Raw genomic sequence first — 144,179 nt, forward strand, 5'->3', positions numbered from 1 at the left:
TTTCACCATTTGCATCCTCACTGTCTCTCCTTCTTTTAATGGACGAAGAAATCTGCTCATTTTATCATAGCAGGACTTCTGATGAGAATGCTTCTTAAAAAGTTGGCTTTTGATTGCTCTGTTTTTAGCATTAAGTAACAACAAACTAGAACTGATAGGCAAGGTTGTTCTGGTTTGCCTAGATAGAAGTCCCTGAGCAGGCAAGCCAAGTAGGTTGTCACGGGGTATATGTCTGAGATGGAGTAAACTCAAGAAGATAACAGTATTGTCATGCATTGACCTCTCCAGTAATTGCTTTGCTCTCTGTACTGCACGTTCACAAGGCTGTTTGACTGTGGATATTCAGGACTGCTAGTAACATGGATAAAGTCCCACTCTTTAGCAAATCTCTGAAACAACTGACTGGTAAACTGAGAACCGTTGTCAGAAATAACTTTATGTGGACTACCATGGACTGAGAAATGATGTTTCATCTTAGTAATAACAGCACTGGACATTAGGTTAGGTAGCAAATCGATCTCTAACCAGTTTGAATAAGAGTCTGCCAACACTAAGTAATGCTGATTGTTCCACTCAAATATGTCAGTTCCTACTGTTGACCAAGGTAGTACAGGAACTTGACTTAGTTGAAATGGCTCTTTTTGTAAATGCAGCTTAGTACTGTTGCACACTGAACAAGAAGAAAGCACTTTATCAATGTCAATGCTAGAAAAGGGCAACATACTAGTCCTCTCACCCTTCTTTTGGTAGAATCGGAACCTGGGTGGCCACGATGTAACATCTGAATGTAGTCACGCTGTAAGCAAGTAGGAACAACAACTTTTGGACCTTTGAAAATGATACCATCTTTCATTAGCATTTCATCTCTGTATGGAAAGTAAGGTTGTACTTCTAGCGGTACACAAGATTGCTTTGACGGCCATCCTATATTGATGAAGTGGTTAAGCTTCTGCAAAACTGGATCAGTCTTTGTATGATCTCTTAGCTTATCAAGTTTAGAGGTAGAAAAAGTACGCACATTCATGACATGAAAGTGAAAATATTCTGTATCAAGCTGTTCTGTGGTATTTCTGGGTGATCAGGATAAGGTACCAGCCAGATAAAGAAGTGTGCCCTTTGTATAGACCATTTTGAAATTGTACCTTTGTAATCTGAGCATCACTGTTTGTAGTTTTGTTGGAGCTGAATGCATAGGCTTCTTTAAAATAGTGACTAGAGGTTGATGGTCAGTTTCTATCTGGATTGCTCGGCCATAAATATAATCATAGAACTTCAAACATGCAAACACAATTGTCAAAAGTTCTTTCTCAATTTGAGCATACTGCACCAGTTTGGGTAAGAGTTCTAGATGCATAGGTAACAGGTCTGCCCTCTTGAAGAATAACTGCACCAGACCGAACTTCGAAGCATCACAGGAAAGAACTGCTGGTTTGTGGACATCATAGTATCTTAATGTAGGAGGGTTAGAAATTTGCTGTTTGAGGTTATCTTTCTCTGAACAGTACAATCTCAAAGTAGACTAAAATATTAAACGTGATGTATGAAGCAGAGCTTGCAGTGAAAACATAATTCTTTCATGTGAACAAATACACATTTGACTTGCATAACAGAATATGTATGAAATCCCTTTATCAAATCAATTACAGTAGTTATATTGTAAGGTGAAATTTATTGATTTAGCTGTGCTTAAAGAGCAAAATTATTTGCAAATGTTTGCTATATGGATGGGTTTGTGGCATTCTTACAGGTGAAACTGGAAATGGCTGCTCTGAAAAATGCATACAATATATGTACTTTAATACATTTAGGCATGCCATTAAGGCAATTTTTTTTTAAATTTTCATGAGGCTGAATCCTTGTTAGCACATAATCACAATTTAACTAAAATATAGCAGTTGCCCACCTCTTTGGAAATGTAAAACTAAAAGCAAGTTAAAAGAGGAGAATATGTCAATGCTTATCACAAGTGATAAACACCAAACCAAAGATTTAACTTGGTATATTACGAAGGGCTAGTCTTCCAACTACTTCTACTTTTGGGTTTGTGCTGCAAACAAAATATTCACTAACAAAAGAACTGCAACCATTTTTACAGATGAAAAATAACTTCTGCATTTTTAAGATGAAAGTTACAGAAGCTGAATGAGCAAATAACTTTTAGTTTGAAGCAGTATTATACTAAACCGAGACAAGTACATTTACTTGCTTCTGAGTTTAAAATTTTTTTTAAGAAATAATTAATTTTGCTCTGTTAATGCTTCAAAGTATAGGTTTCATGTTGCTTCTGCAACCATGTATATATAGTTAAGACACATAAGAAATTTAAGATTAAGCCGCAGGAACATCTAGAAGATGTAAGGAATAGGAAATTGAATAATTTAGTGAGCAAGCATGCCTTGGGAACATCATGGAAGATGATGTTACTATTATAAAAGCTACAGCTTTAGATCGAGTGAAAAATGATAGAATAAAGGCTGTTGATAAGACACAATGCTTATTACTGAATGAGACAAAATGCATTTTAAAATGTAATACTTTGAAACCTACAGGTTTCAACAATGAAAGTGTTTGGGAAACAGTGTTTATGGAATGACTGATTTATGAGAGTGGTTGACTTTACTGAAAGGATATGTTTTTAACAATGTAAACTCATTGAAAGCTTTAGCTCGGGTGTTATGTTGTTGCACTGTTTTAATAAAGAGAAATATGGATTTAATTTTGTTGTTTTTTACATATTTTTTTTTTAATTTTAAAAACTGTGCAGCATGACTTTCACATATAAACTTTTGTACTTTCTCAGAAATAGCATAACAGGCATTATATACATATACACACACACACACTCACACACACACACAGACACACACACACACACACACACACACACACACACACACACACACACACACACACACACACACACACACACACACATATATGGTTTCACTTTATAATTTTGAAATACTAAAATACGAATTTTAGTATCTCAAGACTATAAAGCCGAAAGTGCAGTTACAGGAAACTGCATAATATCAAATGCAGAAATGTGGAATCCGCAGTTGTGTTGGCTCATTTGTAATGTGCAGTGCGGTTTGTGGATTTAGCTGGGGATTCAAGTAAGTGATGTTTTTGTAAAGGTATTGGGTAGGGATTTTAGTGTGTGTGAGTGCATGTAGTGGTGGGTTTTATGTGTTTTTGTGTTTAGTGCAACCTCGGAGTTAGTATATATAAGTAGTGCTGAGTGTGGGGGGTGCAGGGGAGCTTGCCCCCCTGCTTATAGGTAGGATAAGTGTGTTTGTTTATGTTGTGTTTGTGTGTGTTGTTTTGTTTCTTGTAGTGTCATTAGGTAGGTGTATGTGTACTTGTTTGTGTGGTGGTGTGTGTATGTGTATGATCACGATTTTGAATTTCACGGTTGCGGGTTGTTGTTTTTTTTTAGTTTTTGGCTTTATAGTCTCGAGATACTAAAATTCGGTATTTTAGTATTTCGAGATTATAAAGTGAAACCATATATATATGGTTTACTACTGAAAGTTTGAATCAGCTTCAGTCGACCAATAACAATCGTTGACTTGAAATGCTGAATCCGAAATTTTGAAAGTAAACCCAAAGCGAAACTGAATACATCGACCACAATGGTTTGATGTATTCAACATAGCAAGGAGTGACGTTATTTACTTCCTGCTATGCACATTAATGTACCGTTGAACTCTACAGTCAATGGTACATTACTTCTATTTTGCAGGGGGCTATGCCCCCCTGCACCCCCTATATTGAGGGCTCTGCCCCCCACAACCCCTGTACATTAAATATACCAACTCTGAGATCGCACTACAGTGAGGAAATGGGCTAATTCCCTGCTCCTCACTGAAGTACGACCTCCCTGCACAATGTCGAACCAAAGTGATCAACTTATACTTCCAGTTTGCTGTAGTATAACTCGATCGATTTTGGGTCGACATTCTGCCTACCTGGGGAACTGCCTTTCGACTATGTGCTGGTCGACCAAGGCAGTTTCAATGTTCCAATAGTAAACTTGTGTATCGATATACATATATATATATATATATAGAACATGCAGTCTTAGCCAAACTGCAACAACAGCAAGTATTCTAAGCTACATTCTCCTTGCAGCTCACCTTGAAAATAGTCATGGTTGCAGCTCTACAGATATCAGCACATCCAAAATCAGTGATGTTGCGGGTGCAAGCTGATAACATGAAGCTGGCTGGTGAAGGAGAAATAACTGTAAAATCATGATTTATTTGAACCACTTGAAAGTTTGTGGTATCCTGTTATTTTAAGATAAAATTTGGAATTGTCAGCAAATTACAAAGAGTTGAGATGTTTAATTGAAAGAAGCTGGATGCAATCAACACTCAATCAAACTTTTAACTTAAAATCTCATTGCAGAGAAATAAAATACTGATGCAAATAGTGGCAGGTGGAACTTAAACTTTTGAAGGTCACTGCTTGAAGACAGCCTAAAGAAGAATATAAAATACTTTACAATATAAAAGCAAAAATAACAAACCCATTTCTTCTTTTTAAAATGAATGACATCAGACATGCAAACTAATCAACCTTTTGTGACGAGTTGCCCGTCCCACTTATACTTGTCTCATTAGGATTTATTAAGCGATAGTTGTTTACCATAGTCACTGCTGCAGTACTGAGTTCAGGGAATTCCTGCTTACAGGAGTCTGCATTCAGCCTGAATACCACAGAAATCCACCATCCCCCAGCCAACCAATGCTCTCAGTACCCAATGTCAGCACAGACGTGGAACAAAGGAGTCACTGGCCAGTGCCATATTCAGGTCTTGCCAGTTGGATTGTCAGTCTGGTGGTCAGGCCTGAAACCACAGATTCAACAAAACTAAATACCAATTGAGAAAGATTTTTTATTCCTTTTTTGTGAGAGTTGTTTCTTATTAAAGTCTGTTAAGGTTAATAATTGTTCTAAGTGTGGAAAACAAATTCATTACAGGGGTTTTCATTCTTACTGCCTATTTTTCTAGGCCCTGAGCACAAAATCCCTAACTGACAATTTTGTGTCTATTTTAATAATAGGACTATTAGCCATAGGACTTACTCCATCAGTAGATATCTTAGAGAAGGTAGCATTAGACTTGTCCACACAATATCATTTGCCAGTCCCTAACCCGACCTTCCACAAAAAAGCAAGGAGAATCGTTTGAAAGACAAGAAAGTCAGACAGCTTAAAAGCACTCTTGTTATTTGTGACACCCCATCCCATCCCAAAATCACTGATTCAGATAAGGCACATTCACAGCCCCTATACCAATAAATGCAGGGCCCAAGTCCTCTGGCATGATACGTATTGAAGTTGCTATGTCTTCATCCTCTTCCATAGCGTTGTGAGACCCAGAACTGCAGCTACTTCACTCTGGCTTCCAATGTTTGTATCTCAATTATGGAGGTAGAGGGTAGAATCCTGCCAGTAGTAGTCAGGAAGGATTTTCCTGGGGGCAAGACTGAGGGCATGGCTGCCCATCCACATTTTGATGTCTTACCATCTGCCAGACTTAAGATCAAGCCCTCACACTGAAACTGCATCTGGGGTATTCCTAGTCTATACTGTCCACACCACAATGTTTCACAGCATGAGTTACCCCACAGGACCTTGTCAGTCTGGTACAAAATTTCATGGAGTTCATGAAATCCAAGCAGCCTTCCACAGAAAAGGGCCCTATGACAATAACTTCAAAAGAAAAAGGAATAACTCCCCCAAACAGACTTTGATTCCTACAAGCCTAGTGAAGAGGAACTGCATTATGTAGAGCACCTACCCTCCTACCAATATCTTAACTCAGTTTCTGAAGACACTTTGTCCTGTGCCTTACTTCCTGAGGACTTAACCTTTGGCGACACCCTTCACAGTATGAAGGAAGCCTTTACTTGGGAATCTATGAAATTTTCTTGGAATCAACCAGGTACAGACAGTATTTGAGGCTGTTTGAACCCAGACCTGTGGTAATTCTAACACTACATAAAGTCTTAGTTGATATGTTTGTAGACATGTCTTTGATCCACCAGTAACCAAACTATGCACACAGAAAGTGAATCAAGTGGTCAGTCCAGAGTGAACCACACAATGTAATTACAAAAACATAAAAATACACTTTGTACAGTTAAGCACTTTCATCCCTTCTGACTACATGAACTTCATCAGAACTGACATCACATATATCTTTTTCCTTATATAAACTCCATAAATAAACATTTATAACTAATAAAAGCACACAAACCTGGATAGCTAGCTACAACTGTAAAGCATATTCAGTATTTTTTTCTTTTTGGAGATATATCTTTGAAGTCTCATTTCTTACTCCTTGCTCTGGGCCTCTTTTATTTGGTGCTTGCTATCCTAAATCATCTTTACAAAAATATACTAGTGGACCCAAATGTGGTGTCTCTGGAGTCCCCAAGGGGACTGAAGGGCCTAGATCCAAGAACCATTTGGCTTCCCTGCAGCTTGGTGTTCCTCTACATCCAAGAACTCATTGCCAAATAACAGGGAACATAAGTAAGTAAATAAAAAAGACACTTCAACTACCTTGGCCTTGAGAGCTCTCATCTGTCAAATCCACATGCTCAAATACCTTGAGTTTACACAGAAACATATTAAAGCCAAGGTAGAAAGGTTTCAAGATAGGAACCTCAAGAAGGGCATATAGAATTTGCATAATATTGGTCTCAATGCATCCAGGCACTCACTAAAATGTGGCTATGATGCTTTGGGTACCTCATGCAGGGCAGTTGCTATGCAGTCTTCTACACACAGACATGTGTGTCAGAGGAATCCACCTCTCTCAGAGAATGTTAAAGATGAACTCATTAATTTTGCCTTGAACAATTAATTTCTTGTTGGACTCTCTGCTGAAAAAGTGTTACAGAGACTGGGTGAAAAGGGAAAGGTTACTAAATCTGTCAAAGAATTATATCTATCCCCATGACTTAGAAACTCCTACTAAGTCTTGTCCCTCCCTCTCCAAACAAGACAGACAAAAGCATTCTAAAGGCAAAACAAACAAGTTCCATAAAAAAGGGCAACATGACTCCTACCTAGAGCATGGGGGGGGGGGGGGGCAGGGTCCTGTAGATGAGCAGGTGTGAATTTTCTGAGCATCTCCCTTTCCATCCCCTTGCAACTCTCACCTCAGCCCTCCTCCTCCTACCCATCATGCAAACAGGGGAAAGTTTTCTCCTGTTTTTCTCAGCCTCGGAAGAAATCACACAACAGAACACAAGAAAGGCTTGTAAATTTGGAGGAGTCCTTCCTTTTTAGGAATACTCATCCCAGTCGAATTTGGGGCCTTCTATAAAGATCCATTCAGTTTGTTTTCCCAAGAGAGGCAGCTAAAGAACTTTTTTAAAGGCTCTTCCTGTTTTTCAGAAAGGAGGGATCATGCAGATCCATATTAGATCTTTCCAAGCTAGAAAAATTCTAGTGGTGCCCAAATTCAGAATGCTTACCATTCACAGACTATAACCTCTCATCATGCCATGGGCTTGGATGGTAGCCTTGCTTTCTGCAGAACCAAAGGAGTACACGTCTCTCCTTATCTGGATGACTGCTTGATTCAAGCAGCATCTCCAGAAGAACCCCACATAGACATACAAACCACAATGGAAATATTTCAGAAGGTAGGCCTGACCCTCAATGTCCAAAAGTCCCAGCTAAGCCCTTATAGCTAGGTCACCTAGATTCCATTGAAGGATGTTTCAGCCACTGTACAAGGTTTTTTTTTTTTTTCTCTGTCTCTCACCATACCCAAACAAAAAGTTACGAACATTACAATAAAAAAAAAAGAAAAAAACAAGGGGACACATTCAAGATTTAGGAGATATACCAGGTACTGACCGACCGCAGACTTGGCTGGGACAGGGGCAACTCATTTAAAAAAACAAGAGTGCAAAGATCATAGGACAGGTTCATGTAAAAAAACACATAAACATAAAGGAAATCATAGTCACTCTAGCCATGAAGGCATTCAAAGACAAATTAAAATTGGGTCTCACAAAAATTCTAACAGTTATGTAGTATATAAACAAGCAGGGAGTACCCAGCCTTACCATCTCTGCAGGCTTGTAATGGAACTCAGGCAGCTGGCACAAGAACTACATCTGTCAGCAATAGCTTCTTACATCCCAGGACTAAAGAACCTGCTAATGAGCAACTTGAGCAGATCCCTCCCAGACCCAAATGAATGGATGTTGAAAAGAGAGATATTTCTTGAACTAGTTCACCTATAGGGTGTGACAGAGGAAAACTTCTTTGCATCCACCCACAATAGACAACTGAGGAAGTTCTGTTCCAGAACCCTTCAGAGAGGGTAGTGGAAGGCAGACAACTTCTCTTCTCTTGGTTAGGACTTTTTCTTTAAGCTTTGCCTCCATTACCCCACATTCACAGAGTACTGTAAAAATAAGGATAGATGGGCCCAAGATGATCCTAATTGCACTACAGTGGCCCTGAAAAAAATGGTTATCTCTTCTCATTGAAAGGAGATCACATCCATACCACTGTGGGTGGGCCTTCTCACTCAGAACAAAGGGTCTATGAATTCACTCAAATTTCAAAACCCTGAACTTCACATGTTACACAACTTGCCTTAATTCTAGTAAGACATTAATTTCCTTAGGGGATATTATCTATTTTCAAGGAAGCTAGAAAATTAAACACCAGAAAGCCATATATTGCTAAGTGAAATTTTTTTTCTATTTGGTGCTGATGTAAGGGGTTATCATCTAAGACAGTTTGCTTAGCACAGTTCCTGAAATATCTTTACTTGCTAGAAGATTTTGCATATTCTTTTATCGTGGTACATGCCTCTGCTGTATCTACATGCCTGCCCATATCCCCCATGACTACTCTCATCCTCACAAGAAAGAGTTCCTCAAGACCCCCCAACACACACACACCAAGAGACATTTCATTCCTACCCTTAATTTTGTTTTAGAGAAGCTCACTGTTCCTCTTTTTGCGTCAACCATTTCAGCAACCATTAAAACACTAACCTGTAAAAAAGTTCATATATTGGCCTGGACTGCTACTAGATGCCTTTCTAAAGTGCAAGGTGCCTTTCCTCATCTTCCATAAAAACAGACTCACCCTTAGAATTTATAATATTTTTATTCTCAAAGTTGTATCAGAAATTTCTTTCAGTCAGGCTATTCACATCCCAGTTTTCTGCCTAAGTCTCTAGAACAAAGGAGAAAGACTGTACCATTCACTAGATGTTCAGTGAGCTTGATTCTGCTCCCACATGGCAAAATCTCCTAATAGGGCACGGCATTTTTCAGAGGGTAGAGAAGGAATAGTTGTGAGCAAATAGACCATATCTAAAAGGATAAACAATTGCATTGATTTCTGCTACTAACAACATAACAAAGAGACTCCTAGTTTCATTAGGACACATTCTGCCTGGGCAATAGCAACTACCACAGCCTTCCTAAAAAAGGGCCACAACTCAGTCTATTTTGTAAGCAGCCACTTGGTGTTCTGTCCACAACTTCACAAAGCATTGCAACCTTGGTGCCCCCTTTCTAGAATCAGAGCCAACTTAGCTTCTGCCATTCTGCAGATTGTTATCTCCCTGGTCCTAACCTGTTGCCAACCACCCATTCATAACCAGCTTTAGGAATCTCTCCAACATTCAGTACTGCAACAGTGACTACAATGAACACAGTAAAGTTATACTAGGAACTTACCATAACTGTTAAATATTCTCAGTAATTAATATTGTCAATCCACCCCCAAAAGTTAATTTTATTGCATTTCAATCCTCTTTAACTTTGTCCTAACATAACCATATATTTTTACAAGTTATCAAAATATTTTTTTTCAGATTTCCTGCACATATGCTTATTTCTGCTCTTAATTCTAATACAGGCATTAAATGGTGTTGTCCTTTTCGCACACTCATAAACAAAATTTGTCAGAGGCACATGGGGGGGGGGGGCTGATACATATCTGTAACAGATCCTACTAGAAACTCACTTCACAATGATAAAACCGTTTTTTTTTTTTTTTGGAGTCATCTACATATACACACTTTTTTAGCCCCAATATCATTTTCTTTTTTGGCATTTCCCTTTGACACTCACTCCACTACTCATGAGTGGGTAGATCAGGATATAATTTCTCCTTGGGTACAATTTAGAGGAGCAGTACTTCTACCTTTATCGCCCCTTGCATACTTTCTGGGAAGGTCTTTCCTTCCCTTTTTGTTTTTTGTTCCCATTTTCAAGGAAACTATCTGTGTTTACTCCAGCAGTGTGACTGTCTTTACTGGGTACATCACATTTTACTAAGTCAAAAAACTTCTGCTTTATGTTTTACTTTCCCTCTCGTGGCATCTGCTTGTCTTGCCTTTCTTTGTTCTTTATCCTGCATAGGTTCTCCTAAGTGAGTCATAGTTTGCACCACATAACATACATTCTGCCTTACTGAGCTTCCAAGCACAGACGTCAATTGTTACTTTCACCAGTCTGGCAAATTTGGGACTGGTTTCTCACCAAATTAGCCATAAGTTGCAGATCAGGTCTTTGTTTGTATTTTAACAGTACCACCTTTTCTCAAGCACTAGTAGATAAACAGCTGCCAGTACAATAATTTCTTGCAACAGCTAAGTTGCTTCTTTAAAGGAAAACTCTCCTACAGTTTAACTCAGTCTTTAGGATTCTTTTCTCCCCGCAACATGGTTCCAGCACTGTCTATGTACCAGAAGCCTGCTTGTACTTTTTAAAACTTTTAATGTGAGAGTGTTCAATCTCACCGTTTGTTCTTACACATGGGTTCGGAGCCGATCCTCGGCTCCGAGTCGGCCGCTTGGCAAAGCTCTGCATCGAGAAGAAGCTCGAGACCAACCTGTCTCCCACAATTCCCTCTGCCTTTACCTCAGATCTAGTTTGCCGCTGCAACGTTCGCATCTTTTTTGATGAGCTCAGACCAACTGGCAGATAAGATATCCTTTTTTTTCTAGGATTACTTAGAAAATTCTTCTATTTTCAATTTAAGACCTTTAGTGTGTGTGTGTGTACGTGAGTCGAGGGTTTCTTAACCTTATACATATATATATTAATATATATAGTTAGTTAGTTTCCCTCGGGGCCTACCCCACCCACTAACTTCGGATTTTGCTACTGGATTTGACTTAAACACTATATACTTGTGGTACCATCCTTAGTGTTTTTTGGCTGTGACTGTCTGTCAATAGGACTGTGTAGATATATATATTTAGATATATATAACATTACTGGATTTGACTGTTTTATATACTTGATAATGTCTGAAAAAGCGAAGTCAGGGTTCAAACGGTGCCAATGTGGACAGAAAATGTCTGTCACAGATAACCATAGCTCCTGCGTCTACTGTCTTGGCCCTCTCCATCTGCAAGAAGACTGTTCCATTTGTCATTCTTTCAGTGAAGGGGTCATGACAGATAGGTGCAGGAAGCTCATGGACAGAGGCCTTTTGAAGCCTGCCTTTCAAGAGGCTCTTGATAAATCGGACCAGGCATCTAAATCCTCGAAGGAATCGAAGACGTTGGAGCCCATGTCATCGGCTCCAAGCTCTTCGTTTAAAGTTCGTTCACCGGTTCCACAGACCTCGGGGCCGAGTGTCGAACTTCTGTCTGTCACCGAGCCTCGAGTCTTGGAACCGGTGATGGAGCTTCCACCTCCTGTGCTTTTGAGATCGGCTCCGTCTTCGATTCCTTCGATGCGTTCTTCTAGACCCCTCTCTGACTCCGATGTAGATCGTGTGGTGCAGAAGTTAATGGAGAATACGGCCTTGTCCAAACTCATCTCAGTCTCCTCCCAGTTGGTGTCGAGACTTGAAGGCCTTCCCTTATCTCCATCTGTTCCTCCTCCAAGGCCTATTCAGCCTTCGGAGCCGGGAGAGGCTGATCTGATGATCGTGGAGCCCTCGGTGCCGGAGCCGTCTTTCTCTCGGTCGGCACCGTTCACCTCGACTCCGACGGATCCATTACAGGAATCGCGGAGCCGACGATCTATCCTTGGTTCCGGGACCAAGAGTCGAACCGATGTTTCGGTTCCGACTCTCCCTCTTGGTGCCTCGGCACGGATCGATTCGGCTCCATCCTCGGGGTCGATGCCCTCGGTCCCCATCTCGGGGATCCCTCCACCTTCTTCGGAACCAAGGGATCCCTTGACTCGGGACCCGGGGGCCTTCGACCTTATGAGGAAGGTGTTGTCGACTCAGACAACCACTTCAGCAGAGACAGCCTCTCCTTCCCATAAAGGCCCGTTATCCTCCTCTGCACCCACGGCTACTTCAAAGCGTTGAGCACCAGAGTCTCAGCCGCTCCCAGAGGGAGCCCCTTCTTCCTCGGAGGCTTCATCGGATGCCCCCCCCGAGGAAGTTCCGAGGAAAAGATTGTGTAAGAGGAGACACTTGGATTCTCCACAAGAATTCTTAACATCGGACACTGACTTGGATGAGTCAGAAGGGTCCCCAAAATCACCCTCGGAGGATGTCTCCTTTTCCGACATCCTGGAGATCCTGAAACAGAGAGGTGATTGGCAGGCCCTACCCCCTTCTGAGGATGAGTCAGTCTTGCTGAAGGCATTCGGTGCTCGCCCTTCTTCCTCCTGGGTCACTCCGCCCTTCGATGAGTTGATGGATTTGATTGCTCGAAGGGCGTGGGAGACACCTGACACAGTGGAGCCAGTCCCTAGAAAGCCTAATAAATATATTACGGCCCCTCAAGACAAGGCATATCTCACAAAGGGAGTTCCAGTGGATGCTATGGTGGTGGCAGCTGCCACTAAAAAGGAGATGTCTGAATCTTCCTCATCTGTCCATCCGTCTAACAGAGATTCTAGGACTATGGACAGGTATGGGAAGCGCATTTTTAGTTCAGTGGCTTTTTCCACGCGATCGCTGAACTATTTGACACATTTTACATGTTTACAGAGGGATCTAGTCAAAGAGTTGGGAGATACCCTCCAGGGTACTACAGATGCTGCTGTCGCGGAAAAAGTTACAGCACAGCTCAATACCCTTACATCAATTGTGAACTCGTCCATGAGGCTCATCTCATATGCAGCCGAAGGATCGAGTGGGGCTGCGGCTTCAGCGATTGCTCTTCGTAGACAATCCTGGATGCGCTTATGTTCCTTTGCGGAAGCCTTCAAGTCTTCCTTTACTAACGCCCCATTTGATGGTGCCACTCTCTTTGGCCCCAAAGTAAAGGAGACCCTTACCCAGTGTGAGCAGGAGGGAAAGACTTTGTCTGCTGTCGGAGTCCGTTTTTTCACCCTATCCAGACCATACCCCAAAGGGCAATGAGGTGGAAAAATGTGGTTTTGAAAACCCCAAGGCTCTTTCCCAGGCACACAGGGTGATGCCCCCTCCAGAGGCAGAGGGGGGGGCAGAAGTGGAAGACGTCGCCCTGGCAGCAGAGGGGGGTCTGCAAAACCAAGGTGACAGGGATACACTCCCTGGGAAGCCTTTCCAGCACTCCTGAGAGGAGGCCCGACTGTCCTGCTCTGGAGGCAGTCGGGGGTCACTTAGCTTTATACCCTCAGGCCTGGCAAAGTCTTACCTCAGACGAATGGATAAAAAGCATTATTACCAGAGGTTACAGAATTCCATTTCTATTTCCCCCATTACCTTAAAAAAGACTCCCAGATGTACCGCCCCATCTGCGAGATCCTGCAGCTATAGAAATTTCAAAGCAGCTAGAAAAAAAGAGTCATCCAACCAGTCCCGGCGGACCAAAGAGGATTCGGAACTTACTCAAGGTTCTTTTTAGTTCCAAAAAAAGACAGGGGACCGGAGGCCAATTCTGGACCTAAGCAAGCTCAATGCCTTCGTCAAGAAAGAAAAGTTCCGGATGGTCACGCTTCAATCGATCATTCCATTTTTACAGAAGGACGACTGGATGTGCTCAATAGATCTCAAGGACGCGTACTACCACATCAAAATGGCCAGAGCATCCAGGGATCACTTGCGCTTCCGGCTGGGAGCCAGTCACTTTCAGTTTCGGGCCCTGCCCTTTGGTCTAACCTCAGCCCCCAGGGTTTTCACCAAATGCATGGCAGTGGTAGCGTCTCACTTGAGACGCCTAGGATTCCAGGTGTTTCCGTATCTGGACGACTGGCTCCTTACTGCCACCACCGAGCGTCGACTGATTCAGGCCAGGGATTACACACTAGAACTTTGTGTTCATCTCGGAATTTCCATAAATTTCGAAAAATCTGCATTACAGCCATCTCAGCATATCTCATTCATAGGAGCAGATTTGGATACTCGTTGCTTGATTCTAAGGCTTCCCTCAGAAAGAATAGCCTCTCTACAAAATCACATATCTCTTCTCCTGTTGTCCAAGAAATCCCCGGCCAAACTGGTTCTGAAAGTTTTGGGTCTCATGGCGGCTTCCCTCATTGCGATACCCTTGGGAAGACTGCACATGAGAGTTCTTCAATGGCTGCTATTCGCACAATGGTCGTACCAACAGTTACTGCTGACACACAAAATTCACATCACAAACATCTGCAAATCGCACCTGTCTTGGTGGCTTCAGAATTGCAATCTCTCCGGCGGCCGTTTGTGCTACCCACTCCGACAGCTACGGTGACCACGGACGCTTCCCTGATAGGGTGGGGGGGCATCTTTCTGGGACAGACAGTCCAAGGAGAATGGACCAATCTAGAGTACAACCTGCACATCAATGTTCTGGAGATGAGGGCAGTGTTTCTAGCGTTGCAACACTTTTCTCCCCTTCTACCTCTAGGGACCATTGCAGTTCAAACGGACAACATGTCCGTAGTCTGGTACATAAACAAGCAAGGAGGAACCAAATCTTACCAGTTATGCAGAGAGGCCATGAGAATTTGGCAATGGGCAGAGTCCACGGGTCGCTTTCTGATAGCAACGCACATCCCGGGGTTATCCAACGTCATAGCGGACAGGTTGAGCAGAGCCATCCTGTTACCTCATGAGTGGTCCCTCAAACAAACAATTGCGGACATGATATTCCGCAAGTGGGGCCAGCCTTGCTGCGATCTGTTTGCGTCTCCAATGAACGCCAAATGCAGAAGCTACTTCGCCCTATTGCCCCTGCCAGGGGAAGTCCCCAGGGATGCTCTGATACACGATTGGCCCCCGGGTCTCCTGTACGCCTTCCCTCCTATACCTCTGATTCCAAGATTTCTGCAGAAAGCCAAGAACCTGGAGAGGACTGTAATTCTCATTGCCCCATTCTGGCCTCGTCAAATTTGGTTTCCCTTTCTTCAAGCACACCAAATACGGGAACCCTGGATCCTGGACCTGGAGCCGGATCTACTGACCCACTCGTCAGGGGCTCCCCACCCATCGCTCCTGTCCCTCAGACTAGCAGCTTGGCTGCTCCGCTTCCCTTCTTAGCCAGGTCTGATCTTCTTTCTCCTGTGGTTCAAAACATTCTAGTAGCTTCTCATAAAGCTTCCACTACAAAGATTTACACTAGTAAGTGGAAGCGTTTTGTATACTGGGCAACTATGCAACATTTGGATCCCTTAATAGCCCCACTAAACAAAGTCTTAGAGCTTCTATCCATACTATTTCACCAAGGAGCTTCTCCTGCCACCTTGAGGGTTCAATTGGCTGCTATTTCAAACTTTTATGTAGGAGAAAATGGAGCGCCTATTATGACTCATCGGCTTTGTAAGGCTTTTCTAAAGGGGTCTTTTCATATTAGGCCACCAGTCAGGTTCCCTACAGCACCATGGAATCTGAACCTCCTGTTATCACAACTAATGCTACCACCCTTTGAACCAGCCTCTTTCTGTTCTTTGAAGTTCTTGTCATGGAAAACCCTCTTTCTAGTAGCTATCACTTCAGCCAGATGAATATCAGAACTTCAAGCTCTTTCCATTAAACACCCATATTTGATCTTTCACCCTGATAGGGTATCCCTTCGCACCAACCCGTCCTTTCTTCCCAAGGTTTGTTCAATCAATAACATTAATCAGTCCATTGAGCTCCCCACATTTTTCAAGAACCATTCCAATAAGCTGGAATATATGTTACACAAGTTGGATGTTCATAGACAACTCAGATTCTACTTGGATAGAACAAAGGAACACAGAAAAGCAGATCAACTCTTTATAGCCTTTGCGGACAGCAGAAAGGGCATGGCAGTGACAAAGCGTACCCTTTCCAAATGGCTATCTGATTGTATTACTTTCGTTTATACTGCTACTGAGCAGAGTTTACCCATCAAACCGAAAGGACATTCTACTAGATCAATATCTACATCCCTGGCTCATGCGGCCCGCCTACCTTTGGACACTATTTGTGCGGCCGCCACTTGGTCTAAACCACATACGCTCATCACTCATTATAAAGTGGATAGGGTTTCCAGGGACAGGGCAACCTTTGGTTCCACTGTGCACAGGAACATTCTTCCGTGAGTCTCTCAGGGTCACGGAGCTAGGGACGCTACCCATGTGTAAGAACAAACGGCGAGATTGAACATTCTCACATATAGAAGTTATGTCCTTACCATAAGGTTCCATGTGGAGTGTTCATCTCGCCTTTGTTCTTACACTCCCACCCTCCCACCCTCAGGTCAGGAAGAACGTCCAGTTTAGATGTCTGGTTTGGTTCTCCCACTTCTGATTCTCTCAGCTGTTACTGCTGTTTTCAGCTACGCCTTAGTATGTATGTTGTATGTTTCATTCCCATTGGAATCTGGTATTCTTTGCAAACTAGATCTGAGGTAAAGGCAGAGGGAATTGTGGGAGATAGGTTGGTCTCGAGCTTCTTCTCGATGCAGAGCTTTGCCAAGCGGCCGACTCGGAGCCGAGGATCGGCTCCGAACCCATGTGTAAGAACAAAGGCGAGATGAACACTCCACATGGAACGTTATGGTAAGGACATAACTTCTATTTTCCTTGCATTGGAGTCAAAGGAAGAGAAAGCCTACTTACTTTTTTTAAGCTCAAATTCTCACATACTTTGCAGAGGCATATGTCTCTGCCTGTATAACATATCATAGACAGTTAAATCTGTAGTTTACCCTGTCAGGTACTGCTGTCAATCTTAGATGGCAATTCATCCTGCCTAATGTCAGGAGCACAGCAGCTGCTATAAAAAAAATAATAAAAAAAAAAAGCTGTGGAACTGTTTTCTACTATTTCTATTGCAGACAGGAGGAAAACTTAACACTCCTCTTTCATAGCAAAACAAAGCAATTAGATCAGTCAGGGGTTTAAAGGCAGTTGTTACCTCTTCTGACAAATTTACATAAGCAGCAACATAGCATTTATTTACTTATTCATAAGTTCATAGGTTGGTACTAGGCTATCGGCCCCAGGGCCTATACAAGCCTAGCCATAACAATATTTCTTCCCACAATATTTACTTCCCTGGACCCCTGTCTAGCAGGGTAACTGACGTGATCCCCGGGATGAATTTCCTATCTCCCATCCAATCCTCAAGGTTTCTTGTGAAGAGGGCCAAGGAGGCGCTCTGCTTGACATGTATGGGCAGTCTATTCCAGAGTATGGGGAGTCTCTGGGTCAGGAAACTATCCCTCCAGCATGTTTTTTTCATTGTGATGACAAGGTTTAGATCCCTGGAGCACGTGGCTCTGAGGGATTGGGATTTCTTCAAATGTAGCATGTCCAACACCTCAGATTTTGACATGGCCTTGTATGTTAAGTAGAGATCACCTCTGAGTAGACGATATGCCACAGAGTATAGTTGGAGTTTTTTTAGTCATTCAGCATAGGGCATCTGCTTTAGGCCTGTGATTCTTTTAGTGAGGTATGTCTGCAGCCTTTCCAGCTGCTGCAGATGTATTGAGAGGTACATACCAAACAGGGCATTGTACTCTATAATGGGTCTAATGAGGGCTGAGTACAGTGGGACTATGACCTCCTTTTTTCTGGATGAAAAGCCTTTAGTGATGAGGTGTGCCACATAGAAGGATTTCCTGACTGTTGTGGTGATGTGGTTATCAAAGGTGAGACCACTGTCCACCTGTGTCCCTAAGTCTCTCGTCACACTTTCGGTGTTTAGTGTACTGCCACCTATAGACAGCTGCAGTGGTGCAGCGGTTAGCATTGTCACCTCACACCAAGAGGCTCTCTGGTTCAATCTTCGGCTGGGGTGTCTTTTGTGCGGAGTCTTCATGTCCTACCTTTGGTTGTGTGGGTTTCCTCTGGGTGCTGTGGTTTCCTCCCACATCCCCAAACACATGCTGCAAGTGGATTGGACATGCTAAAATTGTCCCTAGGCATGAGTGCATGCATGTGTGTGCCTTCTGTGGAAGGTTGGGCGCAACTCGACACCGTAAAAACTCCACTGCTAATCATGAGCGGACAAGATGATCCACTGTGGTGACCGCTAACCGGGAAAAGCAGAGAGAGAGAGAGAGAGTGTACTGCCACCTATGTGGTAATTCATGGTTACATTGTTTTTCCCAAAGGGGATAACTATACATTTCTTGGCATTAAGCTTGAGCCCATGGCTCTGGCACCCAGCATCTGTTTCTGTAAGGCCCTTTTGTAGAATATCCACATCATTTGGTGATTCAATAATAGCTCCCAATTTGCAGTCATCTGCAAACTTTGTTAGCCAGAGTCCGGTAGTGTTGGCCTGTACTTCAGAGAAGTAGATGCCAAACAAGAGCGGTCCCAGGACTGAACCCTGAGGTACTCCACTTGTCACTTGTCTGGAGCTGGATTTGGAGTTGGCTACTTTTATAGTCTGGGTTCTGTCACTAAGCCAGTTGGCAACCAATTGAGTGACGTAGGGATTTATGCCCAGCTTAGTAAGTTTATCTATGATTCCAGAGTGGGGGATGGTGTCAAAGGCCTTGGTGAGGTCCAGGTAGGCTGTGTGGACCGCCTTACCCTTGTTCACAGCTCTGGAGACTGATTCAAAGAAGTCAGTCAGGTTCAGGAGACAAGATTGTCCCTTCACAAACTCAAACTGGGTGGGGTCCAGTGTTTGAAGGTTGCCAATGTCTTTGTTTATAAGTTCCATGATAATGTATTCCATACCCTTACAGATCAGGCTCATCAGACTGATGGGACGGCAGTTCCCGGATCCAAGGTGGATCCCCCCTTGTGGAGTGAGATAACTGCAGCTGTGCACCACTCAGTGGGCATGAAGCCTGAGGTGAGGCTATGATTAAACATGACACTTAGGTGAGGTGCCAGTTCATTTTGTAGTTCATGTAGTACACAGCCCGGGATGTCACCTGGTCCCATGGATGCTGTATTCTTAGCTTTGGAGAGTGCGATTTCTACCTGTGGGCCCATGATTACCAGAATTTGGCAATCTTTTGGTATTGAGATGGGCCCTTTAGGGGTGAGAGGGGGTGAAGTTGGCATTAAATTGATCTGCCAGGATATTGGCAATATCCTTGGGATCAGTATATTTAATGCCATTCTGTTGTAGCTCAGAGCAGATCTGAGCATTGCCATTTAGATTCTTGACATAACTGTAGAATGCCTTGTGGTTGTCTTTGGAATCTTTGGCAATTTTATTTTCGTAACTAGCTTTGGAGGATTTTATGAGGGATCTCAGCTTCTTACTGACGTAGGTAAGGGAGTTTTTTGCATCCTGGTATTTTCCTCTTTTCTGCAACACTTTCTTCCTTCTGTTGTAAAGTTTGTTTATGGCAAGAGACCACCAGATTGGCTTCCTTTTTTGGAGGAGAGCATCTTGGTTCTATTGGGCATGGCACGATTCATGCACGAGTAGATGCAGTTATACAGTACCCTAATGTAGGATTCAGCAGTCAAACTTTCAGTTCCTGACTGCATGGGTGCCATGAAGTTTGTCACTTCTGAATTGAGTAGCATGAAGTTGGCCTTGGGGAAGTTTTTTACAGAGGTTTCCTTACTGGGGGGTGGGATGTGGATATCAAGGGTGATTAGCTTATGGTCAGACCTGACCAACGAGGGGGTGACCATAGGTGTGGAGCATTGATTTCCCATGTTGGTAATGACCAGGTATAGGATATTGGAGCCCCTGGTGGGACTAAGGATTAGTTGATCCAGGACATTGGAATTTATGAATTCCAAGAACCATTGGGCAAAGGTGTTGGTACACGAGTAGTTTTCCCAGTTAATGGCAGGTGTTGTGAGCTATGTGTCACTTTGGTTGTGACTGGTGTTTGTTTGCGTTTCAACTTCAGAGGTCCTTGCTGCTTGGGCAAGTTAATGTTAAGGGCCTCCACATATGTGGGTTTAGTGTTGGTATGTGTGGGTGTTGATGATGTGGGTTTTGAAGGGCTATGTGTTGCTTGAGGTGTAGTGCAGGTGTTAACCTTCTCCTCTTGACTGTCTAACACAATCTTGGCTGGAGAGAGCTTTGCTTCCAGTTTGGCTATGTAACTGCATCTCTCGCAGGTTGTAGTGTTGGGTGGTAGGAGGAGAGGGTTGTTTGTGTAAATGAGGCAGTTGCTGCATTGCCCCAGTATGCCTAGATTCACCAGGTGGACAGGAGAAATCACCGGAAGCTGACCATTGGACATGCCTGTTTAGGTGTTGTTTTTGTAAAGTACAAGAGCTGTTTTCCCTTACCTTTGCAAAGTACTTTGCAATTATAGGCTGTTTAGTGCCTACGATTAATTTCTCCTTATTAACAAGGAGAGTTGAGTGCTTGTATCAGTTTATGGCTTCCTAGTGCTTTCCAATCTGTTCTAGAGCAAGTGCTAGTCACAGGGGTTCATATTTTAGTGCTACTACTGCGAAACCAGCTAGTTCTTAGGGAAAATTTGAAGAGCAGACCTTCTGGCACCTGGAATAGTTTAACTGTAGCCCCGTGATGCTGCACGATGCGAAAAATGCACAAACACACGCGTTTTTAAGCCAGAAAGTTGAAAGGGATAGAAATCAGCCCAAAATGGCTAATAAAATTACAATTTCAGTGCTGGAAACCACTCCACTAGTGTTAGAGAGGCAGTACAATGCTCCCACTCTCACTGGTAAGCAGTAGGACCTCCCTCTACTACAGTAAGATCTGGATAGCTCTAAACACTGAAACTAAAGTCCTGAAACCAGCAAAGCCTGGAAACTGGACTAGTCTAGTTAAAAAAGGCAGGAAATTAGCAAACATGATAGAATTTTTTTTTTTTATTAAAACAGGCTAAGCAATGCAATAATACAGTAAATAAACATAGAAAAGGCTAACACACGAGTGTGTAGCCCTAAACAGTAAATACAATTAAAACTCTACAAAAATTAGCAATTTCAAACTGTTTAAATGAAGCAAGGCAAATGCACAATTGAAAAACGATTTGTGTTTATTTATTTTACAGTTTGTTTACCAGGATAGCCCATTAGGCCAAAAGGGGCCCATTTTCAATGGAGTCCCAGGGATAAAAGCTTCATGAACAAGACTATAATATGAAGACAATGTATTTACATTTATGTAATACTATTGAAGAACTATGGTATTACACAACATGACAAAAAATCCACAATGGCAGTAAAAATACAGTCAAAAAAGCTAAAGGTAAAATTACACACACACACACACACACACACACACACACACACACACACACACACACACACACACACACACACACACACACACACTCAATTAAAATAAGAAAAATCCATTGGTGCATATTCCTGTTAGACTTGTTACAATGTGAAATAACACAGGGTTAACATTACAGTTTTACAAGAAATCTTAGCAGTTAAAGTAGGACAGGGGGATAAGAGGTGTTAATTGTTGAATCTAAGAAGGTGGGCAATAAGAAAAAAAGTGGAACAAGAGTAGGAGTAAATGAGAAAGATGGTAGTAGTCAGAGAAGCTCGGTATGATGAAGAGAAGAGAGAAGTAAAGGAGTGTGAGAAATGGAGAAAAAAGAGGTGAGTCGTGGGATGAGAGTCAGTCCTTACATTATTAGAGTGCATGAGCATTTTGTAGTCCAAAAAGGAAATGTGACAATTGTGGCAACAATAATATACAGCTGAATTTACCTCAGCATACATTTACTATGTGCCCTTGCATTAAAAACATTAAGAAAAGGAAATCAGAAGTACTTAACTGTGTTTAAATGCACGCACACACACACACGCACGCACACACACACACACACACACACACACACACACACACACACACACACACACACACACACACACACACACACACACACACACACACACACACACACAGTCAAACGTGCATTTAAACAGAGTACTGCATCCTACATATAATATTCTACATGCTGCATACATATTTACACACACACACATATATATATATATATATATATATATATATATATATATATATATATGTATATTTGTGTGTGTGTGTGTGTGTGTGTGTTTATGTGTAGACACATACACAGTTACACAAAATTTCCATCGTTTTAATGTTTTTCTTGAAAGGACATGAAGTACACACACAGGCATATAATCTAATTCTGCATTACACACACACACACACACACACACACACACACACACACACACACACACACACACACTCATATGTTTTTGTACAAGTGTACTTTATACACATACACATATATGCAAACACATACACAATATATATATATATATATATATATATATATATATATATATATATATTTATATATATATGTGTGTGTGTGTGTGTGTGTGCAATATGAGTGCATACAATTCATTATTTATAATAAACAACACAGTAGAGGTAAGCATTATTAATGTATACATTCTAGTAAATGTTATCATTTATGACAGAGGAAAAAACTTCCCACTGAAGGCATTGGGAAGCAGCAAACAGACTTCATTTGGAGTCCTACTACTTATGATACAGCAAGTATCATTTACTGCAGTGAGAGTTTTTACACCTCAGCATGACAGTACAGGAGAACGCCTGTCAATTCTTTTAGGACTACAAAAGACACCTTTTACAAAAACCTGTTATTTACCTACATTATTTTGCTGGAAGTAGCTAACAGCTATTTATGGCATAGAACACGCTCTGACAGACACATAAATGAGGTTCAGTCAGGAAAACACAGAAGCAGCTCTGTTACAGAAGGTGTGTTTAGAAGACAGTGCTTTACAGTCCTGCCATTCTGTCTTAATAGCGTGAGAAAACACCACTTCCTTATGTCTACCATGACTCATATAAAGATGACTTGAAATGTATTCTGGGAAGAAGGATCTAAAGCAAGAAAACAAGATCAAGGCAGACCCCATCATCCACCATTTTGAGGGAAACACATTGAAATTGTAAAAGAAGCACTTGAAGTGATTTTGAGGCATTAAAATAGCACGAAAACAAAGACACAATGAAAAAAATATTTTTTGTGTTCTAAGGTGGAGTTTTCCTTTAATTGATTTCCATAGTTTATGACCATTACTGATGGCATGGGCACTCAGCCATGCTACATGAAATGCAAAGGCTAGCCTTTAAATACTGTATGTCACTGTTTGCTCAGTGACTACAGTTTAAAGTCATTTTTAATTCATGGATGGAAAAATAAACAGGCACTCCTATTGATCCACTCAAAAGTTTACATTCCTGCCTTTTTATGGTATCCCACACTTAAAGGAGCCATGTTAATACTGCTTCTACTGGCTTCTGTTTTTGTGTCTAAATTACATTCATCAATTCAGTCTAGATGAACATGTGCATTTTTGCTCATATTTGTATGAATTTTCATCATGTAATCCTTTCCTTTCACCTAGAGGATGCTCCTTTATTTCATCTAATTCATTACATAAGAGTTTGTGATCCTGTGTGTAATGTCAAAATCAAATCCTGTATAGCAAACAAAGGTTCCAGTTCCTACCCTTGCTCTCAAAAGTAGTTTGTCTTGTCCCTTTGCCCTACCTCCATTGCTGAATTAAGCTATTAAACAAATTAATCTATTCTCTGCTTCTGCTGTCTCCTTTTTCACTAGTGCCGTGTCACTCAGTCCATGATTATGCAGCTACTTTTAATATTTCTCCTTTAAATCTTGTACTTCTTAGTGTTCTCATTTACATTGTGTTCTAAAAGTTGTCATGCTGTTACAAGTAGCCATCAAGTTACCCTGATGATGACTTCTTTATTTTTTTTTATTTACTTTAATTTAATTATGTATCCTTTGTTGACCAATTTTGTTCCACTAGGCTAGTGACCTCTTTTCAAGGGCAAGTAAAGGTAATATTTACACTTCTAGGGGAAATTTGGCCAAGGCATTAAGGAAATTCTAACCTTTTTGATAGTTGCCATGGGATCTTTTACATCCACCTAAGTGACCACCAACTGCAGCAGATGGGACCTCTGTTATTGTCTCATGTGAAGGATGACACACACAGGAATGCTGCAACCCCATTGTGCAGCACTGCAGTGTCAGAGATCCACATTATTTTACACTGATCATCTAATTATAATTATTCCAAGGCATCTGCTACTTTATCAGGAGCTAAATGTTTAATAAACACATGATACTCTAATGGTGGAGTTAATTTATTTACCACTTTTTTCTATGGGAAACCAGTGTCCTGAACAGATTAGGAATGTCCCAGAATAACCCAGAATGTCATATCAAATATCCAATGATATACTAAAACTCACACTGCCAAATGCTGACATAAACAAAAGACACTTAATATCAAAACTCCCTACTGCTCCGGACCTAGTATCAAGTACTAACATGGGTTTGGAAGGGTGCCAATTCAGTTATTCGATAATGTTTGATTCAACATTCCAAGTGTCAGTGTTGAAGGTTTTGAAGTGCCTGACTCACCATTCTGAGTTTTGAGAATGCAAAAGTAAAACATCCTAAACTACACTTCTTAGGAATTCTCTCCCCATTAGTACCTACCACTTTTTTGTAACAAAGAATAACTGTTGGATGTCACTGCATATTTACCATATTGTACTCTGTAACCATATTCCACCGCTGGTACAGGCTTTTCTCATTGGTTGGTAAATATTGCCAGAATTACAATGCAGGTGAATAAAAATGACCTGCATTTAATAAATAATGGCAGAAGAAAGTAAAATATATTTTAGGAAAAAGTAAAACTTTGCAATGAATATTTCAATGAGGAAAACCACAACATTGCACCTCATTCTGACTTGAGGGATATTAGAGCACTAACAAGACGAGGGTTTCCCAAAGTTTGCCAAAAGAAGCTTTGGAGCTCACTAGTCTACTTCTGCACTTTATACCCCAGATATTTTACATTTCTCTGTGGAGTAATATACTAATTAATCTTGTAAAACAAAAGCTAGTCTAAACTGGCTTTCTGTGTGCATACTTTGGAGTGAAACTCACTCATCCTAGCCAGGTTCAATGTTGTGATGCCCCTGCACTGGCCCAGTAATCAAGGAGCTTCAATCTTCAACACTAACATCAGTGAGGGATGTGCACATTGGGAGGATGACAAGTACACACACTATAAAGTACAATTTCCCTTAAGAGCACACAGAGATCACAGTCAAGTCTGGGGCTAGTTTCTCTCTCCCTATCTCCAGATCCTCAATAAGACTCCCCACTGGCACAGCTATAGGGTTAAGATCTCAGCCAAGTGGTCAAGCCAAAACCTTCAGCACCCTCTCTGTCCAACCAGTGCTTTGTGTCCCTGCCCAAGTAGTTGACACACACACTCTTTCAGATTTGATTGCAATACAAACACACAGACACTCCCGGGGAAGGCTGGCACAGGTTCACTAGCGATGCCCCATTCTGCCCAGACTATAAGGTAGAAATCATTGCCACCAACCACCCTTACTTATCAGCTACTATAAGGCCCTTCCCAAAGGGTGACTAATTCTACTGTGTAATGTTACTATTATCCAAATGGTAAGTGTGACAAAACTTTTAAGGCTATTTAAGAGTGGTCTGTACAGTGTCACCAAATACATATGCAAGTACTCTGAGAGCTTAAATATCCCTAAACAAACCAGCCACAATTAAAAGATTTAAATATATTTAATAATAAATAAAAAAAGCACAAGACAATACTCAATAACTCAATGCATTGACAACAGAGTTTAGAATCACAGGAAATACTTTAAAACAACATGCAGGACAGTCTCACATAATAACAGAAAGCATCTAGATTGATCTTAAAATAATAAATAATAAATACACAAGACAATACTCAATAACTCAATGCAGTGACAACAGAGTTTAGAATCACAGGAAATATTTTAAAACAACATGCAGGACAGTTTCACATAATAACAGAAAACATCTAGATGGATCTTACTACTTTCCTATCTATCTCTAAGAGAGATACTATGCTCTAAGTCTTATTTACAGAGCAAGGCAAATACAGATGAGAAGTGCGGAAGATGGATGTGTTCAGATCCAAGACAAGATAAAAAAAACACATACTTTCTCTGAGAGATAGTTCTTGAATTACTATCAAACATTACTGCTGGGTTATCCCAGATTACATCATTATTTGACACCTGCCTCTAGTTCCCAGGCTAAACAGATACCAACAGAAACATTTCTCTGTGAAAAATAATTATTTTTTAGAAGTTTGCCTAGAACAGGAAGTTGTAAAACAATTAACACTGTTAGATTTGAATCCTAGTAATTATTTCTGTTTTAAGACAATAGAAAAACCTCCTAGCTCTAGACATCCTGTCTCTTTGCATTAACTTTATAGCACAGTCATAAACAATTTCAACTTATTTTCTTAGAGTTTGCAAGTAAACTCTGTTCTTGTCCAGTAGGGTACACTGTGGTTACATTCTTGACGCTCCGCACATAACATTCAGTTTAATACACACATAACATATAGTTTTCCTACATTGGTAGGACAAGCATACAAATCATTTTACTATATATAAATGACATAGACTTTTTTTTACAAAATTCTACCTAGCTAGGCTGGTAGCTTTCAGAATTCTCCCTCCCTTGACAACTCAAGCTAGTTTTTCAAGTGACCCTTGAGAAACATTGCTTGAGCGGGTTGAGCCTATCTGGGAATACCTTACCCATTTCCTGTCTTGACATACCATCTGCATTGGCATTGCTGACCCCACTGCAGTGCTGCACTGTCATATCTTATGCTTGCAACCCTAGGCTCTGCCTTAGTAATTTGGCATTTTGCTGGCTGGCTCAATGTATCCATGTTAAGGGAGTGATCTGTAACTACAGTGAATTTCCTTCCATACGGATAAGGCTGACATTTCTGCAGTGCCCACACTATGGCTAGACATTCCTTCTCTACAGCTGCATAGCATTCCTCCCTTGGTTGGAGCATATGACAGAAATAAACTACTAGGTGCTCTTCTCCCTCTGAAGAAATCTGGCTAAGTATAGCTCCCACCCCATCGTTTGAAGCATCCACCTGCACAACAAATTATTTGCTGTAATCTGGACTGGTTAACACAGGGGGTCCTCCCAAAGCTCTGTTACACTTCTGAAATGTCTGCTCACATGCTGGGATCCACACTACCTTATCTGGCCTGTTTTTCCTTGTCAGCTCTGTCAGAGGAGCAGCTATGGTACTATAATTGGGGACAAACTTTCTGTAGTACCCTGCTGTCCCTAAATATGCCCTCACCTGCTTATTGGCAACAGGTGCAGGTCATGCCTGAATGGCTTCCACTTTGGTCGGTTCTGGGCTGAACTTACCACTCCCCACTCTATGTCCCAGGTAGGAGACCTCTGTCATACCCACCTGACATTTGCTGGACTTAATGGTCAGCCCTGCTCTCTGTAGTCTGCCCAGCACCTCCCTGACATGCTGAAGGTGCTCTTGCCAGGAATGGCTGTAGATGGCAATATCATCTATGTAAGCAAGGGCAAAATCCCCTGCTCCTGCTCCTGCTGGGATACGATCTACCAGCCTCTGGAAAGTCACTGGGGCATTTTTTATCCCAAAGGGCATCTTTGTGAACTCATACAAGCCAAAAGGAGTCACAAAGGCTAAGCTCTCTCTAGCACTTGAGTCAAGGGCACCTGCCAGTAACCCTTGGTAAGATCAATGGTGGTAAGATAGTTAGCCCCACCCAGCTGCTCTTGGGCTTCATCTGTCCTAGACATGGGGTAAGCATCTGATTCTGTGTGAGTATTTAATTTCCTGTAGTCCGCACAGAACCTGGTACTGCCATCCTTCTTCGGTACCAGCACCACTCGGGAGGCCAAGGGACTGCTGGACTCCTGAATTACCCCTAGTTCCAACATTTCCTGTATTTCCTCCCTCAGACTCTGTTTGACTCTCTCAGGTACCCTATAAGGGGCCTGCTTAATAGGCCTTTGGGATCCTGTATCCACATGGTGCTGCACCAGGTGGGTGCACTATGGTCTCCAAGTGAACATGTCCCCAAACTCCTGTAACATTGCTCAGATTTCTTGAACCTGGGTAGGGGATAGCTGCTGGGACATTACTACCCCTTCCACTCAGGTGTCAGTCCGAGTCTCATTGAGGAGATCAGTCACCAAATTCCCCTCAGAGTCCTCCTACAATCTACTGCAAATACTCAGCACAAGGGCCTCCCTATCATTGTAAGGTTTCATCATGTTAACATGGTACAGGTTGTGCCCTTGCCTAACAGTTGTGCCATGTAATTAACAACACTGACCTTCCTTACCACCTTGTAGGGTCCTTCCCACGCTGCCTGCAGCTTTTTGTGTCTGACAGGAATGATAACCATTACCTGTTGCCCTACAGCATACTCTTTAGCTCGAGCATTCCTGTCATACCAGACCTTTTTCTGCTGTTGGGCTTCTTCCAGGTTCTCCTGGGCCAAGCTCATGAGTTCCCTGAGCCTTGTCTTGAGGTTTAAGACATATGCCACAACAGATTCCCTGTGGGATTCACACTCACCCTCCCACTCATTTCAAATTAAATTTAGATCCCCTAACCCTATGCCCATACAACAACTCAAAGGGTGAAAACCTGTGGATTCCTGGGGAACCTCTCTGTAAGCAAACAACAGATGGGGCAAATATTTGTCCCAATCCCTCTTAAACTGGTCAGCAAATGCCCATAGCATCATCTTGAGAGTAGAGTTTAAGCTCAAAACAAGACCATTAGTCTGGGGATGGTAGGGAGTGGTCTTTAGGTCCTTCAGCCCACAGTACTTCCACAGACATGTCAGCAGGTCTGACATGAAACTGCTACTTCTGTCAGTCAGTATTTCTTTTGGGAAACCCACCCTGCTGAAAATCTCTAACAAAGCATTTTTCACCTTTTATGCCTCAATGGAGGACAGAGCCACTGCCTCAGGGTATCTGGTAGCATAAACTACTACCACTAGGATATATCTTTTCCTTGTGGAACTTGGGGTACTCAGAGGCCACATAATATCCATAGCTACCCTTTGAAATGGATCCTCAATCACAGGCAAAGGCATCAAAGGAAATTTTGCCTTGTCTCCTGCCCTGCCTACCTTTTGGCACTGCTCACAGGTCCTGCAGTATCCTGTTACATCTCTGAAAATCCCAGGCCAATAGAAGTTTTGCATAATACATCTCTTTATACATTTTATGCACATATGACCTGCAAAGGGAATATCATGGGCTATGGCTAGAAGTGCCAGATGGTAGGCTGTGGGCACTACCAACTGTTGTATTCTCTCACCCTCTAGCCGTCCCTCAGGGGTCCACTCTCTATACAGTAATCATTTGCCCCAGTATACAGATTCCCCCTTCCCTTGAGAATCAGGTGCCTCACTAGATACCTCTCTCATTCCTTGCAATGTAGGGTCTGAGAGCTGAGTCTGGCTTAACTCTTTCTTTGTAACCCTTCCCAGCTCCCCTTCCACAGGAAGTCTTGTATCCTCTGACAGTGGTGACTCACTATCAGCCTGGGTACTACTTCTCACCTCAGCCCTTGCAATCATTCTGTCCAAGTGAACATCAGTACCCACAAGCAGCTGTGGCTCACTTTCAGTCTCACTGCTACAGTGTAGCTCCCTCCTTGAAGTAACCACATCACCAGTCCTGGCTGCAAGTAGGCTATCTGTCTGGGTCTCCCCCAGGCTACCAGACCCACATGCTTTTCTCCAAGCCTGAATGCATGTAACTGCATGCACACATGGTACTGCATTATCAAAATCATTCCCTATCAGGACATCTGCAGGGATATCCTCAAACACACCTATGTGCTGGTTTCCTTTTTCACCTTCCCAGTCAAGGTAACCCTGGCCAAAGGTATTTGGAATGGGGTCCCTCCTAAAGCTCTGACTGGAGTAGACTGCCCAGGCAAGTAGTGCTCCTCTGTAACCATTGCAGTCTTCACAATGGTTATGTCAGAGTCTGTGTCTGTCTTAGCAATGGTCTCTTTGCCAATCACTAAGATAGGCTATAACCTCTTGTGATAGTTTGGTACCCTTGTTTTTTCGAGACAACTTACTGTTGGCATTTTGTTATTCCTACTTACTGGCTGTCCCATCTTTTGTTCCCCATCTTGCCTCCATGGACATCTATATGCTACATGGCCCCACTGGTTGCATTTAAAACATTTAACCTTAGGTCCTGGACATGTACCTGGACTTGTGGCTTCCCCTACTATTGGCAGATTCTGTTGGGGAAGTCTGGGCTTCCCACCATGAGTTCCCTTAGAACCATGAGCAGCACTGGGTGCCCCTTTCCTGTGCAGGGATGCCCTGCTTGCTAGGTATAGGTCTCCCTTCTTCCCCAATTCATCTACAGTAAGGCATTGTCTATCTGCTAACCAGATTCTCATATCCTCAGGCAAAGTGCTAAGGGCTTGTTCCCTCACCAAAAGGTCTGCCAACCCTTCAAAAGTGGTGACCTGACATCCACTCACCCACCTATGAAAATAAATGCTTACTTCAGCAACATATTCACATACACTTTCATCTGCCATGCATCTATGCTCATGAAACCTTGTCCTACACTCTTCAGGTGTTAACTTAAAACATTCTAGCAAACAGTTTTTACAACATTATAATTAAAGCAGTCATTATCAGACAGTTTGGACATTACAGTTACAGCTTTACCATGGAGTGAGGGGGTCAGGAACTGTACCCAGAGCCCTTGGTCAACATCATACTGTTTACATACCCTCTCAAACATATGAATGAAACTATCAAAATTATCCCCCTCTGTAAAATGTGGAAGAAATTTACTCACCTTTTTTGCTTCTGCGGTTCAGTTACTCCCTTCTGCATTACCTCCATGACTCTGGTGAATAGTCAGCATCTACTTTTTATGTTGCCTCGACCTCTCCTTCTCCTCAGTGTTCAGGCATCACAGTCTCTCTTTTTCCTCAGCCTTCAGATATTGCAGTTTCTCATTTTCCTCAGTCTCTAGATGCCTCAGTCTGTCTGCTGCTTCTATTTCCAAATGCTTGGCCTCCAACTCAAGTCTCTTTAACTCCAGACAGATTTTTAAGTCCTCTGTGGAAAAGTTGAGCTGTCCATTTTCTGAGAGTTGTACATCTCCACAACAAGTCTGATTGTCCTCCTGGTTGCTATTGTCTGATGCAGCTGTGAGACTAAAGCTGCAGTAATGTCTGCTTGAGTCAGGTTGGCATGCACCAGTCCTTTAGCCTGACACATCTCAGCAAACTGGCTCCTTGTCAGCATGTCATAATTCTCTGCTGACATGCTTGCCTGCTGTCCTTGACTAACTAAGCTAACAAAAGAAATAAAACAATTGTGATATGAACTCTGAATGTTCACTGTGTGGCTGATTAAGAGTACAAACACCTTCAGTGATCAATGTACACAGGCTACAGGAATTCAATATCCACACCACTACGAGGCTATTTCACCACTATCAACCAATTAATATGTGATGTGGCTATCCCACCACTGCCAAACAATTAATATGTGATGTCCCTGCACTGCCCCAGTAATCAAAGAGCCTCAATCCTCACCACTAACACCAGTGAGGGACATGCAAATTAGAAGGATGACAAGTACACACACCACTGCAGTGGTGGTGCTGCGGTAGCGTTGTCGCCTCACAGTAAGATGTTGTCCTGTTCGATTCTCAGCTAGAGTGTCTTCTGTGTGGAGACATGCGTGAATGGGAGTACCTTCGTTGAAGGTTGTGCATCAGGGCTGGCAACTCGGCATGTAAAAATCTTCTGCCAATCATTAGCGGACCGGAGTTCCGCTGTGGTGACCCCTAATGGGGAAAAGCCGAAAGACTCAACAACAAGTACACACACCATAAAGTACAATTTCCCTTAAGAGCACACAGAGGCAGTCTGGGGCTGGTTTCTCTCTCTTTCTCCAGATCCTCAATAAGACTCCCCACTGGCACAGCTATAGGGTTAAGATCTCAGCTGAGTGGTCAAGCCAAAATCTCCAGCACCCTCTCTGTCCAACCTATGCTTTGTGTCCCTGCCCAAGCAGCTGACACACACACACTTTGAGATTTGATCTATATACAAACACAAAGACAATCCTGGGGAAGGCTGGCACAAGTTCACTAGCTATGCCCACTTCTGCCCAGACTATAAGGTAGAAATCACTGCCACCAACCACCCTTACTTACCAGCTACTATAAGGCCCTTCCCAAAGGGTGACTAATTCTACTGTGGAATGTTACTATTATCCAAATGGTAAGTGTGACCAAACTTTTAAGGCTATTTAAGAGTGGCCTGTACAGTGTCACCAAATACATATGCAAGTACTCCAGGAGCTTAAATATATTTAAACAAACCAGCCACAATTAAAAAGTTTAAATATATTTAATAATAAATAATAAAAGCACAAGACAATACTCAACACAGTGACAACAGAGTTCAGAATCATAGGAAATATTTTAAAACAACATGCAGGACAGTCTCACATAAATACAGAAAACATCTAGACTGATCTTACTATTTTCCTATCTATCTCTAAGAGAGATACTATGATCAATGGCTTACTTACAGAGCAAAGTAAATACAGATGAGAAGTGCTGAAGATGGATATGTTCAGATCCAAGACAAGATACAAAATGCACAGACTTTCTCTGAGAGATAGTTCTTAAATTACTATCAAACATTACTGCTGGGTTATCTCAGATTAGATCATTATTTGACACCTGCCTCTAGTTCCCAGGCTAAACAGATACCAACAGAATTTAACATTTATCTGTGAAAAATACCTGTCTCTCTGAAGTCTGTCTAGAACTGGAAGTCGTAAATCAATTTACACTGTTACATTTGAAACCTAGTAATTACTTCTGTTTTAACACAATAAAAAACCTCCTAGCTCTAGACATCATGTATCTTTGCATTAACTAACTTTATAGCACAGTCATAAACAGTTTCAACTTATTTTTTTAGAGTTTGCAAGTGAACTCTGTTCTTTTCCAGTAGGGTACACTGTGGTTACATTCTTGAAGCTCAGCATATAACATGCAGTTTAATAGGGTCTATATTATAACATCAAAGTGTCAAAACATTGAATGTTATAACATCAAACCCAAAACCACGAAAGCTGAAAACCCAGAAGACTGAGAACAGAGATTGCTTTCCCTGGAAAAAAAAATCACTGTTCCAGTACAAAACATGAAACACACAAACACTACAAACTATTTCTAATGTGGGGGGCTTTGCCCCCACACCCCCTACTTAAATATATCAACTCCGAGATTGCACCACAGTGGAGGAAATAGCAAAGCCATGGAAATGGCCCACTAAATTCTTACCCTGGGAAAGAATTAGATGTTCCAGGGCTTCAATATTGTCAGTCTTCGAGGTTTCCGGTTCAACGTTATAACATTCGAAGTTTTGACACTTCGATGTTATAATATAAACCCGTTTAATACACACATAACATATAGGTTTTTACATTTTAAGACAAGCATACAAATCATATTACTATTGACAAATGACATAGAATTATTTACAAAATTCTAGCTAGCTGGGCTGGCAGCCTTCACACATGTCTCAAGGTCTTCCTATGTGTTTTAGTCATGAAACAATTCAATTTTTCTGAATATGCAGATGCTGGATTCTGCATTCCCAATGCATGTAGAAATCTTAATGTCCAGTATCTGTATCTCATGAGCCATTACTTTTTGCTAGCTAAGAGTCTCAGTGCTTTTCTTCTAAACGTCATCCAGAGTTAATTTCACTGAAACACAGGTTGCTGCTTAGACCCTCATAGTTAATCAGGAGCCTTTAAATATGTGGGTAAATGAGAACTGAAGTATAATATACGCATTTCTTCATTCACCTTTTGTGGTTGTTTAATCATTTAGCTAAGTCTGACTCCTTATGGCCTCATGGACTTCAGTACACTAGGTCTGTCAGTCAACAGCTGTGTCTTTAAGCTCTTGCATGTTCCTATTCATTACTTCATACTGTGTCTAATCATCTCAGCCTTGGTCACCTCCTTCTTCTTTTTGCCTTTGATGATCTTTTTCAATTTCAGTTTCTTCTTCAGTGAATCCTGTCTTTCTATTATGTGGCCAAAGTATCTGGGTTTCAGTTTTGCTATCAGACCACCCAGTGAGTACTCTGGATTTATTTCTTTAAATACTGGCTGATTAAATCTTGCTTCAATCTACATAATTCTCAAAAATTTCTGCAAAAATACAGTTCAAAAGTATCAGTTTTGGCACATGACCTCATGTTTACTAGGAAAACTAAAGATACACTATATGAATGTTTGTTGCTAATACGATTTCTCTGCTTTTTAACTTGTTATCCAGATTTATTATTACTTTCTTTCCAAGATGCAAGCATCTTTTAATTTCAATGCTATAATCACTGTCTGCAGAGATCTTTCAGCTTGAGAAAATAAAGTATGTGACTGCCTCCCCTTTGGAATAAATTATATGACTCTATCTTTTATTTATTTATTTATTTTTGTGAAACTGCAGAGCAAGCCAGCTATTGTGTTTTCTATTTTTTTTCTTACAGTGTCTTAATGTCTTAAACACTTACTCATTTTCAACCTGCGTGGTATAATTTGCATATCTGGGGATGTTAATATTTCTCCTAGCAATACTGATTCCAGTATCTGATTTGCCTAACCCAACATTTTGTATGATATATTCAATATATAAATTAAATACATCAGATGACAATATACAGTCTTGTCTTACTTCTTTTCCAGTCCTGAATTGGACAGTTATTCCATATTCAGTTGTAACTGTTGCTTTATATTCTGTATACATTAACTTCAGGAGGCAAATAAGGTGACCCATTGTCCATGCTTACTTCACACACAAAGAATTTTGCAAATTAATATATGATTATGAATACATGAAGTCCAGCTAGCAAATGCATTCATTTATTTTGTTAACAAAGGTAGAACACTTATCCAGCTGGACCACAGTCAACTTCAGTCCTGGGTTATACAAAACAGAGATAATAAGAAGATATAAAACCGATAGTAGAATCCATGAAAGACTGAATAACAAACAGAATGTAAACAGACAAATGTAGAACACCAAGTACAAATAGCAAAATATGTTTATAAGCAATATGTGCACCCAGAGTCATAGCTAGCCATTCCAGTCCCCTATGCCATTCCCTGACCTGGCACCACCCTCATTTAAGTTGAGGATAAAACAAAGTTTGTATGTTTTCCTTAAATGACATAAAACTGCTTGGTCATGCTTGCTTCATCCCCACTACATATATATATGTACACTAGTTATACATTTTTACAGATTCTGCATGGTTTAGCTGTATGGAACAGAGATGGGGGTAACTAATATATAAATATAAGTAGTTATACTGCTTTAACCCCAAAGACAGAAGCCAAACCAATTACATATGTATTTGAACTGTTTAATGGAACCCGTTTTCCTTCCACTTCACTGTTCATCCTTCTTGCCCACTTCTATTTATTATCAGCATATTACAAATAATATTTACAAAGAACAGGAATAAAACAAAAGTCGGTAATGAGAACACATCTGCACTATAGCAGTACAATATACTTAATACCTAGTTTAGGCAAACAACTTAACATGGAAATATGTCTCTTGTAGCTTAATTCCTAGCATAGACACTACTGCTTTCAGCATCAGTAGATGCCAATGTTTAGAATGACAGAATAAACTAGTAAAACATTCTTTTTTGGGACCTAGAGGGTGTTACAATGATGCAAATAATAAAAACAAACAAAAAAAAAAAACAATGTAATTGCATTCCGGCTTTGGCTTATTTAATGTATAGGCTCTGTTTCACAAAGTAAAACATGCACTTTTTAATAAGACATGTTAGTATGGTTAACTAAGGATTTCAAGGGATTTGAGTTAAAGCTCTAATGAACATACAGAACCAGAGGTTAAAGTGCACAGGAAAATGGTAATATAAATCATTTGCATACAGCCAAAACAACTCCAATATTATTTTTTTTGTTTTTAAACACCTTTATTAATTTTTCACTTAAGACATATGCACACCTACATTAACAGAAAAGAAAGCAAAACATATTAATATTTTTTCATATACATGCATTATACATATATGTTTTCTTTCTTGTTAACAACTATTCACTCCAATATTACAGAAATTATTGAATTCTTGCCTTTCCTTAAACCTCATTTCCTCATCCTGGACATTATTCTACTATGTATTGTTCCCACAAATTACATTTAGTTCTACAATGGTACCTCCTATATCCAGCCAACAGATATTGCCAATATACAGGCTGACAGATTCAGTGCCAAATTTACCCCCCACCCAAAGGACCAATCACAATACCAGTAGATTGCCAGGCACCCAGTATTACTACTGCAGAGGTTAAAATACCACTGTCCAGGGCCAAGAATACAGCTTCTATGGGACCTGACAATATTGGGTCTATATTAAAATCGTGAAACCTCACTTACATGAATATGGAAACGTCGACACATATATAGCAAACCGCGAAAACACCGAACTTCCTGAAGCGCGAAATTCTAAATGTCGAATCGTCATAGTTGGCCCTTATCTGGTATAGCTCCCTAACATAAGTGTGCAATAGTTACAGACCTTAGTGTTAGGGTGCGGGTTAAGGTAAGTGCGTACATAGTAATACATGCAACCTTTACTTTAGGGTTAGAAGTAGGGTTATGTTAAGTGTATGTATAATAATATAGTTATGTAGCTGAATGTATACGTAATTTATACTTTTCCTGTAGTTGGGTGTTGTTTGTTTATAGTTAGATACATTTGCGTGTAATGAATGTTTGAGTAGGATATGGGATATATGAGTGAAGTGTGGATATGGGGAAGTGTGGATTATTTATTTTGTTTGGGTAGGTAGTACATAGCAGGCAGTGGGGTTGGCCAACTATGATGATTTGACATTTCGAATTTCGTGCTTCAGGACGTTCTGTGTTTTCACGGTTCGTTATATATGTGTCGACGTTTCTGTAATCACGTAAATGAGGTTTCACGATTTTAATATAGACCCACAATATCCCCGGCTGTGTTCTACATGAACTACAGAGTGAAATGGCACCTTACTTGTGTGCCCTGTTCAATCACAGCCTCACCTCAGGCTTTGTCCCTACCGAATGGAGCACTGCTACAGTCATCCCTCTCCACAAGGGAGGAGCGACTACAGACCCTGGGAACTATTGCCCCATTAGCCTGATGAGTCTGATATGCATTGCTATGGAACGCATCATCATGGACCTAATAAACAAGAATATAGGGAATCTCCAAACTCTGGATCCTATACAGTTTGGTTTTGTGAAGGGTAGATCATGCCTGCTCAACTTGGTCGACTTCTTTCAGTCAGTCACCAAAGCTGTGGATGAAGGCAAGGTGGTTCATACAGCCTACCTTGATCTGTCTAAGGCCTTTGATACCATTCCCCACTTAGGAATCATAGAAAAACTCACTAAGCTAGGCATCAACCCCTATATCACTAGGTGGGTTGCAAACCGGCTCACAGATAGAACCCACAGTGTGAAAGCAGATGACTCGAAGTCAGACTGTCGACCAGTCAAGAGTGGAGTCCCACAGGGTTTGGTCCTGGATCCTTTCCTGTTTGGTATCTATTTCTCTGAAATCCAGGCCAACACAAAGGGACTCTGGCTGACAAAGTTCACAGATGATTGCAAGTTGGGAGCTATTATTAACTCCCCAAATGATGTTGACATCCTACAGAAAGGACACAATGACACAAACGACTGGTGCCAGAACCATGGCCTTAAGCTCAATACCAAAAAAATGTGTCATCATCCCCCTTGGGAAAAACCCAGTTCCCTTGAATTACCACATTGATGGTAGTCCACTGAACACAGAAGGCATTATAAGAGATCTAGGAACACAGGTTGACAGCAACCTCTCTTTTGATCATCACATTGCCACTGTGGTCAGAAAGTCCTTCTATGTGGCACATCACATTACTAAGGGTTTTGCATCCAGGAAGAAAGAGGTCATTGTCTCCCTCTACTCTTCTCTCATTAGGCCAGTCATCGAGTACAATGCCCCATTTGGCATGTACCTCACTAGACACCTGCAACATCTGGAGAGGTTGCAAAAGTACCTCACAAAGAGGATCCTAGGCCTTAAACACTTGTCCTATATGGACAGACTCAAAAAACTCCAAACTATTCTCTGTCTCATATCGCCTACTTAGAGGCAATCTCTGCTTGGCTTACAAAGCCATGTCTGACCCAGCTCTGCTAGAAATGCTACATCTAAAGAAATCCCAATCCCTCCACAGCACATGCTCCAGAAACCTCAACCTCATTACCACAATCAACAGAACATGTTAGAGGGACAGGTTCATAACCCAGAGGCTACCCTTGCTATGGAATAGACTTCCTATACATGTCAAGCAGAGCACCTCACTGGCCCTCTTCAAGAGGAATCTTGATGAGTGGATGGGAAATAGAAAATTCACCCCGCGGATCACTCTAGTGGCTTTACTCAACAGAGGCACTAGGAACTTAGGTCGGGTGGCATGATGCCAGGGTAATCCTATGGGCTAGGCTTGTAAAGGCTCCAGGGCCATTAGCCTAGTACACACCTATGAACTTATAAAACTATATAATGTTCTTCTCCCATTTTATAAACTCTCCACCTGTAGTTCTTGTAAGTACTTTACAATATTCAGTATTTTAATTAGAACTGGCTTAGAGTTTGATTTCTTTTTTTAGTAATTGCTTTTTTGGCAATCAATAGCATTAAAATAGTAAGGCCTTACTATTTCTGGGCAATTCAGATCCTATATCCAAACTCAAAAGAGTAATTTCAGTAGTTACAACCATTTACTCTCCCAACATTTCTGACAGAGTACTTTATTAGGAATTTTTTAAATTGGCCAACTTGTTACACTCCCAGAAAACATGTTCCCGGTTAACTTTCTCTTTTCCATCATACCTCCAGCATTTGTTGTGTGCCTGAAGAAAAATCATGTGCAGTCTGCTTGGGTATAAAAATACCCATGCAAACATTTCAATAAATGTAAATGTAAACCAAATCATAATTTCATGTCCGAATGTTGTAGTTAGAAATTAAGTAGTAGTCTGCTAAAACTAATAAATAGCCCCAAAACATTGAAAGCTCATTAGTAGCCTCACCAGATGAACTCTAAATAGCAACCTTCTTCAAAAAGATTCTATTCCTACCCTCTCTGGCAAAATCATATCATTAGACTTCCTTAATGGTTTATTTTTCCTACCCTTCCTCCCCACACAACACATTGAACACCCCAGTAATCAAAGCTAAACCCAAATCACCTACTCACCTCTGCTTTCTTTTTTGAAAAATAATAGTCTAACAAATTGAGAAATATACAAAATCCCAACAAAATGCAGCAACATAAGTAGATGGGCTTGTGCTTTTGTCTATTATGCTATACAAAGATCATACTCTTCACCATCTGGAAAAAATAATACAAATTCCCATACCTAAGTAAATCAAGTCAATTTCCAAGATGGCTGCACACTGAACAGCAGATCTTCCAGTGTAAAAACAGAAACTGAGAAACAACAGCCAGTGATATTATCAACTTGAGTAAAATTCAGTTACTGGCTAGTAAGTACACTGCCTGGATGCCTGTAATAAGAAACTAAGTGAGCCTGAAAGAAAATCAACAAGAAAAGGTAATGAGAAAACACTGACTTGGAAGCATATTGTGGCTTTTCAGCAAAAGACAATTCAAGCTTCCACTAATTTAGAGGAAAAATAAGTCAAATGTGTTCAGAGGTGATTAAAATAAATAAAACACTGAAAGAGTATATCAACTCAAATAACAAAAGGTTGAAAACGGAAGAAGCTTTAAACATAAACAAATGAGCTGATAAAACTGCAAAAATCAAAGGCTAAAATAAAAAAAGGCTGGCTGAGTATGAGACTGCTCAAGAAGAGAGGTTTCAATTAATGGTAGAACTAGAAGACAGAGCACATAAGTAAAATCTAAGATTTACTGTGGTACCAGAGAAATTAGAAGACACAAATAAGCAACTGGACTGGTATTTCACAGTAGGAACTGTTAACTGGAAGGGCACATTGCACGTATTATCCAAATATGGTCATGAGAAAGCAGCTAATACCTTTATTAGTAAATATGCAAACCTACCAGCAGAAAGAGTTGATTCTGACAAAACTGTGGCTAAAAGGCAAAATGTTAAAAGTTGGTGACAGTAGAGTGTTTGTGGGAAATGAGTATTCACTGTACACCAGGCAGAAGATAAACATATATATTCCAGTAATCAGAGAATGTCAAGAGGCAGATGTGAGGTTCAAGCTGCTGTATCCAGCTGTCTTCACAACTTTCCTGGAGGATCAAATTATTTTTTGATGCAGAACTGACTAAGGAGGAAATGCAAATGTTTGTCCAAAAAAAAGAGCCATCAAGCAGATGGAGACTCTGCTTCTTATTATTCTGATAATAAAGCACTTGGAGAGACTTTGCTAGTGAAATATTTTCCAATGTTTCAAAGGAAAATGCTGGAGAGACACAGAAAAGCAAAAGAGTTGACCAAAAAAATTGTAAGTACCATGAAACTGAACCAGATTCTGGAGTTAGTAGATGAAGTTGAACAGGAAGAAGACTAGCAACATGGAAATTAGTGAATAACTTTAAAATTGCAAAGCATCGATCACATTTGTGATATTCAGCTGTATAAGAATAAGTGGGAATAGTGGACTTTTGTTGACTTTGTTAAACATGTGAGGAACTGAAAAGCATTTGCCTCACTTAATGTTATTAATGTTTGGAAGGACTCTGAAGCAAGAGGAAGTAGATAGAAAAAGGTAGCTGTAAGTAAAACAATGTTTTCTTAACAGTAGTTCTACCAAACTTTTAACAATATAAATTGCATATTTATAGTAATAATTTATTAAAGTAAACAAATTTATTTTTCTTATTCCTCTTCTCTTTCTTTTTTGGTATTAAGAAATGTAGGCATTACAGTATAAAAACAGAAAAAAAGCTAGACAAAGGCATGCTTAAGTTAACAGGCTGTAATCTTGGGTTGTTGAGGTGGAGAGTGGTTTGTTAAAGTACACAGATCATAAATTATGTAGAGCTGACATGTTTTCTCTTACTTTTGCATAGGTAAATATCTGGATTAAGACCCTTGGCTTAATCTAACACCACAGTTTAAGTGGAAACAAGTAAATATGAGAACATTAAATATAATGAGAAAGTTTTTCTTTATCAATAAATGTTTCAGCGTGTCTTTCAGGCTGCAACAGAGAACTACATTTTTCCTTTTTCTCTTACTTGTCTATGGTGGCAAGCTGATAATAGGGCAATAAAAGACAAAACATTGGTTTCTTCAAGGCTAAAAGTTAATGATTTCTGAACATAAGCAAATAGTTTTTCACAGGGGAGGGGGTGAAGTTAAAAAAGAACTGACACCAATTAGTGTAATCTGAAGAACAGGCAGCATGCTTCTTAGTATGGGCAACCTCAATTGCAGATTAATTATGGCCTGTGTTAGCAGCTGTCTTTTTGGCATAAATGTTAATATTGAAAGGGTCAAATTATATTATTTGAAGATGTATATAGTTATGTGTGTTTGTATTATGTCAACTTGTGATGTGGGTGTTTTGGGTGTGTGTTTTTTGAGGGTTTTTATTAAAACAAAAAGTCTTGAAAAATAGGACATTGGTCCAATGTTAATGATAACATAAAAGATTAACCTGACAAAATTAATGGGTGCATGTATCATACAAGCTGGAAATAGACATTTAAAAAAGCTGCCATATGTAATAGTTGGGAAAAATGACTTCTTACCATAATGGCAACACTCACAGGTATGGATGAAAAGGAAAGAATACTTACTTATATTAAGAAATGCAGAATGCAAATAACAATGTTACAAGAGACATACTCGGAAAGTACTGAGCATGTAAACTTGATAAAGAAAGGATTTCAGGTTGGATATTCTGCAGAATATCAGGGACAAAGGAAAATAGATGTACTTATATTAATTGCTACAGGAGCTCCACTAGTTGTAGAAGAGGTAAAAATAATAATATTAAATTTGTAGTAGTAAGGGGCTACTAGCAAGGGATGAGGATTATGCAGACAAGTATCTATATTCCACCTAAAACTACTCTTTTGTAGCTTTAAAAAATTTGGGAGAAATAATCAGCTTTCAGCAAGAAATATTATTTACAGTGGATATAAAATGCCATGTTTTTGTGATATAACCTGTACAATTCAATTGAAAAACAAACAAATCTGTTAGAGGAAGCATATAAAAAATAAAAAACGTACAATACGCTGGTTGCATTGGTGTGCACACCCTTAAACTAATACTTTGTTGTGAATTTGGGAGAGGAAGAAGGCAAGAGTCTAGAGGGATAAGTTGATCTCCCAATAGAACAAGGAGGTTTAGGATTGCCTTATTTGAAGGGATATTTTAGAGCTACATAGTTAAGGCTGTTATACATACCATCAGCAGAAAGCTACAGTTCAAAGTGGGAAGGGATGATGGTGAAGCAGTGGGGTAATTTAAGAAATAAGGAAAGAATGGGATATTGAACACAGATCCTTAAGGAGAATAACAAGAGTCATATAGAATATTATATTTATAAAGAAGCAGAAAGTATACTAAAATTTAAGCCAAATGGGAATGGGGAAAGGAGATTCTGATGATAAGAATGACTGCTGTTATGGTACAGAGAAAAGACAAGAGTCGTCTGAAGTTTACTGGAGGAAGTTGGCAAAGGAAGCAAAGTATTGGTAACAAATAATTAGATAAGGAAAAGTAATAAAATAGGAAGAGGCCAAGACGACAGTTGAATTACAAGCTAGTTATTGCCTTCATTATCAAGGACTGATATCAGAATATAGACAAAGAGAAAGGGATAGGAGATTCCTAAATGAAAGACCTGCACTGGGTGACTTTTTAATTGAGTTTAGAACAGAAGCTGCTGTTAAAAAAGGAGAATTAGTAGGGCATATAAAATATTACACAACTATAGGAATCAAGTAGAAGCGGTCAGGAAAGATTAGGAACAGGGATTTGATATGCAATTCACAAAGAAACAATGAGAGAAAATATGTATGATTCCCAAATATGCTACAAAATCTAGAAGATTTAGAATTTTTGCCTGGAAGTGGTGGTATAGATAATTTTATTCCCCAAGCAGACTCCAAAGTTTTTTTCCTCAGGTAGATGGCAAATGTTGGTGGTGTAATGGGGAAGAAAGAGGTGACTGAGAACATATGAACTATACTTGAAGTAGAGAGTATTGTAACAGACATAAAAGAACATGAAGTGTGAATTTAGAAAAGGGTAAGAGCAAATTACATAGAAAAAATGGAAATTGTGGAAAGAATACATGCAGAAAAATGTTTTGGTGGAGGAACAAGGTTTAAGAAAAGGCAGGAATTGAATAGTGTATGTAATGTTGCTTGGCTTATATGGTATATAACAATATATGTGATGTATAACGTTTGTAAATGTGAACATGGATTCATTTATTTTATATAAATGTTATGTTTGCCTATGTCACAAGTTGTAATTCAATAAAAGCATTTTTTTAATTAAAAAAAAACATTCCCATACCTAAGCAACTCAAACCTAAAAGCCCCAAAAGATTTAGGTCAATTTTAGTCCTACACACGTTAGGCAAAATCTTTGAAAAACTAGTCTTCAGACTATACCCAGAAATACAAGGTCTTTCACTTTGCCACACAACTTCTAGGCTGGCTGCTGTACTATGACAGCACAGTACACCCTCACTGATGTTATCTTTATGATCATGGACAAGGGACATTTAACAGATTCTATCTTCATTGACCTGACAAAAGGCTTTGACTTGGTGAACCATAATCTTCTATTATATTCCTTTATTTCTGAAGGAATTAGCCAAGAGTCTCTACAATGGTTGAGAAACTTCTAGGATAGGATAGACTTTAAACTTTGAGTCAGAGCTTCATTACTTCCTTCCTCACCCCTAATAAAAAGAGCAATTTAAGAATCATCTAATCCCTTCTACTTGTATCACTATTAATTACCTACTCATGGACCTCCCACAACTCGGTGACATGAACATCTATAAAGCCAGCTCCACATCAAAACAGAACTTGAAGAAGGATATTCCCTCTCATCTGACTACTCAAAAATAAACTTATATTCAAAGCAAACAAGACAAAGACTATAATGTTTTATACAAAAATATTTCCACTATCCCCAACCAATAATCCATTTAGCTTTGTAAATAGGTGCCCTACGAAACAATAATGACAGCTCACTTCAAACACAGAGTTATCAAGCTTGTGCAAAACCTAAACTTACAACATCATATCTTTACCACTAAATCAAACATTAGCTCACTGTTTTTCTGATATGAAATGAACTCTTACTTCTTTACTGCTACTAGAGCAGTCATAGGTAAGGAGGTTCTGATAGCACATTTATAGTATGGCCCATAGTCATTGTTTCCAAGAAAAATCTGATCTCCCTCCAAACCACAGCTAACAATATCTGTAGGTTCATCTCCCTGGCCCCAAAATAGAACATCACTGTCATGTCCTTCAAAAGGCAAAGTAGCTTCCAGTTAAACAAAGGTGCACCCAACTCATCACCTCCCTCACTTACAAATTGTTAAAACTACAAACCTTCCTTTTTGACAGCAGTTTAAATAAAAGGTGCACTACCTATAACCTTAGATCCCAGTTCTATCCATTTCCCCTCAACACTAACCCCTTAAGGAAATCCATCTTACTAAAGATATGATTACCAAGCTTTCAATATTCAACTTAAAAAAAATTGAATTGTGAAGCTTCCTATAAGTGATATAAAGTAAGAAGGATAACTTGAACCCATTCCCCTCACCTTAGGCTTTTATTTTCCTAATGCTAAACTCTATTATTCTACCAGTTAAGTTTCCCCTACACCCCTCTTCTCTCATCTTCCACACACTCATTTTACCTAACTTTAACTTGTCTTTCCTTCTACCTTTCCTCTCCCCCTGTACACCTGACAAATCTTGTTTTTCAGTACATTCTTAGTTTTTTTTTTACTGCCGATATGCTTGCTTGTAAAGATATTCATGTGCATCATTATGCATAAATCCATGTGAAACTGTTAAGTTTTTTTATTTTCCACCTATTGTATTCCCCTGGGCTGAACCTGAAAATCGTCCATTTAGATCAGTGTTCAAACACATGAAAACAAACAGGTAAAGAGTATGCAAGTAAATAAATATATAAATAAATAAATATAGAGACTTAGGGAACTGGATAAGTACATATGTAGATTTTTTTAAATTCTTTTTAAAAAACTGCAAAAGTAGAGGTTTTAAGAACTGAGGACAGTTCACTGTCAGTTGAAATTTGGGGATTTCCATTGCACCTTTAAGATTTTAGTTGCCAGAATGATGCAGATTGTTTATGCGTTTGTGTGTGTGCGCGTGTGTATGTGTCCATAAATATGCTTACACACACACACACACACACACACACACACACACACACACACACACACACACACACACACACACACACACACACACATATTATTTGTCATTATGCTATTGTATGCATTTTGAATATTGCTCAAGAAGAAAACTGAACTACTGAGTTGTTACACATCTTACTTCAAGGCACATCTTGGGGATTTCCAACAACAGCTTTGGGAACAGCTTTAAACAGCTTGTTGCAAAACTGCTAAAAGAAGATATAGTTGCGTACAACTGTGAAGGGAGTATACAAAAAGAAAGCAATTCCTAAATCATAATGCAGAACAAAAACGTGGAATTTATAACAGGTTTATACTACCACAGAGCAATGTCTGACTGTTCAAATTCAAACTGCACAATATATTTGGGATTCTGTTGTAAAAAGAGTGATCTCATGCACTGGCCAAGATGGTAGCAGCATCCATTTGGCACCAACATACATGTAAATAAGACAACACACCTTCCATATGGCTATAAAGTAAGTTAAAAAGACACCACAGTTCAGTCCTTAAGCCTGTACACTTTGTAAACACAGAATCAACAAATGCAATAAATGCAAGTACAAATCTCCAATCCATCCTGTGCACTGCAGGTGTCTGATAATACAGTCTTCAGTGCATCACACCTGTTTCTGATTCCTGGTTCCTTCCCAACCCAGTCCTTCACAGTTTGCATCATTTGGATTAAGTTGCACCATGGCTTATTAACCATGTTGAATGCTGAGGCAAAATGTGTTGACTTTTCCATAACACATGAGTACGCTTTCATGATCCTGGCATTTCTTAGAGTTAGAATAGATTTGGAATATGTGCTTGGCCACAGCCATCCACTGTCTGTAGCGAATGTACAAAATCTCAGTGGCATACATGCATACACAAAATCATATACACAGATACAAACTCATACACACACACACACACACACACACACACACACACACACACACACACACACACACACACACACCCTGACCAGATTACTGAGAATGCTTGCAGGCAGCTCTTCTAATCTCTGTGCCTTAACTTACTTTTGGGCAAGCAGTTTCCTCTCTACTCCCTCCTTTTTATCCTGTGCACTGCTCTCCCAAATCTGTCTTGTTTCTCCAGCAGGATGGAACCCTGCCTTCCCTTTCCTCCATAATGTCTGAGTAACCATAGTCAGTCAAATCCTTTGCTTTTTTTCTGTCTTCTGGGGACTCCTTACCACCAGTGTTCATCCTAAGTAGGTCTGTCCCCAGCTTCCACTTTTCTGAAATCTGCTTAAAACAATGTCTGTATGTTTGTTCCATTTCTAAAGCCTTTATTGCCATCTCGTTTGTAATGTGCATCTTCGGTTCTTTTACATCCTTTGCCTTCCTGCCTGCCTCCTTCACTACTCAACTACCACAGTGTGTATGTGTGTGTGTGTGTGTGTGTGTGTGTGTGTGTGTGTGTGTGTGTGTGTGTGTGTGTGTGTGTGTGCTGATGGCATAGGATTTTAGATTAGGTGATATAGGAGTCTAGAGGCAATGTAAGTGAAAGACAAATATATAGGAATGGATCAAGACTGAAGAACTCAGAGATCTAGACATGAACTGAGGAAGAGGGGATTGAGGAGAAAGCCAATGTGGCTACACAGGAATGTGAGACTAGTGATAAGTCACATTAGGACAAATAACGGATGAAATCATGAAAGCTGGATGGATGCCTTCAACAATGAAAGTGACTAAAAAGTGCCTCAGGGCCTAGTCCAGGTTCCAGTACTTTTTAACGTGTTTGCTTGAGACACATGCAATAGAGTAGATAATAAGTCTGGACTCCTCCGTGATAGCAAAAAGACAGGAACACCAGTGGCAGGTAGGAAGAAGAGTCTAGGGAAATATTTGTGGAACTTATGAAACTGGCAGAAAGTTCATTGCTTAAAAGTACAAAGTACCGTAGTTGGTCCATAACAAGCCTTGTGTGAAGTACCATCTGGGGGAGTACAACTACTGATTATTAAAGAGCATAGACGCATAGACATTAGAGTTGTTAATTATACCTATACTAGACCACAAGGAGTTGTGGGGGAAGAAACAGTAATCAGAATGATAGGTTGTATCCTATAGAGGATTGATCTCAGATCAGGGGGTTATATCTACTATTGGCCAGCCACAAAAAAAAAATCAGGTATTGCTCTGAGTAAATGATTAGCTCTGTCACCAAATCACTTGCTATAGCATCAATTTGCAAAGTCAAACCTAAAGCATATTACCGTTGATGGGCAGCAGAAGTAAAAACCTGAGAAAACCCAACTCCCTCCATAAGGCAGAGGAATTATTTTTTACAGGGGTTACAGACACCTCATCCAAGCTGATATTTCCAGATGTTAAAGTCACCAAAGCTATCCAGCAATATAGAAGTCTGTTAATCATTATTGTGCTGTGAAAGTATTAGGATTAATACCTCAGTGGTACCCATGACACATTCAAAAGGCGACTGTAGCTACATTTTGAGTCTTGGTCACATGCAAGGATTAATGATGAAATATAGCAACTCTCTCAAACTGGTCTAGACAACAGTGCTGAGTTAGTCACTTAAAGCTTCCAATGTTTCATTCTATGTCATATCGTGATGTACATTATAGTTGTTTGAAAGCAAAAGGATGATATTAACTCATCTAGTCTGCATATGTATAATATTTAACTTCTTTTCTGTCCTTCATCCATTATACTTGAATCCATTTCCACCTGTCCCTTACTATCTTCAGTGATACTATGGATGGCATCATGATGTTTTCAGACTGTCCTTTTAATGGGCAGCGCAAGCTCCTCCATGAAAAAGTACTTTCATAGATTCTGTGAGTAGTTGTTCTGTGCATTTTGCTGCTTATGCTTCATCCTACCTCCTACCTGTCATCTTTTATTGTCAGGGTTACCCCGTCACATCTCTCTGACATGATGTTGTGCAGCCATGTCATGGTCTTCCTTTCTCATTTAGTCATTACTCACTAGGGAAAGAACCTTTAGTTGTCAAGAGTCCGATCATGCTTTTCCTTCCTTCACACAAATACTCGTGCTGACTTTTCTATAGATTGTTTCAATTGCCTGATAACACCTGAAAAAAGTACTGAAGATGTAACTTGAACAGGTATTGATAATGTGTCGGCATTAACATTTTGCTATTTGTATGCTCTAAATGTATAATTAAATAAATTGCTTAGTTTTAAGCAATGGAATAAATCTGAACTTGAACAGTCCTTTGTATACTCAGATATGAAGACAGATGCCAAAGACTTTGTCATATGTCAAAATAAGATGTATTCAAGGCAGGTAGTACAGAAGGAAATAGACAAGTGCTGGGACAGAATAAGCCACAAAATGAACTAACTCCATGTCACAGAATAATAAACATTTCTTTATGAATCCAGAGATATTATAACAGTGACAGCCCAGAAGCTACTACAATAAGCCATAAACTCAGTTATGTAGCAAATCAGGAAACTAAGCAGCATGTGGAAAAATATCTGAACATGGTCAAACCACTGATTACTTATGCAGTTAATTTTCATCAGATATCTGAAAGCTTTTATTATTAGGAACTAGCATGTTTTCTGTTGTTGACACATTTAGTGAATTCACCTAGATTTTCAAAACCTGGCATTTACTTTTGAAGGAAAACAGTACACTTGGACAGAATTGTCTCATGGAATGTGGTACCCATTTACCTTGTTCCATCAAATATGGAAAATCTGATCTTGGGACAATTTACATTACTGACTTCATTATCTGTATGTCATATTAGTACAAACTAAATTGGTAGCAGAGCATAAAATAACACTTCAAGATGGGTATGTAATAATAATAGTACAGTGGAGTAAAGCTAAATCTTAAAACTCCACAAATTATGACAGAGAAAGTGACATTTTTAGAAACTATTCAGATTAGGGATGAAACACTGATTCGGAAAGGGTATCACTGCAATGTATTTCTTCCCAGCAGATGGAGACCTCTAAGACATTTTCTAGACATGGTTACTCTCTGAAAATCTTGGCAGAATATAATGTAGAGAGTTACGACTGGGTCACTGATCATAACCATGTGATTATGTGTTCTAGATATGGATGCCAAGAAATTCATTCTTGAGGTAACTCTTGGTATTTATGTTGAGAACACATAATAATGGGCTACCATCGGTGAGACCTGGTCATAACTCTTTGTAGTACATGGAGTATGTTCTACTCCGTGTACTATCAGTTACAAAAGAAAAAAAATAACTCAATGTTTTTAGTGGCTTTGAAAGCCAATAAAGCACTTAATGAGTGCTGTTGCAATGGCAGCAAGTTAGGAAAAATGCAGGGACAGTTTTTAAATACTGCCCTAATTTAAAGAAGTTAGTTACAGACAAATTTGTCTGTAAACATCCGTGCACTTACAAGGAAAGATATTCAGGGACTGAAGCAACATCTCTTTGCTTATATCCAATTGTCACAGCACATTGGGGCTGTATACCATTTGTTATACACCTCTGAAAGTACTGTTACAGTCATATCTTGCACTGCTGCAGTGTGTAACAGGTTTATTGTTTTTCAAATTCTGGTGCATAATCACGGTGCTCCCTACACTACAATATGACTATGCCTTGTTAGCAAATTTTGAAAACAGAGACAATAAATGAAAAAAAATTACAGCTACTAGAACATATGAAATACTTTGAGGAATTTAAATACATAATGTGTTCATCTTAAATACGTAAGAACCTTTTAGATTTTAACATCAATTTTACAAAGACAGATGTTAATGATCTATTTTTTTTTTCAGAGGCAGCATCATAACCTGAAGAAGTAAAACATTACATATTAGACCATTTTTCTCTAAGGTGATAGATGTAACTAAAATGGCAATAAATATGATTGAGCCTAAAATCTGGTAGACATAGACCTGGCAATGAAAAAAACACTAAACCTTCACATATGCCAGTCTGCTATAATGTTTGCTTTCAGGAAAGGTATTATGACTTAAGTATTTAGATGACTAAATAAATCCTAGCATCAGAGTATAAAGTAAGTATTGCAGAAGTAATTAAAAAACAGTGACTGTATCAGTGATAATATGTAAAGCAGAAAATCATGGGTGTGATCTGCATGTGATTAAATAAACCACAGGTAGAAAAATAATTGTCATAAATTCCACAGAAACATTTTTAGGGGGGGTATAATTGAGATGTGCTTGGTGGATAAAAGCCACAAAATGAAAGCAAGAATCCAACATCTTAAATACTGGCCAGCTCAAAAAGTAAAGCCTGAAGATGTCAATAAAGCAGTATATATACATTTTCTTAAAGACAGCAGTATTGCCTCTCCTGGTATTGTTGTTATTTCAGTGTTCAAAGTTCAGATTTTCAGAAAACAGATTGAAAAGGACCATAGTGGAATCTGACACCTGCTTATAATGGTTTAAACTTCACATTAACATAGCAGGTGTCTGGCTTACTTATCTTGTTCAGTGTCTCACAGGTTGCAAATACACACTAACGGACTCAGATTATTTAGTACAAGAAGCAGGGGTATTCCTTTCCCCACTCTTATTCATACTTGTAGCCACTGTCACTTATGTTCTTAGAAAAGTTATGATTAGGCAATCTGACAGCAGACAGGGATGTTGGATAGATTTCTCCCATCGGTTTGTGGATGACTACCTAGTGTGGCTCTCTGATCCCTCCAAGACTTTTACCTTTGATATTTTTTGCTCCAAAATAATTTGGGAGACTCTTTGGCCTTGCAGTGAACCAGAATAAATCACTTATTGTGCCTCTCAACTCAATGACATACATGTATGAAGCTGAGATAAAAAACTGATCCCCCTTTCTGTTGTAAATAAAACACCATACCTGGGAATTAGGTTATACATATGCCAAAGTCAAAACAAAGTGAGGTGAAAGCGAATAAACCTCACAACCATGATAAAATAAAACTAATTCTCTAAAACTCACCACAGTTAAGGAAGCTCGTAGGAGAAATGTTTCTACAAGAAATTCAGGAGTTTATTATTACAAAAACAAACAAGTACTTTTACATTTATTGATGCTTTCTCAAGTAATAAATAGCCAAAAAACAAAGTAATTGTTTAAATACACCATATAATTAACTGATCAAGTCAAATCAATCAATGATTTAACTTCCTTTAACATTAGAAACTACCATGTCTAAAATAACAACTGAAGCAAACCCTCTTTTTCAGTTCACATATCTCATACATGCTCTGTAATAAAGATAGAGTTAATCGGAAAAGACTTAGAAAGCCTTTAACTTTTTCTAGTGATATAAATTCAGTTTGTGAAATTATAAAGAAAAAACTGGAAGATGTTGATTAAAAATTAAGATGTACAAAATATAGTAGGAGGATATCTCTCTTTTACTTTTAAAAATAAATTGAATTTAAAAAGACAAGTATGTTACATACTTTTTTTGACATTAGGTGTCTCAGATAGAAGAGGGATGTTTGCATGTGGGAACTGTAATTATTGCCAGTATATAATGCACAGTGACAAGTTTTATCAATATGATTACTAAAAGAGAGTATATATATATATATATATATATATATATATATATATATATATATATATATATATATATATATATATATATATATATATACATACAGATACTGCTCACATGGGATTTTATATAGGTAAAACTAACTAATGAAAGTTTAAAAGAAAAAATGTATAACCATGTTTATGGAATAAAGAAAACTAAATATTACAAGTGCTTAGGAAGGCATGTCATGCAAAGAGGAACTATGCATACGTGTATGATTATTCAAACTGTCTTTTTAAATAATAGGGGTGGAGATGTTAGAAATACTTCTAAGAATGATGAATATAATTGGATTATAAGTTTAAATGCTACTACACATCCTGATCTAAATGACAGTTATAATCTTAAACCAGTTTTCGGTTGGTTAATTATATAGTATATTTAAACAATGACTTAAGTTTCTGGTTATTAATAACTTGAGAAAGATTCAATAAATTTGAAAGTGCTTATTTTTTTTTGATAAACTACTGATTTTGTTGAAAAAAGATTTCTCCTACGTGGTTTCTTAACTGCAGTGTTTTTTAAAGAAGCTAACCATATGCCCCGTGAAATTGGATTGAGGCTAGCATTACCAAGATTAGGGATATATGGGACATTAAAAAGAAAAAAAAAATGATATCCTTTCAGGACTTGTCAGATATATTATATCCCCACAAGCTTGTATGTGTTGACAGTATTACAAATGTAATCAGCCATAAATAAGTGGAACTATAAAACCCTGGGTGATAACTGGATATATACAAGTACCTAGAGAAGGGAAATACAATTGGTAGAAACTTTGCCACCAAAAAACATGAGTCACCAAGGTCATTTAAGTGGTAGATTTAGTCAGACTAACAGATTATTATAGAGCTAAATGGGAGGAATGATTGTAACTCAATTTTCAATACTGAAATGGTAGGAATGCTGCTCCCTTTTTCTTAACTCCTCCTCAATCATTCCAGATATTTCTGGATTTGTGCATTATAAATTATTGCATATGTGTCAATGATCTCCTGAATCCCTGGCTAGGAAAGCGCTAGAAGAATTGGCGATGTGCTTGTGATGTTTGGTGGACAAGGTTTCCATTTTCATGTAGTGTGGTCCTGTCTAAAAGTTGCTCAGGCCTATTTTATAAATTGCATTACCAATGCAAAACAATTCACTATCCCTCCTTAGTATATTATTACATTTTGGCTATGTGGTATTAAATCGAATGCCTGGAAAGGCTCTAATACTGTAAACTGGTGCATTAGAAATGGAACTGCAACAATATTAGCTAATATTTTTAGCAAATGGAAAGTCCATCCCTCAGACTGGAAAAACAAAAACAAATACAAATACTCAGTTCAAGAAAGAGGGCATGGAACAGTACTTAGATTGATATGAAGGTGTGGAACAATTATTGGTTATTTTTTGTATGGTACTGATAATATAGTTGGTTAGACACTTTCTTTTGGATAAGTGATGGTTAAGAGTGTTTAAGATATTATGTTAAATCTTGTGTAGATTTCATAATCAGTTGAATTTAATGACTATCCATTTTTTTTCATTATTTCTTCTTTTGCACCCAGAAACTGTGATGACATTTGGTGAATGATATAGTTGTTCAAATGATTTATGACAACAGCTGTTACTATGTCTACAGGTCATGGATTAATCATTTCATAAAGGTTATTTATTAAAAAAATGAATTTGCACACGTGTGTGTGTGTGTGTGTGTGTGTGTGTGTGTGTGTGTGTGTGTGTGTGTGTGTGTGTGTGTGTGTGTGTGTGTGTGTGTGTGTGTGTGTGTGTGTGTGTGTGTGTGTGTGTGTGTGTGTGTGTGTGTGTGTGTGTGTGTGTGTAATGAGCTTCAATAAATCACTGTGAACAGAATTTATTTTTACACAATGACATTCAAACATCAGCAGTATACAAAGGTCGAAGTGGTTCTTCTAGGGGTGGCTGCAGAAGATAGCCTGTGCAGTTAAGTGCCCTCTGCTCTCACCTGAACACATAGCTTGATTAATATTAAATGACTGCTAATCTGCCTTGTTAGATGCATGTGTGTGTGTGTGTGTGTGTGTGTATGTGTGTGTGTGTGTGTGTGTGTGTGTGTGTGTGTGTGTGTGTGTGTGTGTGTGTGTGTGTGTGTGTGTGTGTGTGTGTGTGTGTGTGTGTGTCTGTGTGTGTGTGTGTGTGTGTGTGTATGTGTACTCTACCACCCAACCCTAGTATTAAACTGCAATAGTAATACAATTCCAGCTTGATCTCCACACAAGTGGGTCTAAAGTAGGCACAGTCCATACAATGAGTTGTTTTATAGCAGCTAGATTAATATTCAGTCTTTTAAGAGCCATGACATCTTATATACACCTAACTTGCCAAAATGCACATTCAGCTTACCTGTTCCTATAAAAGAGAAATTTAATTAACAAAGCAAATAAAAATCTGTTTGTCAAATACATAAACCAAGTCTGTATCTTCATGTAACACAAATGTCTTGTCATTTTATTAACCCATTGTAGCTCTAATATATCCCCTAAACTCCATAATTTTGCATTTCCTGTGGGAGTTTACAGAAGATGATCCCTGTGTTTCAAATATTGGCACCTCTAATCACATCATATTTCCTATATATGGCATCAAACCAGGTAAGGTAGGAAATCCAGCTTCCTGTTTGGAAACTCATGAATGAATTGAAGTGAAGCAAGCCACATACACTGCCTCCCACATGGAAAGTAGTATCCCTCCCCAATCATCCCCTCCCATCCTCAATGGATAATTTAAACTCAGAGATCATACAACCTTGGGGAAAATGACATATCTCTTTTCTAAGTCTATACAATCAATTACAATGGGGTTAACATGTCTGTGGGTTGGTGGGGATGTCATCTCCTAGCTTCTAGCTTCCTATGGGTGGATGGTTTCAGCATCTCTCTTTTGCTCTCTCGTGCTTCTGGTCCACTGATTTTTCCTGTATATGCAGTTTCAGCTCTCTAGTCTAGGAGAAATTGTGGTCATCAAGTCTGCCTCAGCTTCAGAAAGAAAAACTTTCACTCACTTCTTTTTGAATTAAAAATGATTTATTCTGTAGATAAGTGCTGCTTAGGTCACTGAGTAGTACCTGTCAGATCTTGGCTATTTATTGCCTGAAATGTGGGCAGAGCTTAAGGCTGTTGCCTCCCATGATCTTAAGGTGGGTGTATGCGGGTGTGTTTCCAATTTCTTGGTCCACCCATGGAGTCATAGTGGGTATGCCTTAGGGTGAGTTGGGGTGGATCATAGTAATGATAATCGCATTTCTTTGCCATTAGTTTTATTTAATCAGACCACAAAGCAAACAAATGCAAACAAACTAACTAACATTCAGCTTACCAGTTCCTATAAAACAGAAATTCAATTAATGTCAATTAGTTACATTGAAATTAGGTCTCCTTTGTGTATTTTGCACCTGTCTGGATTAAATTGTGGTGAGAGTACACTCTATGGACCATGTGTGCAGTTGGCATTTATTTCGGGGTATTATGCCATGGTTTTATTGCTAAATGGAAGAGGGGCTCAGGATGCTGTAAAACACTTGTGTAGATCCTGAGTTAGTGTGCTTAAAGTTTGCAAAGAGCTATAGGGAAGTCAAGTATAATCTTCCATAGTGAGGCAGGAACCTAACCTAGTGTAGTCAGAGTCAGTATGTATTTTTTGGGGTCTGGAGAGTGATTGCGACCTGTTAGATTGTGTGAAGAAAATAATTAAAAAAATTTAAGAGGTGACAATTGTGAAAGAAAGGGTTCCCTAGTGTGTGTTTGAAAAAGTTGAAGAGTTACATGAGCAATATGGCCCATATGTTGGGATTTGAGTGCTGTGGTGGGGGTGAAATATGTCTGGGAGTTTACCATTGTTGGGGAGCTTAGGTGTGTGCTAAATAATATTATTTTTACCAAAGAAATGGTGGTGTGTGTACAGTGCCTAAGATAAATTGTGGGGCCAGCATTTGAATGGGAAACAGCCAGCCTAGTTTGGAGGCTTGGGGGTACAGAAAGACCTTTGATCGGTCTATGTCCTCTTCTGTTCCCAGGTTAAGACTATTTAAATACTTTACAATTCCTAATCAAGTATGTAGTCTCTGATGTAGTGTACTCTTTGGTAGGGAATGTTTAATGTGTTTAATGCCTAAAAAGGAATGAAAACATTATGAATGAATAACCATAATCCAGCCAGCAGGACAGTGAGTGCACAGATAGGCAGCACTGTTTTGTGTAAAAGATCAGGAACTTAAAATGATTGTTTGTGAGAGGTGAGGTGGGGTGCCGTAAGTATCCACATTCCGAGTGGAATAAAGGGAGTAGCAGAAAGTTCTGCTTGTTTATTTTATCTTAGCTTTATCAATAAGTAGGGGGTGGTGAGAGTAGTAGTCCCTGGACAAGGTGTGCAGTCAGCATTCATACTGGGGTTAATGCCATGGTTATATCATTAAATGTTAAGGGGGCTTGGAGTACTGAACACCACTTGTGTTGAACCTGAGTTAGTGAGCTCCAAGTTTTGAAAGAGTTTTAGGGACATCCAGAATGATATTCAGGAACATTTTTGGACTCTGGCGTGTGAATATGACCATATGGATTGTGTCCAGGAATTAAAAGAATAAAAGAGGTGCCCATCATGAAAGTATCTCTTGGATTGTAATTGGGAAGGGCGGTGTTCTAAGAATGAGAGAACAACAGACTGGGAGGTTGCATTACTTGAAGAGTTTGAAGGTGTCTCATTGAGATTGTGTTTACCATTCAGCAAAGAGATATACTGGGAATAAAAAATATTTAGTCATGGAGTTGTGATTGTAACTGGAAAGTTACAGGAACAGGATCAACCTTAGTGTTTAAGTACCAGGTATGATGGTGGAAGGGAGTGTTGGGACCAGCTGAGGAGGATTTCTTGCAGGACTGGTGCATAAGGGTGTCTCTGATTACTCTCAAGAGAAAAACGAGAAAAACAATGTAGAAAAGTTGTGGAGGGGTGCGGGGTTGGTTACAAAGTGAAGTTACACATCAAGGGGGACATTGACAAGAGTCATATGAATAGGAACTTGCCCCTGAAGAGTTACACCTTATTGTAGTCACAATTATAGTTCTGGAAACAGTCAGTCTAGATGTTGGACATATTATAAGCATCACCAGTTTATCTAAGAAAAAGTCTTTGTAGGGAACCTCAGAAATTAGTGGGGCTGGTCCATGCTAGCCACAGGCAAATATTTCATAGATTATTATAACAGAAGGCTTAACAGATACCTTTTTTGTAAATCAGAGCTCACTTCAGAGTCTGTGTCCTAAGTGTAGGGGTTGTCAGCTGTAAACCAACCTTTTTCCATAGATAGTTTGAAATACATGATAGGTTATTGGGTAAGTCAGTAAGCATTGCACAGTTTCTCTCTTTCATAAACACAAGTCATGTGTAGAATCTGTATCCGCAGTGGAGAGGACCTATTTCCATGGATAGTTTGAAGCACGTGGTTGGCAAATTTCCGTGTATAGTTTGAAGCACATGGTTGGCTATTATGTAGGTCAGTATCTAGAGTATGTAGTGGAATCCACCTCGGAAGGATGGTTGTAGTGGTTTCTAGTAAAACATCTTGTGGTTGAGTTTTCAGAGGTTTAGGATGCAGTTTATGGATTTTGTCTTAATGAGACCAGGCTTTCCCTGTTTGAAGTCTAATCTGCCATTCTAGCTCTTTTTTCTCCAGTTTGTCATTAAGGCTCCCATCCAAGGGCTTGGTTTCAATCTTGTCAGTGATGTGGAGTTTGAAAAGTGAGTGCTCTGTTTTTTTTCTTTAACATGTTTTGCCATTGGATTGATTGGAGTTCCACATCAGATGTCTGAGTTGTGTCTGGTGATTCTAGTTTTGAGCTTGTTTATGGTCTTCCCTATGCAGAAAGTCTGGTAATTAGTGCACTGAGGTCAGTATACTACCTTTTCAGTGTTGCAGTTTCCTTGTAGTTAGCTACAGTAACATTTTTTTGCTGTTAGGGCAAAATAAGCTCTTTTGGTTGCTCATGAATTTGCAGTAGGTGCATGGAGGGCTGCTACAGATGAAAGTTCCTCCTTTGTTGTTATTTTGGGTATTAGGGTGGTAGATAAAGTTCCTGATGTTGCGGCCTGTCTGGACTGTGAATCTAGGTTCTTCTGGGAGTATGTCGTTAAGGTTCTCATTTTTACAGATGAAGCACCAGTTGTCGTTAATGATTTCTTTGATTTTGACACCTTAGGGTCATGGCAGGTTGCAGCCTTAAGCTGACATTTCAGGCAAAAAATAGCCAAGATCTGACATGTACTATTCAGTGTTCTAAGCAGCACTCATCTGCTGAGTAAAACATTTTTTTGAACTTAAAAGAAATGAGTTGAGAGTTTTTCTTCATGAGCCTGAGGCAGATTTGATGACCACAATTTCTCCTAGAATGGAGAGCTGCAGCTGCATATACAGGAAAACTTAGGAGACCAGAGGCAGCAGAGAATAAAAGAGAGATGGTGAAATCATCCACCCCTAGGATGCCAGAAGCTAGAAGACAACATCCCCAGCAACCCACAGACAAGTTCACCCCATCGTTTATGACTTCTCCTCAACACCTGACTCCAGATGGTTGAGAATTTACTTTCCACATCGGCAATGGGTAGCACTACTCATCTTCAATCTACCAGTTACATGATACTGCAAGATTTTAATTGTCAGTCTTATTTATTCAACCAGCCAAAATTCACTTTTCATTGTTCTTTTTCTGAATGCAACCTGTAAACATATTCCATAAGAATTATTCAACACAGCTGAGGTAATTTTATATGAAATTATTTTTCTGTCATGTTGCTTGACTTTGACATCAGAATGGCAAACAAAAAAAATTGAATATGACAGCTTGTGTTGCTGTTATATAAAACAGCAAGAGGCATACACTGTTCCTTTTACCTAAAAGTAAACGTGCATATCAGCAGGATGCAACCTAATCACTCTCTGCAGTTATGGGAGCTGTGCCTATATAATTACAAACCAGTTTAGAAAAAAATGTAAATGGGTTAGAAAAAGCAAAACCATACGTAAAGGGAAAAAGGAAGTGGGCAAAAAGGCAGTATGTAAGTATATAACATTTACTGCCAGTTACATATAGATTGCTTGCTGAGGAACGCAACAAAATAAAACAATAAAAATATAAAATAATAGTTTGGTAGGGTAACAGTCAGGTGATTTACAGCAGATGACTGAGACATCATAAATTAAAATCTGTTTCTATACGTTTTTCAAAACAAAATTATGAGTGCTTGATAAATATAGTAATGATGCATTGTTTTACTGTATCAAAACTTAACAATTATAACAAATAAGATAATTAAAAATAAAGCAATACATGTAACATAGTACACTGGAATTCTGCACTGTTCTGTTTTGGGCTTATGCCCTCCACAGACCACTTCTCAAACTCTTGATCCAGCTCTGTTTGGTACTGTTGCAGCTCCCTGTGTGAGTAAATATACTGCACTTTGCAGGTTGGTTGTACACTATGCTTTCTCTATAGCCAGCTTGATATTTTCTTACCTGCAACCCTACAGCTTTTCTGTAAGATATAGTTAAAGCGCATACTTGGGGAAACAGTTGAAGCCTTGTTTTTTCCCCAGTTTGTAAAAAAAATAGATTTTCTTCAGTGAAACATAGTATGTATGTATGTATTTATGTACATAATAACATTTCTAAAGGGAAAAAAATCAAACTTTCATGCTGTGTAGTATCTGGACATATTTTAAAAGGACACCAGTTATAAATGCAGTTTCTTACTCTGCTAACCACAGAAAAGTGGTTGCAAAAGTTGGAAAATCATCATTTTTGGAGATCTGGCTGTTATAAAGCTTCATAAAACCATATAGCATTGCAAGTGACTTCCTCATAACTTTCTTACGGACTGATATAATCATGTGCTGGTTCTGGACTTTCCACTGTAGAGTCTGGATTCATCATGGTGGTTCTTCCCATCATTCAGTGGTCTGTAACCATATTATTTCAATGCAGAATACTTCTACTTTTTTGTATTTCCCCTTACATTTCTAATGTTCATAGGTTCATAGGTTCATAGGTTTATACTAGGCTATCTGCCCTAAGGCATTTATAAGCCTAGCCCAAATTTTTGTGGCTTACACCACCCCTTATATGAAAAAATACTGTGCCCATTAGTTTGTTGTGCCTCTGTCCAGCAGTGACACAGAGATGATTCCCGGGGTAAACCTACGATCTCCCATCCACAGGTCTAGATTTCTCTTGAACAGAGTCAGCGAGGTGCTCTGCCTCACATGGACTGGGATTTTATTCCACAGCATAGGGAGTCTCTGAGTGATAAATCTATCCCTCCAGCACATCCTATTTATATTCGTGCTAAGGTTTAAGTCGCTTGCTCTAGTGGTTTTGGTGGATTTGGATTTTTTGAGGTGGAGCATGTCCATTAATTCCGGGTTGGACATGGCCTTGTATGTCAGGCACATGTCACCTCTGAGCAGACGGTATGCGACTGAATAGAGCTGGAGTTTCTTCAATCTGGCAGCATATGACAGATTTTGGAGTCCCTTTATCCTTTTGGTGAGGAACTTTGGGGTCACTCCAATTGCTGCAGATGTCGGGTGAGATACATCCCGAATGGGGCATTGTACTCGATCATTGGTCTGATAAGTGAAGAGTACAGGGCACAATGACCTCACTAGATCTGGATGTGAATCCCTTCATGATCAGGTGGGCAATGTAGAAGGTCTTTCTAACCACTTTAGCAATGTGAGTGTCAAAAGAAAGGCCACTGTCAACCTGGGTCCCCAGGTCCCTGATAACCTCTTCTGTGCTTAGTGGATTGCCACCTATATGGTAGCTTGGGGTTACCTTGTTTTTCCCGAAGGGTATGACTATACATTTTTGGCGTTTAACTTCAGGCCATGGCTCTGGCACCAGCTATCTGTTTCCGTGAGTCCCTTCTGAAGGATGTCCGTGTCCGATGCACTTTCCACTATGGCCCAGTTTGCAGTCGTCTGCAAACTTTGTCAGCCAAAGTCCTCCCATGTTGGCCTGTACTTCTGAGAAGTAGATGCCAAACAATAGGGGCCAAGGACCGAGCCCTGTGGGACACCACTTGTGACTGGCTTGGAGTCTGACACAGCGCCAGCAACTCTAACCCTGTGGGTTCTGTCCTTAAGCCAGTTTGCAACCCATCTTGTGACATATGGGTTTACATTTAAGCTGGTAAGTTTTTCTACAATACCCAGTGGGGTATTGTGTCGAAAGCCTTTGCAAGGTCAAGGTAGGCTGTATGGACTGCCTTTCCCTCATCAATGGCCTTGGTGACTGTTTGAAGAAGTCAACCAAGTTCAAAAGGCATGATCTTCCCTTGACAAAGCCAAACTGGGTCGGGTCCAATGTCTGCAAGTCCCTATATCTTTGTTTATGAGCTCCATTATGATCCTCTCCATATCTTTGCAGACTAGACTTGTTAAGCTTATGGGGCGGTAATTACCAGGGTCCGTAGAGGCGCCTTTGTGGAGTGGGACCACAGTTGCCGTCACGCCACTCCTTGGGCACGTATCCTGTGGTAAGGCTGAGATTAAACAGCTGCCTTATGTGCGGGTTTAATTCCTCATTTAGCTCGTGTAGCACACAGCCGGGGACACCATCCGGTCCCATTGATGCTGTGTTTTTAGCTTTAGAGAGAGCAGCTTTCACCTGCGCATTTGAGATGTCAGGGAGGCTACACTCGGCTGGGATAGTTATCTCTCCTTTAGGTGGGGAGAGGGGGTTGAAGTTTGCACTGAACCTGTCTGCCAGTATGTTGGCAATGTCTGTGGGTTCAGTGATTTTTGTATCATTTTGGACTAATTCTGAGCATATCTGGGAGTTTCCACCCAGGTTCCTAACATAGCTGAAAAAGGCCTTATGATTGTCCTTTGAATCCATGGCAATTTTTCTCTCAAAATTAGCCTTAGTTGATTTTATGAGTGCTCGTATTTTTTTACTAATAATGATCAGGGGTGACTTCCCTTTTATGGATTTTGTTCTATCATGTAATAGCTTTCTCCTCTTATTGTAAAGTTTGTTAATGGCTGGGGTCCACCAGACTGGACGTTTGCCCTTTGTGGAAAGAGTCTTGGTTTTATTTGGGATTGCCTGATCCATGCAGTCCTGGAGGTGTTCATAGAAGGCATTTGTAAGGGCTTCCGAAGCTTGGGTTGTGGTTTCCTCTGGCTCAGGAGCCTTGAAGGATACCACACCAGTCTTGAGTAGTGTGAAGTTTGCTTTAGAGAAGTTCTTCACTATGGTCTTTTGTTTGGGGTGGGGCGGGATGTGGATTTCCAGTAAGATTAGTTTATGATCAGATCTCATCAATGAGGGATATACTTCCGGTGTGGAGCATTTTGTCCCCATGTTTGTGACAATGAGATCTAGTATATTTTCTCCTCTCATGGGAATAGTGACTAGCTGTTCCATGGCATTTGAATTTATGAACTCCAGGAACCGTTGGGCTAGAAAGTTAGGGCTTGAGTAATGTTCCCAGTCTATATTCGGGTAGTTGAAGTCACCCAATATGATGGTGTTTGGAGATACATTTATACCCTCCAGTGTCTTCAGGAAGGCTGTGTGGGGTTCCTGAGTTTGAGAGGGTGGCCTGTAGCATGCTACAATTTGTAGAGCAGTTTTGCCTATGGTTAGTTGCACCTGGATGGTTTCCGAGCTTATGCGTTGCCACCAACCTGGATGTGTGGGTATCCTTTATGAATATGGATACACCCTCCTTTTGTGGTGTGGTCCGGGTTTTGGGGCCGAACGCATGATATGAGGTAAAACCTAATAGTGCCGGGTGCTCTCAGGAGCCTTGAACCAGGTTTCAGTTACAGCACAGACATCGATGTTCTCCATACTGAGAAGGGCCTCGAGGCGTGCATTTTGAGATTTAGACTTCTGGCATTGAGCAGCATTACCCTCAGTTTCTTCCCATTTTTGTTTTCTAGGGTGGTAGGTTTAGAATTTGAGCCTTGCCTAAAAAGGCACTATGGGGTGGCAAGAGCCTTAGCCAATATCCGGAATCCCAGGGTGACAGGTGCAAGCCGTCCCTTGCGAAGCAGCGTGGCTTGTCAAGCATGTCATCCCAGGCAGACAGACACTGGATCCCCTTTGAATGACACCAGACATTAAGCCAATTGTTAAAGCTGATCATCTTGTCTCTATATTGTGGCATCATTCTTGGTGAAGGAAGGATACTGCTCAGGGTTAGGGTCATACCTGCCTGGGCTACATAATCAGAGAGCTCCTCTATGTCTCTTTTCATGTAGTCCAGGGAGGTGCGTCTCAGGTCATTCACACCAGCATGGACAATGACTGTGTCATATTTGTACTTGCCGTGGAGTGACCCGAGTGCTTGTGTTATGTGGCGGATTCTAGCGCCCGATAGGCAGCTTACTGTGACCCTCTCCTTGTTCAGCCTGGTGAGTGGGACGTCAGTGTGTCTGACTATGGAGTCACCTATGACAAGTATGTTTGGTGTTGTATTTGGCCTTAAGGGCTGTGACTGCTTTGCACACTGCTTTTGTGGTTTATGTGTTGCTTGTGGGGTGTCTTGAGGTAGCGGTTGTTTGGGTGTCTGCTTTGGAGGCCTCTGCTGTTTAGGTAAATTTTTACTCAGAGCCTCCAAGTATGTCTTTGTGTGTTTATGTGTTTGATTCAGTGGAGTGGTAGCATTATGTGAGGCTGGTTTTGTGGTGTGTGTAGTTGCCTTCTCCTCCTGTCTGGTCTTGCCAGTCCTGAGTTGAGAGAGCTCAGCCTCCAGTTTGGCTAAATAGCTGCATCTCTCGCAAGTATTTGTGTTATGTGGGAGGAGGAGAGGGTTGTCTGTGTACATGAGGCAGTTATAACATTGCCTCAAGATTCCCAGATTCACCAGCTGGACCGGAGAGGAGATTGACAACTGACCTTTGGACATGCTAGAATAATATTGGGAAATCCTTAATTGAAAACAAGGGCCAGTGGGGAGTGAGGGTGTAGTGCTTTTAATTTTTAGTACTGACTTATATAATTGCTTTAGTGAGCAAGTGCCAGGTAACTTGAGTGCAATGTGTTACAAGTAACTAAATGCAAAAACGACAAACAGTAACTTTCTTTCAAGTGAAACAAGGAAATAAGTACAGTAAGCAATGCAGATATCACTAGTGATCCACAGAAGCGCTGAGAAGTTGCGTATTAGGTGGAATTAGCTTCCAGGAAAATAACAAGCAAACAAACAACAAGCATATAAACAAAGCTAGATTCAGCAGGCCTGGATCTAGTCTATGCTAGAGCAAACAAGGTGTACCAATTTCAGTAAGATACAGTTCAAATATTCAGGCACTATAAACCTTTAACCAGAAATTCCCAGCTCAGAAGGGCAGAGTCCAGCCTCTTCTCCCACAAGAGTGCAGACCACAAACCTTCTTAATGTAAAATAACTGGCCTGAAGCCCAAGTGCCTAAACCAGAACTAATACACTTGGACACTGGGCTCTCAATCAGCAGTTCCCAACTTAGAAGGATGAAAGCTACCTGTCCTGCCACCATAGTGCTTGCCACAAACCTTCCTAATGTAAAACAACTGGTCTGAAGCCCAAGTGCTTAATCCAAAAGACTTGAATGATAGCTACACTTTAATCAAGTTACAACCAAGCAGTAATAAATACCATTGAATACTTTAGAGAATGTCTGGATTAGTGCTCAAGTTACACAAACAAAGCTAGATTCAGCAGGCCCGAATCCAGTCTATGCCACAGCAAACAAGGCACACCAACTTCAGTAAGAAACAGTTCAGATATGCATGCACTATAAGCCTTTAACCAGAAATTTCCAGCTCAGAAGGGCAGAGTCCAGCCTCTCCTCCCACAAGAGTGCAGACCACGAACCCTCTTAATGTAAAATAACTGGCTTGAAAGCCCAAGTGCTTAAACCAGAATTAATACACTTTTAGAATAACAGACACTGAGCCCTCAATCAGCAGTTCTCAACCTAGAAGGATGTAAGCTACCTGTTCTGCCACAACAGTGCAGACCACAAACCCTCTCAGTGCAAAACAACTAACTGGCCCAAGCCCAAGTGTTTAAACCATAAGGCTTAGAATGAGTTACACCAAGCTGTAATAAATACAATTGAGTATTTTAAGATGATGCAAAAGTAAAAAAAGTAGGTAGAAACACAAGTACAGTAAAAGCAGATGAATTTTTTTTTTTTTTTCTGAACAAGTGCTGAGATCAAAGAAACAGATTTGAGTGCTGAAACTAGAAAACTGGCTAGTTATAAGAAAAAAAAACAAGCTAGAAGGCTTCCCTCAAACACAGAAGGGCTTGGGGGCTCAGAAGCCTACAAATAGTCTGTACCACTTAACAAGAAAGGCAGGAAATAAGCTTAATTTTTTTTTTTTTTCTATTTCCCAGATGCTCTCTTTGTACACAGTAGGAGTGCCTGAAATCAGAATATGATCTCAGACAGGCAGGCTGAGGGGTGGGCAGTTTCAATGCCACTAAGACTGAAGAGCAGAATAACTTCAGTTAAAAATTCCTTCAACACTCCTTCATACACAGTTTAAATCAAGTTAAATACTGTATTTTTTAAAACAAAAGTGCAGATAAAGGTACTTAAATTCTCTTATACGTCCAGTTGAATATAACCAAGTTCTAGCTGGCCAAGCTGAGGTTTTAAAGCAGGAATTATTTCACATGCACCAGTTTAAATATGCAAGGACAGGAAATCAAAGAATGTGGCTACCCCCACACCTGCAATTACTAGCAAATAACAAAATTCAGCCAACACTAGCTTCAGTTCAAGTTACTGAAGAGCAGAATAACTTCAGTTAAAAATTCCTTCAACACTCCTTCATACACAGTTTAAATCAAGTTAAATACTGTATTTTTAAAAAAAAGTGCAGATAAAGGTACTTAAATTCTCTTATACGTCCAGTTGAATATAACCAAGTTCTAGCTGGCCAAGCTGAGGTTTTAAAGCAGGAATTATTTCACATGCACCAGTTTAAATATGCAAGGACAGGAAATCAAAGAATGTGGCTACCCCCACACCTGTAATTACTAGCAAATAACAAAATTCAGCCAACACTAGCTTCAGTTCAAGTTACTGAAGAGCAGAATAACTTCAGTTAAAAATTCCTTCAACACTCCTTCATACACAGTTTAAATCAAGTTAAATACTGTATTTTTTAAAAAAAAAAGTGCAGATAAAGGTACTTAAATTCTCTTATACGTCCAGTTGAATATAACCAAGTTCTAGCTGGCCAAGCTGAGGTTTTAAAGCAGGAATTATTTCACATACACCAGTTTAAATATGCAAGGACAGGAAATCAAAGAATGTGGCTACCCCCACACCTGTAATTACTAGCAAATAACAAAATTCAGCCAACACTAGCTTCAGTTCAAGTTACTGAAGAGCAGAATAACTTCAGTTAAAAATTCCTTCAACACTCCTTCATACACAGTTTAAATCAAGTTAAATACTGTATTTTTTTTTAAAAAAGTGCAGATAAAGGTACTTAAATTCTCTTATACGTCCAGTTGAATATAACCAAGTTCTAGCTGGCCAAGCTGAGGTTTATCCTTTGCATTCTCCACCTTCTGTGGATCCATGCTTTTTAGGACTGAGAATGATTGCAAATTCTGGCACATAGAGAAAGTGAGATAACAGAAAACTCACAACGAGACATTACAGCGCAATGCATTAAAATCATCATTCATTTCACAGAACTTGTGGCTTTCATGTAATTATTTGGTACTGCACAATCAAAGCTTGGCAGATCATGGTCCTGGCATGAACCCTGTCACTTAATTGTACAGCCAGTAAACTAGAATTCACAGTTTGGTCCTATTGCATTATTATCTGTCCCACCATCTTTAAGCACATTTAAATGAAAATGTTTTATTTTGCATTATTCATGGCATGCTCTGGTTAAGTTTTAGTCCATATATCATCCCCTGTGTATATCTATGCAGCATCCCAGGGTAGACTCGTGTTTTTTGGTAATATGCTGATGAACTACTGCAAATAGAACCACATATTTTATATGCCTGTGTTTATGGGTGCTTTGGTACCCAGGCAAGCATGTTGTACCTGTCCACACTTCTGAGTAATGTGGCTTTTTTTATATTTTCTATATCATGTTTCCAGACAAAATAGTGGCTGATAATATTGTGCAAAGAACGTATGACTTTGCAATGCTATGTATCTTGTCAGTGTTTACATTTTAAGACACCTCTAGAAGAAACTGAATGAGCAGAATTTAGATATACCAGGCAGTGCCCAGACAAGTGTCATACTTCCAGGCATGTCATATACCAGGCAGTGCCCAGACAAGTGTCATACTTCCAGGCATGTCATATTCCATGTATCCATTGCCTCCTTCAGTGGTTACAACAGCATAATTCTCATTATTACCATACCACATGATGAATCACCTATAGAAAAGGATGGTACACTTACGTATGTATATCTCAGGCAACCATATATATGTTCACCCATACCTTGGTCAGACCTCATGGTGTTTCAGAGTGGTAACTATACATATGTTCATCCCTACCTTGTTCAAACCTTATGGTGTTTCAGAGTGGCAACCATACATATGTTCATCTCAACCTCAGTCAAACCTCATGCTGTTTTTAGTCTCGTTCTCAAGTAATTTTAGTACTTTCTTGCTATAGATGGGTTTTCTTGTCTTTTACACATCTGTCTTGCTACTGCATTCACTCCCATGTCATTACACTGTTAAGACATTGCAGTTTGCTACTACACTCTTTCTGAATAAGCACATAGAAGACTACAGGACAATTATTTTCTTTATTGATGAGATTGACCAGTGCTGGGCTGCATACTGTTTACACAGTGGTCCAGTGAATATGGCGGCTCAGTGGATCCAGTCATGCATCAGTCACATGATGCCTGAGTCTAGCATATTATTAGTATAGCAGTAAGCACTGCTAGTGTACTCATAGTGCAGGTGCTTGCATGCCCAGTAATTTAGAGATGGCTTTGTATGTCTCTCCACATAAGCCAGTCAAACAGAGTAAAGAAATTTCAGAATGGATGTAATGTATACTCTGTATATTCACGCTACATTCTTTTTCAATTCACTGGAGTACCTACTTCATTTGCTTCATTACTTTACATACTCTTTGTTATGACCACCTTCCTGCAGCCTACGGTCCCTAGCAAAAGTATTAAAGGGACACTCTGCACACTATGACTTAGTTTCTTAGAATTCGTTTTTGTACTCAAATAATTTTTTATTTTAAACAAATAACATAATAAATTCTTGTTTATATTATATATAACAGATTATTAACTATATACGATATTTACATTTAACCTAACACAAGCAGACTAAGCTGGGAACAAGCTTAAAATACAGACAATAAATTATAGTATAAAGTGTTTGAATTAACTGGAAGAGTCTGACTCCAACTGTAAAGGGTCTATCAAAGATAAAACTTTTCCTCCATGGATTATTGACTAATGGCTTAGGATAAGTTCTTAGCTGTTTGATTTTAATCTCCATTAGTGCTGTTTTCTACAGTAAATATGGTAGGCGCTGTGTTAGAAGTCCACTTTCTAGTTATGCATTTCCTAGCTATTGCCAGTATGGTCCATAATAACAAAATCTTTTTTGTTCATTTGAGGACTTTCATTTACATTTAGTAATAATACAGCTTTAGTCAGAACAAATTAATCTGTATACAGTGCTTGCAAAAAATTATTAATTTTATTCCAATATTTTTTAATTTCAGTACAGTTAAAAAATATGAGACCAATCTGCTTTAAATGAGCTTTGACATTACTAACATAGTCCATTACTAGAAACATTAATTTTTGAAATTTATCAGGAGTTAGAAAGGATCTGTGCAAATATTTCCAATTAAATACTCTCCAATATTGTGAGTAAGATGTTAACTTGACTGAAAGTAAGATGCTTGTCTTATTTTCTGAAGATAAAGATAGCAATAGATCTTTGGTTAAAAAATGCCAATATGTTGTTTTAGGAACTGTTTTATAAGCTATTATTATTTTATACAAGTATGAAAGTTCATTCTTTATATCAACATTATTGTATATAATTCCAAACATCCAATTTATGAATTTTGGAATGTTCTTAAAAGATGAGTTATTTGTTATTCTGCATAGATCCTTAGAGTATGTCAAAACACTCTGTAGTAATAACCAGTCATGAGGATTTAATCCATGAGTTGACAATAGATATTGCACATCCAATACTTGTTGGTTTTTTATACAGTGCTGGCAAAACATTACATTTTTTTTTTGTTCCCAGGAAATAAATATCGCTCTATGCACTCTTATCAGTGAAGTTTTTTGTGATACTAAATTGGGTTAAATAAATAAACCAAAGACATATTCATGTTAATAAACTTCCTAAATACATCAAAGAGATGATTAATTAAATTAAGTTGGTGGGCTTTACTATATTATATTGTAGGTTTATGCTCAAAAAATGCCACAACTTATTATCTCTATCCATAACTAAAGGATTTTTTGATAAGGTGTTTTTGTTTATTATTATACATGAATGCATTAGTTTCCAATTAGATGAGTAACTAGGATTTATCCAGTTTTTCACTGTTTTAAGTATGGAAGCCTATATGTAAGATTCTATGTCTGGAAAATGTAGCCTCCTTGCTCCCATTGTCTAATGTGATGTGAGAATGCAATTCTATTTCACTTAGGATACCAAAGGAATCTTAATAAGAGTGAAGTTATTTCTTTGAGAAAGCATTTCTCATGTATTAATACAACAGCCTGGGCTACATACAAAATTTTCGGGAGTAACACCATTTTTATCAGTTGCAATCTGCCTTCAAATATTATAAACATATTATTTCACTTATTCACCAGTGCTTTGATTGTATCAATAATTTTATTATAATTAATTTTTAACATCTCTTTTAAAATTTTGCACAAGGCAATCCCCAAATAATTTAAAGTGGAGACTTGATTGCCAATAATATGGTTTCCAGGGACTTGTACTTCCTTTTTTTGTTTAATAACAGAAATTTTGATTTAGATTTGTTAAACTGGAAACCAGAGATTTTTTGGAAATTTCCTATTAATAAATCAACTTCATACATCACTTCTTTTGAATTAAGTAAAGTTAGAAGCACTTCATCAGCAAACAACATTATTTTAGTGCTATATCGATCATATATATCTATACATTTTATCTTTGGGTTGTTGCGCATTAGTATAGCTAATATCTCTATGGCTAACGCAAATAAAATAGGTGACATGAGGCAACCTTGTTTAGTGCCTTTGGTTATTTGTTTTGCTTTGGAAGTGAATGGACCTATTTTAACATAAACTAAGTTGTTTTCATAAACATTCTTCAAAAGTGTGGTAAAGGAAGAAGGAAAGTCCATCAACTTTAGAAATTTAGTTAAGTCCAATTTAAAGAATCAAAGGCTTTCGCTATGTCCAAACCTATTATCGAAGCTTCTTGATTTTCTCTATTAAAATATTCAATAAGGGCTAGTGAAACAAAACAGCAGCAAAATAGCTATGGTGGAAGAAAGGAGCCACTTTTGAGACTTTAAGTATTTTTCCTCTGTTTATTTGCTAAGTTTTTCTGCATAGCCGCCTATTTTGAGCATTTTCTGGCTTGTTAAATTTGATTTCTGCATTAGTAACTGTATTTAGAGCACAACCTAGAGCTGTTTACTGAATTTCCTGTTTGCACTTATTTTTAAAATCATTTTTTTCTCAAAACTTGCATTTTATCTGTCTTTGGCCTAGCACTCTTGTGTGGGGTCATTTACTGCACTGTTATAACTTGTTGATACTTGTTAAACTCTGCTATCTCTGAAAAAACAAAAAAACAAAAAAAAATCTTGCTTTTTTCCCACTTTTCTGAGATTTAAAAAAGTTCAGTTACAGGCTTGCTGTTCTTGAACTGTTTGTAAGTTTCTGTGAGGCCATTTTTTGCTTGGGCTAAAGGAACGTCTCTCTGTTGATCAGTGGCAGTGAAAAACATTGAGCAGCCTGCCTGCCCCTGTGGGAGTGATTACTGACTTGAAACTGTAGTTTTATTGGCCATTCTGGGTCAATTCCAAAACTCCTTCATCTTCCTCTCTTCAAACCCTCTTTTGCACGGTTTAGCGCGTTTTTGAGCATAGCGCAACAGCGGGCAGCGCCGCCTAATTGGGTTTAAACTATTCCTGGCTCCACAAAGTCTGCTCTTCACTTTTTCCCTTAGAACTGCTCTATCTCTCAATTTAAACACCATATTCTCATTCTAAGGCCCTTCACTGGTCCAATTAAGTAATCCTACAAGTTAGCACTATTAAACCATAAGCACTACTTACTCTTATACTCTCTACGATTACCCTGTCCTCTATTGGTCCATCTTAAATTCAGTTTCCCTATTACTCTACCATGTCCAAAGGTCAGTCAATGGTTTCCTCTCCAGTCCAGCTGGTGAATCAGGGAATTTTGAGGCAATGTTACAACTGTCTCATGTACACAGACAACCCTCTCCTCCTCCAAACAGGTTCAAATATATGTGAGAGATGCAACTATTTAGCCAAACTGGAGGCTGAGCGCTCTCATCTCAAAACTGGTGTAACCAGTCAGGAGGAGAAGGTAACCTCACACAACACAATTCCAGTATCACATAGTCCCACCACATCAGTGAACCAAACACATAAATATACAAAAACATACTCGGAGGCTCTAAATAAAAATCTACCTAAGCAACAGAGACCTCCAAAGCAGACATCCAAGCAAACGCTACCTCAAAACAAAACACACACAACACATAACCCACAAAGTCAGTGTGCCAAGCAGCCACAGCCCTTAAGGCTGAATAACACACCTGATACTCTTGTTATAGGTGACTCTATTGTCAGACACACTGACGTCCCGCTCACCAGGCTGAATAAAGAGAAGGTCACAGTGAGCTGCCTGTCGGGTGCTAGGATCCGACATTACGCAAGTACTCAGGTCACTCCAAAGCAAATACAAATATGACTCAGTCATTGTACATGCTGGTGTGAATGACCTGAGACGTACCTCCCTGGACTACATGAAAAGAGACATAGAGGAGCTCTCTGATCATGTAGCCCAGGCTGGTATGACCCTGACCTTGAGCAGCATCTTACCCTCACCTAGAATGATGCCACAGTACAAAGACAAAATGATCGATTTTAACAATTGGCTAAAATTTTGGTGTCATTGAAAGGGGATCCAGTGTCTGTCAGCCTGGGATGACATGCTCGACAAGCCACGTTGCTTCGCTAGGGACGGCTTGCACCTGTCACCACTGGGCTTTTGGATATTGGCAAAGGCTCTTGCCATCCCCATAGTGCCTTTTTTAGGCAAGGCTCAAAAGTCAAACCCACCCCCATAGACAGTACAAGGAACAAGAAACTAAGGGTAATGCTGCTAAATGCCAGAAGTCTTAACCTCAAGATGCACGCACTCGAAGCTCTCCTCAGTATGGAGAACATTGATATCTGTGCAGTGACAGAAACCTGGTTCAAGGCTCCAGGGAGCACCCCAACACTACCAGGCTATACCTCATATCATGCTTTTCGGCCCCAAAACCCGGACCGAACCACAAAAGGAGGGGGAGTTTCCATATTTATCAAGGATATCCACACCTCCAGGTTAGTGGCATTGCACGAAGTATCGGAGACCATCCATGTGCAACTAACAGTGGGTAAGACTGCTTTTCAGTTTATAGCATCCTACAGACCACCCTCTCAAAGTCAGGAATCCCATTTGGCTTTCCTGAAAACATTGGAGAACATTAAGATCTCTCCGAACACCATTATATTGGGCGACTTCAACTACCCAAACATTGACTGGAAGCACTACTCAAGCCCCAGCACCTTAGCCCAAAGATTCCTGGAAATTATAAACTCAAATGCTATGGAACAACTAGTCACCACTCCCACAAGAGGGGACAACATACTAGACCTGATCATTACCAACATGGGGACTCTATGCTCCACACCAAAAGTATATCCCTCATTGGTAAGATCAGACCATAAATTAATTTCACTGGATGTCCACATCCCGACCCCACCCCCAGCCCAGAAAACCACAATGAAAAACTTCTCAAAAGTGAACTTCTCACTTCTCAAAACCGAAGTGGAATCCTTCAAGACCCCAGGGCCAGTGGAAACTACAGCCCAAACTGCAGAATGCTATATAAATGCATTCTACGGACATCTCCAGGAATGCATGGATCATGCTATCCCAAACAAAACCAAGACCCAATCATCCAAAGGCAGGCGTCCAGTCTGGTGGATCACTGCCATAAATAAACTGTACAACAGAAGGAGGAAGCTACTACATGATAGAGCAAAATCCCTAATAGGGAAGGCATCTCTGATCAGTACTAGCAAAAAATTATGATCCCTCATAAAATCTTCCAAGGCCAGCTTCGAGAGAAAAATTGCACAGGACAACAAAGACAATCATAAGGCTTTTTTCAGTTATGTTAGAAACCTGGGATGCAACTCCCAGACTTGTTCTGAGTTGATTCTAAATGACAGAAAATACACTGAACCTACAGACATCGCCAATATCCTGGCAGACAGGTTCAGTGCAAACTTCTCCACCCCCTCCCCCCCAAAAGAGCAAGTATCTATCCCGGCAGAGGGCTGCCTCCCAAACATCTCAGATGCTCAGGTGAAGGCTGCCCTCTCCAAAGCAAAAAACACTGCTTCTATGGGACCAGATGGCATCCCAGGTTGTGTCCTACATGAACGACAAGAGGAACTAATCCCTCAAATAAAACAGCTATACAATCTCAGCTTCACTACAGGATATGTGCCCACAGAATGGCGTACAGCAACAGTGGTCCCACTCCACAAAGGTGGACCCTCTACGGACCCTGGAAACTATCGCCCCATAAGCCTAACTAGCTTAGTCTGCAAGGCTATGGAGAGGATCATCATGGAGCTCATAAACAAAGACATTGGGGACCTACAGACACTAGATCCTACCCAGTTCGGCTTTGTCAAGGGCAGATCCTGCCTTTTGAACCTGGTTGACTTCTTTGAAACAGTCACCAAAGCCATAGATGAAGGGAAGGTAGTCCACACAGCCTATCTGGACCATGCAAAGGCATTTGACACAATACCCCACTCGGGTATCATAGATAAGCTATCCAGCTTAAATATAAACCCCTATGTCACAAGATGGGTCGCAAACTGGCTCAAAGACAGAACCCACAGAGTGAGAGTTGCTGGAGCCATGTCAGACTCGAAACCAGTCACAAGTGGCATCCCACAGGGTTCTGTCCTGGGACCACTCTTGTTCGGTATATACTTTTCCGAGGTACAGGCAAACGTGGAAGGACTATGGCTCACCAAGTTCACAGACGACTGCAAACTGGGCGCCATAATCAACTCTCCAGCTGACACAAACATCCTTCAAAAAGGTCTCACAGAGACAGATAACTGGTGCCAGCTCCATGCTTTAAAGCTGAATGCCAAAAAATGTATAGTCATACCCTTTGGCAAAAACAGTGTGCCCACAAATTACCACATAGGCGGAAACCCATTAAGTACAGAGAAAGTTATTAGGGACCTGGGGACCCAAGTTGATAGCAATCTCTCCTTTGAAAACCATATTGCCAAAGTGGTTAGAAAGACCTTCTACATAGCCCACCTCATCACGAAGGGTTTCACATCTAGATCAAGAGAGGTAATCATGCCCCTTTATTCATCCCTCATCAGGCCCATCATAGAATACAATGCCCCTTTTGGGATGTACCTTACCCGACACCTACAGCAATTAGAAAGACCCCAAAAGTATCTCACCAAGATGATCAAGGGTCTCAAACAGATGCCATATGCTGCTCGGTTAAAAAAACTCCAGCTCTACTCAGTTGCATACCGCCTACTTCGAGGTGATCTATGCCTGACATACAAAGCTATGTCAAATCCAGAATTAATGGACATGCTCCACCTCAGTAAATCTAAATCCCTTAGAGCCACACGCTCGAGGGACTTGAACCTCAATACAGAAATAAATAGAACTTGCTGGAGGGACAGGTTCATAACCCAGAGGCTCCCTTCGCTCTGGAATAGAATCAGTTCATGTGAGGCAGAGCACCTCACTGAATCTCTTCAAGAAGAATCTCGATAAGTGGATGGGGGATCGTAGGTTTGTCCCAGGGTTTACTACCGTGTCACTATTAGACAGAGGCACAGTAAACTCAACCTTAAAAAGGGCACAGTATACTCAAATCAAGGGGTGGCGTAAGCCATACAGAATCGGGCTAGGCTTATAATTGCCCTAGGGCAGATAGCCTAGTATGAACCTATGAACCTATGAACCTATAAACGTACCAAACCACAACAAAAAAACACCAAAAACCAAAAACACCAAAAACCACCAGAAAAGGATGAAGGTTTTGTAGCGTAAAACACTTTAATTGCACTATTCGTCAGAACGACTTCCTCAGAAACACAGAATATAGTATAGCTATGTATACACACTTTAAATATTGTGCTCAATTAAAAGAGAACCAATCAAGCTCCATTACTAATAATCTCTTAAAGTAACTGAACTGAGTCAGTCAATACACCAACATTATACATCAAATTACAATAACAATATTAAAAACATATATGTATGTAAAAATGTGCAAATCTATCATAAAACCTTCAATTCCTGATGTTGATTTTCCTATTTTTTATATTGATTTTAAATAAACACTTAATGTTGACAGTATTGTTCAACCAAGGATACAAATAGGAGGCAAGCCTAAGTTGCCATTCTGCCTCCTTTTGCTCAACAGTATTCCTAAAATCACCACCCCTAATATCCATATTAACTAATTCCTGGACCAAAAACATAAATTTCTTCCAATTACCACATACAGTGGAATGTTTGTATAAGGCATTGTTAGAATTTTTGGTCTTGATATCATATAAATATTCTAAAATATAATTTCTCAAACTTCTAGTGGACATACCCATGTAAAAAGCCGGGCATCCACTACACATGGCAATGTAAATAATTCCCTCAGCACTACAGTCTACCCTACCAGGGACAGTAATGTTGTAGTCAAGATGTTCTAAAAAAATATGAGGGCCTACTTGAATATATCTACATGCCCTACAATCCATACATTTCGTCATACCAACATTACCAATGACCAAATGTGTGATGCCCCTTCTACTACCCTCCAACATGTGTTTTACACTCTGACATTTCTTGTACACAAAAAGTGGAGCCTTACCCAATGCCTTAACCATGTCTCTGTTTCCCAAAATAACCTTCCCGTTTTCACTGATAATCTTACGTAGCTCAAAATTATCTATAGTCATATCCAAACAAAACCTGGGTTTACTCTTAACCCTAGTATTGGCAACCATTCTTTTAGAAAAAAACATTTTTTAAAATTGGGGGAAAATCTACATTCCTTCTAGAAATTATTTTACTGGCCGTGCTATTCAACACATCCCCAGGATACCCCCTTTCCAAAAATAACCTCTTAATAAATTCCACTTTTTTCAAAAATAGGTTGTCATCAACTATCATACATGATGCCCAAATAAAATGACCTCGGGGAATGTTCTTTTTTATAAAATTGGGGTGGCTGCTTTTAACGTGTACATAACTGTTGCAAAATGTGCTCTTTCGATGGATACAACTAGAAACAACATTAGAACATGTATCCCATCTGAGCGCCGCATCTAAAAAAGAAACTGCCAACCCAAAATCACCAAGTTTGAATTTAAAATCACCAAGTAGTTCTCTTTTAATTGAGCAAAATATTTAAAGTGTGTATACATAGCTATATTCTGTGTTTCTGAGGAAGTCGCTCTGACGAATAGCGCAATTAAAGTGTTTTGCGCTACAAAACCTGCATCCTTCTCTGGTGGTTTTTGGTGTTTTTATGATGTAATAAGTGTTAGTATTTGTTTAATACTGTCATGCGTATAGTTTCTTAGAATTCTGATACTGTATTAGCTACAATGTAGTTCATGAAACAAAAGGCTGTGGCATTTAAAATTTTTAGTGAAGGGTTTGTATAGATCTTGTTCAGCTGAGACTAACAAATTAAACGGGCTCGACCAAAAAACTGTTTGACATGGTGTATATAGCCCTACTACACCTGACATGCAGCTTGGCTGTGCCCCATGAACTCCTAATAAGGTCACCAAATGTTGGAGATAAATTAGAAAAACTTAGGCTAAAGCCTGTTTGGTCTCTCGATCTCAACTAAGCAAGCTTCAATAAGGTTGTGTGTGACTAACTAAATAAAAAAATTACTTAATTATGTAAACATGAGAGGCAGTGAAAGCACTAGAATTAATACTTAAACAAAATCTTTAATAAGCCTGCAATTCTAAACCAAAAAAAATTTTGTGTATTTTTCTGTAAAATAACAAGAGTGAATAAATACCTAATCTTTGTTTACCAATTATTTGAGAAACCAAACATTATGTAAATTCTGCAAATGTCTGGGTTGAAAATAAATTGACCAAAAATCATTGATAATGCAGTGTCTGGTGTTATATTTTACTAAATTAATTCATGTGCGTATTTAGTTTATTATGCTGCTCTACAGGGTGTATTTATTCATGTCTGTGTTTTAGGTTTATAGACTTGCACAGATAAACAGCAATTATTTCATAGAAGAGTGTGTTTTAAAAATTGATTTGCCCTTAGTGACAAGGTTATTTAAATAATATAGAAAATGATCCTGGGATTCATTATTGCCTACATTAAGTGTACACCATTCTGAGTGAACAGACAACACAAGTATAACACACAGCTTCTTCCTCCTAATTTTAGTTTTATGACTGGTTTTCTTGCAGCTTTAGATACTGAGTGGGAGGCATAAAGATTACCACAAAATGTGGATTATATGTAGTATAATCTTTTTTGGTGACTAGAAAGCACAAACAATATGGTAGGGATGTTCTTGAATAGAGATCACGTACACTTAGCGGACACTTAGGGTAGGTGTTATTGACTCTGGCCCTAAGCAAGACATTAAGATAAGCTCAGCATCAGATTAGATTTGTCATTTTATTTGTTGACATCAGTGTGTTTTACTTATCTTCCTGGTGACTTTGTTCTTGTTAGTCATGCGGTGAGTTTCTTCTTGTCGTTCATGCACTAATGTTGTAGTAGATCATTTTATGAAAGCAATGTTGCTGATAGGCACCTGAAAATTTCCTCTAGTTGGGCACTTTCATCAGGGCCTCCCCTGATAATGTTTTAGCTGTGTCTGTAGGTTTTGCTGCATCACTGTAGGGAAGCTGAAAGCTATCTTATGGCTAAACAGCTGTGTTTGTGTGATCCCCAGTAAGTCGACATGCTATACTCGCTTTCATGTGGCAGATTATCTCTAGTTTTGGCTGAGTTATCCTTCACATGGTTAGCCATATCTTGTTTAATGCCCTGTAGACCTTCTTCTCTCCTTCCTTTCAGTCAAGGTCAATAATTTTATTTTATTTCTTTGCTCTCAGGTGGCCCTTTTGATCTTACAGTACAAATACAGTTAGTGAACAGCTTCTTCCAATTGCATTATGATGGTCAGGATAGTAGGGTATTAGGAACTGGTACTAAAGTTAACTTCACCTTTTATGCTCATGCAGAAGAAATTACTAGTATAAGCATCCTTTCCTAAAACTGAAGACGAAGGCTTGGACATTTCAGTACACCTTCCTCTTGCTAGTATTTAAAATTTCTATTAGCTCCAAGTCTGTATCAATGTTATTTATTTTATTTGTATTTGTTAAATGGGGTAGAGCACTGATCTCCATGAACCCTTTTCAGATTCAGCCTAATCTGGTTAAGTGACTTGCTCAAATTCCCACAGTTAGGTAATGAAACCTGAGAGACTCAAACCCTGGTTCACCGGACCACAGGAAACAGCTCCTTCATGTTCTGCATCAGTTGTCAGGAAGTTACTGCAAAGTGAGACTGAACCATTTCATATGTTCATAGGTACTTACTAGGCTATTGATCAGTGATATTCTTCACACTATTTTGTTTATTTTACTCATGCAAAGCAGATCAATATTATTTGTGTTTTTTCATTAGACGTATTTCCTATGACTGTAGAAGACAAGAGATTTGGGAAAGGCTGGCTATAATTGAAAGAAGGTCTCATTCCATAGATACCAGAGCGCTAAAACAATTGGTAATTGTATTTTTTGATTGTCTGTATGGAAAGAAATCAGGAACATAATGCATTTATGCCAGTGGATTTTAGAAACTCACTTGAATTAAGCTCTTCATTTCTTACTCTGAGCTGCTGCTGTAAGCAAATGAAATACACACAGACAGTTCGGTATGAAGGCATGAATCCTTAAAATAGTCAACTAGAAAACCCTGCTGAGGCATGCAGAAATGTATGGTTATGTATAAACCTGGGAAATGTTGAAAGTCATCATTTTGTTTTTAAATTTCTGCCAGCTGTGATTATCTCAGTGACCACAATGTTGCCTATACAGGGAGCAGAGGATGTGGATATATCCTTGCATTTGCTAAACACTTCCTGTTTGCAGGCACGAGCTCTGTTTTCAGTTTTTTTTTTTTTTTTTGTTTTTTCATTTTTCACTCATACAGCCATGACAGTGGGCAAGTTGAAAGCAACTGAAACAGGAGTGAATAATAATTTATAGTGCGGTGGTACATAGGAGCACCACTGACAATGCATACAGCTGCAGTAATACTAGAAGTGCTAATAACCCCCCCCCCCAATTAAAACTGATTGTTGTATAGCAGAGCAACTCAAAGGGCATCTGGTAAGGAGCCCCAAGTGCTTCTTCTGAAAAGCAGATCTTCAGATTCTTAGCAAATTAAAGCTGCATAACTCAGGCTGGTTAGAGCACATTTTCAAGAATAGGCATTTAATATCTATAAATCTGACATGCAGTTCAATTCAGCCTATTATTATTTCATTGCATGCTTATTAGCAGTGCCAGTGATTCAACAGTAAATATGCTCACCATTGGTGCTGGTAAACAAAAAAGGCTGTGGGTTCTATTCCCATTCCAGGCAACTGGATTGCTGAAACTGCAGTGCAGCATTCAAAGGTACTGAGTGTGCTGTCCTTTGGATGAGCTATTAAACTCAGGTCCCGTCTGCTTGAGTTGGTGGTAGCTCAAGTGAATGTAAAAGATCCCATGGCACCTATCAAAAAGAATAGGGCTGTTTTCCTGGCCAAACTTATCCTAATAGTATAAATAACACCTCAGGTCTTCCCTGAAAAGAAGCCACTAGCCAAGTGGGACAAACCAGGTGAACACAGGATGAATAAATAAAATAAAAATATCAGTAAGATCTTGGTGATTAAATGCTTTCAAACAAGGAGTTTGTACCCCCCCATCAGCTTCTCATATCTTCTAATCAGACAATACTTTGGATGCCTTGGTTGGGGATTTTGATGGCTAGCCTCAGTTTTAGAACTGAGTGCCCCCACGTCACAGAATAAACTAATGGCTTTTGCCATTCTTCTCTGTTCATGGGTGCTAGCTGTAAAACATGCCGTCTAGTAAACTTGTTAACCGAGCTGTATGTATTAGGGAGGAAAATAATATTTAATAATATTTAATAATATTGAAGCTACGATACTTAAAATCACTGTATTTGACTACTCCATCCATACATTATGTACTCCGCATGAATGCAAAAGATCAGTTATGACTTTCAGAAAGTCTAGTATCATAAATATAATAAAGGAATAAATATGAGTTGATCTGTGACCTCCACATCTCTTTGCTGAGGTAGAGTATAGATCTATGTTATCATTCTCCCTTCAATCAGATAACTAAATAAAAAGTCACAAAAGCATGGAGATCTATTGCAAAGGTCACTACAATGTATTCTTATTTAATGCATCATGGTAAAGTGTATTTTGGAAAATTATGTTTTAATAAGTTACAGAATTCCAGTTAACTGATATGAAATTCTGGGCTTTAAATATCCATGTGAGACTTGCATTCTAAATGAGCAGTGCTAAGGAGGTTAAAATGGCATGAGTGTGGGACCTAAAGTGTTGATATAGACAGAAAGTAAGCAAAAAAAGTGACTAGAAACACAGACAGTCAGGGAATGGATGTCTGCATGAAAAATGCAGTAACTTGTTGAGTACTTAAAGATCCATTGGTGAATTTTGCCTTACTATTGGATAACCAGCCTGGTGCTGGCCAGTTCATCAAGGCCACAGAACTCTGCATAACAGCCACAGATTTTAGGGTCAGTCGTTGGTTGTACTAGCTTGCAAAATTACCTTGTGAATGGTAGCTCATGTTGTGGTACAGCAAATCAAAGGAAAACATAACTGCTGTTTAGGTCAGTCTTGAGGAAGAAAAGGAATTTTAGTACTATAACCACACTAAAGGAAATATCATATAGCAGTGTGAAAGGGTATGCTTAAAGTCACAGAATGCAAGCATGCACTGATGAATGAGTGGGTTCAGAGACCATAAGATAATTCTCTCATTGTAGAAGGTACTAGTAATACCACATCTGAATAATGAGCTCACATCCAGTGACCCTCAAGAGACTGAAACTAAACTGATAGATAAAAACAGTGACCAAACTAGTGATGGGAAAAGAAATGTGAACCATGAGGTAAGCTCAAGAGTGATTTATATATGCAAGCTGAATAAAGGGGAGGAGGCAAAGTATGACCCAAGCAAATTGGTTTATCAGGTATAAAAAGTCAACAGGGTAGAATTCAAAGGGAAATACTGACATGGAAGAAGCAGAAACATGTGTTGATCGAATGGGGTGGGATGCAGATGAAGATTGATTAAAAAGCATAGATTCATTGAGAGGGTGGTAGGACCATGAAATGTGTTGCCATGTAGAAAGGTAAAGTGTAGTTCAACAGACAGGGTTCACAAGTGCCTGTGATTAAATAAGTGGAATGGCTTAAAGAGTGCAGTCAGCAGTATAAGCTTTAACTGCTACATCCTGGCAATGGGGTTAATAGGAGTGGCTTAGGGAAAAGGAGTAGCCAGCAGCATAGGTTTTATCCACAGCACCCAGGCAGTGAGGTTATTAACAGTAGTGGCTCAGGGAAAAGGGACAGTCAGGAGTATAGGTTTTAAGTGCAACACCCTGACAGTGATGTTAATAAGTTGTCTTGTGGTATCTTAAGAAATGAGGGCAGTCAACAATAAAGATTTTAACCACAACTCCCTGGTAGCCACATTAATATGAGGAGTAATTTAAAGAAAGGGAATAATCGGCAGCACAGGTTTTAGCTACTTCATCCAGGCAGACACACTGAGCCCTTACTCTGCTTTTGCCAACATCAATTATGTTCAAATGCATTCTGCATTGTTAATGCATTTATTTACATTTTGTGACCGGGAATAGTGACTAAATCGCAATCAAAAAATTCATTGCAAACACAGGTACATACATATTATGAGAAAAACATATACCATGTTAAGGTTTATCTATTTATATGAAATAAATCTTTGCACCAATTTACATTCCTTATTGATACAATGTATTTAGTTCCTGACTTCATGGTCAGCTGATTAAGATCATGTGACTGCTTGTTCTTTTGTTTAAAATGAATTACTTTTGTAGTTTTAGTTTGTCTGAGGAAGTATTGACATTGTTCTTTATGAAACTGCTAACCTTTATATTAAATTTTAGTTTTTTTTAGTGCGGTGCGTTCTTGCCATTTTTTGTTTCTTTTAAGATAAAAAGGAACACGTTTGTATGGATTGTCAAGAACAAACAGTAAATAATGAAAATGAATGGGAAATGAAAGAAAAAAACATGAGGAAAGAATAAGAGGCTGGGTTAGGGTGAAAACTTACACAAGGAAGGACAACAAGAGGTTGGGGAGATGGTATATTATGTGAGCAGCTGTAAATGAAAAATATAGATGGGAAAAATGAGGGGTGAGAGTGCATGCAGGAGGAGAGGTCAGGAGAAGGGAATGACACTAATATTTTTTTTTCTAGCAAGTGAAAAATCTGATTCTGAGGATCAATGATTATTTGCACATAAATGCAAAGAAAATATTTAGTTGGAGAAAGAGAAAAAATAAGAAACTGAAAATTTAAAAATATTTCCACTAAACTTAAAAATAAGGAAAACCACACTTTTAGAGTACTTTCAGTAAAAGTGAACATTATTATTAAGACTGTAAGAATGATAGGGATACTGGAATGGTGGGCTAAATGTGATGTGGATGTTATTGTGTTAGAGGATGTAAGATTCCTGACAAGTAAAGAAAGACTGCAAACAGAAAAATATGGAATTTGGTGAAAATATCATCTGGAACTTAGGAAGTAAACATTGTACTGGAGTGTCTGTATTGTGTAAGAAAACAGTAAAACTACTAGAGATGACATTGGTATGGATGGAAAGGTTAATTGTTGTGGATGTGAGGTGGAGAGAACATGTTTATGGAATTATAGCATTGTATGCATATAGTTCTAGCAATGAAAAAGAGGATCTGTCTAATCAAATATTAGACTATGGGGTGGTTAGCAAGAAAATCATAACTGCAGGACACTTGATTGTGATTTAAGGGGGAAATGTAAAAGAAAGGGAAAGATGTTTAAAAATACAGAAAGTGATAAAATGTGGTAAATTTGCTATGTGGAACAAAAGTCAAATGACTTATAGAAGGGGCACTTGGATCGGAAATTGATTATTTTGTATTATTGGAAGGCTTGGGGCTAGCAGATGGTGATATAGTTGTGGCAGGTTCTTCAGACCATTTAACAATATGAATGGAGATGATGGAAGAAAGAGAGTCTTTTAAAATAGGAAAGGGAATAAAATGAATAAATGAGAAATTATGGGATGAAATTAGAGAGTGGGAAGTACTGCATTTATGGAAAGATCATATAACCATGAAGTACTTCTATAAAAACTGATCTCAATGGTGAATTGAATTAAAAACTGGTCTTAAAGGTGGATTTAATTTAAAAATATATAAAAAGTGTGTTTTTCCCAATGGCAAGATGATGTAGGAAAGAAAACGAAAGTGAAGTATAGGAACATGTATAGAAATGTATTAGATATATAATAACAGATATAGAGATTAATGCAAGAGAGTATTTTGATAGGGAAAAAATAAATATATAAGAGAAATAAAGAAAAAATAAGGCATAACTATTTAGGCTAAGATATTTACAAAGGAGAAGGGAGGCGGTGTCTGCATATCTGGGTAAAATAGTACAGGATTATATTAATATAAAGAGGGAAATAAAATTGTAAAAGGAGAGGTAAACAGAGCACAAGAGGAAATTATGAGCATTGTAGTATAGCATGTGGAAAATATGCATAAGAGTAAAAAGAATAAAAATAAGAGAGAACGGAAAGAAAAAAAAGTCCAAAACAAGTTTAGGAAGAATTTGAAAAATACTATTAGTGAATTGAATGAAGTAGTTAGGAAAATAAATGTTGATTCAGTATAAGGCTCAGATGGTATAGTGCACTGAAATAAGAGATTAATAAGTTGGTAAAGAGAGTATTTTGTAAATGTACTGAATGGATGGTTGAATGAAGGGTTTGTTTATGAAGGGTTATGTAGTGGGATATTAAAATACATATGGATGAAAGATGAGAAGAATGAAATAAAAATTGAAGACCCTTCACATTATATAACAAGATATAATTTTTTTAATGAAAATAATACAGAAGAGAAATGAATGATGAGGGATATTATGGAAAAAAGTACACATGATATAAAAAGGAAGGGATGTCAAGAATTATTACTGGTTGTGAGAGCAATTGTGGTTGATATTATAAGTTAAAGGGAGGATATGAAACTTATTGTCGGTGATATAAGCAAGACATTTGATACAGCAGAACATGATGCTTTGTGGGATGTTACGGAGAAGTATGGAATAGGTAATAGAATTAGGAGAGTGTACATGTCAGCATATCAAAATAACTGAGAGACAGTGTTAGTGAACAGGTGGTTGAGTAAAGAAAAATTCACAAAATGTGTTTTTTGGTATATGACAAAGATGTCCCATGACTAGAATATTGTTTGCTTTGGTAATGAATGTGATAGTGAGTGAAGTAGCTTAAACAATGCTAGCTATGTAATGCAAAAGGAGGTGATGATTTGATTAGTTTTGACATACACAGATGATACAGTGATAGTTGCTAAGTACAAAATATGGTTGAGGGAAGTTTTGGTTTGTAATGGATATTTAAAAGAAAGTAGAATGATCATGAATAAAGATAAAAGTAAGGGTTTTGGTGATGTGGTGAAAAGTGTGTGTGTGTGTGTGTGTGTGTGTGTGTGTGTGTGTGTGTGTGTGTGTGTGTGTGTGTGTGTGTTTCAATAAATGAAGTGTCTTTGTTAGGAATATAATTTGGGGAAAATTATGTAGTTATGATGCCCTGGTAGGGTTTACTAAAAATAAGATGAAATAACTGTATCTTATATGGAGGACAAATAGATTAGCATTCATGAAAAAGGCCTATATGGTGAATTCTGTATTAATGGAGAGAATAGTGTAAAGTATGTATCAAATATTTATATGATCCCAAAAAAAATATTAAAGGAAATCATGCAGCTGGTGTTTTATTTCATATGGGGTTGAAGATTAAACCCAGTGAAAAGAGATGTGTTTCATATGAGTGAAGATGAAGGGGGACTGTGGTTACTAAATCCAGTTTATTCTGCCTCTTTAAACTGGTATAGAGTATTAAAGTGGGTAAAGAAAGAGAACGAGAACCTAATAGTGAGAATGCTTAAACATAAGTACAAAAAGTTTTGGGATACGATGAGAATAAGAAAAAGGGAAAGAAAAACAATATGCAAATGAAGAAATTAAAAACTATCGAGAAGAAATACTAATATGTAAAATAAAAATGGATGATATAGACAAAGAGAGGTTGTTTACCTTACAGACACAAGATGCAGGGTTTGATTCTCACGTGGGGTAATTGGCTAGGCTTGAAATGATCTACAGGGGTAGTTAGTCTAGAACTAATCTATGAACCTGTGAACTTATAAAATGATGTGGTATAATAATGTGATGAAACAATATTATGTAAATCCATGGGAAAATTTACCAGAAGAAATGACTAAAGCCATTAAAGTAAGGAATAAGGAAAAAGTAGTATATCAACATAGGAGAATGTCAGGAATTCCTATAGAGACTGGTAAAAACAAGTTACCAGTAAAGGGGAATATGCCATATAAAAAGAAACTTGAAAGATTGTGTTTATTTTTGCAGAGGATGAGATAACAGAACATGTTTTTTTTTGACATGTAAAAGAGTGGTGAGACTCTGGAAAAAGTCGTGTGAAGCAAATTTTTTGAGAATATTAAGGATGTAAACAATATAGATATGAATACGGTTATGTATGGATATTATAAGAATAAGAAGAAAGAATATGTCAGAAGGGTAGCAAAAAATTAATTTTATGTAATACGGGTTATTTGGAATAAAAGACTGAAATTTTGTTTAATGGGAAATGGATTTGTCAGATATATCGTGAAAAATTAGATTATGGTTGTGGAGGTAGTGGGATTCAATTATGGAAGAATAACAATGAAGATGGTATAAAAATGATAAATGGTAAAAAAACAAATTAGAAATGTGTAGGTGCCTGTAAATATGTTAATTTTGTAAATATATATATATATATTTATGTTGTTTTAAATAAAGGACCCCTACTCTTTTCAGTAGGTACCATGGGACCTTTCACATCCACCTGAGTGACCATCAACTCAAGCAGACTGAAACTCAGTATAGCATCTCATCCATGACACACTTAGGAGTACAGCAGTCCCCTTATGTTGTACTCCAGGGTCAACAACCAATCTGCTGGTGTGGGAATAGAACCCACAACCTTATGCTATGGTGAGTGTGCTTTCTGTTGCTCCACTGACACTTGATATGATTTGCAGGGACGCTGCTTATGAAATTAACTTATGCTGGTACTCACATGTTGAAGTCCCAGTCTAGGATTCAGAAATATATAAGGAGTAAGTCCTTTACACCTTCTTGTACTATTTAACCCCATAATACGCTATCCACAGTTCATAAAATGATCACAAGCTGCATCTGTGAAGGTTTTTTGGGCAGCAGAAGGAGGTGCAAGGGAGTTCATCTTCGTAGCAGTTACAGGTCCATTCTGCTAAGCTACACACACTGTACTCCTGATTCACTAGGAAGAGAACCATACTACATTGGTACTAGCTGCGTGCCATAGTATTAATGCATATTTGGGTCAATGTGGCCCCAACAACAGTATGTATGGCCCATTTCCTTATCAGAGCATAATTCCCGTAACTTCTTAGTTACTGGCCAATGTTTTTCTGTCTGCTGTGTCTTCTCATTTGTATGCAGCATTTATACTACAAGTACACAGGAAGTCAACCGAGTGGAAAATGTAGAGGAGCTTATACAGATCTGTTTAACAATCACATTGCACCTTGTATAAGCTAGCAAACTGAATCTTTGACTTAGCATAAGTATATGTAGTGTACTGAATACATATGTTGCTACCTCATAACAATTAGCTCTCAGTTGTTGTGGACTTGGGCTAGACCAAGTCATCTGGTAGCAAGGAAGCTTAGAGCAAAAGCATCTCCAGTGGCTGTTAGCTCTGATATTTTAAAGGGCTTATCATACACTCCAGTGAGTGCAGTATCAGTGAGCATTTCTTGGATTTTTTTTTCATAATTCTTGGTTGAAAATATATGCTTTCTTGTATTGTCTGGGACTGGGTTGCACTACACAAAGAAAAAAAAATAACTTATGCTAAAGTTTTTCAAACATGTATACCATTTAAGATATGAATGACATTGGAAGGAGTTATCTTAATTTTTTTTCCATTCCAGTTAATATGCCCTTTATATCAAGTGGCAACTGCAAGTTTTAGATGTTCAACACATTTTGCATTATGCCATATGAACAGATGCATATAATATCAAGTCAATATACAGCTCCTCTACTGAATATTTTTATAATAGACTGGATAAACCAGCAAGATGATGTTTGCAACACCTTTTTTAAATACAGAAATGTACAAAGCCAGACCATTTTGATTATTCATCCTTTCATTCACCAATTACCTGCTTAATCATTTTCAGGGGCATTTTTTTTAGGTTTTTTTTAAATTTTGGGGGGTTCCAACCCAAAAGGGAAAATTTTTTTTTGGACGGGTTTTTTTTGGGCCTTTTGGTCCCCCAGGGGAGGTTCCCCTTTTTTAAGGGTTTTTTTGTTTGGGATTGCCTGATCCATGCAGTCCTGTAGGTGCTGGTAGAAGGCATTTGTAAAGTGATTCAGCGGTTTGAGTAATGTTTACCACTGGCTCAGGGGCCTTAAAGGAGACAATCACACTAGTTTTTAGAAGTGTGAAATCGGCTTTTGAGAAGTTTTTCACTGTGGTCTTTTTGTTTCAGGTGGGGCGGATGAGGACCTCCAGCTTAGAGATTAGTTTATGATCTGATCTCACCAGTGAGGGTATATCTGTGTTGAACATTTTGATCCCATGTTCGTGATGATGAGATCAAGTATGTTTTCTCCTCTGTGGGGATGGTGACTAGTTGTTCCATGGCATTTGAGTTTATGAACTCCAGGAATCTTTGGGTTAGAGTGTTCGGCTTGAGTAGTGTTCCAGTCTATATTAGGGTAGTTAAAGTCACCTAGGATGGTGGTGGTTGGAGTTACATTTATCCCCTCTAATGTTTTCAGGAAGGCCATGTGAGGTTCCTTTGTTTGAGAGGGTGGCCTGTAACATGCTACAAATTGCAGAGCAGTCTTGCCTATGGTTAATTGCACCTGGATGGTCTCTCGATGCATCATGCGTTACCACTAACCTTGAGGTGTGGGTGTCCTTTATGAATATGGACACCTCCTTTCTTGGTGTTGTCCGGATTTTGGGGCCGGAACGCATGATATGAGGTGAAAACCTGTTAGTGCTGGGTGCTCTCAGGAGCCTTGAACCAGGTTTCTGTCACAGCAGACATCGATGTTCTCCATATTGAGAAGGGCCTCGAAAAGGCATCTTGAGATTGAGACTTCTGGCATTGAGCAGCATTACCCTTAGTTTTTTCCTTTTGGTGTTCTAGGGTGGTAGGTTTAGAATTTGAGCCTTGCCTAAAAAGGCACTATGGGGTGGCAAGAGCCTTTGCCAATATCCGAAGCCCAGGGTGACAGGTGCAAGCCGTCCCTTTGCTAAGCAGCGCGGTTTGTCCAGCATGTCATCCCAGGCAGACAGACATTGATCCCTTGAATGACACCAGAATTTAAGCCAATTATTAAAGCTGATCATCTTATCACTGTATTGTGGCATCATTCTAGGTGAAGGTAGGATACTGCTCAAGGTCAGGGTCATACCTGCCTGGGCTACATAATCAGAGAGCTCCCTCGATGTCCCTTTTCATGTAGACCAAGGAGGTAATGCCTCAGGTCGTTGACACCAGCGTGGACAATGACTGAGTCGCACTTGTACCTGCTGTTGAGAGACCTGGAGTGCTTGCGTTATGTGGCGGATTCTAGCACCTGAGAGGCAGCTTACTGTGACCTTCTTTACTCAGTCTGGTGAGCGGACGCCAGTGTGTCTGACTATGGAATCACCAATGACAAGTGTGTCTGGCATTTTGTTTGGCCTAAGGGCTGTGACTGTTTGACACTCTGACTGTGTGGTCTATGTGTTGCATGTTGGGTCGTGAGGTGGTAGTTGTTTGGGTGTCTGCTTTGGTGGCCTCTGCTGTTTTGTAAATTTTTGATCAGAGCCTCCGAGTATGTCTTTGTGTGAGTATGTGTATGATTTGAAGTTGTGATGGTACCATGTGTGACCGGGTATGTATTGTGTGGTTACCTTCTCCTCCTGTCTGGTCTTGCCAGTCCTATGTTGAGAGAGCTCAGCCCAGTTTGGCAGAGTAGTTGCATCTCGCATGTATTTGTGTTTTGTGGGAGAAGGAGAGGATTGTCTGGGAACATGGGGCAGTTGTAACATGCCCTCAATATTCCCAGGTTCACCAGTTGAGCTGGAGAGGACACTAGCAACTGATCCTCGACATACTAGAAGTAGTAGATAAAGAGACTTTCAAAGGACTCCGTGGAAGTGGGTTTTAGGCTGGTGGGGTACTATCTATAATAAGAGTGCTTTATCAAGGTGCAAGTACTGTAGGAGTAAGTGCTAGGCTTTACAGATAGAGAATAGTCTACTTGGAATCAAGTAGAGATGAACTTTTCAGTTATAGGATATGCTGGTTAGATCAGCAGTACAGCTCGAGGAAGGTAGTTTTAAGGGAAAATTGAAGAGTGGAATTTAGATGGATCAAATAGTTTAACCTTGTTTAACCGGGCCGCTGCTCTTGTGTGCAACAGTGAACTCCTGGCTAAATCACAGCCTTTACGCTGCTAGCTGTTTTATAGCAGGGGCTGAAGGGAGCTAGGAATTGGCCCAAAACGACCAATGGACTACTAGTTTCTGGCTGAAACTTCACCAAATCGGACAGAAAGGCCGCTCAGTGCTTCCCACTCCCACTGGTAAGCAAAGAAAACTTCCCTCCTCCCTAATAAGGCAATGGATCCGTAACAGGAACTAAAAACAAAGCCCAGGGATCAGCAACTCTGAAACTGGACTACTCTAGTTCAGTAAGGCGGGAAAACAAGATATTTTTTTTTGTTTTATTACAGAGACAAGGAAAAACAGACAGTAATTGCTGTAAATCGGCTAGCGACTTTTAGTGTGTAGCCTACAGAAACAATTTGCAACAATTAGTAACTTAAAGTGCAATAAACAGTGTAAAATGCAGAAATCACTTAAAGTAGCAATAAACAGGCGAAATGCAGTTGTTAGCTTAAATAACAGTGGGAAAGCCACAAAAATACTTATATCTGGTAGAAAGTCACTCTTTAGCTCTCTGCTGCTTGGATCACTCTGCAGGCCACCACAAGGATCTGTGCTGAGTTGGTACAAGCTGGAAAACGCGTGTTTAGCGTGTTTTATAGCAGGGGCTGAAAGCGAGCTAGGAATTGGCCCAAAACAACCAATGGACTACTAGTTTCTGGCTGAAACTTCACCAAATCGGACAGAAAAGCTGCTCAATGCATCCCACTCACACTGGTAAGCAAAGAAACTTCCTCCTCCCTAATAAGGAAATAAATCAGTAACAGGAACTAAAAACAAAGCGCTGGGATCAGCAACCACGAAACTGGACTACTCTCGTTCAGTAAGGCAGGAAAACAAGAGATTTTTTTTTGTTTTATTACAGAGACAAGGAAAAAAACAGACAGTAAATGCTATAAATGTTGTAAATCGGCTAGCGACTTTAGTGTGTAGCCTACAGAAACAATTTGCAACAATTAGTAACTTAAAGTGCAATAAACATTGTAAAATACAGAAATCACTTAAAGTAGCAGTAAACAGGCCAAATGCAGTCGCTAGCTTAGATAACAGTGGGAAAGCCACAAAAAATACTCATATCTGGTAGAACGTCACTCTTTGAGCTCTCTGCTGCTTGCCTCACTCTGCAGGCCACCACGAGGATCTGTGCTGAGTTGGTACAAGCTGGAAAAACGCGTGTTTAGCGTGTTTTATAGCAGGGGGCTGAAAGGAGCTAGGAATTGGCCCAAAACGACCAATGGACTACTAGTTTCTGGCTGAAACTTCACCAAATCGGACAGAAAAGGCTGCTCAGTGCTTCCCACTCGCACTGGTAAGCAAAGAAACTTCGCTCCTCCCTAACAAGACAATGGATCAGTAACAGGAACTAAAAACAAAGCGCAGGGATCAGCAACTCTGAAACTGACTACTCTAGTTCAGTAAGGCGGGAAAACAAGAGATTTTTTGTTTTATTACAGAGACAAGGAAAAACAGACAGTAAATGCTATAAATGCTGTAAATCGAAGCTGGGACTTTAGTGTGTAGCCTACAGAAACAATTTGCAACAATTAGTAACTTAAAGTGCAATAAAAAGTGTAAAATGCAGAAATCACTTAAAGTAGCAGTAAAACAGGCGAAATGCAGTCGCTAGCTTAATAACAGTGGGAAAGCCACAAAAATACTTATATCTGGTAGAAAGTCACTCTTTTAGCTCTCTGCTGCTTGGATCACTCTGCAGGCCACCACGAGGAAACAGTAGTGGCTCAGGGAAAAGGGACAGTCAGGAGTATAGGTTTTAAGTGCAACACCCTGACAGTGATGTTAATAAGTTGTCTTGTGGTATCTTAAGAAATGAGGGCAGTCAACAATAAAGATTTTAACCGCAACTCCCTGGTAGCCACATTAATATGAGGAGTAATTTAAAGAAAGGGAATAATCGGCAGCACAGGTTTTAGCTGCTTCATCCAGGCAGACACACTGAGCCCTTACTCTGCTTTTGCCAACATCAATTATGTTCAAATGCATTCTGCATTGTTAATGCATTTATTTACATTTTGTGACCGGGAATAGTGACTAAATCGTAATCAAAAATTCATTGCAAACACAGGTACATACATATTATGAGAAAAACATATACCATGTTAAGGTTTATCTATTTATATGAAATAAATCTTTGCACCAATTTACATTCCTTATTGATACAATGTATTTAGTTCCTGACTTCATGGTCAGCTGATTAAGATCATGTGACTGCTTGTTCTTTTGTTTAAAAGGAATTACTTTTGTAGTTTTAGTTTGTCTGAGGAAGTATTGACATTGTTCTTTATGAAACTGCTAACCTTTATATTAAATTTTAGTTTTTTTTAGTGTGGTGCGTTCTTGCCATTTTTTGTTTCTTTTAAGATAAAAAGGAACACGTTTGTATGGATTGTCAAGAACAAACAGTAAATAATGAAAATGAATGGGAAATGAAAGAAAAAACATGAGGAAAGAATAAGAGGCTGGGTTAGGGTGAAAACTTACACAAGGAAGGACAACAAGAGGTTGGGGAGATGGTATATTATGTGAGCAGCTGTAAATGAAAAATATAGATGGGAAAAATGAGGGGTGAGAGTGCATGCAGGAGGAGAGGTCAGGAGAAGGGAATGGCACTAATATTTTTTTTTCTAGCAAGTGAAAAATCTGATTCTGAGGATCAATGATTATTTGCACATAAATGCAAAGAAAATATTTAGTTGGAGAAAGAGAAAAAATAAGAAACTGAAAATTTAAAAATATTTCCACTAAACTTAAAAATAAGGAAAAACCACACTTTTAGAGTACTTTCAGTAAAAGTGAACATTATTATTAAGACTGTAAGAATGATAGGGATACTGGAATGGTGGGCTAAATGTGATGTGGATGTTATTGTGTTAGAGGATGTAAGATTCCTGACAAGTAAAGAAAGACTGCAAACAGAAAAATATGGAATTTGGTGAAAATATCATCTGGAACTTAGGAAGTAAACATTGTACTGGAGTGTCTGTATTGTGTAAGAAAACAGTAAAACTACTAGAGATGACATTGGTATGGATGGAAAGGTTAATTGTTGTGGATGTGAGGTGGAGAGAACATGTTTATGGAATTATAGCATTGTATGCATATAGTTCTAGCAATGAAAAAGAGGATCTGTCTAATCAAATATTAGACTATGGGGTGGTTAGCAAGAAAATCATAACTGCAGGACACTTGATTGTGATTTAAGGGGAAAATGTAAAAAGAAAGGGAAAGATGTTTAAAAATACAGAAAGTGATAAAATGTGGTAAATTTGCTATGTGGAACAAAAGTCAAATGACTTATAGAAGGGGCACTTGGATCGGAAATTGATTATTTTGTATTATTGGAAGGCTTGGGGCTAGCAGATGGTGATATAGTTGTGGCAGGTTCTTCAGACCATTTAACAATATGAATGGAGATGATGGAAGAAAGAGAGTCTTTTAAAATAGGAAAGGGAATAAAATGAATAAATGAGAAATTATGGGATGAAATTAGAGAGTGGGAAGTACTGCATTTATGGAAAGATCATATAACCATGAAGTACTTCTATAAAAACTGATCTCAATGGTGAATTGAATTAAAACTGGTCTTAAAGGTGGATTTAATTTAAAAATATATAAAAGTGTGTTTTTCCCAATGGCAAGATGATGTAGGAAAGAAAATGAAAGTGAAGTATAGGAACATGTATAGAAATGTATTAGATATATAATAACAGATATAGAGATTAATGCAAGAGAGTATTTTGATAGGGAAAAAATAAATATATAAGAGAAATAAAGAAAAAATAAGGCATAACTATTTAGGCTAAGATATTTACAAAGGAGAAGGAGGCGGTGTCTGCATATCTGGGTAAAATAGTACAGGATTATATTAATATAAAGAGGGAAATAAAATTGTAAAAGGAGAGGTAAACAGAGCACAAGAGGAAATTATGAGCATTGTAGTATAGCATGTGGAAAATATGCATAAGAGTAAAAAGAATAAAAATAAGAGAGAACGGAAAGAAAAAAAAGTCCAAAACAAGTTTAGGAAGAATTTGAAAAATACTATTAGTGAATTGAATGAAGTAGTTAGGAAAATAAATGTTGATTCAGTATAAGGCTCAGATGGTATAGTGCACTGAAATAAGAGATTAATAAGTTGGTAAAGAGAGTATTTTGTAAATGTACTGAATGGATGGTTGAATGAAGGGTTTGTTTATGAAGGGTTATGTAGTGGGATATTAAAATACATATGGATGAAAGATGAGAAGAATGAAATAAAATTGAAGACCCTTCACATTATATAACAAGATATAATTTTTTTAATGAAAATAATACAGAAGAGAAATGAATGATGAGGGATATTATGGAAAAAAGTACACATGATATAAAAAGGAAGGGATGTCAAGAATTATTACTGGTTGTGAGAGCAATTGTGGTTGATATTATAAGTTAAAGGGAGGATATGAAACTTATTGTCGGTGATATAAGCAAGACATTTGATACAGCAGAACATGATGCTTTGTGGGATGTTACGGAGAAGTATGGAATAGGTAATAGAATTAGGAGAGTGTACATGTCAGCATATCAAAATAACTGAGAGACAGTGTTAGTGAACAGGTGGTTGAGTAAAGAAAAATTCACAAAATGTGTTTTTTGGTATATGACAAAGATGTCCCATGACTAGAAAATTGTTTGCACTGGTAATGAATGCGATAGTGAGTGAAGTAGCTTATTAAATTAAAGATGCTAGATATGGGATGCAAAATGAGGTGGTGATTAGAGTAGTTTTGACATACACAGATGATACAGTAGTAGTTACTAAGTACAAAATATGGTTGAGGGAAGTTTTGGTTTGTAATGGATATTTAAAAGAAAGTAGAATGATCATGAATAAAGATAAAAGTAAGGGTTTTGGTGATGTGGTGAAAAGTGTGTGTGTGTGTGTGTGTGTGTGTGTGTGTGTGTGTGTGTGTGTGTGTGTGTGTGTGTGTGTTTCAATAAATGAAGTGTCTTTGTTAGGAATATAATTTGGGGAAAATTATGTAGTTATGATGCCCTGGTAGGGTTTACTAAAAATAAGATGAAATAACTGTATCTTATATGGAGGACAAATAGATTAGCATTCATGAAAAAGGCCTATATGGTGAATTCTGTATTAATGGAGAGAATAGTGTAAAGTATGTATCAAATATTTATATGATCCCAAAAAAAATAATAAAGGAAATCATGCAGCTGGTGTTTTATTTCATATGGGGTTGAAGAATAAACCCAGTGAAAAGAGATGTGTTTCATATGAGTGAAGATGAAGGGGGACTGTGGTTACTAAATCCAGTTTATTCTGCCTCTTTAAACTGGTATAGAGTATTAAAGTGGGTAAAGAAAGAGAACGAGAACCTAATAGTGAGAATGCTTAAACATAAGTACAAAAAGTTTTGGGATACGATGAGAATAAGAAAAAGGGAAAGAAAAACAATATGCAAATGAAGAAATTAAAAACTATTGAGAAGAAATACTAATATGTAAAATAAAAATGGATGATATAGACAAAGAGAGGTTGTTTACCTTACAGACACAAGATGCAGGGTTTGATTCTCACGTGGGGTAATTGGCTAGGCTTGAAATGATCTACAGGGGTAGTTAGTCTAGAACTAATCTATGAACCTGTGAACTTATAAAATGATGTGGTATAATAATGTGATGAAACAATATTATGTAAATCCATGGGAAAAATCAGAAGAAATGACTAAAGTCATTAAAGTAAGGAATAAGGAAAAAAGTAGTATATCAACATAGGAGAATGTCAGGAATTCCTATAGAGACTGGTAAAAACAAGTTACCAGTAAAGGGGAATATGCCATATAAAAAGAAACTTGAAAGATTGTGTTTATTTTTGCAGAGGATGAGATAACAGAACATGTTTTTTTTTGACATGTAAAAGAGTGGTGAGACTCTGGAAAAAGTCGTGTGAAGCAAATTTTTTGAGAATATTAAGGATGTAAACAATATAGATATGTATAGGATTATGCATGGATATGATAAGAAAAAGCAGAAAGAATAAGTGAGAAGGGTAGAAAAGACTTTATTTTATGTAATATGGGTTATTTGGAATGAAAGACTGAATTAAATTTTGTTTAATGGGAAATGGATTTTGTCAGATACATTGAAAAAATTAGATTATGGTTGTGGAAGAAAGAGTGGGGTTCAATTATGGAAGAATAACAATGAAGATGGTATAAAAATGATAAATGGTAAAAAAACAAATTAGAAATGTGTAGGTGCCTGTAAATATGTTAATTTTGTAAATATATATATATATATATTTATGTTGTTTTAAATAAAGGACCCCTACTCTTTTCAGTAGGTACCATGGGACCTTTCACATCCACCTGAGTGACCATCAACTCAAGCAGACTGAAACTCAGTATAGCATCTGATCCATGACACACTTAGGAGTACAGCAGTCCCCTTATGTTGTACTCCAGGGTCAACAACCAATCTGCTGGTGTGGGAATAGAACCCACAACCTTATGCTATGGTGAGTGTGCTTTCTGTTGCTCCACTGACACTTGATATGATTTGCAGGGACGCTGCTTATGAAATTAACTTATGCTGGTACTCACATGTTGAAGTCCCAGTCTAGGATTCAGAAATATATAAGGAGTAAGTCCTTTACACCTTCTTGTACTATTTAACCCCATAATACGCTATCCACAGTTCATAAAATGATCACAAGCTGCATCTGTGAAGGTCTTTTGGGCAGCAGAAGGAGGTGCAAGGGAGTTCATCTTCGTAGCAGTTACAGGTCCATTCTGCTAAGCTACACACACTGTACTCCTGATTCACTAGGAAGAGAACCATACTACATTGGTACTAGCTGCGTGCCATAGTATTAATGCATATTTGGGTCAATGTGGCCCCAACAACAGTATGTATGGCCCATTTCCTTATCAGAGCATAATTCCCGTAACTTCTTAGTTACTGGCCAATGTTTTTCTGTCTGCTGTGTCTTCTCATTTGTATGCAGCATTTATACTACAAGTACACAGGAAGTCAACCGAGTGGAAAATGTAGAGGAGCTTATACAGATCTGTTTAACAATCACATTGCACCTTGTATAAGCTAGCAAACTGAATCTTTGACTTAGCATAAGTATATGTAGTGTACTGAATACATATGTTGCTACCTCATAACAATTAGCTCTCAGTTGTTGTGGACTTGGGCTAGACCAAGTCATCTGGTAGCAAGGAAGCTTAGAGCACCAGCATCTCCAGTGGCTGTTAGCTCTGATAAGCTATTGAGTTTTTAGCTTGAAAGGTGGAGTTTGTCATTTCCTAATTATTTTAAAGGGCTTATCATACACTCCAGTGAGTGCAGTGTCAGTTAGTGAGCGTTTCTTGGATTTTTTTTTTCATAATTCTTGGTTGAAAATATATGCTTTCTTGTATTGTCTGGGACTGGGTTGCTCTACACAAAGAAAAAAACATGTATACCATTTAAGATATGAATGACATTGGAAGGAGTTATCTAAACTTTTTTTTCCATTCCAGTTAATATGCCCTTTATATCAAGTGGCAACTGCAAGTTTTAGATGTTCAACACATTTTGCATTATGCCATATGAACAGATGCATATATCAAGTCAATATACAGCTCCTCTACTGAATATTTTTATAATAGACTGGATAAACCAGCAAAATGATGCTTGCAACACCTTTTTTAAATACAGAAATGTACAAAGCCAGACCATTTTGATTATTCATCCTTTCATTCACCAATTACCTGCTTAATCATTTTCAGGGGCATCAAGGACCCATAGCATATCCTGGCAGTTAAGGGCCACAGGGCACAGATACATTCTAGGTGGGGGTATGTTTCCATCTAGCCCTTCATTTCCAGACTGTCTGGAAATCAGAACAATTATCTGGCAGTTTAGAAATCACATTAAAAATCTCTGGTTTGCTGGCTGCCAAAACAAACAGAATGTGGGATTTTCTAAAATTAACACCTCAGACTTTTTTCCTAACACATTGCTTTAATGTGATGCAATCATGTCCTTAAATATTTTACAAAATACAAGAAAAAAGGCATTCCAGCTCCCACTGATGTGACCATTTATGGCACAAAATTTTGGTAGAAGTTGATTTGAAGATATCTGTGTATTGGTGTTCACAAATTTAGCCCATTACTTTGTGGAGACAACAAAACATTCTTCTTGGTCACAAAAATATTTCAGGTATTTGAACAACATGGATGAGTCACCTTATGTCAACTTCCAGGGAGACTTCCCTATTTCTCAGACAGTTGAAGATCATAAGTATCTGTTTGTTTGTTTTTTTAACTCACCTGGAGCTGTCACCTGCTCCCTTTCTCATTCATTATGTCTACCTGACCCACCTTAGCCTTTTCCAGGCACTATTTGATCCACATCTAGGGCCAGTGAGGAGATGAGGACACTGGTGTAGCATCATACTACTGTCAGCGAGTAGGTACAGCCTAAATAACCCCACCTGATGTAGCTTTGCAAGCTGTGCTATGGCTATCTCAGGATGATGTATGTGTGTGTCTTCTTCCATGCATGGGCAACCTAGTGACCAAGCAGCATACAACCTGCAGTATGAAGCTTAGCAGGCTGTTATGCAGCACCTGTATTCAGCCAGGAGCCAGTCTGCCTAATCCTTCCCCACCTGAATAAGTGAGCCACTCACTTTCATCCTTCCACTCCCAGTACCCCAAACACCAGAGCCTCTAGTTAAGCATAAGTTATGTAGGACACACCAAGGGTTTTAAATCTCTGTGATATAGGGCAGATATTTGGGTTTTCTGAGATTGTTAAGTATCAATACAATGGTCAGGAACAGGTATATCATACTGATATAGCCAAAGCAGGGATCTTTATTGAGACATGGGCAAATAGAGATCTTTGGTACAAGAGTATCAGTGAGGAATAATATCATGTTACCCTTGATCCTGTATTATTTTCATTATATTTCCTTCCAGTCTCTCTCTCTCTTTACATATAGATATATATATATATATATATATATATATATATATATATATGTATCTATCTGTCAGTCTCTTTATCTGTGTGTGTGTGTGTGTGTGTGTGTGTGTGTGTGTGTGTGTGTGTGTGTGTGCGTGTGTGTGTGTGTGTTTGTGTGTATGTGTATGTAGGTAAGAGTGAGATGGCCCAAGTTGTAACAACACTAATGCCATGACGGATGTTTCCAAATTTCAGTTGTTATGCACTGGCCTCTAACATCAATCATCTGTTAGTAAGTGTCCCCATTCGGCTGAATATTCTTGGTTGAGGGTTTTTCCAGGTTACACCAGGTGGATTATATTATGAAAGAAGTAATGGAGATTAGCGAGGTCATACTATTGCGGAGTATCTATTTATGAAGAGGCCTATCAATACCACAGGGAATATTAAAAGAAATGGATGAAAGCTGATGATAAGGTCTACATACATCTAAGTGACCTACTAAGGCCAAGACATTGCAGGGGGGACAATATAAATATCCCACACACATGTATTTATACAAAGAATCTTTAGGAGAGGTAGGAACTTTTAAACCATAAGTACTTAGTCATGTGTGTGCTGAAACTGCTGCATAATAAACCAGTGAAGAAGAAGAAGAAGTAAGTAATGGTGATGAAAACCTTTTAAGGCTCAGCAAACAGTTCACTCAAACAATTTTTGGGTTCAATTGTTTTTAGAGCTGTCAGAATATATAGTTATGTCTTTTAGCATGAAGATTACTCCATGGAAAGTGTTAAGGAAGGATGAGGAAAGGAGTTACAAATGGATTTCAGTAGGATAACATGGAAAGCTTTGCGTACTTTAGTGCTATAGGTGATGTTGCCATTGCTACCCAGTGACTTATTCAATATAAGTGATACTTCAGATCTGTTAGATCCCTGGCCTTGTGTAGCATATTGCTGGAAGGAATGGGACAAGAAGGATGGTAGTCAGTGACCAGCTCACCCATACTAGGTTGAGATTGGGTTGCCACCTACCTATTTTTTTCTGAATTGTCCAGAAATCACAAAAAATTTTCAGTAACTTAAACATCACTGTACATCTCCCTGTTTCCTGTCTAAAGGCACAAACAGAATACTGGAGTTTATAAAATTGCCACCTTGAACTTTGTTTTTTCCTGCAGGTAAATATTTTGATGTGATGCAATCATGTCTTAGAATGCATGAAAAAAAAGGCATTCCAGCCCACCCTGACTTGTCCATTTATCTGTGGAAATAGCTGAACAGGCAAGCAAAAGGATGGAACAATGCTGGTCCAGGGCCATTGTAAGTTGTGTGGCTTTTGTCTGTTTTTTTGCCTCAGTTAAAGGTGGCTACATTAGGTGGGGGGGCAATATGCTGCACTGCTGACCAGCAAGAGAATTAAAGAGGTATACACATGTGTTTAGAAGCATGCAAATGACCTTTTTTGAGTAGTGTTGTGTGCCTGTATGTATGACAATTTGGTTCTTTTATCATGAGAAAAATCTCACGTGTTTGATTCAACCAACTTCAAACCCTGTAGATTATACCTTAGATATCTTGATGACATCTTCATAGTATGGACAGGGCCCACAGAGGTTGTTGATGAATTTGAGCACTATTTGAATAGCACCACTTCTTTTTTGAAACTCACATGAAATTATAATAAACATGCCATGAATTATCTTGATACTGATTAGTTCTGATAATTTTGATTTTAAATCTAGAATTTACAGAAAACCAACATTTAGTAACTCGTATCTGCACTTTAGCAGATTTTATCCAATTAGTCACAAGAGAAGTCTCTCTGAAAGACAGTATATTCATGCATCACATATGACATTGAATATTGATGACCTTGCTAATGAATTTATATTTTAGAACATATGTTGGTGGAAGGGGGTACCCGTTTAATTTTATATGTGACATCACTAACCATATACTATAAGAATGGTGTCTAAAATATAAACCCTTACTGAGTGCAAATACTGTAGATGGGCCAGATAAGGGACACCTTGGCCCCCACTTGGTTACATTACAACGGAGCTCTTGTGATTGAATTTAATGAATGTGCACAAAATATTAAAGGTGTCATAAAGATTGGGGCATCATTAGCTCTTGCACTTTGTTTACTAATATTTTAGGAACAGAACCATTTTTGTTTTTAAAACAGCTGTTAACTTCAAACAAATTCTAGAGTGTAACAGCACAAATCAAACAGGTATAGTTGCCACGATTGGAACTACAAAGTGTGGTACATGTAAGCAATGTCTGTATATACTAGCTGATGAACAAATAATTTTAGACAACAGACTTAATAGTAGAATTTATTTAGCTACAGGTAATTGCAAAACATTAGGAGTAATATACATATCAATTTGCACAGGCTGTTTCAGTTTTTATATTGGAAAGACTGAATGTGCATTATATAAAATAATTTATGAACACCTCTATGATATTAGAAAGAAAAATAACGCTCCCTCATTTGTACAGGTACTGATCCTAAAGGTGGTGACTTGGAAAGTAAACTAGAATTCAAATAACTTGTATGGCAAATTTGATTAAACACCATTAATCCACCAGGTCTGAATAAAATGTTTTCAATAAATTCAGTTCTAAAACTGTGATCTATACAACTTCAAGGATTTTATGGAATTTTTGGCACAAAGACATTATATACACACTATTTAATGTGAAGTTTATACTGTAATTTTGCAAGTTTTCCAATTAACTAATCCATATTAGATTAATTTATTAGAACATTATGTACAAATATTATATATTGAATCTGGAATGGATGGTTAATGAATATTTTATTTTATTTTTATTTTATCTTGAAAATTTATGGTGCCTGTTTCAGGAATGCATATTTAAGGAAATGATGTATTTATGTATGTTTTAGATTCTACTGATGAAGTTCTGAGTCAAGGAATGAAAGCACTTAATCGTTCTTTCATTAAATAGTTTTGTGCATTGTGTGATGTTGTGGCACATTTTTGTTTCACTTTTGGTAAGGATATTAGTCCACTCTTGATTTCCTGTATGTGGCTTTGGCAGAGTTCATTCGTATAGTCCTGAGTAACTTTTTAAGTAGCTGCATATAGAGTAATCATAGGGAGGGGTTAGATATTTGAAGTAGAGAATGTTTGACTACAAAATGGTCTGTTTTCTAACTCCCAACTCTCACCTCCTAGGGAACAAATGGGCTAATAGGAATGTTGCCATGACCATGCAATGGACAAGCGATACAGATCTCACCCGGGTCAGAGAATCAATGCTTTTGACTTTCATCCTTATAGGAGAAACAAGTGTGCCATTTGGGAGCAGAAGACAAAGCTTAATAGTGTTAGTGCAGAGAGAAAAAAAAAATCCTCAGAAAATGTGACTTCTTCCCTGGAGGTGTGTTTGCATGTTTATGGTTTTCAGCATAGAATCCTCTCACTTCAATATTTACAATCTTCCAAGGAGTCCTTTGACAGAAACATAGCAAGTACAGCCAGGGATAACCAAAAGGCCTTTTACAGCTATGTACATAACCTAAAGGGTAGGACTCAAGCATGTGCAAAACTAATGGCCAACAGTATCAGACACACTGACAACACAGAGATAGAAACCTGCTAGTCGATAGGTTTGGTGAAAAGTTCACTCCCTTATCCCCTTCTAACTTGCAACAAAGCTTCCCCCAAACTTCCCCCTTCCCTACATATCTGAAACAGGTCCTCAAAGCCTTGTCTAAGCAAAAAACACAGCCTCTATGGGACCAGATGACATACCAGGCTGTCTTCTAAATAGGCTAAAACATGAACTAGCATCACCACTAAGGACCCTTTACATTCATAGCCTAACCACAGGCCTTGTTCCTGATGAATGGAGAACAGCAACAGTTATTCCTCTCCACTAAGGTGGCCTAGCAACAGACCCAGGGAATACAGACCCATAAGTCTGACCGAGCAGGAATGCAACTTACTTGCTTGTTTCTTAAGTTCACTATGTAATGAAACCTTTTCATTCAAGCTAGTGGATGAGTGGACCATCCAGCATGAGCTGCCAATGCAAGTTGTAAATCTAAGTATTACCTGCTATTTCTGTATAGTTTATCCTTTCACTATTCTTAGTGTTTGTAGTGTGCTTCACAATTAGCACAGTGGTGATTATTTCCACTTGCCATGTGGAAGAATAGTACTTGATTCTCTGATGTGAATGAAGTATTTTTAGGAGTTTTTAAGCTCACTTTTTTACAACTTTATGCTTACAATTAATGAATGAATATTCGTGTGCCTTTTTTACATGCAACAGCTGCCATTGGTTGTTTTTAAAGGATGTGTGAATAAAAAATGTTATTTATAGGTCTGCATGACTTTGACTGACAGTTCTGATTATGTCAAGTCATTAAGACAAAAGCACTCAAGCGTTCAATGTTATGTTGAATAGTTTGTTTTTTGACAAGTTTTACAATGGTTTCTGAAATAAATGTGGAATTTAGGAGCCTTTGTGTTGGAACTGACTGCTAGATTCTGTTTTCTTTTCTGGGACAGGGATGAGTTATGTCTGAAAGAATCCTGATACTTGGAGCCAAAAATGTGTGTCCACTCTGCCTGTTTCTACTTCTTTATTAACTTAGCCAGATCTTCAAGCAGTTATGGTTAATAAATGATTTGTTAAAGAATGCGATGAACAAAATGCTGACAGTTTCAACGCTTCACTGTTTCCTGATAGCATTCAATATTGATAAATTATACACACTAGTTATCAGCAACAATATTAGCCAACCTGTACAACTTCATACTTATATATTGTAGTTTGATAACACAAATTGCATTCACATTCAGTGTTTTAGCATTTATCAAAATAAGTAAATAAAGAAATGAATAAAAGACCAACATAATGTCTGGAAATGAAAGTGAAGCTTATTTGAGCATAATATCAATGCCATATTTGGGTATCCATAATCGCATACCAAACATGAACTTATAATGTGATGTTGATAACACTTCTGCATTAATTCAAAAATGGTCAACTTTATATCTAATATCTGAATGAACTCTGGCAATAATTAAAGGATTAACTGCTTAAAATATCATATATTATGCAATCAACATTAACGTAGCCACCAAAGACATTGGTGAAATCAATAAACAAAACTCTCCATAAATTCTTGTGATATCCATTGTAGCTAGAATTAGGCTTACAATACTATAAGAGAATATAGATAATGCAGGAACAAATTCCCCTGACATTGTTGTACATAAAAGCCACAATTCCAGTTTTAAAACAATATTTTCAGTAATTATGCTTGGTGTTCAACAATTCTGGAAATGAAATGCATGAGCATAGTATAAAACAAATACTGTGTGTCATAAAGCAGAATGAAACAAGTAACCCAACCATAACTCTCACATCTGTACTGCCGAAAAGTATAACATTATCAAAATAATCCAAAAAATCAGGTAAACACTACCAAAGTACATTCCAAGAAAGGCAGGAAGATTCAGAAAAACAAGAAACGTTCCACCACGGTAAAATAAAATTAAAACTTTAATAGATAAAATCAACTTATATGTTCAGAACTATGACAAGCACTTTCGGCAATATGCCTTCTTCAGATCCTGATTAATTGGTCCTGAGTATCCTATTTAAAAGCACAAGCATCCAATCACATTCCCAGCATTAAAATCAGATAACACATTAAAAATCAAAGATGCAAATAAGCGTAACTCGCCAACTAATAGACTGTCCAATCAGTCTTAGAGGACATAAACTTGACTTCATAGCCAATTAAACCATTTCTCTTAGTCTCTCCCTCATTCTTTCTCCACTAAGGAAGAATTTAACCCAGAACAAGTCTTTCAACCAATATTCAGCATATATTAGCCAAGCCCTCTCCACCATCCAATAGAAAACAGTTACTAACTGAGGTTAGCCAATGAAATTGCGCTTTACCTACTCATCAGTCTGACTGATAAATCAAATCTTTTTCCGAGCAGCATGTTTTATAAAACCACTTAATAAACTACTTTCAATATGAAGGAATTAATTCTAAATAAGTTCATAGATCAATGTGGGGTATACAATATCAGCGAAGTCCCAGACCACTATGAAAAGTGGAGTCTCATTGAATCAAACCAATTGGGTTATGTTCTGCTTAAAGATCAGTCTGCCAATAAGTCATATCTTTTCAAAAGCTGAAACCATTCCCAAACAAGAAATACCATATTATTTAACAGTTAAAAGTTGGTTAAAACTCGAGTCAGTTTTGGATACAGACATCTAACTAGATGTCTTAATGTAATGTATGCACAACTTTCAAAAGGCATTTCCCATAGTAATAACTCTCTTGTGAATTTTATGCTGCTTTAGCTGGTTCAGTTGTAATCACAGCTGTACTCTTGTAAAAAATCTTATGATTTCTAGTTAAATTTCACAGAGCACTTTAACTCAGATTTATGAAAATAGATGGCGTGGTTCATATGATTCTTTTTCAAGCCAATCCACATGCCAGATTCTGACTGGCAACCAATAAGAATCTTCCTCACTTCGGCATTTTCGCATGATCATCACTCTCTTATAAATTTAACTATTTGTAGCTGGTTCAGTCATATTCATTGCTATACTCTTGTAAAAACTCTAAACACTTTAGCTCAAATTTATGAAAATAGATGGTGTGGTTCATACTACTCTTTTTCAAGCCAATCCACATGCCAGATTCTAGCTGGCAACTAATAGGAGTCTTCCTTTCATCGGGGAACATCGTATGTTACTTCACTCTTAAACATGTATTTCTTTACAAGAGCAATATGTCACAAGAGCCTTAATTCACATTTATTTCTAGTCGATCACCTTGGGGGACTTTCTGTTATTTACAACAAATTTGATTTTATGGTTCATACAGTTCATACTGTTCTTAATCTAGCCAATCAGCTTATCAAATTCTGGTTGGCAACCAATAAAAATCTTCTCCAAACAAGGGCACTTTGTTTGTATTTTGCATCTAAACATATATTTCTTAACAAGGGCGGCAAGTACATAATGCCAAAAAGACCTTTGTTTACGCTCATTCCTAGTCAATTATCTTAAGGGACTATACGTTGTTAATGACAAATTCGATTTTACCAATAACTGTACACTTATAGAAGCTCTTATAGTTTCATATAACCCTTAACATAGGCTTAAGTGGCATAATTAGAACTCATTTATGCCCTTTAAATCATACTGGGCAAATTCCATGCTATCCTTAGCAGTACTCTTTCAAAGGCTCTTAAAATTTATGGTTCGGCTTTCACAAGTCATATTAACTGAAACCATCCTTGATGTTATTCATTTCCTATCCAATCAATGTATCTTATTCATGATAGCAACCAAAGGAAGCCTTCAACAACCAAGGGAACTAAAAGAACAACAAGTTACTCATGCTTTCCACATAATTACATTGATGTACTTTAACCTATTTACAGCACATTCAATTTACTTAACAACAGACCTCTTGTGAGGGCTCTGATAGTTAATACTTCAACTTTCACAAAGCACCTTATCTCAAGGCACTGTTGATGCTGAATATTCCCTTAGCCAATCGCCATGTCAGATTCGTGAAATCAGCCAATAAAAAGCCATCTATTTTCATAAATCTGAGTTAAAGTGCTCTGTGAAAGTTAACTAGAAATCATAAGAGTTTTTACAAGAGTACAGCTGTGATTACAACTGAACCAGCTAAAACAGAGTAAAATTCATGAGACAGTTATGACTACGGGAAATGCCTTTTGAAAGTTGTGTATACATTATGTTAAGACATCTAGTCAGATGTCTGTATACAAAAGACTAACTCGAGTTTTAAGCTACCTTTTAACTGTTAAATGATATGCTGTTTCTTGTCTGGGAATGGTTTCAGCTTTTGAAAAGATATGACTGATTGGCAGACTGATCTTTAAGCAGAAAATAACCCAACTGGTTTGATTCAATAAGACTCTGCTTTTCATAGTGGTTTGGGGCTTTGCCGATATTCTGTATCCCACACTGATCTATGAACTTATTTAGAATGAATTCCTTCGTAATGAAAGTGGTTTATAAGGTGGTTTTACAAAACTTGCTGCTTGGAAAAAAATTTGATTTATCTGGCAGACTGATGAGTAGGTAAAGCACAATTTTGTTGGCTTACCTCAGTTAGTAACTGTTTTCTATTGGATGGTGGAGAGGGCTTGGCTAATAAATGCTAAATATTGGTTGAAAGACTAGTTCTGGGTTAAATTCTTCCTTAGTGGAGAAAGAATGAAGGAGTGACTAAGAGAAATGGTTTAATTGGCTATGGAGTCAAGTTTATGTCCTCTAAGACTAATTGGACAGTCTAGTAGTTGACGAGATACGCTTATTTGCATCTTTGATTTTTAATGTGTTATCTGATTTTAATGTTGGGAATGAGATTGGATGTTTGTGCTTTTAAATAGGATACTCAGGACCAATTAATCAAGATCTGAAGAAGGCATATTGCCGAAAGCACTTGTCCTGGTTCTGAATGTATAAGTTGATTTTATGGTTCCATGTACATATAAATGCAATAACAGCATTGTTTCTGTCTATTCCTTCAGTGTTGGCATCTTACCACCCAATAAATCAATTTGGGTTGACTGTTTAGAAATTAACAAAACTGTTATCCTGGAAAGAATCCGTGGTAAATATATTCTGCAATCTAAACAAACACCTGTCAAATAAATATTTTATATCAAAAATAGAGAGATTAAGTGATAATACTGAAATAAAATGTAGAGCTTCCAATGATAATGTTAAGTATTCAGAAGGAACAATTTTGCTGGAATAATTCTATTTCAACAATACATGATCTGTTAAGAGATCCTAATAGCATTCCAAATATCTGTTTTGGAAGTTAATAGGTTCATATGAGGTTATTAGGCTAACGGTCCTAGAGTCCTTATAAGCCTAGTCATATTTATCATGAGTTGCCCCAATTGTCAGTGGTTAGGTGAATGAAGCTGGCAGAGGTAAGGGTTGATGGTAGATAATACCAACTTCCCCTGTCCAGGAGGGACATGGGCACCACCCAGGGAATGAATTTGCGATCACACATCCATTGATCTAGGTTGCATTTGAGGAGGGTCAGGGAGGGGATCTGTTTCACATGAATTGGAAGCTTGTTCCAGAGAAATGTTTATCTCTCCAACATGACCTGCTCATGTCAGAGGCTAGCTTAAGATCTCTGGACCAAGTGAACTTCCTGCAGTTTGATTTACAAATGTGTAGCATTTCCATCAGGGCTAGGTCAGAGACAGCCCCATAAGCCAATCACAGGTTATCCCTTAGAAACCTGTAAAAGACATAATACAGTGACAGGGCTTTCAGTCTTTCTGCATAAGATTTGTTTTGTGTACCCTGTAATTTCTTGGTGAGAAACCTCTGTGGTCTCTCCAATTGTTGCAGGTGTCTGGAGAGGTACATGCAAAAGGGAGCCCTGTACTCAATTACTGGTCTGATGAGGGGCAAGCATAATGGAATTATAACATCCTTAGATCTAGATGCAATGCTTTTACTTATAAGATGTGACACATAGAAGGATTTCCTTACTACTGTGGATACGATGTGGTCAAAGTTCAGATTGCTATCAATCTGAGTACCTAGATGACATACCACTGGGTCTACACTTAGGGGTTACTCTCTATAATACAATTAACAGGGATGTCATCTTTCACAAAGGGAAGGAAATAATTATGCCTTTTTTGCATTTAGCTTTAATCCATGGCTTTGGCATCAATCATTTGTCTGTGTTAACACTATCTGCAGCATATTAAGATTGTTGGAGGACTCATTGATTGCTCCCAATCTGCAATCATCAGTGAACTTGGTCAGCCACAGGCCATCCAAGTTTGCCTGGACTTCTGAGAAATAAATTCTGAACAGTAAGGGGCCAGCACAAAATCCTGTGGTATGCCATTAGTGACTGGTCTTTTGCTAGAGGTGAAGTCACCCACTTTGACAGTATGTGTCCTGTCAGTGAGCCAGTTTGCTACCCATCTGGTAATCTAGGGGTTAATTCCCAAATGGGAGAGTTTCTCTGTAATACCTGAGTGGGGGATTGTGTCAAATGCCTTGGCTAGGTCAAGATAGGTGGTATGCACTGTCTTTCCCTTGTCCAGGGCTTAGGTGACTTTCTCAAAGAAGTCAACCATGTTTAACAGGCATCATCTACCTTTAATAAATCTGAACTGGGTTGGGTCCACATTTTAGAGATTACCTATGTCCTTGTTAATAAGGTCCACAATGATTCTTTCCATGGCCTTGCAGATGAGGTTAGTCAAGCTTAGAGCCTATAATTCCTAGGGTCAGTTAATGGTACCCCATTGTGCAGGGAGTTGTTGCTGTCCTCCATTCTGCCGCAACACAGCCAGTTCTCAGGCTGTAGTTAAACAGGTATCCAAGTGGGTCTGCTAGGTCATGTTGTACGCTATTTAAAAGGCAACCTGGGATGTTGTCTGGCCCCACTGATGTTGTGTTTTTGGCCTTAGAGAGTACTGAGATGACCTGTTCTCTTGAAATAATAGGCTGAGGAATTGTGGCAGGTATAATTGGGGGATGACTGCAGGGGACAGGGGGTGAAGTTTCCTCCAAATCTGTCAGCTAGCAGGTTGGCTATCACTTCTGGTTGAGTATGAGTGGTGCCATCCACAACCAGTTCAGCACACACCTGGGTATTGTCTTTTAGATTTCAGTCATTGTGATTATCTTTAGCTAGGGAAGATATTTTTGCTTCACAATTAGCTTTGGATGACTTAACAAGATCTCTCAATTGTTTGTTTAAGCTAGAGAGGGATGTCTTCCTCTGTGGTGCCAGTTCCCTCTTGCTCTTGGACATTAGTTTCTTTCTCTTGTTGTATAGCCTGTTTCTACTATGGGTCCACCAGGGTGGCTTGTTTATTTGGCAAGTCCTGGCTTTAATCCAGTCTGGTACAGCTAATTCTATATAACTGTCTAAGTGGTTATACAAGGTATTGGTGTACACCTCTGCATAGGGGTCCATGTTATCTGCATTTGAGGGGGCTTTAAAACCATTACTTAGGAGGACGTAATTTGTCTAAGAAAAATTCTTAAGAATTTTTGAGTTTGATGGGTTATCTGGTCTTATAATTTCATTAAACAAGATTGATTTATGGTACAATCTTACCAGGGAGGATATCACACAAGGGGGGGGGGGTGCAATGCTCTACCATGTTATTGAGTACTATGTTCAGAACATTTTTTACTCTTGTGGGTGTGCTGACTAGCTGTTCCAGACAATTTGCACTGACAGAATCCAAGAACCTCTGAGCCAGCATGTCTGTGGTTATGTATGTTTCCCAGTCAATGGTAGGATAATTAAAATCACCCATGAGTAAAGAGTTGGGATGTATGGTAAGTGACTCCAGTAAGTCCAGGTATGTCATGTGCTTTTCCTGTTTCATGGTGGGGGACTTAAAGCTAGCTATGACGTGGTTGGGGGCTTTGCCTATAGTTAATTGGACATGGAGTAGCTCAAGGGAGTCATACTGTTTGTCCACTCTCAAAGTGTACTTATCCTTAAAGAAGATGGAAACCCCTCCTCCTTTGGTTCTTTCACGCTCAGGTTTTGGTCTGAAAGTATGGAAGGCATTGTAGCCCTGCACAACCAGGGTACTTTTCATGCCTTGGAACCATGTCTTGGTGACTGCACAGATGTCAGCATCTTCCAAAGTGTGGAGTGCTTCAAGCAAGTGCAGTTTCTTGTTTAGACTCCTAGCATTAAGCAGCAGTACCATGAGTTTATCTAGAGGAAATTTTGTTATGTTGATTGGTTGGTTATTTTGACACTGCCTAAAACAGGCACAATAGAGGGTGGCTAATGCCTTTGCCAGTATCCAAAAACCTAGAGGAGACAGGTACAGACCATCTCTGGTAAAGCAGTGTGGCCTGTTGACAATGTCTTCCCAGGCTGACAGATACTGGATCCCCTTGGACTGACACCATAAGCTAAACCAATTGTTAAAGTCAATTGTTTTTTGTTTGTATTGTGAAATCATCCTTGGAGAAGTTAGAATCCTGCTTAAGGCTAAGCTTATAACTGCCTGTGACACATAATCTGAGAGCTCAGTCATGTCTCTCTTCGTATTGTCCAGTGAAGTCCATCTCAAGTCATTCACTACCACATGGACTATAACAGAGTCAGACCGATACTTGTGGTTTAGTGACTTGAGTGCTTGAGTGACTTAATGGACCTTGGCACCTGACAGGTAGCTAACTTTTATCTGCTCCTTATCCAGCCTGGTGAGGGGAACATCTGTGTGACTCACAATGTAGTCACTTATGATCAGTATATTAGGATTTGTAGTGCTACACCTGATGGCTCATTTGTTGAAACACTGGCTTGTGTTATTATGTGTTGTGGTTATTTTTTGCTTGTTATGTGTGTAAGTGGTTTCCATTTGGGAGGCCTCTGATCTTTTGGCAGGCTACTAGTGAGTACCTCTGCATATGTGGATTTATATGTCATGTCCTTACTTAGTGTGGTAGATGCATATGCACTGACAACCTGTTTGGCATTTAACTTGTCCTTATTTGACAGTCTTGCCTCCAATTTCATCATGTAACTATGTCTCTCAGATAAAGTATTTGTTTGTTTCAGGAGTAAGTGGTTGTCAGTATACATGAAACAATTGCTATATTGCCTCAGGATGTCCATGTCTGTCAGGCTGGCCAGAGAGGTGAAGGGAAACTGCCTGTCCATGATGAGCTATTACTGTATGTTTTAATCGGGAAGGGAATATGCTATTTTGCCAGGACTGCAAGACTACAAGCAGGACCTATACTTTGTGCAGGCTAAGGTGGAACCAAAAAGGACTAAGCCAGACCAGTCCAGTATATAGGAGGATTTATTGTTGACACGAGTAACATGTACACAAGGTGGATTAATAAGGCAATGCTGCTCGGTGTGCAACTAGGTTGCTCCGAGAGCAACAGAAAAACTTGGAAGGGTTTCACTAACAGTTGTAGGGAAAACCCGAGCTTCTAGGTTTTTGCGTCAATACAAGGGCAAGGTAACCACAGCTGTGTGAAGAGTAGCACCACATAAATGTGAGGCTTAAATATAATAAAAGAGAAGCAAGTTTTAAGCTAACTACCAATCAGGAAAGCACACGATGATCCTTACACCAGCAATCTCCAACTAAGACAGGTTAGATCAGCACACTTCTGCTACAATGGAAGCAGAAAGAACACCTTCTTAATGTAAGATAGCTGGTTTGGAGCCCAAGTGTAACAAGATCACACAAACTACCTACAGCAGCCCTACAACTAACATATACAATGTAATGCAATGCAGTTAACTACTTAAATCAGCATCAGACAACACATTTTTTGAAACTGCTAAAGTATAGTCACAGTATATAACAGAAGTGCAAAAAAATACTTAGAGCCCTTCTGTGTGCTTCCCAGCTCAGATGGACCAGGTAGACACCTACGGCCATGAGATGAATAATCCCGATCACCTTAATGTAAAAGCACAGTAAAAAGGTATCTGGAGTGAAATGCTACCACAAACAAACTTGAAAGATATGAAATGCTAATACAAACACACTTAAAGATACTGATACAGCAGTATACTTTAAACAGCTTATAAAAGTGTGATTATTCAACAAAAGTCTTCTCTTTGTATTATTAATCAAAGAGCCAATCAATAGTACAGGATTTTTTAAAGGCACTAGAAACAAGATATGCTAATTAGTAAACCCTCCAGCCAATAAAACTACATACAGAAATCTCAAGTGTTTCCCCAACCTAAACATACCAGACTACGTTCCAGTGCACTAGATGGAAAATCCACTCACCTCTTTATGTAAAACCAAGTGCTTGCTAGAGTGTAAAAATACACTACTTTATCCAACAGCTGGCTTGATAATGAATTCAGAGCAAGTAAATTAGTAGAACAGACAATGAGAGGCAAAATGCACTTTTTCAATATAAGCACAAAGGAATGCAAATATCAACAGCAGTGCAGAAAGGGAGGAGCTTATTAAGCTCAATTTACAGTATGGATGGGCAGTTTAAAACCACCAGGTTTAAAATTCATATAAAAAAGGGTAGCATGGGTGGGAACAACTAGCAGGGAATCACCAGCAGTGCTTTAGTTTATGCAGGCTTGAAATTTTTCAGAAAAATCAAAGGCCCAAAAATGCACTAGGTATTTAAGCATCACTTAAAAATTTAACCAATGAAAAAATGTGAAATGTGCAGCTTAGCTAATTTAAGTGCCTGTATATCACATAGAACAAAAACACCAGGCCAAGCATATTTCCTAAAACAGAAAACAAAATGGAGCAGGTAAAACAGAAAGCTTTATCACTCACAGACAAGAAAATATAGGTTTACTTGTCTCACCCAGCAGGGAATCACCAGCAGTGCTTTAGTTTATGCAAGCTTGAAATCAGTTCAATACTTAATACTTCATAAGTTATTGTATCAGTGTTCAGGCCTTGGTTGCCATGAACAAACATCAGTTCCTTTACATTTGGATCATATACCCAATTTACAACTCCTTCATCAAGATTTTTCTTAAGCTGGTTGATAGTGCAAAATATGTTTATACGCTGTGAAAGTTTATTTCACCTATGTGGGATTCTTTGATTTATATACAAATCCCTCTTTTATGTTCTATTTAACTTAACAAAACTGGCAATCTTATGTCTAAATGTTTTTGTCCTAGTATAAATATCAGGTCTATATTAGAACATCAAATATTTAACAGTTCGAATCACTAAAGACCCTTAGTGATCGAACTGTTAAAACATTGAATGTTCCAAAAAACAAAAAACAAAAACAAAAAAACCTAAATAGTGTAGGAAGGGGGCAAGCCTCCCTGCGCCCTCCACATCCCCCGCTACTTAAATATACCAACTCTGAAACCACACTACATTGAAGTAAATGGAAATCTCCCCTTACGGAGATTTCCATTTACATCTTTGATGTTCTGCAGTTTTGCTATTCTCATGTCGACAATGTCAGTTTCAACATTGTCGGCTTTTGAGAATTTAATATAGACCCTAAATATCTAGTTCAAAACTTCCATGTAAAATGTTCCTCATAACTTATTCTATATGCAAGCAAAAGTTTTCCCTAAATGTATCTGTACTGAACATCAAACGACTTCAGTCTTTTACACCTCCCATGATATATTATAGTTTTAAAAGATGGGCTATTTTTACTAAATTTCGCCTAACTATTTCTGGTGTCTTCAAATGACATTGTGTATGTGCAAAATATGAAGTCATATTGCGTTATAGGTCTGACAAAGGTCTTATATAATTTAACTAACTTTTCCTAGCCTCTTAAAGAGGTATTTTAATGGTGTACCATTGCCCTATTTTTGATTTTATTCCCATGTATATTCAATCTGTTGGTTTAAACTTTGGATGAGCACTTCCAAAAATTAATAAGTGCTAAATTAGCAAATATGTTAATGACTGCAAAATCAGAATTGCTCTAGAGTCTAAAGATGATTAATCGGCACTTAAAAACTACTTACAGAATGTTTCTATTTAGGACTAATGATAAATTTAGCACTTTTAAATGTAAGTTGATGGCTTTTGTTAGGAACCATATTCTAGGAGAAGGTATATTACAAAGCCTCATGCTAGAATATGTATCACAATGTAATGTTCCGAGTAATTCTGGGAGAACCCCCTCTCCAAAAAAGTAGTCTATATTCTCTTTACTTTATTAAGCCAATTGAGGTGGAAGAAGCCTCATTAGTGGAGAACTGGTGTGGCTGATTGGGTCTACCTGAGAATATTGAAACCTGAGATGATCAAATACCACATTATCAAAACAAAATAAAAGAAAACCCAGTTCATCAACAGATCAGATAAATGAAGATCTTCGCAGGGTAGGTAACCTTTTGGCCTTGAAGGTGAACTTTGCCCTTTTCCCAACTGTAGTGCGATCTTGGAGTTGGTATATTAGTTATGGGGGTGGGGCTCATAGCCACCCACTTGGGTAGGTTTAGAATAGTGTGGTGTGTGTTGTTGACTGAGTGATTACTTACCCTGGGAAAATCATCATTGATCTGGTTTGTTGATGAACTGGGTTTTTATTTATTTTGTCTCAATGATGTGGTTTTCAATCATCTCAGGTTTTGACGTTCTGAAGTAGACCCATCTCATTATGGAGTCACCCATCAGTATAATATAAATAAAACCAGTAAGAATACATTTTAATTAAAAAAAAATTCATCCTGGAAATGATATCTTTACATTTTGCCAATTGCTGATATTCACTTTCATAGCATTATAAATATAAGTTAAGTGCTCCTCTGAAATATGCTTTGTATTTGTTTAGTATATCCAACCTAAGTATTCTTAATTTATGAGCTACAAAGAAATTTGATTAGTACCAGCTGTATATTATATTAATGGAAGAAGTTTGGTTTTGTTACAGTTGATCTTAAAACTAGTTAAATCCTTTAGTTTATCTAGAATTGTGATTATTATCTCTAACAACTTTTCAGTATTTGGTATTGTTAATAGATGATCAACTGCTGTTAATTTAATATTCACATTATTAATGTTGTTTGGATTAATAAATATTTCATTTCCTAAGACTTCTGGAATAGGATCAATGCTTAACAGAAATAAAGTTGGAGATAAGTGACAGCCTTGTCTAACCCCACATTCCTGAGTTAAAATATTTGATGTTTGACCACTTATTTTTAAGTAGAAATTTGTATTAGAAAAAAAGAGCTTTTATAGCTTTATATGCCAAAGTTAAATTGATTTTTAAGGTGCCAAAACAAAAATATCTGTTGATTAAATAAAATACATTGTCTATGTCAAATGAAACGAATGATGTTGATGGATTAGTCTTGTTACTGAGGTTTTTTAAATAAAGTATAATAGCTTGTAATGTTTGCTTTATTGCATTCATCTTTTCCCCAGGAATAAAACTGAAATGGTAATGATGAAGACATTTTGTAATATTTCTGATCAAAAATGTATCATTTGGGCCAGAAGTTTATAGCCAAAATTGAGTAAAGCTATCAGGCCATAACTATTAGTGTCATGTGGATCTTTGCCTGTTTTCAGTAGCAAAATTAGACTAGCTAAAGAAAAATAAGATTCTAATAAAAAAGAGGTAGTTAGCATATTAAACAACTGTATTAGATATGGTGCTAAATCTTTATGAAAAGATTTATAAACTTAATGTCATTAAACTTGGGGGACTGTATGCCACTTTCTTCAGACTGCCTCATAAATATAACTATGTTGTCATTATCATCTTCAGCAGCCATTCTGTTTATTATTTATTTTATTATTTACAAATTTTTACTTTACATATTTGATATATTTAAAATCTGGAAAATTATTTTTTTGTTCCGTACTTATCTAAAATCTATATTTTTCTGGTCAGAATCATATTCAGTTGACCACAGTTTTTCAAAAAAATGAGAAAAGCTTTAATAATTTCTAATATTTCATATTTTTACCCCAAAGGAGAATGTATTTGTTTTATAAAATTATTTGAATGTGAACTAAAAAAGGGGGTTTGTATTCAATAATTGGTCTTATCAGTGGCAAATACAATGGGCCAATAATCTCTTTTGATCTGGATGATATTCCATTGAGGACCAGCTGAGCCAAGTAGAAGAATTTCTTGGCAATTCTTCTTACTTGGTGGTGAAGGAGAGAGGGTTTAATTTTGGTTCCCAGGACTCTGACAATATTTTCATTTTAAAGTGGGGTGTTGTCATTGTTATATTCTGGGGATGATTTATCTGCCCAATGTAACAATGTTGCATTGTTTAGCATTTAATTGAAGTATTGATACACTAGGCATTTATTTTTTAACAACATTATTAAGATATCACTTAAGACATAGGCAAACATGCACTAATATAAAAAAGAAAACAAGCCATATTAACATGCTTCCAGTTACATACATTATACATAACATTTTTCTTTTTTATAAGGATTAGTCCAACATTACATAAATTGCTGAAATCCTGCCTTGCCTTAACCCTTGCTCCTCCAGCTGAACATTATTTTGCATGCAATGTTTCTACAATTTCCATTTATTTCTATGTATTTGCTCCTTCCCTTTACTAAATATCCCACTTCCAATTCCTTTACCTCTATTACAATATTATATACTTAAAATACAGTTTAGACTTTATTTTCCATTTGCCTGTAATCACTTTTAATGCATCCACCAGAATTAAAGGCTTTGCTATTTCTAGACAATTCAGATCCTGTGTCCCAGCTCAAAAGAATAATTTCTTTAGTGACACCCATTTGCGCCCATAATATTTCTGACAGAGTAGTCTCTAGGAAAATTTTAAACTCTGCCAGCTCATTACATACCCCAAAGCATATGTTTCAAGTTACCTATTTCTTCCCCATCACACCTCCAGCATTTGCTATCTACCTGATGAAAAATTCTATGAAGCCTGCTCTGGGTTTAAAAATATCCATGCAAACACTTTCACACAAAAATTCTAAACCTTCTGGACTTTGCTGCATATTTGGAAGACATACATATGTCCTCCACTTGTTCCCTTGTAAAGTGCTTATCCAATCTCTCTTCCCAATCTTTTCTAACCTCCTCTAACTGATTCTTACAGTTGTGCAATACTTTGTATGCCCTACTAATTATCCCTCTTTAACAGCAGCTTCTGTTCTATATTCAACTAAAAACTTTAAGAGAGTAGGTCTTTGCCTATACACTGATATCAATCCCTGGTAGGGATGGCAGCCTTTAGCCTGCAATCTAAATGTCTTCTTGGTCTCATACCATTCTATTACTTTTCCGTCTCTAGTTATTTGTTCTCAATGCCTTGGCTCCTATACCCTTTCTCTACAGCAAATTAAAGCCCCCTCTTGCCTATTCTCTGTAACCCTATTTGCAGTCATCCATATCGGCAAAACCTCTTTTCTCCATTCTTGTGTTGGCTTAGTTCTATAATAATAAAACACATTATGAAAATATTATGAAAATAACAACACATTATTAAAAAAAAACAACAATGCAATAACAATATTATAAAAATCATTACATATGTCACAAAAGAAAAACAATATTTAAACATAAGAAGCAGGTACATGAAAGTGAATTCTGAAGCAGAGAAAGACAACTTAAAAAACTTAGTAAGCATGAATATTATGGACATTAGAGAAAAGAAATGACTCATCAATAGTTAGATATTATGACATTATTGGTACATGTTGAGAGAGACATACATTCAACATGTAAAAAAACAGTTGAATATTGATCCTTTTAGGCAAACTTATATGAGAATTATTTTGTCAGTTGTTTCTTAGGCACTATATAGTCAGGTGCATGAAGTACAGAGATAGGCAGCAGATGATTAGGATTAACTGAGAGAAGGAATAGCATGGTTGTTTGACAAAGGTGGTAAAAATATGCTCAGCCTGGCATAGTGCAGGAAAAGAGTCATTTGTTTGTTAAGTGTTCCCATAGTAATAGTTTGAATTTTGAAGTGTTCGTAGTGTTTAGTATTATCTGAAGCAATGGGTTTCAGGACTTAGATATTGGTTTGGAGAACAAAGAATTGCCATGACTAATACAGGACTTAGTTATTTTAAGTAACAGTTTGTTGGAGGATTTCAGGGATCTGGAGTTGGAGTGGGGATGGCTAGGTTTTTGAGTGCAGGGCAGTAATCTGGATGGTGAAAGATGGAATGAGCAAAACTTAGTTGGTTAAGGGATAGAAGATAAGGTAGTTTGAGCCATTTTAGTTGGCATAGTGCTGTGCAGTGGTGTGCCCTGTAGGGGAGGTTGGTAGCAAATCTGGTGATTTTATTGTAACAGGACTCCAGCTTGTTTAAATCTGATTTTCTGAGATTAGTAAATATTGGTGAGGTGTATAGAAGGGTGGAGAGTAGATGTGTCCTGGCTGCAGAGTGCCTGGTGGAGTCAGTTAGATATGGCTTGACTCTGTAGAGTGAGCCTAGCTTAATGTGGACGTTTTTTGATAGTTAGAGCTAAGTGTTTGTCAAATTGTAGACTGTTGTCAATTGTGACTCTGAGAAGTTTGGAGTGATAGACAGGTTCAATTTAACTTTTATTTGCAGATTGTGAAAGGGTGAGAGTGATCGGGTGCTTTGCTATTAGTGAAGAGCTTGAGCTTTGTTTTCTTTGGATTGAGAATCAGTTGGGAGTCTGAGAGGTAGTTTCTGATATGTTGGAAAGATTGTTGGGTTATTTGTAGGAGTTCTGGTAAGGAGGGGGCTGAACATATGAAGGAGGAGTCTGCATATTGTACTTTGGTTGCATGTTGGGTAGCTGCACTGAGTTTGTTGGTGAATATGATGGACAGCAGTGGGCCAAGAGTTGAGCCTTGAAGTGCATCTAATGAGACAGGCCTTAGGGTAGAGAGTTTGTTTTGCTACTTAACTGCCTGTTGCGGTTGTTATTTCTGAGTTGATTGATTTGAGTTTGTAAAAACCAACAAGCACAGTTGTTGCACTATGTTTTAGTCTAAAACCTTGTTGGAAAGCAGATGGGGGTTATTGTTTAGTAATTAGTTAAGAAGTTGTGTGTGCATGCATTTTTCCAGAATCTTGGCTATAAGAGGGAGGATAGCAATTGGTCTGTAGCTTAAGATCTCAGTTGAGGTACCGCCTTTATGCAGATAAATGATATGAGATTTTCCAAAGCTTGGGAATATATTGTTCAGCAATGGATCAATTGATTAGCAGGGATATAGGGTAGGAGATGGCACCTGCATCTAATCTAAGAATTTCATTAGGGAGCTTAGTTTGGAAAGAATTTTTTTGATGGTGTTTGTTTGAATTGGTTTGACTGAAAACAAAATTAGTTTTTTTTCTGGTGTTGTGGGAACAGATAGAGTGGTATTGCTTTTGTTTTTTTTACTAGGGATAGTACAGAGTTAATAAAGTGTGTATTAAATTGTAAGGCAATACTATCTGTGGAATTTGTTGTAGTTGTTGTTGTGCTCTGTCCGGGCTTAAGCAATTGTTTAATGGCTCCTCCAAAGTTCTGGGGATTATTTTGGTGTTTTTGTTGCATTGCTGTGTAGTATAGCTTTTTGTCCAGTCTGATTTGTTTTTTAGCTAGTTTTCTTAATTTTCAGAAGGTAAGAAGGAAAGCTTTGGTGACATGACAGATGGACCAGACTCTGTCTCTCTGTTTGAGGAGCTGCTTGGTGTTGTCACTGAGCCATGGTATCTGTTTGGGGTTAGTGCAGATCTTTCTAAAGGGAGCTAGATTGTTTAGGAACTGAACAGCTGAATCTAGATGGGGATGTTTTAAATGGGACCAGTCACATTGTTGCAGAAAGGATTTAAAGACTTCGGTGGAGAAATTTATTTTCTTGCAGATGTGCCTGTAAATTATGTTTTTTGGAGGGCTTATATGCTGCCTTAGTAGGTAAGTGGGTAAATGATCACTTAGGCTGTCTGGGAGACAACCAGCATGGTGACAGAAGGAAGGCTTATTTGTTAGAGTCCAGTCTAAGATTGTTTTTGTCATCTGTTTCAAATCTAGTAGCCAACTAAATTATCTAATAGAAACCATGTAGGTTAATAAAATAGGAGGGATTGTCAATGGAGCAGGTTGACCAATCCAAGTTGAAGTCCCCCATTATAATAGTTTCTTGGCTAAAATTGTAGCACAACAACAAAGGAGTTCTTTAATAATGGATTGGTTGTTACCTGGGGGAATGTAGATGGCTATTTTGATGATGTGCTTCTTAGAGTTAAAATGTAGGTGGGTGATTAATATTTCAGAATTCCTGAGATTTGGGGGGGAGTTGAGTTGAGGATGTTCCATTTTTATAGTTTCTTTATATATTATAGCTATGCCTCTGCCTCACTTATGAGTCCTATCAACTCTATGTATGTTATAACCATGGGTTAGGATTTCATTATCTGGTATGTGGGGTTTTATCTATGTCTCTGTTAGGAGTTCAGGGTGTATTGGCTGAGAGTTTCATGGAATTCATGAGTTTTATTTAGATGCTTCTCAGATTCATGTTTAAGATACGGAGGTCAGAGTTATTACATGGGAGATTAGTGATGTTTGGAGAACATAGATTGCTCAGAGAGGGGGGGTTGTTTAGTAGGTTGAGGGCTAGGATTGGGCTGTATGTCACCACTTAGTTTGACATGGGTTAAAATTTAGAGGAATAGGTGTATACATTTGTTAACTAGTTTAGCATGTTAATGCAGTGTGTATGGGTCGCCTGTGAGTGTGTATATTTAAATGAGAAGAGTTCTGTATTGGAGCTATTATAAAGGTGTGGTGATATAACAATATTGGTTAAAGAAGTCTGAGGTGCGGTGATGAATGGATTAGTGGGGGAGTAGAAAGTATTAACTTGTTGGTTTTCATAATAGGAAGAAGTTAATGAGCAAAATAAGTATTATAAAGCGTTTGAGTAACATTGCATTAGTATTTAAGGTAGAGTTAAACAGTGGCTTGATGATGGTATTAGGAAGAATTAATGAGGGGAAGGATCTTGTAGGTAGTAGTTGTAGTTTGAATAAGAAAGCAGATCCTGCAATAGTGTGTGGCTAATTATCAATTATGGGTTTGACTGCTGTGAGTGGATGGCTAGTGAATGAGGCATGAACACTGGTTAAGAATAAATGCAGGGAATAGTGGGAGTGTGTGGGACTTGTGGTGGGGTAGGGTAGGGGAGTGGACTGAGCCAGAGCAGAATGAGGGTGAATGGAGTGGGAAGAGACAGTTTGAGACACATGCAAAACTAAAAAAACTATCAGTGTACTGGCTTACAGGTTTGCTTTTCACCCCATTTTACCCTTTTACTGCTTGGATAGTTAGCGAATGATTTTAGACTTCATATTAATAATTTGTACAACTAAACTGTTAGAATAAGTACGAGGGTGTGGGCAGTTGCTGTTTCTATGGAACACCTATGAGTAAAGGTTATAACCCTTACCCTGAATTGGATTATAATGACCTGGGAAGGGAAGGCCTGCTTAATAGGCAGGTTATTTAAAATTCAGAGGGGGAAGCAGATTCCCTGCTACTGACTCAGGTGATGTGCTCTCCAATTTAAAATTAAAGTTTCCTAACAGTTTGCAAATAAATGAGACCTACACTAATTTTGCAGTGAGATCTCCACACTCAGATAATGTTCCCGAACTTTATTGTTCAAATACTGGTCATAGTACTGTAGAGTTTGGGGTAGATATTTTCAGAAATCTCTACAGGGAAAAAATATTTTGCACTGAGATCTCCAAGCTCTTAGAATACTTTGTGCTACTTTATAAATATAATATAATATTCCATATGGCTGTCATTATTTTCTTTAAAGATTTGCATTCAAAATCACAATCTCTCCTTATTTCTTGATTTTCCCTCCACTTCATCATTGCCCCTTTTCACTTTGAATTATAACCTTCTACTTATATTGTGTGTATTGGCCTTAATTATTTAGCTCTAAAATATCCTATCAAATCAGGTAATCAAAACCATCTTGTTCTATTGGAAGGATCAGCGTATCCCATTTAACTCTTGCCCTCTTCCCCTCCCAGATAAATTCATTCAAATCTTTATTAATTATTCTCCACAAGTTTTCCTCTGGTTGAAAAATATGCCTGACCTGTATATAAAACTAAAGGGAATAAAAACATTTTTACTGCTTGTATCTTACGATCCATATTCATAAACAAGAGCTTAGAGTTTCTCAGTTTTTATATCATCTTTACTTCAGTCTCTTCCCACATATCCTTAGCTGCCATAACAGAAGTCTTTTTAAGCCATACTCCTAAAAGCTTCATCTTATTGTGTCTTCATAAATATAGGCATTGCCACCAAGCTGTGAGTGGGTAAATATGAGTTAGAATAAGTAACCCTTTGTTTTATCTTTATTAATTTTATACTCTGGAAAGACTTGAAGTCTCAAAATGCTCCACAGCACTGAGATATCCTTTTCTGGATTTATCAAGTATAAAATAATGTATTCTGCAAATAAAATCAACTTTTCTTGATTACCATATCAATTATATCCTTCAATGATTGAGTCCCTTATTTTCTTCACCAATGGCTCTAAATATAAAGTAAATAACACAAGGGAAAGAAGACACTCCACCTGGTTCCTCTGCTAAGACACAAATTATCAGCGAGGAACCCTCATACTTTAATTCTTTCATTTGATCCTTCACATAGCCTCCTAGTTAACCTTATTATTGTATCAGGAAATGCAAGTGCTTCCATTGCCCTACTCATAAAATCCCAGCATACTCTGCTAAATTCTTTCTCTGCTTCAAGATCCACCAACAATATCTGTGTTTTCTTACGTTTTGCTTCCCTCTTCATTGTCATTGTTCTATTAATGTTGTCAAATGTTTGCTTTCCATCCACAAAAGTACAATGATTGATATCTTATCAATTTTGACAATACCTTTGTCATTCTTTTAACTAGTATAGACATAAACACTTTATAATTATGGTTTAAAATTGAAATGGGTCTATATTAAGCTTGGTGTGATGGGCCTTTATGTCTTTAGGTATTAGAGCCACCACAGCTTTCTTTCAAGATGTTGATGCTTCCCATCCTTTTAAATTATAGTTAGACCAAACCATCCAGATCTTTATCACTTTCTTCCTTACTAACTTCTGAACTTCCAAAGGAATGCCAACTGTTCCTGGAGACTTTCCTGCAGATTAATCATACTTCGTAATTTTTATCTCATCTGCTCCTATCTTATCTGTTAATTATTCAGCTTCATCTATCTCTAACCTTGGCATAATCAAGTCTTCCATAAATATCTCCATTCATGCTGTTTCTTGATTTGCACTTTTCTCTGCTCTATACATATTTTCATAAATTTGATGAAATATCTCTAATATCTCTACAGGATCTCTGATCATTTTTCTTCTTATAGGCTCCCTAAGTTTGGCAACAACTCTTTCTAATTTCTGTTGCCTAAGATGTTGTGCTAAAAGTTTTTGTGCTCTGGAACTATTATCAAAAATAGTTGCTTAACAGTATTTTTTCTAAACTCATGTATGTGATCTAGATATTTCCTTGTTTTTTCTTTGATACACTGCAGCTGTCCTCTTCCAGTTCTCAGAGAGTCTCCTTATCCTGCAATACTTTAACCTTTGTCAGCTCCTCTAAATGATTCCTATTACTTCTTAACCATGCCTCTTTCTCTTTTATTTCTATCCTGTTTTTAAAAATTATTTTCATTTTATCACACTCACTAGCTTTAATGTCTGAAGATGTTACTATCTTCCCTAATAAATCCTGAATAATTTCCACTACTCATTTCTTAAATTCCTCTCTTTTTAACAGGTAGGTGAGGAAGTGTCAGTGTCTCATTTTTATTTCACTATCCTGCGTTTTTATCTTAGTTTTTATTGGTGATGATATGAAATAGTTATTAGATGTGTGGCAAAGCTTTAAATTAAATGCACATTTCTCTGAAATATAATTTCTATGTAGTTTAGCCCAGTTATTGTACTTTGGTGAATAATATATAAATTCTCTCCTACTCCTGAATTCAAATCATCTGTACTAAAAATGTTCATAAATTTCTTCAGAAATCTACCCTCTTTTGTCATAGTTTCCTTCTAGGAACCTATATAAATTCCAGTTGTTGCAAATCAAGTTCCAGTTCACACATAGCTAAAAGTAATAGTCCCTGATGAAAGCAGATTTTTTCTTTCAAAATGTTCTTAAGCTCCATATTAGCAGTTTTTGGAAGAATATGAACACATGCTAGCATAATCCTTCTACCTTGCCAATAGTTCCTTACTCACACAAATCTACCATTATTATCTTTTTCTTTCTTCTATCACTATTGGAGCTCCTCAAGCAATTTGTATAATACTAGCTTTTTCCATTGTCCCTGATCTTCTGTGGAATATACATACTGAAATCCTTTCTCTGTCAAATTCACATGCTCATTTCTTTCAAAATCTTTTTCCTACAGAATTACTATTGCCCTCTATATTTCTTAATATAATTCAATACTCTTCCCTTTTTGTCTATACCTGTAAGGCTATTTATGTTCCAAGATAATATGGATAGTATTTCCATTATGATAAGAAGTCTTTGTTCCCACCTATTATACATGACAATTTTTTTGAATGTATATTTCCAACTTTTATGTAACACACACACACACACACACACACACACACACACACACACACACACACACACACACACACACACACACACACACACACTAATTTTTGTCAGGCTGATCTTTTAAACAGTAGTTTCTTGTCAAAAAAGTCAATACATTTTCAGAACACCCTCATAACATATTAACTTAAATCAAATGCTCAAAACTATGTACATCTTCAAAAATTAAGTTTAATTCACCAGTTAGGAACAACTGCCCCAAATTGACAGCTGCACCCTAAGGCATTACCTAACCTACGATGAAGGTTACGCATGCTAAATGCAAGTTACAGCCTGTACGCCCACTTTCACTGATTGGTGTCTGTTCTTTTCTTATCTCTCTTCCCCTCCCAGATGCAAAAAGCAAAAACACACATTTTAGCCTTAAGCAAAAGTGCACTGGCTACATTTAAATAAGACTAAATTATACACTGTTTTATTAAATGCATTAATATATTAAGGATGCTATGGAAGCTGATATCTCTTATTCACTTTCAATAATAACAAACTTCATTTTTATTGAACTGCTTGTTCTTGTACTTTTAAGTTTTGCATTTGCCTCAGCAAAGAATGCTCAGAACTCTCAAGATTAAAAATAATTGTGTGTACCTGCAGTCAGCTAATTTCCAAGGAAACATAGCCAGCAATGAGAGAAAAAAAATCAGCAGATGTATGAAGGAATCGTTGTCAATTTCAGTCAGAACAGAACAGAATATAAAACTACATTCATGTACAGACATCTTGATTCTTACTGAACATTTGCTAATGGAAAAAAACAAGCTAATATCCTTGCATATGCAAGAAACTTCTCATGACTTTCATAATTTTGACTCATTTAACAGTCTACTTGCTTACAAAAAACACTTGTTTTATTAATCCAGATATTCTCTTTTGCAAAAATAAAAGAAAACATCTCATCTTTACGGTTCCCCTTTATAATCTCGAAATACTGAAATCTCGAATTTCAGTATCTCGAAACGATAAAGACGAATCCACAAAACACTGAAAGCCCAAAACCATGAAATTTCAAATACCGAACACACAGCATACATCACACCACACATACACCACAGCACGCACACTACAAAACAAAACACCACACAAAAACACAACACACATCCACAAACCTACATTACAATTAAGCAGGGGGGCAAGCCACCCTGCAACCCCCATGTGGGGGGCTGCACCCCCAATACCCCCCAAGTTATATATATACTAACTCCGAGATCACACAAACAGAAAAAGACAGCAAACTCACACCCAGACATTCTACAGTCCCTCGCGCGCACGCGCACACACACACACACACACACACACACACACACACACACACACACACACACACACACACACACACATATACAAACACTTACACACTCATAATTTCATCTGCCTATCCTAACCCACATGTACAACTTACAAACACACTCACATGCACTCAAACTCCAACCCAAAACCCTTATAAAACACTCACCTACCTTAAATTCCATGTCAATCAATACACTACACCGGATACCATCCAAACCAAACACTGCACATAATGTAGCATAAATCCATAACCGCAAATTTGAGATATTCGAATTTGCGATTATGCACTTTCGCTATTTTAAATATTCACCTTTATGGTCTCGAGATACTGAACTCCGGTCAATTGACATTTAAAGTCAAAGATTAATTAATTACTTATTTATGAGGAGTTCATAAATGATGTTTAGGAACCTGACATGGATGCCTGGGATCATGAATGGGATCCTGTAACTGGCATTAAACAAATAATTGATTTTATTTAGTGTGATTTGGAGTCTAGAGGTGATATGGTCTCTGACAAATATGGATAAGCTGCCACTCGGTCTGGAAGTATGGTAGACAGTAAACCCAAGTATGGAGGGAATGCTTTCTAGGCATTTAAATCAGATTTCAGTTTCAGTAATTATACTTAAATGGATGCCTTCTAAATCTAGAATTTCTCAAGGCTGGGCAGCTTGTTGTTTGAACTTGTAGTACTGAGCAGATCCACCATAATTTGATCCTGTTTTGATATTGATAATTTTGCTACACTGAAATGTTCATTTACTGAACTTTGTTATAAAAGGCACTGTGAGGGCAGGAGAGGCTTTAGCCAGTACATGGAAGCCCTTCAACAAGAGGTGAAGACTATCCTTTGCAAAGCAAGCATGACTCTCATGCATCTGGATCCCCTTCAGTGACACCATTGTTTTAGTCAATGGTTGAAGCCAATCCTCTTTTCTTTGGACCTATGGCATCATTCATGGAGAATGGCAGATTCCCGTCAGTATCAGGGTCTTTCCTGCAGTTCTGCAGTTGTGACATGAACAGAAAGTTCAGACATGTTTCTCTGCATCTCCCTTAGGCTTTATTTGCCCCACGCCATTCACCCCATCCCCCCATGTATGCCTATCATGGCACATTAATATTTGTCTAGTGCAAGGTTCCTAAAGGCTCTTGAGATGTTTGAGATCCAGGCTCATGAAAGACAGGTCACTGCTACCCTGTCTTTTCCCAGCCTAATGAGTGGAGAATAAATGTGTCTCATTATGGATTCACTCATCATTATAACATTTTTGTTTGTCAAGTGGTATGGTTTACTGGAATTAAGACCCCTTGTCTCATGGTGACCCTTTGTTAAAGGTGAGATATTATTTTCTGTAATGGTTTGGTTTTGATTTTTGCTGAGACTTAAGCCTTATAGGTATAGGAGGCTTATGTAATGATTTATTTACAGGATCAGCGTATGACATTACATTAGTGATTGGGGTTATTATAATGGTTAAGGTGTTTACCTTACAGATACAAAGTACAGAGTTTAATTCTCACCTCTGGGAAATTTTCTAGGTTTAAAATGGCCCAGAAGGACAGCTAGCCTAGTGCTTACCTATGAAACTATTAAAAAAATTATATGTCAGGATTTAGGGCATATCATCTGTTGTATGCTAGTGCAATGCACACTGTCTGCATTTTTTTAAAAACACCACAGAATACAATCTTCTTTCTCACTCCACAAAATTACTAATTTATAATGCTCCAATTCATGCTACCCTTCAATGACAGATCCCTCTCATATCTGTATTCTACTGCATATACCAGATATGATGCCCCCAGGCTTTCTCAGTGCACTTCTTCTATTTAATGGATTTCATCTCCCAAGAAGCTCTGTTTCCTACCTATCATACATAATACACACCTCTTTCATCATTATCCCTCTCAATCTATAATTCTCTCCCACACTCGACTATAGCCATTCAGTAACAAAACCACCCTCACTTTCCTTTCTAGTGTCCAATAACCTTTCCTACATACACACACCACTGTGCACAACTGTCCTCCCTCCTTAAAATATACACTCATAACATGTCAAAAATTCCTAATCATGTCTACAAATTCACTCCCAACCATTCTAAAACTCATTATCAGCACCAGCATTGAAACTAACCCTGGACCTTATCAATACCCCTCTCCATCCACACACTGCACAGACTCCCATATATCCTATGCTATCATCAATGCACAAAGCACTGCCAACAAACTTGGCCAAATAAGTGCCTTCCTTTCCTCACAAACCCAAACATTACAGCTGTCACTGAATCTTGGATCAAGCCAGGCAATCCCAACTTTCAGAACCTCCTCCCCTCATACAATTATGAGTATGATGCAAGACTGGTAAATGATAAGGAGAAGTCAGTCTATTACTATACAAAAGCCATATTAAGCCCACATCCAAGCTAAAGTCAACATTACAACACACACAGACCTCAACTGGGTCCTCCTAAAGTTCAACATGAAAAAAATGTAAAAATGTAAAAAAAAAAAAAATAAGTAATTACTTATTGCAACAGTATATCTACGTTTTCCTTCATCTCTTTCTATATTTAAAACCCTAATCTCTGAAATAGTCTCAGCTAGAAACTTCAATAAGATAAGACTCTATAGCAAAAACAAACATCTGATTATCTTAATATGGGCCGGATTTCAACATTCACATCTCAGGTCCCCTCTCAAATGATATTTTTTTAATTTCTAGCAAACAACAATCTCCTACAGCTAATCACAGAACCTACCTGCCCAAATCTGCATTCCAACAACCACTCTGCTCTTGACCTACTAATCAGTAATGAAACACTAAGTGTCATACATATTTTCTCCCCACCACCTTAAGTGATAACTCACCAGTCATTTTTCAAATCAGCAATCTGTCCCTAAAATCTATTTCAGATCTCAGTCCACACAAAATACCACCAAGTTGAAAATCCATCTGACAACCTTTAACTGTTCTACCATACTAACCGTCCAGACCCTAGTAGAGCATCTAACCAAAATACTTCTCCAACTCCAGGACAACTTCTTCCTCATGGTAAAATGCCTTTTTAAACAAGAACAAACACCAAAGAGCTTAAATCTGTTCTCAAGCTAAGGGATGAAGCCTGGCAGTCAATGAAAAAAAACATCCCCAGACAACCATGCTACCTTTAGCAGGCTCTAAATTCTGGCTAAACAATCTATACAGAGGCACAATGTAAACCCTCTCAAAAGCAAGCAATTTTCTCTCCTAAATAAATCCAAACACTTCTGGCATGAGGTCAGACTGCTTACTGGATGCAAATCCTCTGACAGCAAATCCACTCTACACCTAATCCACACAAATCAAGGACCACTCACCTGCTCTGACTTTGTCAGTGAGTTTAGCGACTCCCTGCAATCTATCAGCAGCATCTCCTCTCCTCCAAGCCCTTTTGCTTCAACAAAAACCTCATGTGAACAAATCAGCAAAATATTTGAAGACATGCCCTCAGACTCTTCCCCAGGTTTAGACCACATCTTTTCCTGGTTTATCTACCACTACATGGCATTTCTGACCCAGTCTCTTCATCACACTTTAAACTTTTCTTGACACAAAATATAATGCCAAACTTCTGTAAAACAGCACTCACTACCCGCCTACACAAACAACCTAAACCCCAAAACAACTCAAACGTATTCTATTTCAATCTTATCCACTCTTTGAAAGGTGGTGCAAAAAATCATTTATATATAACTCTTAAGCTATTTTCAACAATACCATCTCCTTACCCTAAAACAGCATGGACTCTGGATAGGTTGTAGTACAATAGTGGCATTATGGTGTCTAACCCTTTAACATTCTCTTCAACATAGACAAAGTTGATTTGGCAAGAGTAATATTCATTGACTTCACAAAAACATTTGACCTTATCAACCACCAACTCCTCCTTGTTTTTATTCAGAACAGTAGCATTAGTAGCACATCCATCACCTGGTGTCAAACAGATTCTTAACAGTTACTTAAAATAGGCTCTTCCTTCTCTTAGCCCATACTTCTTTGATTGGCAGTACCCCAAGGCTCTATCCTAGCTCCTCCTCTCTTCTTTATTTTCATTAATGAACTATCTCATGACCTTCTAACTACACAATTCATCCTGTTTAATGGTGACATGATACTCTTTAGGTCCAGCAGCAACCACTCTTCAATTGAAACGCAATTAGAAAAAGGCCTTAACTTGCTAAATTCATGGCTCATTATCCACAAATTAAGACATGCTATTTGGCACTACTCAAAAATCACCACAGTCACTCAATATGACATGAATAGAAACAACCAACTCATTCAAATACCTTGATTTGTGGCTAGACTGATCATTAACATTCAATAACTATTTAGAAAAATCAAGGAAAAAAGTTAACTCACTTATCTTTTGGGTTGGGAAAATCTCAACCTACTTATTCAATCTAGCTAAGGCAGCAATAGGCAAAGGAGTCCTTCTGGACCATCTTGGATATGAACTACCAATAACAGACAGAGAAATATTCCTTCACATTACAGGTTATTAAAAGCAAAATCTGTCACTTTATCAATAATGCACTCTTGTAAATTAGAACTAAAGCCACACCCTCAAAGAAGCCAAATATCTCCCAGTGCATCATACAGTAGACCTGCCACTAGGCTGTCTAATCTTCAGACTTCACCTGCTTAACTCATTCCACCACTAGCTGCCAAACCTTATACAAAACACACAATGCAACCCCCTACTCAAACCTAACAAACCAGGTTACATTGCATGGAACTCTGTTTCTCCGTCCTTGCTCCTAAAATATGGGAATCCCTCCTCAGCCACTTAAAGGAACTACAATTTTCCTTCTCTGCCTTCAGAGCTTAACTTAAAAAAATTCCTCCCCATGAAATCAAACTGTACTTGCCACACAGCAGGTCACATCACATAAGGGGCCTCTCAACCTTTACCATTACTTCCTTCAACTACTAACACCTTCTAACTTCCCTACCACCCCCCTGCCCTAAAGTCAAGGTGGGTTCATTAAGACCCTGTTGAAGTGAAGAAAGGAATATATTAAGGAACTTGTACTGAAGAGTTTAGGTGACTGTTGAAAATTATGGATGGAAATTGAAAGACTATGAGTATAGAGCTACAAATGTATTTGATTCATTCATTCATATAAAAATTGAAAGACTATGAGTATACAACTGCAAATGTATTTGATTCATTTATTCATCCATACGCACCTCCATTCTTAATACCCATTTCATCCATTTTAGAGTTAAACAGAGTTTGAATATATCCCACCAAACAGGAAATTGTCCTGTGCTGGATTCAATCCACCACAGACACACTCACACACACTCACACACACACACACACACACACACACACACACACACACACACACACACACACACACACACACACACACACACACACAAAAGCACATGCAACTAGACAAAATTCAGAGCATTGCTAGTTCACCTGCCCACATAGCTTTAGGATACAGAAGGTAGCTGGAGATCCAAAGTAAGAGGTGACATTCACATTCTGCATAGAAAGCACACTAGCTGGGAAACAAACTGGACAACCAAGTACTATGAGACATGGAAAACTATAAGATTGTGAGAATATTCCCAAAATAAAATAAATGACTTAATGAGGAAAAACTATGGAATATACTCAGGGAAGAAGAGCGCCATTGGTTCTATATCTAAAATAAGATACCACCTTAAGTGAAGAGCTCAATCATTAGGCATAAAGTAGCAGATTAATAAACGGGGGCTCTTACAAAAATTCACAAGTGACAAAGAAATAATAAGAGGTAAAAAGATACTGAAGGAAGAGATATTTTAAAAGCTTTGAAAATATAGGAGGCTACAATGCAGTTATATCTGCTCTCCAAAAAAAAAGTTTAATTCTGGATCTTGAAATAAAACAATACCCAAGGTAAACAACTTTGGAATGAAGAATGTGGAAAACAGAATCAATACTGATAGAAGAAGTAGAGAAAACTGGAAGGAGAGTATTGTGGGTCAGTTTTGGAAAAACTCAAGTTTAAGGTGGATTTTTTTTTTTTTGTTTTGTTTCTGGAAGCTATCTCTGACTTATACAGCCCAACCTCCCCTATTGATCCTGGAGCTACTGCATATGGGGTGCCCTGGATGACCTTTCATAAGGTGAGTTTTGTACCTCTAACCACTTAGCCTTTGGACACAGAATTCCCCTATGAGCAGGGGAAAGGAATATAGAAGGTGTGGCCATCATATTTATATGCAAGGCTGATGCCAGATGTGGGTGTGCAGTGATACCACAAGCTAAATGCCCCCACCTGCATAGTGGTGCATCCCTGATGCTCACCACCCTACTACAAATCTGGCTTCTCTTTCATAGTAGCTTTATGACCTCCAGGTCGTATGTGACATGCCCCACAAATTCTCTCTCCCCAGAAAAAGTGAGCAAGCGAGGATTTTTCATTTGTGTTTCTCCTATTCAGCTCCAGCAGGTGCCCAAGCTGCTAGTTAAATTTGTGTTGGCTTGGTTTTAATCAGTTCTTTATCTCTCTCTATGCCATAGAGTTTATTAAATTTTAGAATGGAATTTTCTGAAAAAGGAAAGGAAAGGAAAGGAAAAGTTTGGAGATCCTGCTTAAGACAAGCAGAACATAAATTAGACCCTTAAGAAAAGTATACACTGCAGTGAACTACCTGAAATGACCCATGGATAGAATGCATGAAAATAATGTACTATTTACATTACAGTATAAACAGATTGCAGAACCAGATAAGGTGTTTCAACATCAGAGTTTTCCAGAAGTCTGAATCTTAATGGGGCACACATCCAAAATCATTTGTTAAACATAGTTTTGTTGGCATACTGAAACAGAAGAATACACAGTCATCTTAAATTAGCACATGTAAAAGACAGATGAAGGCCACATTACCATGGCAACACTAATCAATTGCTATTTATGTCAGCCCCCCACAGCTCCACATACTGCACAGCCATAATTCACCTACAAAGACTGAAATCCTTCTTTACACACTGCCTGACAATGAAATAGTACACAGAGAGCTATACAGAGGTCAAACTTTGATAAATGTTTGTGAAGCTAAGTATAGCTACATTTTTTCTTGAACTTCAGAAGGAGAAGATAGTATAGCAGTCCAGCTCAAGCTGTTGCTGGTATTGGAAGGGACACTTATTTGGACTGGAATATCAGCTCCACAGCAGCTTTTTTCCAGAGGCTGAAAACACAAGAACATAATATTTCTGAATAGAATGGGGGAGAGAGAAAGGAGACAAGGAAAGAGTCAGGTATTCAATAAATCGTGCTTTTAACAAGCAAAGTGTTTACTTTTTTAGCAGTTTACAGATCATTTTAATTGATGCTATGAAGGCATGCTGAAGAGAAGAAACATTATTTAGTGAGAATGGAGTTTCTTCAACGGCAGAAAAAGCTACTGCTCCATTAGTGAAGAGGTGGCAAAGATGGGCATCCTGTCAAGGTTAGAGGACTGGAATGGTGCATTCTGTTGTCTTCTTTAGCCTAGACTAAGTAGATTAGACTTTATATGTTGCAAAACTGTTTCAAATTATGTTGGTGCCTTTTAAATGCAGATATACTCAAGTTAGTTTTGTCTAATTTCCACTGTTTTTTAACTGTCTCATGATTTGTGTATCACAGAATAAGTTGCCTTTCAACAGATCTGATGATCACTGTAAATCAAAAAATTAAGTCAAAGTGACTAAAAAGTGTATGTGGTTTGAAAGACCTCACCTGCAAAATCATGTGGTTCAATTTATCAAAAATATCAAAATATGCTGGAGGATGAAACATTACATAACATCTGAGCAAATACGTTTACCTGTGGAATCAGGGGTGTATCAGATGTTGTCATAATTCTCTCCATTAAGCAGCTAAATCAATATAATAGCACAGAATGTTACCATTTTAAATAACATCATATTTGTTTTGGAGCAAAGTAAATGTGAACCACCTTAGCTCAGCAAATGAGGATTCCTTTCCTCTAACAAAAAAAAAAAAGTGTTTGCTAGTGGTTAGCAACTGTTAACCTTTCTTGTGGTGCTTACGTTATGAGAAATGACCTCTCAAGCTTCATTCTCAGTGTTATATCTGATAATTTAGCAACAACACAAAGGTTTAACACATCTGTTAACCACCACATCTCAGCATTTATTTACATAACTGAAATGAAAAAGAAAGATAAAACCTATAACTGTAAAATAATTTCTGTTACGTAATTTAATGCCTCTGTTCCTGCTTTATGTTATTTCTGAATTTTTTCATTTAGAAATATTACTGATATTAAACTGTAGCACAGCTGACCATTACACAATTAAGAGATGTTACCCTTTGCACCTGAGGTAACATTTTCCTCGAAACGAATTCAGTTCTTCTATTTCCATGATAATTTCTGCAGTCAGGACCCTGAGTTTGCCACAACTGTTATTATTTAATTTTCTTTGACAGTTGGGAGAGAAATCAGTTATCACTTTCACTAAATATACATTCAAAACAAAACTGCTTCTTAACTTACAGAAAGTACATACATTCACAGTACCACTTCTCTGTTTCATGGTTTCCAAAACCTCTAGTTGGTACTGAAAGCACCACAGATGCCCAACATTGCCTTTTTTGGTGACAACTTCTTCTGCACTGAGTTTATATCATAACTAACAAGTTAGAAGTTGTTTTCAGACTCCTAGTCAGATACACAGTAAGATATGATGAGGGTTACCTTACTTGTCTAATGTTAATTCTTTACTGGTATACTATAACAAATGGGGTATGTGATATCCACATTGTCCCATAAACTGATTAACATTTACTACTAATCTGTGACTACCGTATTATAGGGATGCATTCTTACAACAATATCACTGAGAGAATGTTTATAGCCACTCAGAAGTCTATAATTCACAAGCACCTTTGTACTTAAGTAGCATTATAACCAGTAATTATTTCAATTTAAATAATTTCTAAAGCTTGCAGTAAAAGAAGAGGTATTTTTGCTTTTTAAACTGAATATTAATGTGAACCACAAGGTAACATTATTGCCATAATTACAAATGTCCTTGTCTGTTATAATTTTCCATGATAAAAAAAAATAATAAAATCTGATTACTGTTAACTGCAACTGCAAATGTATATTCTGATTATGGACAGTATAATGTGAGGCTATGATGAGACTGTAAAACATTCCAAAACACTGCATTGCACTGCAAAAGGGAATTTATATTAAAATGCTAGTATTTTTCTCTTTATTCATTTGTTGCAACAAAATGGACATGGAATTGAGGAATAATAATTTTATGCTGTTATCTGACTTCCAGTTGTCACCTAGAACAACTATTTTCTAATTACTGTTCTTTTAAAATATAGCCGTACAGTTGGTCAGCTTTCCTGCAATAGCAAAAGCCCCAAACACTTCAACTTTGCAGTTTCAATACTAAGCAAAATAGTAACTATATTTTTTATCTTGAAAAACCTGATGACGAATATGTTTTATCAGAAGCAATTGTTTAACTGTTTAACTTCATAGACAATTTAGGTGGGCTGAGTAGCTGTGTAACTTTTTGGTAGTCAAATAGTATATCAGGTAGCTGTTGCAAGAATGTTGCTGCTTTTTGTCTTAACTATTAGGCTACATTGCCACTAGTATTTCCAATATTTTTAAATTCCTTTAGGTACTTACGTATTATCGCAACCAAATTTTCGCGTTACTACCGGTTGCTTCCCAATGTGCAAATATAAACATTAATGCTGTGATAATGTCAATTAGTGTGTTTTCCTTCACATTGAAGGTTGTTTTAGGAAGGGATATCTTTGAAAATGTAGAAAATCATGTTTCTGTTTATGTATGCTGTTTGCGGGCAGCTTATCTTTCTTGTAGTACAGTGCGCTTCCCGATGTTAATATAGAAGAACAGGTGCTATGATAATGTCAGTCTGTTTTGGTTCAAATTACACATTATTTTAGCAGGGTTATCAGTGAAAATGAAGAAAGAAAGTAATGTTGCTGTACAAATTACTGTGTTTTTGTTTACATTGAAGGTTGTGTAATACATGTTCTTCAGAACTCCAAACCAAAACCTTGCCATCAACCAATCCATTCCCAAACACCTGTTAACATCATCCGCCATCAGTTCCACAAAGCTTTAAGCTTTGCAAGTTTTCTGTAAAAATGAAATGTGTGATACATAAATAGTTTACAATTTGATAAAGAGTTCAGCAAAAAGCATTTCCAAGCGGTCTTTCTTTTTCTTGTCAGCATTGATTCTTCACAGTAAAAGTACTCCTTTCATCAGTAACAGACCAGCCCTGCCAATTGAAGCATGCGTCTGTCATGCACACAAAACAGGTAATGATTTCCACGATTGCTTCTCTTCCTTAATGTCAGCAAAACTAGCTTTTCAACAGTAAACAGAAAGAGTGACAACTTACAGTGTTTCCCGTAGTTGTTTTCAAGCCAGCAAGTGTATTATCACAACCGCGAAAATCTGGTTGCGATAATATGTACGTTTGTTTGTGTCTTTCAGCTTTTCCCAGTTAGGGATCGCCACAGTGGAACTCCGGTCTGCTAATGATTGGCAGTAGAGTTTTACGTGCTGGCTTGCCGGGTCTAACGCATAACCTTCAACGAAGGAATGCCCGTTCATGCATGTCGCCACACAGAAGACGCTTTAACTGAGAATCGCACGGCAACGTCTAACTGTGAGGCGAATAACGCTACCGCAGCACCACTCTTTATTAAATTATCACTTAAGACATAGGTACTGTACACTTACATTAACAGAAAATAAAAAAAACAAGGTTTGATGCATTATACAGTGCAAATGTTTTCTTTACTTTATAGTTGTTATTCACCTCAACGTTATATACTGTTCATTCTCTTCCTTCCCATAAACATCACTCCTCCTTCTGAACATTATTCTGCATGTATTGTTCCTAGAAGTGCCATTTATGCTGAAATGTAAGTGAAGTTTAAACTGAAATGTGTCATCTGATCTGAGTTGTTCTGATGGCAGAATAATTGGAAAAATCTAAAACTTATTTCTGAATGATATGTTAAACTAGACATTGTCAAGACCATCAAGGCCAAAGGCTGGCTTGCAAGGTACTAGTAATTTAATATTAGAAAGTAATGGCACATGAAGTGTTGACAGTATAGTTTCTACTTCTAGTTTACAATAGCTCAATAGTGTGCCTAGAAAAACTGAGATACTGGGATACTTTACACATTTCTTAAATATATAAGTAGGTCTCAATATTTTAATACCTTTTGAAGGAATATTCAAATGGTACTTTTTAAGTTAGATGATAATAATACCTTAGCCACTCTATTATTCTAATTTTCTAAATTTGAGCCTCTAGAAGATCACTTTCCCATCAACTATTGGAATGAAAGATGCCTTATTTTTACATACCAGCTGTATGACAGAGCTTAAGACACAAAGAGACCTCTTTCAGGAATTCAGCATTAATGCAACATATATCCTGTCTTACCACTGGATGACATCCTTTCTTACTTTAAATATCTTGTTCTAAAATTATGATAGGGTAAAGGAGGATACCCTTTTCCAGCTACTGACCAAACCTGCAGGGGGAAAATGGGCATAATGTATATAGTCTGTCCCTAATCTAAAAGATTTTATTAGACTCCTTATATTATCCTGCATCCAGAGTCAATGAATTAATACTCCAAGGTAGAAAAATTAAGTTAATTGAAGGGCAGTTGTCCAGAATCCTTTAACATCTATTTACAGTCACATCTCTGAAATGGAAAATATTTGCATGGAAGTGCCTGTCCGAGCCTATTCCTAGTTCCAACATCTCTACAAGTTGACAACATTGAGCAGCCACAATGTTGGTGTTGTTGTACAATCCTATAACTCAGATGTAGGACTATATAATTTGAGACTTTCCTGAACTTACAGAATTTTGGTCAAAACTTTAGTTAGAGGCAGAACAGGTTCAAACTACAAAGGATTGTGAGTGAAAAGATCTATTAGCATTAGGTTTTAAATCCACTGTTAAGCAGATATACCTCCTCAACAAATTGATCCTAACAGTAAAGAAGACTATAATGAGGCTCTGGAGGAGAACTTCTGCACCAAATACAGCAGTTATGGCAAGTGCTTGATGATATCTATCATGCTAAGTCACAAATTGGTCAGCATAAAACAAAAATCACAGTTCAACTTGAGATTGGCATTATGTTCTACACGTATCTGCTGTTACACATAATTTATTTATCCAGATTGCCAATAGTAACGAATAGTGCAGCCTTGAGCAGATAAGGTGAATTTTGGTATCCAGAAATATACTGGGCAGTTGTTAGTATCATCCTGTCAAGGTTAAGGGTAGTTTTTAGCTCTTAATTAGACTTTATATGTTGCAAAACTGTTTCAAATTATGTTGGTGCCTTTTAAATGCAGATATACTCAAGATAGTTTTGTTTAATTTCCACTGTTTTTTAACTGTCTCATGATTTGTGTATCACAGAATAAGTTGCCTTTCAACAGATCTGATGATCACTGTAAATCAAAAAATTAAGTCAAAGTGACTAAAAAGTGTATGTGGTTTGAAAGACCTCACCTGCAAAATCATGTGGTTCAATTTATCAAAAATATCAAAATATGCTGGAGGATGAAACAGTACATAACGTCTGAGCAAATACATTTACCTGTGGAATCAGAGGTGTATCAGATGTTGTCATAATTCTCTCCATTAAGCAGCTAAATCAATATAATAGCACAGAATGTTACCATTTTAAATAACATCATATTTGTTTTGGAGCAAAGTAAATGTGAACCACCTTAGCTCAGCAAATGAGGATTCCTTTCCTCTAACAAAAAAAAAAAAAGTGTTTGCTAGTGGTTAGCAACTGTTAACCTTTCTTGTGGTGCTTACGTTATGAGAAATGACCTCTCAAGCTTCATTCTCAGTGTTATATCTGATAATTTAGCAACAACACAAAGGTTTAACACATCTGTTAACCACCACATCTCAGCATTTATTTACATAACTGAAATGAAAAAGAAAGATAAAACCTATAACTGTAAAATAATTTCTGTTACGTAATTTAATGCCTCTGTTCCTGCTTTATGTTATTTCTGAATTTTTTCATTTAGAAATATTACTGATATTAAACTGTAGCACAGCTGACCATTACACAATTAAGAGATGTTACCCTTTGCACCTGAGGTAACATTTTCCTCGAAACGAATTCAGTTCTTCTATTTCCATGATAATTTCTGCAGTCAGGACCCTGAGTTTGCCACAACTGTTATTATTTAATTTTCATTGACAGTTGGGAGAGAAATCAGTTATCACTTTCACTAAATATACATTCAAAACAAAACTGCTTCTTAACTTACAGAAAGTACATACATTCACAGTACCACTTCTCTGTTTCATGGTTTCCAAAACCTCTAGTTGGTACTGAAAGCACCACAGATGCCCAACATTGCCTTTTTTGGTGACAACTTCTTCTGCACTGAGTTTATATCATAACTAACAAGTTAGAAGTTGTTTTCAGACTCCTAGTCAGATACACAGTATATGATGAGGGTTACCTTACTTGTCTAATGTTAATTCTTTACTGGTATACTATAGCAAATGGGGTATGTGATATCCACATTGTCCCATAAATTGATTAACATTTACTACTAATCTGTGACTACCATATTATAGGGATGCATTCTTACAACAATATCACTGAGAGAATGTTTATAGCCACTCAGAAGTCTATAATTCACAAGCACCTTTGTACTTAAGTAGCATTATAACCAGTAATTATTTCAATTTAAATAATTTCTAAAGCTTGCAGTAAAAGAAGAGGTATTTTTGCTTTTTAAACTGAATATTAATGTGAACCACAAGGTAACATTATTGCCATAATTACAAATGTCCTTGTCTGTTATAATTTTCCATGATAAAAAAAAATAATAAAATCTGATTACTGTTAACTGCAACTGCAAATGTATATTCTGATTATGGACAGTATAATGTGAGGCTATGATGAGACTGTAAAACATTCCAAAACACTGCATTGCACTGCAAAAGGGAATTTATATTAAAATGCTAGTATTTTTCTCTTTATTCATTTGTTGCAACAAAATGGACATGGAATTGAGGAATAATAATTTTATGCTGTTATCTGACTTCCAGTTGTCACCTAGAACAACTATTTTCTAATTACTGTTCTTTTAAAATATAGCCGTACAGTTGGTCAGCTTTCCTGCAATAGCAAAAGCCCCAAACACTTCAACTTTGCTGTTTCAATACTAAGCAAAATAGTAACTATATTTTTTATCTTGAAAAACCTGATGACGAATATGTTTTATCAGAAGCAATTGTTTAACTGTTTAACTTCATAGACAATTTAGGTGGGCTGAGTAGCTGTGTAACTTTTTGGTAGTCAAATAGTATATCAGGTAGCTGTTGCAAGAATGTTGCTGCTTTTTGTCTTAACTATTAGGCTACATTGCCACTAGTATTTCCAATATTTTTAAATTCCTTTAGGTACTTACGTATTATCGCAACCAAATTTTCGCGTTACTACCGGTTGCTTCCCAATGTGCAAATATAAACATTAATGCTGTGATAATGTCAATTAGTGTGTTTTCCTTCACATTGAAGGTTGTTTTAGGAAGGGATATCTTTGAAAATGTAGAAAATCATGTTTCTGTTTATGTATGCTGTTTGCGGGCAGCTTATCTTTCTTGTAATACAGTGCGCTTCCCGATGTTAATATAGAAGAACAGGTGCTATGATAATGTCAGTCTGTTTTGGTTCAAATTACACATTGTATTAGCAGGGTTATCAGTGAAAATGAAGAAAGAAAGTAATGTTGCTGTACAAATTACTGTGTTTTTGTTTACATTGAAGGTTGTGTAATACATGTTCTTCAGAACTACAAACCAAAACCTTGCCATCAACCAATCCATTCCCAAACACCTGTTAACATCATCCGCCATCAGTTCCACAAAGCTTTAAGCTTTGCAAGTTTTCTGTAAAAATGAAATGTGTGATACATAAATAGTTTACAATTTGATAAAGAGTTCAGCAAAAAGCATTTCCAAGCGGTCTTTCTTTTTCTTGTCAGCATTGATTCTTCACAGTAAAAGTACTCCTTTCATCAGTAACAGACCAGCCCTGCCAATTGAAGCATGCGTCTGTCATGCACACAAAACAGGTAATGATTTCCACGATTGCTTCTCTTCCTTAATGTCAGCAAAACTAGCTTTTCAACAGTAAACAGAAAGAGTGACAACTTACAGTGTTTCCCGTAGTTGTTTTCAAGCCAGCAAGTGTATTATCACAACCGCGAAAATCTGGTTGCGATAATATGTACGTTTGTTTGTGTCTTTCAGCTTTTCCCAGTTAGGGATCGCCACAGTGGAACTCCGGTCTGCTAATGATTGGCAGTAGAGTTTTACGTGCTGGCTTGCCGGGTCTAACGCATAACCTTCAACGAAGGAATGCCCGTTCATGCATGTCGCCACACAGAAGACGCTTTAACTGAGAATCGCACGGGCAACGTCTAACTGTGAGGCGACAACGCTACCGCAGCACCACTCTTTATTAAATTATCACTTAAGACATAGGTACTGTACACTTACATTAACAGAAAATAAAAAAAACAAGGTTTGATGCATTATACAGTGCAAATGTTTTCTTTACTTTATAGTTGTTATTCACCTCAACGTTATATATTGTTCATTCTCTTCCTTCCCATAAACATCACTCCTCCTTCTGAACATTATTCTGCATGTATTGTTCCTAGAAGTGCCATTTATGCTGAAATGTAAGTGAAGTTTAAACTGAAATGTGTCATCTGATCTGAGTTGTTCTGATGGCAGAATAATTGGAAAAATCTAAAACTTATTTCTGAATGATATGTTAAACTAGACATTGTCAAGACCATCAAGGCCAAAGGCTGGCTTGCAAGGTACTAGTAATTTAATATTAGAAAGTAATGGCACATGAAGTGTTGACAGTATAGTTTCTACTTCTAGTTTACAATAGCTCAATAGTGTGCCTAGAAAAACTGAGATACTGGGATACTTTACACATTTCTTAAATATATAAGTAGGTCTCAATATTTTAATACCTTTTGAAGGAATATTCAAATGGTACTTTTTAAGTTAGATGATAATAATACCTTAGCCGCTCTATTATTCTAATTTTCTAAATTTGAGCCTCTAGAAGATCACTTTCCCATCAACTATTGGAATGAAAGATGCCTTATTTTTACATACCAGCTGTATGACAGAGCTTAAGACACAAAGAGACCTCTTTCAGGAATTCAGCATTAATGCAACATATATCCTGTCTTACCACTGGATGACATCCTTTCTTACTTTAAATATCTTGTTCTAAAATTATGATAGGGTAAAGGAGGATACCCTTTTCCAGCTACTGACCAAACCTGCAGGGGGAAAATGGGCATAATGTATATAGTCTGTCCCTAATCTAAAAGATTTTATTAGACTCCTTATATTATCCTGCATCCAGAGTCAATGAATTAATACTCCAAGGTAGAAAAATGAAGTTAATTGAAGGGCAGTTGTCCAGAATCCTTTAACATCTATTTACAGTCACATCTCTGAAATGGAAAATATTTGCATGGAAGTGCCTGTCCGAGCCTATTCCTAGTTCCAACATCTCTACAAGTTGACAACATTGAGCAGCCACAATGTTGGTGTTGTTGTACAATCCTATAACTCAGATGTAGGACTATATAATTTGAGACTTTCCTGAACTTACAGAATTTTGGTCAAAACTTTAGTTAGAGGCAGAACAGGTTCAAACTACAAAGGATTGTGAGTGAAAAGATCTATTAGCATTAGGTTTTAAATCCACTGTTAAGCAGATATACCTCCTCAACAAATTGATCCTAACAGTAAAGAAGACTATAATGAGGCTCTGGAGGAGAACTTCTGCACCAAATACAGCAGTTATGGCAAGTGCTTGATGATATCTATCATGCTAAGTCACAAATTGGTCAGCATAAAAACAAAAAATCACAGTTCAACTTGAGATTGGCATT

This window comes from Protopterus annectens, chromosome 9.part0 (genome assembly GCF_019279795.1).
Source record: "Protopterus annectens isolate FY-2018-M chromosome 9.part0, PAN1.0, whole genome shotgun sequence".
Lineage (NCBI taxonomy): Eukaryota > Metazoa > Chordata > Ceratodontiformes > Protopteridae > Protopterus > Protopterus annectens.